Consider the following 143,164-nt stretch of genomic DNA (forward strand, 5'->3'; position numbering starts at 1 on the left):
ATTTTTGCAAACCCTGCTGTCCTCTTATTAGTTTAGTTTAAATGTGTGACCGGTATGTATGGATGATGGAATCAACCTCCAGCCCGAGCCTGTCCTGATGAAATAGAGTTCAAATACCACTGGCTGAAGATGCAGACAAGAGCCCTAACAAAGTAAGAAGAGTCCACCCTAAAAAGAAAAGGTACAAGAGAAGGAAGATCAAAGCCAGGTCTGAGGCTGAAAGTCATGTCTGCAATTGACAGGTGATCAATCACCAAAACCCAGAGGCAGTGTGACACAGCAAGACCTATAGACTCTGGATTCAAACTAAAGCCTACAAAAAGGATGGGTGAGATGGAAGACTTTGAAGGGTAACATTCTGCTGCCAACATGGAAGGGAATCGGTGCATGCCCAACAGAGACCCAGCTCGTCCTTGTGCCCGGCTTTCTTGGCCAGTTAGCTGCCGCAAGCTACGAACCCAAGCTGCAAAATCAAGCCACGAACTCAAGCTATGTTCAGGACTGGTAACTATGCAGCAGCTGCAGAACATCTGATGGATGTGTGTGTGTATGTGAGTGTGTCTAGGTATTAGGTATAATGTGTGTGTATAAGGATTCAAATATTAGTTATTGGTCATAAATCAAATTGTTATCATAATAAATGTGGCATCTTTGTCTTGCCCCTCAGGGGAGGGGGCTTGGGTGGGAAGAGGCAGGCAGCTTTCCTGGCCAGCTCTGTCGGCTGGGTGATCGGGCTGGCTGGGGCCCCTTCTGACTCTGGGCCTGGCGCAATGGTAAACCTGGTACTGCCCCCTCCCCCTTCTAGGACTGGGACCATGCATTTGCCACTGAAAACTGAGCCGGACTTTCTTAAATGCTGTTGGACTAATGCACTGATGCTCCATTCACCAGCTATCGCGTGCCAGCTGCGGCCTCCTACACAGCTTGGACATGAGCTGCTAGGCAGGAGTGGTGCAAAGGCCAAGCCAGGCTGGTGGGTAAGCTGGCAACACGAAGTGCTATGCCAACATGACTGGCAGCACAGCACACCTTGTGATGCGGAGTGGACACACGCTCTCGTGGTTTAGGCACAGGGAGGAATCAGGAAATTAGGCTTCTGGTTCTGATTTGGATCTAGTTCAAAATGCCTCCTTTGTATTTAGACCCCAAAGAAGCTTGTGCCAGCTGCTCAGAGAATGTTTTCCTGGGTTGACCATTGGATGAGGCTACTGGACAAGCAGCCTGGAGAATGTGACCCAATCCACACCTCCGTGCCACAGATCTGCGGTGTCTCAAGAACTGCTGAGCGAGGACTAAGCCAACAACTGCTATGTTAGGCTTTCCATAGAGCGGGTTTAATTCATGCTGGATGGGCTGAGTGACTCACCAGGGCCCTGCACTGGCTTTGCCAGAGGACTGGGCCAGGACTTGCTTCAAAGGGGAATGGGGAAGAGCCGTGCCCTAGAAAAACTAAAAATAAAGGTCAAGACCGTCATCTTTGGGGGTCGACGGGGAAGGCTGATGCTCCTGGGTTTCTGAGGCCGATCACCCTGCCAGTGAGCGACTGGCCAGTCCAGCCTCTGACCACAGTGTGTCCCACACTGAACCAATGCACTTGTTAGCTAAAAGCACCGAGCCAACAGAATGTCTTTGACTGGCTTCTTCCCTGCAAGAGCTACTTCACTGTGCATGTGCAGAATTCATGCCCCCCTGCAGATTTTTTTTTTCTCAGTAGGAAATGCATTGACAGAGAGGTGCTGCAGTTACCTCTTTCACCCACCAGAGGCTGCTGTGGCACCCGAACAGAGGGCAGCCGGGACCAGAGCAGCCAGCCACAGAGAGGGGTGGGAAGAGGAGAGCAGGGGCGGCTCTAGGTATTTTGCCGCCCCAAACACGGCAGGCAGGCTGCCTTCGGCGGCTTGCCTGCGGGAGGTCCTCAGTCCCACGGATTCGGCGGCACGCCTGCGGGAGGTCCCCGGGAGGTCCTCCGAAGCCGTGGGATCAGCAGACCCTCCGCAGGCAAACCACCGAAGGCAACCTGCCTGCCGCCCTCGCGGCGACCGGCAGAGCGCCCCCCCCGCCCCCCGTGGCTTGCCGCCCCAGGTACGCGCTTGGCGTGCTGGTGCCTGGAGCCGCCCCTGGAGGAGAGGCTGCGTTCCTCATAGCGCCCTGCCCCGGGGCCAGGTGAGGAGGAATGGGGTATGGGGCAGATGGACAGAGCGGGGCACACGGCACTGCTGGGGGCTCACATAGACGGGGTTCAGAAGGGTGAGTGCGGGAAGACAGACTGGGGCAGGGGTCACAGGAGCTAGTGGGGTGACGGCATTGAGCTGGGGCAAAATGGGAGTGGGGGTTCAGGGCCCATGGGGATGGGGGGAGGGAGGGGTGCTGGGACACATGGGGATGGGGGAGGAGGGGGTGGCTGAGTGGGGTGCAGGGACACATGAGGGGTGCAGGGACACATGGGGACAGGGGCAGATGTGCCTGACTGAATGGGAGACACTAGGGGCAGCCAGGGTCTGCATGGGGGAAGCGCCCCAACTCCCTAAAAATTCCCTCCCCAAAAAAACTCTGTTCCATACTTCTCCCACCCACACTCAGCAACCCTCCAGGTTCATGCCCAAGCTCCTTCCCAGAAAATACTTCCCTCTCCCTCAGCTCCTCCATTACCCCCGACTCCCCCACGCCTTTGCTCTGCTTTTGAGAGGCGTGGGAAATCCTGTTCTGTATTGTAGGTTAAATGAATTATTACTCAAAGCTCTGTATTAATAGCAGGGCCGGCTCTACATATTCGGCCACCCCAAGCAGTCATGCGCGGGAGACGCCCCGGAGCCCCGGGAGCAGCGGACCTCCCGCTGGCTTGACTGGTGAGGGTCCGCTAGTCGCGTGGCTCGGCTGGACCTCCCGCAGCTGCGGACGGTTAGCTGGTCCGGCGGCTCCGGTTGAGCTGCCGCAGTCATGCCTGCGGGAGGTCCAGCCGAGCCGCGCGACCAGCGAACCATCCGCAGTCATGCCTGCGGCAGGTACGGTCGTCCCGGGGCTCCGGTGGACCTCCCGCAGGCATGACTGCAGCAGGTCCGCCGGCCCAATCTGCCGCCCCTGACGACAACTGCCGCCCCACGCGCGTGCTTGTTGCACTGGGGTCTGGAGCCGGCCCTGATTAATAGGCCTAGTACAGAATCTGTTTGTCAAAAAACATTTCCTAAATCTGTGTTGTCGTCTGTATTGTTACAGACATACTTGCTGACAGGTATTTTGAATCAAATTACCAAAATAATTGAAACTGGCATGATTATACTGTATTATTTTGACAAATAAAATATGCAGAATTTTAAAATATTGAGCATAGAATTTTTAACTTTTTGGTGCAGAATTCCCCCAGGAACAATGAGCAGAAGAGATCACAACACACACACCCCAACTCCGCCGCCCTTCTCTTTCCCCAAATACACACTCGGCCTGACAGATGCCAGGCATGGAAAACGTCAGCTCAGCCATTAAAAGTTTGGCAACATTACAAGTAACTGAAACCAGGGTCTTATATGGGCTGCAGTGGGCAACCGTCCCTCCAGGCATGCTGCCAGCCTGACCTAAGGCCAATGAAAAGCCACAAGTATAAAGAATGCGAACAGCTATCACAGTGCCAGTCCTTTGCATTGAAACGACACTAGGGGGCGTCCCTTGGCCAAGGTTTAGGGGATGAGCACAGAGCAAATGACTAATCGGTTCTAATGACACGGGCATTAATAATCATTAGCCTGAATCTGCTCTGATGTGGAGGGCTCGGACCCTGTTTCCTGGAGCCTGGGGCTGATGATGCAGCTGAGGATGCATCCCTGGTGCCTGGTCAATAAAACTTCTTCCAAATCACATGAAGTGCAGGAAGCTGTGTCAGAAGGACCCTGGCACCAGAGATCCTGATGCAGCGACAGGATTTATTTCTGGCCTGCTGCACGGCAGGTTGCTCCGGGCAGCGCAAGTGGCAGAGTCTGAAAAGCCAGTGCACTGGCAATCAGATTTCTGTGGGATCGATGTCTGCTCCAACCCTATTCCTACCGATCAGTTACCCCTCCAGAAACCCCCTTCCACCATCTCCAACCCATCCCTCATCCCTCTGCTCTGAGACACTTGCCCCATGTCCAACCCATCCCTTACCCCTCTGCCCCCAGACCCCCATCTCATGTCCAGCCCATCGCTTACCCCTCAGCCCCCCAGACCCATGCCCCCACATCCAACCCATCCCTTACCCCTCTGTCCCCAGACCTCCACCCCCATGTCCAACCCATCCCTTACCCCTCTGTCCCCAGACCTCCACCCCCCATGTCCAACCCATCCCTTACCCCTCTGTCCCCAGACCTCCACCCCCCCATGTCCAACCCATCCCTTAGCCCCCAGACCTCCACCCCCCATGTCCAACCCATCCCTTACCCCTCTGTCCCCAGACCCCTGCCCCCACATCCAGCCCATCGCTTACCCCTCTGCCCCCCAGACTCCATCCCACATCCAACCCATCCCTCACCCCTCTGCTCCCAGACCTCCATCCCCATGTCCATCCCATCAGTTACCCTCTGCCTCTAGGCCTCGGCCCCATGTCCAACACATCCCTTACCCGTCTGCCCCCAGAATCCACCACCACCTGCAACTCATCTCTTATCCCGCTGCTCTCAGACCCCTGCCCCCACAACCAACCCATGCCTTACCCCTCAGCCTCCCCGGACACCCCCCACATCCAATCCACCCCTTAACCTTCTGCACCCCAGACCCCTGCCCGCATGTCCAACCCATCCTTTACTCTCTGCGCCCCCCCACCCCCCGGCCCTGACCCCATGTTCAACCCATCCCTTATCCCTCTGCCCCAGGCCCCACCCCCACCTGCAACCCATCTCTTACTCCTTTGCAGCTCAGATCCCCACCCCCATGTCCAACCCATCCCTCACTCCTCTGTCCCCAGACCTCTACCCACGTCCAATCCATCCCTCACCATTCTGTCCCAGACTCCTACCCACGTCCAACCCATCCCTTACCCCCTGCCCCCAGAATCCACCCCCACCTGCAGCTCATCTCTTACCCTGCTGCTCTCAGATCCCTGCCCCCACATCCAACCCATCCCTTACCCCTCTGTCCCTCCAGACCCTTGTGCCCATGTCCAACCCATCAGAGTTGGGAGGCTGGGAACAGTTATATTAACAAACATAGAAGCATCACAGCAGAATTGCTAGCGCAGCGTTCCCCGGCAGCCAGCAGCAGCGCAGAAGGAAGGGTAGCAATGGGGCACTAAGTCTCCTGAGAAAAGCAAAACTGACAAAGTTTCTTCAGGCCGTCTCAGTATTAACCATTAACCAGTCACTTTTCTGCTTATAACAATCATTGGATAAAAATGTGTTTGTCTTAATTTAAAATTGGTGAGAAATGGTTCTGTCATTTTAAACAATCGGGCTAGACATTTAGTATTTAAAATAGTGCTAAATATAAAAAATGTGGTTTTGATTTATAATGGGGGTCGCACTCAGAGGCTTGCTGTGTGAAAGGGGGCGCCGATACAATCCGTTTGAGCACCACTGCTCTAAGCGCATGAGACACAGCTCGCCACCCGAAATGGGGTGACCCAGACAACTGAACACAACACTGGATTGGATTAAACAGTAAAAAAAGGTTTTTTTCATAAAAGAAAGGATTTTAAGTGAGTACAAGGAATGAGGCCTAAAAGTCAGAAATGGGTACAAGAAAAATAAAGACACGACACTTCCCAATGCCTCACCTGATTGAACATGACGTCCTTACCACGTCTTTCCAACATCACTATGGACCACACTTTTTAGGCCAGGGCCCCTCCCCCAAAGTCCAAGAGCTGCTTCTTTTGTCTTCGGTGCACAGAGAGGGGCGGACAGGGAGAGTGATCCCTTGGCGTGTTTGCCCCTCCCTTTTGCAGTTCAGCCCCCATCATACAGTTCTAGCCAGCTGAGCAGGAGCCATGGGGTCTAGTGAGGAAAGATGCTTCCTGCTGTTTTCTTTCCCCTGTGTGTGCCGCGGTACAGATTTTCTTTGGCTCCTTGCTTTTCTCTCTCGCTGTCTAAGGACTCTGGTTACAATTTATATGCCAGCTGAGGGAACCACACATCCCTTTGTTTGAGACCTGCTTGACCAGTTGTGCCTAATCAGGGCTACATGAGTTTGAACATGTCCCTTTAATAGTATACGGGGGGGGAGGGGCTTTCATAACTTTACACCCAGTGTTGCTCCAACTTTCACCATGATATTATTTCAGATGATGATGATGCATGAAGCATATTTGGTACAATGATTATTACACTAGTGTGTAGGGTGTGAATACAGGAGGGCATTTGGTCACTGTGGTCTATTAGCACCATGGTCTTTCCCGTCCATTGGTAGGGACAGGGATTTTGGGAGAGAGCTGGTCTCTGGGACCAGTGTCCCCTGGAACTATCTCAGAGTTGATTAAGTTTATTCACCTAGAAATTGCCTGAGATCTGGATGGCCAACTGCTTGGCCAGATCCATTTCCAGCCCACACAGCCCTTTCTGCCTCGCCCCAGTCACATCACCTCCTCTGCTCGACCTTGACCATTCCTGCAGCTGCACCTGCCTTGGCCCCCTATCCTGACACCTGTCTAAGAGGGACAGTGCGGCAGGATTCCAGCAGCATGATCTGGGTTCCGCCCGCCATATCTATTGTCACAGAGTCACAGGGACTGGTCTATGCCCCAGCCTGTCACCAGTCTCCTGTGAGTGACCCCTCTAGTACACCAGGCCCTATAGACCCACATGGTTCCACCAGAGCAGGCTGGTGGCCCTCCAGACTCGGCCTTCAGCACCAGCGTTCCCTGCCTCTCCATGGCTCCCTGCAGCGAATCCAGCCAAGCCAGACCACTGCGGGAGGCGTGTACGGCCCCCCCCTTCAGGGGGTGTTATACTCTCAGTGTTTACAGCAACACAGGGAGATTTTGCAAAACATGGGAACCATTTATCAGTCACCTGGCTACAGAATCTGATGGGCCTTGGGTTAGCACAGAGAGGAAGAAGTTAAGCCACAGTCCAGCCTGGTCAAACCAGTGCCATGATGGACCATCCAAGCTGCGATGGACTCCAGGTCTGGCTCGCTCTCGCTGTTCCCCCTTTGTCTGCCAACTCCCGGACATGCTTCTTGGGGGCTGAAATCCCTGGGGTATGGCTGTGCGAGCCCCACTGAGCACTGCTCCCTGCCACCCTGGAATATTTAACTGATGAGAAATGCCACCCTGGTGCGTGAAGAGCCAGGCCAGGCACCCCGTCCTGTTCAGAACATGCACATCCGGAACAGTAACAGACGAGAAACCTCAGCGGTTCCATCATGGCCCTGAGCTGGCATGAGGCTGCCATGCTGTGTCCAAGGAGAGTGTATGACCCAGTCTCCACTGCCATAAAACTCTAGCCACAGCAATGCAGTGGCTAAGGAAATCAAGGAGATGGAGAAGCAATGTCCAGCCTATTTGTCATTCCTGCTGAGCCCAACCCGCTGCACCGCAGAAATCTCCCCATCCCCTTCCCTCTGACACCCTGTCTGTAATAGGGGGAAAGTATAAGTGGGGGGAAGAACACAAATAGAGACACACTTTTTGGATGACAGCCCACAGCTGATTGGCCCAGTTTTGCATGCACAGCACTTTGTGACCTTGCACACTCTGTCCTGGCCTTGCTTGCACAGGTAGGAGCTTGTTGGACCCAGGGTGCTGGCTGGCTGGCTCCCAGTCTGCAGTGTTCTTTGCATGTGAAAATGCAAGGATTGTGCATACACAAAACTCTGCATGCTCGGACATGCAGGCATGGGTGGGGCTGGGAAACCGGGCCAAAGCGTGGCAGGCTGGATACACAGGGAATGAGTCGGTCATGCGAGCAGGAGCTGGTACTGGTGAGCACCGAGGAGTTTAAAGATACGCAGTGGAAATTGACTAATTCCCTTGTCCCCACAGCAGCCCCACAGGCCACTCCCCCGATCACCTGCCAAGAGAAGGACCACTGAGTTCCTTCCTCTTCGCTTCCCCATCCCTCTCCAGGGAGCCAGAGCCGTTATGTACTAGAGAGGAATTTAATTGCCAAAGTACAGGAAGTTCAAAATTCAGGTTGCCATGCATGGGCGGCGCCTGGCTCTGGCATGTGGGGAGGCTGGCCCGAGTGCTGGAAGCTCCCCCAGCGCCCACACTGTGGCCCCACCCCCACTCAGCCTCTTCCCCCCAGGGCCCTGTCCAGAGTCCATCCCCCGCTTGGCCCCCGGCCACACTCACACTTGGGCCCCTCGCCCTCTCGCCACATCCCTCCTCTCCTCCAACCCCTCCCCCAAGACCCCCGCCCGCAGCTCGCTGAGTTGCTCCATCCCCCACCCCCGAGACCTCCCAACCTGGTGCTAAGCGCAAACCCCCCCCCCCCACACTCCCCTAAGCCCCGGAGTGGAGGAGAGGAGGGACTCGGCAAGTGGCGGGGGCCTCAGCAGAGGTGCAGAGCAGGGATGGGAATAGGTGGTGCCTGGGGGGGCCATGGAGGAAAGCGTGAGGGATGGAGCGCAGGTGGGGCCACCTCAGCCCAGGCGTCCATGCTCTCAAAAGCAGCAGGGCCGCAGCTGTGCCGGAGGGGAGGCTTAGCCTCCCCTGGCCTATTATACCTGCTAGGTTGCCATAGCAATGTGAACTGCGTCCCTTGCATGGCCCTGCTCCAGTGGGGGCTCCTTACCCAACCCTGGGCTCCGTCACCTACTCCTAGGTGACGTCTCTGTTTGCTAAAGGGGGGTTAACTCTCCAGCCTGCAGAGCCATGGCAGCAGCTGTCCAGGGAGCGTGGGAAGGCTCAGTCGGCACTCAGTGCACAGCGAGGGAATGCCGGGTGTATGTGTCTCTTAGTCACGAAAGCAGCCAACACCCTTCCTCAGCAGGATCGGCCGGAACATCGTTCCCCTCCCCAGGAACAATCCAGAGACTTGCTCGGACTGCAGGGGAGAAACAGGCAAGGCCAAATGCAGCCCCCCATTCACTGTACTTCACCAGGGACCAAGAATGCTTTGAATCGGCCCTGGGGCCCAAACTCAGCACTGGGAGCGAGAAAAAGCCCTATGCCAACCCCAGCTGTTGGGGGGTAAGAACTGCCGAGTCCAAGCAGCGCATCCCTGTGTGCCCACATGCTGCACCCCGGGCTGGGGGTCTTCATGGCCAAGTGCCACCTCTCTGTGAAAGTTTGTAGTGAAGTTGACGGGACAGCCCAGCCTGTGGGAGTTTGGCTGGGCTCCAGCTCAGCTCCCTTTGACCTCAGAGCCATAAGGTCCTGTTAGACCCTTCGGGCTGGATGAAAGCAGCTCGCCTCACACTGGTGACCATGAGCAGCTGCAGCGTGATTCTGGGGCACACGCAGAAAGGCCAAGAGTGTTCTTGGCAGGGCCGGCCATCGAGGAGCTCGGAGAACCTTGACTCAGAGGGTTCCCCACTTGTTAGAAGAATCCCTATGATGAAACACGTCCCATTGGTAGCCGCAGGGAGGAAGCAGGAAGGCTGGAGCTCGTCAGCTGCCAGGGAGGGTTTGCTACTCATCTGAAGGGCCATGGCAGATGCAAGGCCTTTCTTTTCAGACTGATGCACTAACCAGTGTGGACCCCAAGACCCCCTGACCCTGTCCCCAGCAGAAGCTGTGGAATGGGGGGATCCCCAGTGCCCCTGACCCCCATCCCTGGAAGAAGCCACAGGGCTACAGGGGAAGCCCCTGTGCCCGACCCTGCTCTCCAGCAGAAGTGCTGGGGTTGGCGAGGGAAGCCCCAGTACCCAGAGCTCCACTGTGGCCTCAGGGCTGGGGGGATCTTTCACTACCTGCCATGGCCTTAGGGCTGGGGGAGCTCTCACACCGTGCTGCAGCCTCGGGCGGGGGAAGAGCTTTTACGGTCTTGGGCCCACAGTGGGGGGGGCAGAATGGCGGGGGGACACTGGGTGGAATGGGGCAGAAAGGGGTGGTGCTGTGGATAGGGCAGAACCATAGGCAGAAGGGGTGGAGGCCCCCCCCCCGCCACTTGCTCTGGGCCAGGGCCACAGGAAACCGTAATCCTCCTCTGCACATGGCTGAGGCTGGGAGCTGCCCCAGGGGGGCAAAAGGGCCTTGCTGCCACCCGAGGGCTGCTCTGAGAGTTGTTACACACTGGGTGCCTGCAGGTCCCCTGGCCCCATGGCAGGCCCTAGCACAAACCCTGCTGCACCTGACCTCTACGCAGCCGCCGAAATGCTATGGCAGCTCCTGTGGCTCAGACTGTGCCTGGCTGAGTGGGCAGAAGTCATTTCCCTGGAACCCCAAGGGATTTTTGCCCCAAAGCGTCTATCTGTCCGTGCTCCCTCAAGGAAGTGGGAGGCTGTTACATCAGCCTGCAGGCACCCAGGGTGGAGCCCTAGGCTGATCACCTTGCACTCCAAAGACCCATCACCACCTGATGAATGAGTTTACAGTTCCCCCTAGAACCCTCCAGGATTCCTTCTTCCCTGCCCCTTGCTCAGTGTCTGCAGCTCTGGCCAGTTTAGTGTCCCCCCAAATCTCTACCCAGCACCCAGAGCCCCCCCCCACACACACACACCGTGCCAAGCCCATGGCCCCCTTCGTGTCCATGCACGGCAGCTGGACTGCGCAGAGTGATTCATCCACATGCTGGTTTTGTGTTGGGCTCCTCGGCTCGCTGCCATCAGAACAGCTTCTGTTCCTGGGAGGGTGTGGGGCCTGGGGCAGGGAGGTTGGCTCATCCCAGAGGCAGTGGGGTCAGGCTTTTCCCTGCAATCACAGCAAACCCACCCGCTAGCTGCTGCCTTGATTGTGGAGATCATGGAGTGGCCCCCCCTTATGTCACTCCCAAAGCCAGATCCCATCCCAGGTGTGCACCAGTACCCAATGCAATACTCAGGGCTGAAGCCACAGGGGACACCCAGAGATTCATGGGTGGCTCATGGCCCACTCCTCCTTGTGCCTCCCTGCCCACCCAAAGCCAAGATCCTGCCCTCTGGATCAGCAGCGCAAGCACTGGCCACAAGCCACCAAGTCTCATGCTCAGAGCTCAGCGTGTTCAGTTAGGAGAAGGGCAGTAGGAGACCCAGGTTCAAATCTGCTAGTCTACACTGGGGAGGATTATACCTGTGGCTCCACACGTGAGGTAAGTGCTCTAACCATGGGGCTAACGGCTCCCAAGGAGGCCACTACCTGGCAGACCATGTCCTTGAGGCCCAAACTAGGCAGCAAATTTGACAACAGTTTGAGGTCAGCCACAGCTGCATTTTTCAGTGACTAATTATTTTTTCTGAAAAAGTGTTGCCCAGCTGTAGCGTGGCCCCTGCTGGCACATTCCCTGAGCCTCTCCCTGCAGTTTGGGTGCATTCACCAACCCATTCCCCGCCACAGCCACAGCCATGGCAGGGACAGTGCACCCTGGCAGCTGGAATCTGCTGCCCTTTAAGAGCCATCTGATTTTTCACTCTTTAGCCCACACATGGTTTGTTATTGCAAGGTTGCTGATGATCTTTAAGCTGCACATACAGGTTTGTTATTGTAGGGTTGCTGAGGAGCCCTGGGCTATGCACGCTGGTTTGTTATTGTAGGGTTGCTGAGGAGCACTGAGGTTTTGCCAATTTCATTTTACAAGAAGACTAGAAGCGTGTGCTGAGGGCAAACGCTACGTTAACAAAGGACAATGTGGGAGAATGGGCAGGCTGCCCTTTGAGCTGGCAGCGTCTCCAGCTGGGCGTTTTGTGAGCACAGTGTCCAGCCTCCAGACAGCACCTGAGACCAGCACCTGCCACGCAGCTCCAGGGACTGGTTTGGCCAAAACTCTACACTCTGGGGCTGGCTCTGATGGCTCAGCCTCTATTGAATGGCCTGGCTGGTGACCCTTATGCTGCTGGAGCACCCGGCACTGGCCGGCCCCCAGGGAAGGCCAGGACAGTAGCATAGCTCACCCAGTATCAGCTGGTAAATCCAGGTCCTGGTGTCAGGAGCAATATTTGTCCCAACAGCGCCATCTGTTGGGGTCCCCTGCACCTACTCTGCCAGACTCCCAGCAGAGAGCAAAGGGAACCACCAGTCCCCACAGCTGGAGGTGTTCTGTGGCCTGGCCCATGGCCCTGCACACCCAGGCATGTCTACACTGCAGTTCAAAACTCGTGGCTGGCCCGTGCCAGGTGACTCGGGCTCAGGCTAAGGGTCTGGTTCATTGCAGTGTAGACGTTCAGGCCCAGGCTCTAGGATCCTGCGAGGTGGGAGGGTCCCAGAGCTCGGCCTGCAGCCCAAGTGGGACCATCTCCATGGCAATCAAACAGCTTCTTAGCCTGGGCCAGCCATGGGTGTCTAACCCCAGGCAGCTCAGCAAAATTTGCCGGGGGGGTCCTGCAGCTGCCTGGCCCAGCTGTGTGCGTATGTGGCAGGAGTGGGGTGGGGGTGGGGGGAGTCAGCAAGTCAGTGACTGACTTGCCCAGATGGTGGACGGAGTGTCAGTAACTGACTGACCCTGATTGGGGGAAGAATCAGGGACTGACTAGCCTATGTTGGCAGGGGGAGGGGGGAAATCAGGGACTAACTGGCCCATGTTGGTGGGTGTGTGGGAGGGAATCAGGGACTAACTGGCCCAGGTTGGGGGTCAGGTACTGACTGGCTTAGGAGTTTGCATTTCTGTCCCAGTGTCCTGCCTCCTGCCCCATGTGCTGGGCACCCAGACTGGGGCTGTGCAAGAGTCAGTGGGGGCTGCGACTGCCACTTGTATTTCTGCTTGTCTTCCCACATGGCACCCGTCACCGGAGCAGGATTCTGCGCACTGGACGTGGAGCAGAACTCCGCCACGCAGTGTGCTTGACATGGACACTTGCCCTGCTCACACACTACAGCCCGTTCCCAGGCAGAACACCTGCAGCTGCCCTGCCCCGTGTCCCTACCAGATTTCTGAGCCCGGATGAGGTTGGCTGCTTCCTCACGTGGCTGTTGCTATGCTGCCTGTATTCTCTAATGCCCGCGCAGCCCCACAACGCATGGTCGCAGGTGGGGGCTTGCAAACATTGCCTGGGATTCTCTGCCATTTTATTTCCTAGATACCAAGGCCAGAAAGCCCAGGGTGACCAACTGGGCTGTGGCCAGCACAAGCCAGAGACTCTCCCCAGGGATTCCTCCATCCCCCTCAAGTGCTAAAAAGAGATCCAGTCTTCACTGAGCGACCCCACGTGATGGAGACTCCGTGTCTCTAGGGGAGCTGCTCCAGTGCTAAATTCCCCTCCCTGTTCAACAGTTGGGCCTTGTTTCCCGTTCAAGTCCATCCAGCTTCACCTCCCAGCTGCTGGCCCTCACTCTGCCTCTGGCCGCAAGGTTAAAGAGCCCTCAGCTGCTAGAAAGCTCCCCCTGCCCGCTCCCCCTGTGGGTACATGTCTCTGCTGAGCTAACCAGCTCATTAGTCCCTCACTGTCCAATCTGGTCTCCCACCACCTCTCAGTCCCATGGTTCCCTCAGCAATTTGTCCCTGTGCTCTTTGAAGTGCTGCATGGAGGTTGGCATCAGAACATTCTGTTGTTGGGAAACGGTGATTTGTCAAAGCCAACTTTCTGTTTCAACCAAACTTTCTCAGGGCCGGGATGGAATCTGTGGGCAAAAGCGTAGAGATGCACCCCAGACGAGCCAACAGCTCTGCCTGATTTGGAGTGAGGCCTTCAACCTGGGGCTCCCATGTCCCAGGCAAGTACTGGGCTGCAGAATCATTTGCTGTCTTTGCTTGTGGCCAATGACTATAGAGTGATTTACACAGGGAACAGCTTCAACAAGAAAGGTTTGGCTCTATAGCCTGCTGGTGCATGGGGTATGGAAGATGCGGTTTAAATCCCTACTCTGCCTGATTCAGGGGAGTTCACGGGGCTATTGGCCATGCTGGGGTACTTTGTTGTGACAAATTCTGATGCAGACCAAAACCTCCATGTTTTCTGTGAAGCAGCCATCTTATTTTCCAAGCAGCCCTCCCCAGTACGAGTCTCCCTGACCTCTTGGTTGGAGGCCACACCAGCTCCCTGCTCTTGTTCAGCATTCCCATGTTAGTGGAGCCAGCTCTCACGTGCGGCAGGAGCTCATGTTCAGCTGTTTGCAGCAATGGCTCTTTTCCATTGTCCCCGGTGCCTGGGCTACAGGCCCCCATTCTGCAGGGACGGCGGGCGTTCCTAGATGGATGACCTTGCATTTGGGTCTCTTGAGACACATTTGTGTCCAGCTCACTGGGCTCAGTAGAACTGGCCAGTTCTTGCTTTTATTTACCAACTAACCTCAGCGTCAGCTGCACCTTTGCCGGCAACAAGTTGGTGTTTCCTTCCAGATCATTGATGAAGATATTAAATAGCACTGGACTGAGAACACATCCAAGGGGGCCCCCACCAGAAACACCCCAGCTGACGATTCCCCATTGACCATGTTTGGGGATCTCTCAGCTGGCTTTTATTCCAGGTAACATGGGCTGCAATGCTTGGAGCCAGCTGCTTCCGCAAGCAGTTGTGCATGTTCAGTCCCACAAACTTTAATTGCTCCTGGACAGTAAGTGCAGGACACAGGCCCTGGGGGAGGCCAGGCGACGAGGGACCAGCTGTCTCTGTGGGCTCATAGTAATGGAGGTGGGTGTGCCCCTGGTCCTCTGCCTGGTCCTTGCACAGCAGCTAGATGAATACTTGTGTTCAGAAACAATCATGGGCTTTGCTGCTTGCTGTACCCGTGATGAGCAAGCTGCCCATCTTGACTGTGTATCTATCAGAGCACGGCCCATCAGCCAAACAGCTTCATTGCCATTCACCAGCTTCCTGTGCAGGGAGCCACTAGCTGAGCAGGGTGGAGAGGAAGATCCTGGAGAGCACTGTGGGGGCTAACTCATTGCCTTGTGGGGGATGGCTGCAGGATGGGGGTGGGCAGAGGACCCCCTGCCCCAGCACAGGGCTCGGGCAGGGGAGGGGTCAGTACCAGACAGCCCCCCAGATCCCTGCACTGTCCGTGACTTTCCATGCAGTGTTGAGCTTGCAGTGGTGACACTGGCATCAATCAGTACAACAGCCAGGAGACCCCTGACGTGTGCAGCACTGGGAGCTGCCAGCCCTGGATTGCCCTGCCCATGAGACAGGCCAGAAACCCCCTTGCATCTCCCAGACCCAGAGACTGCAGTGGAGTTCACTCCCATCTGTCCCTAGCCTCCCAGTGCACCCCCATCTATGCCATCTTGACCCTGGCTGGCTGTGGGGTGGGAGGCCCATCTTGAGGGGGTTCTAGGGGGCACAGTGCTGCAAGGAATGGGGAATGGGACCCTTGGGCCAGCAGATGCAAGGAGGTGTCAGTCACTACAAAGGGTGGGCTCAGCCCCCCAACCTCCAGCCCCAAGAACCCGCCAGGGACTGCGACTGCAGAGGTCAGGCTGATGCGGCCAGGTGCTTCCATAGCAGCTTTGGCCCTGTCTCCCCAGGCCAGGCTGGGCACACACCAGGGCAAATCCTGCACCAGATGCACATCTTTTGGTCTGCCCCATGCTTGGGGGTTGCTCCTCAGCATGGACCTGGCTGGAGCCTGGCTCATCCCAAGCTTGGAGTTTGCTCCTGCTCAAGCCCCACTGAGGACAGGCTGCAAGGTGTCCAGGTCATCTCCTGTCCGGAGTTGGGGCTCTTGGCCAGCAGCCCTCTGGTTTCTCTCCATCCCCACAGCTGGAACAGCTGGAGGAGCATGGCCCTCGGTCTTGGGGGGGGAAGGACCCTCGACGCTACAGGGCCAAGTGTGCACTGATGGTGAGACAGGCCTGAGCACTGGCCTTGTGACCCAGGCCTTGCCACCCTCAAAAGGGAAGGGCCGGGAGCCTCTCACTTGGGCAGGTGACGCTACCCAAATCCCCCCCAGCCCCAAACTGGGGGAACAGACTGCCACGCAATGTCAGGGGGGAGGGGCGGGATGTGTCCCTCAAGGGTGGGGCAGTAACCTTCTCACAGGTGTCCCCTCCCAGCCCAGCTCCCCAGTAAGCCCCATCATTGGAGACCCCATGTGCTGTAGCTGCACAGGTGGACGCGAGCGCTGCGTCTCACAGGGAGGGTGGCTGGCAGCTTTGCATGACTTTATTGGGTGCTGGTACGGCACACTCAGTGTGTACATTTAGCCAAGGAGGGTGGCGGATTGTCCTGGGCCCATGGACCCAGCTCTGCAGTGAGCTGCGCCAGCTGGCCGCCTGTCCTGTCCCACGGCGCGGTCCTCCTCCAACAACCTCTTCCATGGTGAAACAGTCTCACCGGGGCAGCCCAGTGGGCTCGATCCAGCTCTCACTGCCCCCTCTAATGCAACGGGGGTGGAGACGGGTCAGGAGCAGGACCAACACCCCCCGCCCCTGCTCTTATTCCTGCTGTGGAAAAAAGCGTTAGGAATTCTCTGTGATATCTGAGGGAGGTCAAGGCATACACAACGGGCGCATCCCCTCAGCTCCTTCACACTCCCCGTAGGCAGGCCAGTGCTGCCAGGGGCTTCAGCACCTCCGGAAAGGGGCCACTTACCTGCCTTAGCAATAAATTATCTCCCAATTCCCCCCTTGGTCCCTGGGACTCCACCAAAGCCCAGGCCCCCGTTCTTTTCCCAGCCTTGGCAACGGGAACCGTGGGAGCCACCTGGGCCAGGCCTGCAGGCAGGAGACCGGCGAGGGGGCGGTGGACACAGTGGTAGTCGGACCTGGCCCTTTCCACGGGGTATGTACACAAGCTGGTCCCAGAGAAGGGGCGCATCCCCTAGGGTTTGGGAAGCTCCCTACTGTGTTGGCAAGAAGCCAGAGTGCAGCTTGTGGTCCGGCCACTCCCAGCGCCGGGCCCAGAGCCAGCTGTACCAGTGAGTCTGTACTTTGGCCAGCTGTCCGGAGCCCTTCCTTGGCTCTGCCTGGGGGAGCTGCGCGCATGCCAGGCCCAAGCTGGGTGCTCCCTGGGTGCACAGCAGGCTATAGGGTTCGGATAGCCACTGGGTAGAGCAGGGACATGTGCTCAGCCCCTTTGATGGGCAGCTTGTGGCTGGTGTAGTGGTGGATGATCTTGGGCACACTGTCAAACAGGGGGCTGTTCTGGCCCAGCACGTATTTGTTCTCCTGGGTGCGGGAGAGTTTCATGTGCATGAAACCCTGGCTGCTCCTGTGGGGAGAAAGAGACAAAGCCAGGATTAGAGCGGTGAAGTGCCACCCCCCTGCTCTGCCCAGCACCAGCACAGCATGCCCTCCGCACAGCTCACTAGTGCCACCTGCCAGCTGGCCCCGCCCTCCAGCATGGGACCGTAGTGCAAGGGGGTGCCGAGGCACTCAGCATCAGGGGGCTGCCGAGCTCCACCCACCAGGCTGCATCAGCCCTGGCTGGCTGCTACCCCTGCAGCCCCCATGCAGCACTAAATTAACGCAGAAAACAAACATCCCAGTTAGCGGGAGCTCCTGCCTGCTGGCCCCCTGCAGCAGGGTCTTGGGTCCAAGTAAGGGTCACTCCTCATTCGTGCCAGGCCTGCCGAGCAGCCGTCTAAGCAGAGGGTGCCTTAGTATACCAGTGACACCAAACAGGACTTTTGGGTTCAGGCAGCCTCAGCACGTGCTGGGGAGCAGGGCTTCGCCAGGAACACAGGGCTAGCAGCACTTTGGAAAGCAGCCAATTCCCTTGTCTGGATCCCCGGAGGGGGTGGGGGGCGGATCTAAGCCCTCCTGGCACCTTCCCACAACCCTCTGCTCCCTCCCCCTGTTGGTGATTGGATTACAGTAGCTCCCAGAGGCCCCACTGAGGCCAGGCCCTGGGCACTGGCCAGACACCACTCCCTGCTGTGAGAAGGGCTCTGCAGGCCCATGGGCAGTGGTATGGCCCAGCAGGGACTTGCTGCAGGACAGCACGCTGACGGGCACACGCTCTCTTAGCATTCAGGGAGCTCCGTCACCTGCTGCCCATGACCCCTCCGGTAGAAGTGGGGAGTGCGCAGTCTGTCACTGCCAGCCTGAGACCCGCATGCCAGGAACACCCTGCCCATTCCTGGGCAGGGGCTTCTTCTCTTTGGGTCTCAGCCTGACCCAGAAAGCAGGTCCCATCACGTCTCCACTTCTTGCCTAGGCCTGTGCAAAATCCCATTAGCCTCCCTCAGGAGCAGCGAGGGCCCAGCGCCGGCTGAGCCGCGTGGGAAGATAATGCCACAGCCGCTGATTCCAAGTGACGGGCTAATGGCCCTGTTGCTATTAATTTGTGTCTCCGAGGAGCACCACAGCCTGTCTGCAGCGTCTGGAATGCACATTACCGCAAAATATTGATAGCTTACGAGCAGCCTCAGCAGCTAGGCTGAGCCATCTCCAGCTCTGTGCTGCAGCCAGTCCCCTCCCCCATGCCGCCGGCACGCAGCAGCTGCGACTCAACCGGAGGCCGTGCCCGCGATGGATTGATGGCTGCATTAGTGGAATGGGTTTCATATCCATTTGCGAGCTCAGGAGCTGAGCCATTCCGGGGTGGGGGCTGTGCTGCTGCAGTGACTGAGCTGAGGCGGGCGGCTCCCAGGGAGGGGAGGTAGGAGAGGCCTGAGGTGAAACCCAGATCCGTTCCATGCACTGCACCAGCTGGGGATACACCAGTCCTGCAGGAAGCACTAATGCCCAGCCCCTCCTCTGCCCACTTGTGGATCATTACAGCACTCCAGGCACTGATTGCCTGTCCACATTCGCTGTGCCTCCAGCTGCTGCTGGCTGCTCTCTGCCCAGCTCCAGTCAGCCTGGGAGCTGCTCTGAGCTGTGCCAGCTAGGCATGGCCCCTCGGGATTGTGTGCCAGCTGGGGACTGCCGCAGTCCTTTGTGGGCAGGGGTTGTGAGAAGGGAGGTGGGGAAGCAGAGCCTGCCAGCTGGGGACTCACCCACACTGCGGGGCAGAGCAGAGCCTCCTCCAACTGTTGGTGCTGCAGCGGGAGTGCAGCAGGAGCCCCATGTGAAGACACCAAGCATACCCAGCAGCAGCCCAGCAGTGTGGTGGAAGGTGCTAAGTCCCAGCCCCCACCCATCAGCTCCACTCAAGGACTGTGCAGGGGATGCTCCGTTTGCAAAGGGGTATTTTGCCCCTCTCCTGCAACTCAGAAGAGCTGCAGCTTCCAACCAATGCTGCTCGGAGCCAAGCCTGGACAATGTCAGCCTGAAAGGCGAGTATGTGAACTTTACAGCCCAAAGCACAGCCGTAACGGCAGAATCGCTGGTGCTCCCTGTAGGAGCCGGCAGCAGCAATCCCTGCCCTAACACCTCCTCACAGCCAGGATCCCCCCCCCTCGACCAGGAAACTGACCCCGGAGCAGCAGAGTGACGTGCCAGGTCACATGGTGCCAAAGGGCAGGTTCTCAGCCACCCACCCTCCCTCCAGAGCTGACCTTCCTCTTCCCCCGGAGGCTCTCAGAGGCAGACAACAAAACCCACTTGTAGGGGTGAAACGACTCCCATCTAAGGACCCCAGCTCCAGCCTGGGTGTGTGGGAGACGCTCCTACTAACACCTACGACAGCTGGAGCCGATTCGCCGATTCCTAGATGTTAAGGCCAGAAGTGACCATTGTGACCAACCAGAGACTGTCCCCAGCGAGCCCTGCATCCAGCCCAGAATGCCTGGCTCAGCAAAGACATAACTCCAACCACCCTCTGCCCACGCCTGGATCCCTGCTGGCAGATGTGGAGCAGAGGGTCCCCAGGACATGGGCAGGCAGCGACGCCAATGCCTAACTCTGGTACGGGGTACCTGTGTGTGTGTGTGAACATGGGCTCCTGCTAACCACACGGGTTATTCCAAATGGCTCATACAAACTGCCTGCTTAATTCCTGATGGAGGGGATTGGGGAACGGAAGGCAATGGATTAGCCCTGCAGGCAGCCATCCCACACAATGACTGCCGGATACCTCCATGGGAACTGACAAAGGGAGCAAAGACCAGGGCTACGGCCCTAGCTGCTGAGCAGGGGGAGCATTCCTGGTGAGCCCCTGCGTGGGGGCACATAGAGGAACACCCCAGGGGTCAGGGCTAGAGTCCATGGCATTCAATTGGTCACAAGAGCAACTTCCCGTCTCTCCCACTGCCTCTCACCAGGCTCTGCAGAGACTCACTGCTCAGGTAGGAGCCCGCTCAGCCCGCCTGCCACTGACCCAGAGCCAGAGGGGAGAAGGAAATCTAAGCACTGAATGCCCCAGGGCTCCAGGCAAGAGTCAGGCCAGAGGAGAGGAGTGGTGCAGCCTGGAAAGCAGGCGGCCAGAGTCCATGACCTCAATCCTGCCCAGGGCTGAGCACTGGGGTCTCTATCCAGCCGTAGATACTCCAGGCAGGAGGAATGGGATTTCACTGGCCAGGTAGGGAGCCACAGCCAGACGTTGAAGGGTAACACATCCAGGGCACATGCTGGGGACCGCTTCTGATGCTCAGGGCACTGAGCTACAGGAAGAAGCACCCAGCCCCGCAGTGATGTGCCTGTGTTGACCGGACCACATAGGTTTTCAGGCAGAGATCCCGCTGCAGAGATCCCAAAGGAGGCCTGCTGGGAGGAGCTAGATGGGGCCTGCCTAGCGATAGATTCAGCAATTCCAAGGCCACCAAGCTCCACTGTGACCATCTTATCCGAGCCCTGCCCAGTACAGGCCACAGGGCCTGCCCCGAATCCATTCTTGGAGCAGATCTGGGCCCCTCTCTAGGGTAATGTCCCACGCTTGGTCACCGTCCAGACCCCACAGCACCCAGCCCCAAGCTGTCCAGACAGGCCCAGTGTGAGGAGCTGAAGTAGCAGCAATGCTCCAGGGAAGCCCAAGGGATCGGTGGCACATTACCAGGCCATTTTCCCTTCCCACCCCACCAGTGATGGGGGAGGGATAGCTCAGTGGTTTGAGCATTGGCCTGCTAAACCCAGAGTTGTGAGTTCAGCCCTTGAGGGGGCCGTTTGGGGAACTGGGGTAAAAAAACCCCCAAAACTGTCTAGAGATTTGTCCTGCTTTGAGCAGGAGGTTGGACTAGATGATCTCCTGAGGTCCCTCCCAACCCTGATATTCTATGATAAAAGCCCTGGGCTCAGCCCTGCTGGGTTCACAACAGGAGCCGCTGGCAGCACGCCCAGGGCAGTGAGATGGCTGGAGCCCTGCTCCCCCTCCAAAGAACAGCTCTGGGACAAGTGTTAGCAACACAGAGCTGCTCACTGCCACCTGGCACGCCACGGCCCTGCTGCTGCCAGTCACACTGACTCACTAATGCAAGCAGATCAGAAAGACACCAGAGTCCTCCTGGCACGTGGGCACACTGTGGCCAGCTCTGATATTCCAAGCAGCTGAGCAGGGAGGGAGTGACCTGGAGTTCAACTCCCCTGGGGGGCTCCTTCCCCTGCCTGGCCCCGCAACAGCCAGAACAGAACGCAGCTTGGCAGAGTGGCTTTATTCTGTACCCCGGCCTGCATGATGGCACCATCCCACAGCACTGGATGGGGCTGGGCAGGGCTGCAGCCTTCCTCACGCTAACTAGCTTCACTCCCCCCTCGCAGGACCTGGGGAGATGCGCTGCCCCATGCAAAGACCAGAGGTAGCCCCCTGCACCATTTGATTGGCTTCAGGCTCAGGAGGCCATCACTGGCAGGTTTTTCGTGGCTGCCTGTTCGGTGCCATTTGCTCACACTCAGGCCCCGTGTCCCTCCATTCAGTAGGCTGGGAGATTCCTCTGACTCGGGGCACTGAAGCTGTATCAGAAGCAGGCAATCTCGCAGGAGCTGGCATTAGCCCTGCAGCGTACTGCAATGGCGCAATGCATGGGGCCCAATGGAGGGAGATGGACATTGCATGTGAAGCCCCTCGCCTCACACACGATGCCCCCTAGCTCTGTCACGCTCCAATCACCACACTGGCCCCACCTACCCTGCAGGGCTCATGCAGTCATAGATTATGAGGCCAAAAGGAACCATAGTGATCATCTAGTCTGACCTCCTGTACAACACAGGCCAGAGACCAGCCCCAAAATATTTCCTAGAGCAGAGCTTTGAGAACAGCCAGTCTTGATTGAAAAACTGGCAGTGATGGAGAATCCACCACAACCCTCAGTAAGTTGTTCCAGTGGTTAATGACTCTCGCTGTTAAAAGTTTACACCTTATTTCCAGTCTGAATTTGTCTAACCAACTTCCAGCCATTGGATGGTGTTAGACTTTTCTCTCTCTGCTAGATCCAACTACCCATTATTAAATATTTGTTGCCCAGGTAGGTACTTATAAACTGTAATCAAGTCACCCCTTAACCTTCTCTTTGTTCAACTAAACAGATTGAGATCCTTGCATCTATCACTAGAAGGCAGGTTTTCTAATCCTTTAATTATTCTCATGTTTCTTCTCTGAACCTCTCTCCAATTTATCAACATCCTTCTTGAATTGTGGGCCTCAGAATGCACGCAGGATGCCAGCAGTGGTCACACCAGTGCACAGGTAAATACACAGGTAAAATAGCTCCTCAACTCTTACTCAAGATTCCTAGGTTTGCACATCCCAGGATCGCATCAGATCTTTTGGCCACAACATTGTACCGGGAACTCATGTCCTGCTGATTATCCACCACACCCTCCAGATCTTTTTCAGAGTCACTGCTTCTGAGAATAGATTCCTCCACCCAGTAAGTATGGCCTGCATTCTTTGTTCCTAGATGTATCCATTTACATTTAGCTGTATTAAAACACATCATTTGCTGATGCCCAGTTTAACAAGCAATGTAGATCACTCTGTATCAGTGATCTGTCCTCTTCATTATTTACCACTCCCCAATTTTTGTCCCATCTGCAAACTTTATCAGTGAGGATTTTGTGTGCTCTTCCAGGTCATTGGTAACGATGTTGAACAGCATAGGGTCAAGAACAGATCCCTGTGGGACCCCACTGGAAACACATCTGCTCGATAATTCCCCATTTAGAGTTACATTTTGAGACCTATCAGTTAGCCAGTTTTTAATCCATTGAATGTATGCCATGTTAATTTTATATCGTTCTAGTTTTTAAATCAAAATGTTATGTGGCAACAAGTCATATGTCACACAGAAGTCTAAATATATTATGTCAACATTAATATCTTTATCAACCAAACCTGTAATCTCATCAAAAAAGACATCATTAATTTGACAGGATCTATTTCCCATAAACCCATAATGATTTGCATTAATTACATTACCCTTCTTTAGTTCACTATTAATCGAGTCTCGTATCAGTTGCATCATTATCTTGTCCAGGATCAATTCAGACTCACAGACCTGTAATTACCTGGGTCATCCTGTTTACCCTTTTTAGTAACTGACACAACATGAGCTTACCGCCCTATGCTCCAAGACTTATTGCAAATCAACATTAAAGGTCCAGCAACCTCCCAAATCAGCTCTTTTCAAACTCTTGGATACAAGGTATCTGGACCTGCTGATTTAAAAATGTCTTACTTTAGTAGCTGCTGTTTAACATCCTCCAGAGATACTAGTGGAATGGAAAGAGTGTTCTCACCACTACATGATGAGACTATATCATGTTTTTTCCCCAGATACAGAACAGAAATATTTATTGAACACTTCAGCCTTTCCTGCATTATTATTGATAATTCTACCATTTCCATTTAGTAATGGACCATTGTCAGGATTATTTTTGTTCCAAATATTGTTTTAAAACAACCTCTTTCTTATTGTCCTTAACTCTTCTGATTTTGCCTTATGTCTCTTGGCTTCCCTTATCAATTTTCTATAATTCCTAACCTCTGATTTATATTCATTACTATCTTTCTTCCATTTTTTTTATATAAGCAGCTGTGAAAATATTTTTATTTTTTACAGCTGCCTTCACTTTCTCTCTAAACAAGGTTGTTTCAGCCTTCTTTCTTCAATTGTGAGATTGTGGCTTTTGGAGCATCTAGTCAGGTTTTTTAAATGATTCCCGATTTTCAGTCATATTTTTCTGATTAAATTCTTCCTCCCAGCTGATTTGGCTCATAATTGTTTTCAGCTCTGTGAAACTGACCCTATTAAAGCACCAAATATTATATCTATCCCACTGGTCTGAACTTTATTTTGCTTGCACATTATAAATATGATCAAGTCACGATCATTTACACCTAAGCTACCATTAAGTCTTAGTTCTGTGATCAATTTCTCTTGAACTGTCAAGATGAGGTTTAATACAGAATCCCCCCATGTTGGCTATAACACTTTCTGAGTTAAGAAATTGTCATCTATAATGTTTCAAAATTCCAAGGATATTTTAGTACTGGGACCATGAAACCTCCAGTATTCATCACTCAAACTGAAGTCCCCCATGACCACCAAGTGTTATTCCTACACATTGCAGATAGGTGCATAAGGAGCCAGTCCTCCTGTTCTCTAGCGTGATTTGGTGGTCTGTTAGCAGGCACCAACTTATATCGCATCTTGTGCTTTATCTATTAAGACATTGATTCATAAGTATTTAAGATCATTTTTTTCCCAAGATATCAGTGACTCGGAAACAGATGCCAGTTTTGACAGAGTGCTCCCCCCCTCCCCTTTTGCCCACTTGAGCCGTCTTGTATAGGTTATAACTGTTGATTTTTAACATTCCAATTGTGTGACTCATCCCCCCAGGTCTCAGTAATACCAACTAAAATCAAAGTTATGCTCATAAATGCGCAATTCCAATGTCTCTTGTTTGTTTGCTCTTTGGTAGAGTGGTCCAGCGCCGCTCTGCTCTCTCTGCCGGTCACCCGGCAGAACTCTCAGTCCTGCTGCTTTTCCTGCCACGAGGCACAGCAGCCAAGGGTGAGGGGAGGCAGGTTGTGGAGCTAGAGTTACTTTGCATGGTGCCATGGGGTTGCGAAAGCACCTGCTGTAGAGATGGGGAGCGAGGCTGGGCAGGGAGCCCTCCCCCACGGAGCCAGCACTGGGTGCTTCAGATCACTCTGCCCTGACACCATCATGGCTGGTGGCATCAGAGACCCCGATCCAAGCAGCAAAGCCAGCCCACAGGCAGGGATGCTGGGGTGGAAATAGGGAGCCCAAACACTGACGGCAGTGAGTCACTTCTGGAAGCACCCCCCGCAGTCTCCTGTGAGGCCAAGGAGTGCAACAGATCATGTGCTGGCCACTCTGCCCTGGGCTGCATGCAAGGGAGGGAACTGAGCACTTTTGAGACGTGCTGTTAAAATACCACAGCCACCTGTCATAAGAGCGGCCATGCTGGGTCAGACCAATGGTCCATCCAGCTCAGTGCCCTGTCTTCTGACAGTGGCCAATGCCAGGTGCCCCAGAGGGAATGAATAGAACAGGTAACCATCAAGTGACCCATCCCGTCGCCCATTCCCAGCATCCGGCAGTCACCTAGCGCATGGTTTTGTATCCCTGACCATCTAGGCTAATAGCCATTGATGGACCTAGCCTCTATGAACTTACTGAGTTCTTTTTTGAATCCAGTAATAGTGACCCGGGTAACTACAGGCCTGTTAGTTTAACATCTGTAGTATGTAAAGTCATGGAAAAAATATTAAAGGAGAGAGTAGTTACGGACCTTGAGGTCAATGGCAATTGGGACAAATTACAACACGGTTTTACGAAAGGTAGATCGTGCCAAACCAACCTGATCTCCTTCTTTGAGAAAATAACAGATTTTTTAGACAAGGGAAATGTGGTGGATCTAATATATCTTGATTTCAGTAAGGCGTTTGATACGGTACCGCATGAAGAATTACTGGTTAAATTGGAAAAGATGGGGATCGAAATGAAAATCCAGAGGTGGATAAGGAACTGGTTAAAGGGGAGACTGCAGCGGGTCGTATTGAAAGGTGATCTGTCGGGTTGGAGGGAGGTTACCAGTGGAGTTCCTCAAGGTTCGGTTTTGGGTCCGATCTTATTCAATCTGTTTATCACTGACCTCGGAACTAAAAGTAGGAGTGGGCTGATAAAGTTTGCGGATGACACGAAGTTGGGAGGTATTGCCAATTCAGAGAAGGATCGGGATATCCTCCAGGGAGATTTGGATGACCTTGTAAACTGGAGTATTAGTAATAGGATGAAATTCAATAGTGAGAAGTGTAAGGTTATGCATTTAGGGATGACTAACAGGAATTTTAGTTATAAGCTGGGGACGCACCAGTTGGAAGTAACGGAAGAGGAGAAGGACCTCGGAGTCCTGGTTGATCGCAGGATGACTATGAGTCGGCAATGTGATGTGGCCGTTAAAAAAGCTAATGCGGTCTTGGGATGCATTAGGCGAGGTATTTCTAGTAGAGATAAGGAGGTGCAAGTCCCGTTATACAAGGCGTTGGTGAGACCCCATTTGGGGTACTGTGTGCAGTTTTGGTCTCCCATGTTTAAGAAGGATGAATTCAAACTGGAACGGGTACAAAGAAGGGCCACTAGAATGATCCGAGGAATGGAAAGCCTGTCGTATGAAAGGAGACTTGAGGAGCTTGGTTTGTTTTCCTTAACCAAAAGAAGGTTGAGAGGAGATATGATTGCTCTCTTTAAATATACCAGAGGGATAAATACCAGGGAGGGAGAGGAATTATTTCAGCTCATTCCAATGTGGACACGAGAACAAATGGATATAAATTGGCAGTCGGGAAGTTTAGGCTTGAAATTAGATGAAGGTTTCTAACCATCAGGGGAGTGAAATTCTGGAACAGCCTACCGAGGGAAACAGTGGGGGCGAAGGACCTCTCTGGCTTTAAGATTAAGCTTGATAAGTTTATGGAGGGAATGGTTTGATAGGATAACGTGATTTAGTCAATAGGTCAATAACGTGCGACCACTGGTAATTAGTACCGAGGGTCAATGTTGGGATATTGAAAGTCTTTTTCCTGAGTGTCTGGCTGGAGAGTCTTGCCCGCATGCTCGGGGTTCAGCTGATCGCCATATTTGGGGTCGGGAAGGAATTTTCCTCCAGGGTAGATTGGCAGTGGCCCTGGAGGTTTTTTGCCTTCCTCCGCAGCATGGGGCAGGGGTCGCTTGCTGGAGGATTATCTGCTACTTGAAGTCTTTAAATCAGGATTTGGGGACTTCAACAGCTGAGTCAAGGGAGAGAATTATTTCAGGAGTGGGTGGGTCAGCTTTGGTGGCCTGCATCTTGCGGGAGGTCAGACTAGATGATCATAATGGTCCCTTCTGATCTTAAGTTCTATGATTCTATGATAGTTTTGGCTTTCACAACATCCCCTAGTAATGAGGTCCACAGGGTGACTGTGCATTGTGTGAAGAAGTATTTCCTTTTTTTGTTTTAACCCTGCCGCCTATTAATTTCATTGGGTGACCCCTGGTTTGTATGTTATGTGAAGGGGTAAATAACACTTCCTCATGCACTTTTTCCACCCCATTCACAGCGTGCATGCTGCAAGTGACAGGCCCAGTCACAAGGGAACTCAGCCCCCTAAGACAGTGGCTGTGCGGGCAGATCCAGGGAGCTGTTTTGGCCTGGGCTATCTTGTAGGAGGCACTGCCCAGACCCCTGTTAGAGTGGAAATAAGGGGTAAATTTTTAACAGAGAGAATAATTAAACATCGGAACAACTTACCAAGGGGTGTGGTGGATTCTCCATCACTGACAACTTTTCAGTCAAGTCTAGATGTTTTTCTAAAAGCCACCTGGCATGGCTCCCTCTCCACCCAGCACAGGGCTGAGCTCACTGCCCCAGAGGACGGCTAAAGGGGTGGGGTGTTATAACGGAAAGGCCTGAGGAAGGCGGGGGAGGGATGCCAGGGATGATTTAAAAAGCTGTCTGTGTGTGCACATCCATGTGTCTATGTGTGTGTGCACATGTGTGTCTCCATGTGGAAGTACATGTCAATAATAACAATACATGCTCATTCATTCGGACCTCCTGCTTTACTGAGCGTGTTGTTCTCTGCTCCCTCCCTACTCTTTACACCCATACCGCCATCTGTTCTGGGGCTTCCTTCACTCCCCAGAACAGCAGCGCTCCCAACCTAGGATGCAGTGTTCTGGGGTGTGTGCATGTGTGTAACGAAGTAGGAATGTTCTTAATGTCTTCTCTGAATACTGTGTGTGTGCCTCAGTTTCCCCTATGTGTTACTCAGGTGTTTAGGTGGTGAGATGAGTGTGTGATCATTGCAATGACCCCTAGAGGGCAGGTGTGACTGCTGGCTTGCCTGAGACACTAGGTGCCGCTGGTGGTATCCGTGCAGAAAGGCCCATCCTGCAGGCATGAAGCAGCAACTCTCCCGGGAGCTCACTGAGCCATGTGCAGATAGCACTGCTCTCATGTGCCTCCACACACCCAGCCACTCTGAGACAGCGCCGCCCTGGGGACAGCTGCCAGCAAAGGGCAAGGACAACATCACAGGAAAGGGAAACAACAGTCTGGCTTCCTCTCCCCTCCCGCAGCCCTGTGCCTGCTGCCTCCCCACACAGGGCACGGATGCAGCCTGGTACACACAGCAGCATCCTGGCCAGCCACTGATCCTGCAGCCCACTCTCCCGCCCCGTGCCCTGCCCCAGCACTTCCAGTGGGGGAAGGCCCTGCCCGATGGCCTGGCCAAGCACACTCACTTGAGGGAGAGAGAGAAGTCGTTCTTGCTGGTCTCGCTGTTGCGCACCAGATAACTGGCCTCCTTGCACAGCCTCAGCAGGGTCTCAGCATCCGTCCGGCTGATCGCCCCATGGTACCAGCTGTCAGGGGAGAGAGAGGCTGGCTCAGGGGCACTGCCCAGGCATGGAGTGATGCGCTGATGACAGGCAAGCCAAAGCCATAGCAAGCAGCAGGAGCAATTTGCTGCAGAACACTGGGATTCTCTGCATGGATCTTGCAGCAGCAAGATCAGTGAGTGCCCCGGTGGGTTCTTAAGCATGCTGATGCCCAGGCCCTGTGTAGTGAGCTGCGCAAGTGGGGGGAGAGCTCGGGGGCAGCAGACTGGGAAAGGCTGGGGAGAGTGCCACCAAGCTCCAGGAAGGATGGATGGGTGGCTGGCAGCGCGACTCTCTAGTCTCACAACAGGCTGAGGGAAGGATGCATGGAAGGGGACAGGCTGTGAAGAGGAGTGAAGGGGAGTGCTGGGGTTCCCAGGAATAGAGAAGAACATGGAGTGGGGCTGGGCATGAAAGGAAGTGAAGGGGCTATGGAAAGATGTGGGGGGAAAAGCAGGGCAGGGCAGCAGGACATGCGGGGGGGAGCAGGGCAGGGTGGCAGGAGTGGAAGCACGGCAGGGCAGCTGGACACGGGAGGAAATGGGGCAGGGCGGAGGGACGTGGGATGTGGGCAGAGGAGTGGGACAGGGCGGTGGGAGGCAGGGGGAGCAGGGCAGGACAGCGGGAGAAGCAGGGCAGGGCAGCGGGAGGCAGGGGGAGCAGGGCAGGGCAGCGGGAGGCGGGGGGGCAGGGCAGGGCAGGGCAGCGGGACATGGAGCAGGAAGGAAGGAGGGCAGGATGGCGGGAGGCAGGGAGGAAGCATGGCAGGGAGTCAGGGAGAAATAGGGCAGGGTGGCGGGACACGGGGGGCAGGGAAGATTAGGGAGCATGGCAGAAAGGCCACTGTTAGGGTTCCCTTGTGCTTAGTCATGGTCCCTTGGCCTGGGGAGTTAGGGGCCAGCATGACAGATTAACAGCCAGGCCAATGCCCAGAGGCCAGGCCCTCAGGAGCAGCAGGCCAGTTGGGGTGCTGGTGGCATCCCTGCCCGGTACAGGACTCACCACTGGCTCTCCAGAGGCAGGGTGGGGTTGATCCTCTCCCCGAGGGCCGGGCTGGGCTCTGTCTTGGGGTTCCCACTCACGTGTCTGTTCGCAGTTCGGGCCTTCTCCTCCCTGCTGGGTGACGAGTGGCCATGCCCTGGCCCCTCACAATGGCCTGGAAGAGACAGACGCAGTGTGAAGGGGCAGCTGGCACGCCCTGGGTGCTGCTCCCCTCCCGTGTCCTGCTGCCCCGCCCAGCTTCCCCACAGGGCCGTTCTGGGGCACTGAGCCAACCTGCCAGTCCTGGCTCACAGGCCCCAGTGGGGACAGCATTGCTGGGCATCCCCTGCACACCAAGTGCTGCACCGAGCCTGGGGGCATGAACCCCCATACAGGCCCTGGGGCACATGTATGCCAGTCCCCATGGAGATGTGCTGCAGAGGGTTCTGGCTGGGGAGGAGGCACATGCTGCCATTATCAGCCTCCCTGCAGGCACAGGGGAGACACAGGCCCTGCACAATGCACCACCGAGAGGGTGCAGTGCAGCTGTCCCCCGTGTCAGGTGTGCCCTTGCTCTAGTTTCACACTCCTGTCTGCAGCAGCGCCTGCACCCACATTGCAGTTTGCACTGGAGCGAGGGAGTGAGCGCCTGCAGCCTGAGTAGCACCGTGTCAGCATGTGGTCAGCATGGCACAGTGCGGTGCGCCAAGGAATATCGCTGCTGAGAGGCTCCTGTCTGAGGGGCATTGACTCCACGCAGCCTGGCTCCAGCAAGGAGAGGGCTGGTGCGGCTTGGGATGCAGGGGAACGCAGGCTATTGGGCAGGGAGATTAGTGCTGGCACTGTCTGGGCTGGGTGGTGAGCTCAGACCAGGGCTCCGAAGCAGGAAAGTGTGTGGCTGGCTGAGGAGAGGGAGCATGGGAGGGAGTGTGGCAGGTGGACTGAGGCACAGAGGCCATATTTCCCAAGGTCCCACAAGGCCTCACTGAGGTGATTGGTGGAAGGACACAGGAAATAGTCCCAATACCATCATTAAAACTCTCCAGTGCTCTCTTCAGGGACGTTTCCTACCCACTGCAAGGCCCACCCAAGTGGCAACAGGGAAACCTGGGCAACGTGCAACTCACCCCGCTCAGTTCCCCTCAGAGCGCAGGCTCCATGGCCCTGGGCACGGACAGCAGGAACCAGGATCTGGGCCAGAGTCCCAGCACAGGAATCTCCCTACCCAGTGCTGCCCACAGCCCCAGGTGCTACGCACAAGCAGCGCCCTGCCCTCCCGGCCCCTCAACACAGCCACACCCAGAACAGCGCATCCTGGCTGATCTTCACACAGCCCCACAGTAGGGTTACCAGATAGCGACTGTGAAAAAACTGGACAAGGAGTGGGGGGTAATTGGAACCTATATAAGAAAAAGTCCCAAAAAACGGGACTGTCCCTTTAAAAATGGGACATCTGGTCACCCTACCCCACAGCCAGCTGAGCTCCACACAGCCCCCCCCCCCCCCCCCGGTGACACCTGCCCAGCTGAGCTCCACACAGCCCCCCCGGTGACACCTGCCCAGCCCCACAGCCGTCTGATCCACACATCGCCCCACAGGGAGGCCAGCTATGGGTAGGGTGACCAGATGAGAGGGAGAAAATATTGGGACACATGGGGGGTCCGCCGGCGGAGGGGGAAAAAAAAAAAAAAAGGTGAGTGCTGCTGCGGGAGCAGCGAGAGGGAAAAAAAAAGGCCGAGTGTTGCCAGTGGACCAGCAAAAATAAATAAATAAACAAACAAATAAAAAAGGCGAGTGCTGCCGGTGGAACAAAATATCGGGACAAATTGTGTCCCGACCAAAGACCTAAATATCGGGACAGTCCCGATTTTCTCGGGACGTCTGGTCACCCTAGCTATGGGGCTTGTCTATATGGGACACTCAGGCAAGTTGAGCGACATTGCCTGGTGCTGTGCAGTCAGGGCACAGTAACCCCGGAGGGGGGGCAGGGGAAACACTTTCTGTCAGCAGTCGGCAGCCACAGTTTGCTACAGCATCCACAGAGGGTTAATGCGCAGCCACTGCGCCAGAAGCTTATTCGCCCTCACACTCCTGAGTGTCCCCTGCCGGGCTCTGCCGGAGCCAGCGTGCAGAACAGACCTGTGGCCAGGGCTGGCGCAGCCCACACAGCACAGAGCAGGCCGTGGCACTGGCACAACACTGCAGGGATCCGCAGCTGCCAGAGCCACCAGGCCCCCCCAGCCTGAAATGGTCACTAGCTCCCTGCCTGGGATGCACTGAGCCCCCTGCTCACCCTCCTCGGGTCATGCTCCCTCCAATTGCCCTCAGCTCCTGTGATAAATGAAGGGGGTGGGGGAGAGCTTCCATTTATGGACACCCAGCCAGCCAGCTAGCTATAAAATCCCTGTTAGTAGCTGTTCTCTACTTGCTTTACCTGTAAAGGGTTTAAAAAGTCCATAGGTAAAAGGAAGGGAGTGGGCACCTGACCAAAAGAGCCAATGGAAAGGCAAGAACTTTTTAAAATTGGGAAAAAACTTTCCCTTTGTCTGTCACTGTTCTCCGGAGAGAGGGGACAGAGCAGAGACAGGGCTAGAGCTATGCTGTAAAAACATGTGGGCCAGGTATGAAAATCACCAGATCATAACTAGAAACGACTCATTTGAAACCCCAGCTATGTAAGCAGATCAGAAAATATCTAGGAAGACACAATTAGGTTTATCTATTTTATTTCTTTATGGCTTGGAGCTTTTGTTTTGTTTGTAACCTTTAAGCTGGACCTCAAGAGAGCTATCTTGATGCTTAATCCTTGTAATTTTTTTTTTAAATCTAGCAAAAAGCCTAAATTCCAAATGTATTTTCTTTCTTTTTTGTTTTTAATAAAATGTACCTAAGAGGTTTGTGCACATGTTGTTTAATTAGCTGGTGGCAACAGCTGATTTCCTTTGTTTTCTTTCTCAGCTCTTCAGGGCTTGAGGGTACCCCACAGGAAGGAATTCCCAAGTGCACCTTCCTGCGCTCTCAAAGGGGTTTTGCACTTGGGTGGTGGCAGCATCTACCCATCCAAGATCAGAGAAGTTGTGACCTTGGGAGTTTAATACAAGCCTGGAGTGGCCAGTATTAATTTTTAGAATCCTTGCAGGCCCCCACCTTCTGCACTCGAAGGGCCAGAGTGGGGAATCAGCCTTGACAGCTCCCCCAACATAGTTCAATTCCACAGCCCCCTCTAGCTGCACTCGCCGTCTATGGCTTATCCTCTCTACAGCCCCCTCTGGCCACACTCAACCCACACAGCCCCCTCCAGCAGCGCTCACTCCCCACACCTCCCTCCAGCCACGCTCAACGTCACAGCTCAACCTGCCCCTCCCCCTCCGGCCTCGCTCCCCCACAGCCCTCTCCAGCCACATACACCCCACCCACACAGCTCATGCCCCCCACAGCCCCCTCCAGCAGCGCTCACTGGGCCTGTGTTTTTGCAGCAGTGAAGCTGCAAGTGAAAATCACAACCACAGACCGAAGCTGCATTTTCTCTCTTTGCTGTTCTTTTCTCTCCCCCTTTGTGTGTGTTTCTCTTGTTCTGTCTTCTAGGAAGCAGGATCAGACTTTAACCACAGCAGCAATGACAGCTCCAGACCAGCTCAACTAACTTCTTCTCTGTCCCCAAAAGGACAGTTATTACCAGCTTTGATACCATCTAAGAGACTGCCAGACACGGAGGTTTCTTGCTAAAAACTCTCTCCAGTGAAAGGGAATAAGGGATGCTAAAATGAAAGCCTGATTTAATATTGAGAGAGACAAGGCGGGGGAGGTAATACCTTTTACTGGATCAACTTCTGCTGGTGAGAGAGACAAGCTTCCGGGGTACACAGAGCTCTTCTTCAGAAGTTGGTCCAATCAAAGATATTATCTTTACATTTCAAAAGCTTTAACTGTTTTTCCTTCTTTTTTGTCTCTTTAATAAAAGGATAAAAAGGATTTTTAATGGTGCTTTTGCCGTGGTACGAAGTAGGCTGAGGTCTCTTTATCCCCACACCCTGAACCTCCTTTGATGCTGTTTAATGCTGGGCAGTGGCTGGGTTAATACCTTTGCCTCATATATTCCAGCTAAATCAGTGGTTCCCAACCCACGGGCTGCTTGCGACCCAATCAGCACACAGCTGGGGCCTATGGAACATCCTCGGGGCCATACAGGTAGTGCGGATATATATATAGTGTGGCGCTGCGGCCCACTTAACACACAGAGAGCTGCGTATGTGGCCCACAATGGTAAATAGGTTGAGAACCACTGATTTAAATCAATACAACAGGTCCCCCAGGAGACCTACCAAAACTCATGGGCTTTGTGTCCTATGCCCATCTGGAAGCCTGTGCCCCACGACACTCTGGGGAGCGCCCATTGCTCCAAGCCAGAGGATGAGTAGGAGGGAGGGCAGGGCAGGGCAGAGCCATGTGCGGTGGGATGGGTATGTCCAAGTGGGTGGGACATGCTCTGAGTCCCCCTCTGCACTGCAATGGCAGTGAGGGGTGGAGGTGCTGCTGCGCTGTGGGGGTGGGAGGGGTGCATTAGGGTTATCCCTGACCTGCCAGCTGGGTGCCTGGAGCCAGGATCTCAGCTCCAGGCACTCCCAGGAGCCCCTGCTGCCTGCTCCTCACTGGCAGCCAGAGCTGCTGAGAGTGTCCCAGTAGCTTATGGGCCTTGGGTTATGATATGCTTGGGAGGAGGGAGGACCTGTCCCGTGACCTGCTCCCAGCAAGATCATTTTTCCCTCTAGCCTTGCCACATGCAACTTTGCCCCTCCCATAGCGTTTCCCAATGCCCCCCCAAAGATCATTTCCCAGCCCGTCACTTTGACCGTGTCATCCCCGTCTTTACATCCCTCCACGGGCTGCCCCGGCTCTACTGCATGAAAAATAAGCTACCGGTCTTCACTTTCAACGCCCTGCACGACCTAACCCACCCACCTGTAGCTCTCACTCTCTAGCAAGATGATGCCAGGCTCCATCGCACCACTTGTTACATTTTCACACAAGCTGCTTGGTGCCCCTTTTTCTTTGGAGTTTGTGATGGAATTACACCCATGTGTTCACACCAATATAATGATCTTTGCACACGGTAGCATTTGAAAACTCAGCATTTCCTGGTCAGCGTCACCTCAATAAAATGTGTGTGGCAACATTGTATGTGACGTTCTAAGATTCCCATGTGTGATGTTCAAAACTCTCGCAGCACCAGGCCTGTCTTGGCCCAAGGAGTGTGTGTTTGCCTTAATTTGCATTTAAACAGCCTCACCAAGCAGGAAGGGAAAACAAAGGAAGCTCAAAACAGGTGAAAAAGAAACAGCAGGGAACATCCTTCCACACCAACTCTGTCTCCTAGTGCCCCGCTGGAAATGTTTTTCAAGAGAGGGACTGAATCTATAAAAAGATGGGGGCAAGCACCCCAAGAGACCCTCCTGCTCCCTGCCCATTGCATTCTCTGCACCTGAGAAGACAAAAGGAAACAGCCGTTGGACTTGGAGGTAGGTGGTTACTGACCTAAAGAGTTTGGTCAGTAACCTTGATGGAAGCATGTGGTGAGAGATTTTGCTTGAATTTAATATAGTTTGTTAAGTTAGGGCCTAGGACGCATTTTATCTTTATTTTTTCTTTAACCATTTCTGACTTGTCCTCACTTTAAATCTCTCTCTTTGTAGTTAACAAACTTGTTTTACTGTTTTATCTAATCCAGTGTGTTTAAACTGAAGTGTCTGGGTAACTCTATTTAAAATAATAAACTGGTATATTATTCCCTTAAACAGATTTGAAATATGTGTATTGTCCAGCAATTACACATAGACACTCAGGGCGTGACTTGCACGCTGAAAGGCTGTTTGTGAGTGGCCCAGGTGGAAGCCACTTCAGCAAGGCATTTCAAGGCACCCCAGGGTGCAGGGCAGGAGTGACACAGCCTCCCACTAGTCTGGCTGTCACAGAGTAGCTCCCCATAAACACCCCCTCCTGAAAACTCTCCTTTGTCATGATGCCTACAAAAAACTAGACAACAGTCAGGCCATGGTGTGCCGAGCTCAATATCCATCATGCTGACTAATACACTGTTTCCTTGTGCTCCCTCATTGATCTGTTGGTATTCAAAGTAAGATATAAGTGGGAAAAAGGGGGAAATGAAACCCATATCAATTAGAATTCAGCAACAGCAGAAAATTAACAACTGAAGCTAAGGGCATTAGGGAAAAATCCATGGCTGGCAGGGGTAAGGACAATAAGTTTTTAAAACTATACTAGCAACAATGAAATCCTAGCACTGGTACGGGCCCATTGTTAGCTGGATATGGGAACATTCTTTATAATGCGACAGAAGAGGCAGAAGCAGTCAAGAAATATTGCTGCTCTCTCTATTTGGAAAGAAGCAGATTGACCAAATACTTTCTAGTCCATTAGTAACCAAGGAGGATGCTATATAATATCTACGTAGTCCTGCCTTGAGTGCAGGGGACTGGATTAGAAGACCTCTTGAGGTCCCTTCCAGTTCTACGATTCTACTAGGGATAAACATTATTAAATTAGCACGTCTGGATCACTTGAACCCCAGAGTTCCAAAAGAGCTGACTGAGGGGATCTCTGGCCAGCTGATGTTCATTTTTAATAAATTTTGGAACACTGGGGAAATTCCAGAAAACTAGAAGAGTGCTAATGTTGTGCCAGTATTCAAAAGTGGCAAGCAGGATGAGCCAGGTTTCTACGGAATGGGTAATTCTGCCAAATGAAAGTTATATATCAAAGAACAATGAGTGCAGGCCATGCCTACAGAATGGGGGACGATATCCTAGAAAGCAGTGATTCTGGAAAGGATCCAGAACGTGAGCTCCAAGTGTGATGCTGTGGCAAAAAGAGCTAATGAGATCCTGGGATGTATAAACAGGGGAGCACTGAGCAGGAGTAGAGCTGTGATTTTTACCTCTGTACGCAGCATTAGTGAGACAGACACTGGAATACAGCATACAGTTCTGGTGCCCACATTTGAAAAAGGAGTTTGAAAAACTGGAGAGAGTACAGAAAAGAGCCACAAAAGTAATGAAGGATGGAGAAAATGCTGTTCAAGGAGAGACTTAAAGATCCCAATCTTCTTATCAAAAAGAAGATTGAGAGGTGACTTGATTACAGTGTCTAAGTACCTTCCTGGGGAGAAAAGACTGGATACTAAAGGGCTCTAGAATCTAGCAGACAAAGGCAGAACGAGAACCAATGGCTGGAAGCTACCAGACCAATTCAAATCAGAAATCAGGCACAGATTACTAACAGGGAGGGTGATTAGCCACTGGAACAAACTAGCACAGGAATGTTGGCATCTGTCTCCTGAGGTCTCCAGATCTGGTCTGGGGCCTCTGGGAGATGGTTTAGCCCAGCACAAGTTATGGGGTTCAATACAGGGGGAAATGTAATGGCTGGTGTTACATAGCAGGTCAGTATAGCTATCGAATGGTCCCTTCTGGCCTTAAACGCTATGAATCCAGAAATCTGTCATCTCCTGTCTTAGTCTGTAACTGTGCGGGGTAGGGACCGTTTTTTCCTATTTTCACAGCTTCTCAGGCTAGTGGGGACCATTAGATCGTTGAGTCTGACCTGCTGTATAACACACAGCAAGTTACCCCTGCACTGAGCCCAAGAACTATAGTTAGATCAAAACATTTCAGTTCTCAGGAGATTAAACGGTTGTGAGCTACAGGCAGAGAACAGGAGTCCTGAGGCGAAACAGTGTCTGAGGCCCCTGCAATGGTAGGGAATTGGTTAGGTGGGATATGCTCAGATGATGCTACGCCCTATGCTGCAGAGGAGGAAAAAACCCCTCCAAAGTCTCTGCCAATCTGACTTAGAGGGAAATTCCTTCCTGACCCCTAATCTGATCACCTTGAGCATGTGAGCAAGACCCGCTGCCCATGCATCTAAGAAAGAGGATTTTCTGTGCCACCTCAGAATGCTGGTCCACCCCATCCTGTGCCCCAGCTCCAGCTGTGGCCAATCTCTGGTGCTTCAGAGGAAAGTGAAATAAAATTCAGAATACATGGACCAATTGTGCATGTAGGGAAAATATTCCTTCCTGACCCCTGGCTGAAACCCTGAAGCATGAGACTGGGTTACAGCACATAGCTCAGTGGGGTCTTGGCCCGTGACTGGCACTCACAGGCACTAGGGCAACACAAATCAGAATGATAACTTTTCCCTGCCAGCACCCTGCCACTTGTGGGGGGAACAGCAGCTGTTCTGCACCCACTGCCCCATGCAGCCCAGAGCCAGCTTTTTGCCTACATTTCTGACAGCCCCGCTGGGCATCTGCGAGAGACAGGAATGAGCTTACAGCCACCCCAGAGATTGGCCTCTTGGTGGACATTATTTCCTCACAGGATGATTCTCACTTGCCTCTCCTCCTGAGGGTTCATTATTGTTACCCAGCAGCACATCAGTGTTGCACAGGTGCCCTATTGCTCGCCCAGCCACAAGATTCCCCTTTGTACTCTCCTGACACACTGGTCTTGGAAGCCCCACTAGTGGCGCAGAGCCACAGCGAGCGGGACTGCTCACAGGATCAGCCTCCTCCACCACCACTCGGAGCAGGGTTTGGGAAGCCTGCTCCATCAGTGCCGTCCTCCAGCACAGCACGGCAGATTCCCCACACCCCCCTGCAGGAACTAACCCCCACTTCTTGTCTTTCTGCTCGGGCATTGGACAAACACTGCCCAGCACGACCAGGGTTCACTTTGCACCAGCCCGACTAATTCATGGCAGGGCCCTGCAGTCACGCTCAAGCTGCCCTAATCCATCTCCACTGCCATGCCCTCTGGGTACCTACCCCATAGTTCCCAGCACAGCTACCAGAACAGTGCATTCTGGGGGATTCAGACAGGGCCCCAGCAGGCCAAGGAAACAGCTTGGTTTGATCAGTGTCAATGCAGGCTGCCTGTCTCAGACCAGAGCACTGGGGCCCTGCTGAGAACAGGCCTGGACCCAGGGGACTGGGCACATCCAGCGGGGTTTGGAGCACGCCTTGCTGCAGCAGCAGGTGCTCCCAGCATGCTGGGTTCTGAGCACTACAGCCAGTGTTGGGCGCTGCCCGGCTTGCAGAGTCCCAGGTAGTGGGACTGTGAGGCTCAGCCCCAGCCCTGATCCTTCCATTGCAGCAGGGCAGCCCACCTGGGGAGGACGGCTCTGGCACCTTTCTGTACCAGACCTTCCTTTGGTCTCTCCCTCCTTCCTGGCACGGGCTCAGCAGCGCCAGGCACAACGGGGTTGCCCCTCATTGTCTGGGGGCATCAGAATTACCTAGTCAGGCCTGTGCGCCCCGAACACGGGCCCCAGCACCAGGGGCCCTCCCCAGCATGTACACACCCAGCTGTCACAATGACCCTGCCCCTCCCCCGGGAGCTGTGTCTCCCCCACCACATACCATCTCCTTTCTGGGTCTCATGTTCACCCTGATGCCACTCAGGTTCAGGACTGCACTGTGTTCCCAGCATTATGGGCACCGTGCATCTGGCTTCCTGGGGGTTGTGGTCTGTGCCAGGCTGCATGGGGCCACTCTCTGTGCTGCAGTGTGTGCCCCTGCCAGGCACTGCCCCCCTCCCCCCGCAGCGTGTGGTCGCTGCTGAGCAGTAACTCAGTCTCCATATCCATCTCTTGCTGGCACCATTAAGGATGTCCTGCGAATGGGTGTGTGTGTGGTGGTGGGGGGGAACCCACGCAGCTGCCCATCTGGGGCAGGGCCCATGCGCTGCACCGGTTGGAGCTTCCCAGCCACCCCCGGTTGTGGGAGCGTGTGGCCTTGGGCACCGTTGAGGGCGACCCACCGTTGGTGTCTTCATGGCCGTGCTGGGGCTGGCGGGGGTGCGCAGGGGCGTGGGCCTCGGTGGCGGGGGGGCTTGCACCGCTGTCGAGCTGTCCCACGGGGGGAGGCCACGGCAAGTCTTTGATCACTTTGATCTCAACTGGACAGAGGCAGCAGAGAGAGAGAGAGAGAGAGAGAGAGAGCGCGAGCATGAGCTGGCTGGAGCTGTCCTGGCACCCAGGGTCCGGAGGAGGTGGGCAGGAGGTGGTGTGGGGAGAGCGGAGGGTTGGGGGACACAGCCACATGGCCATTCTGAGTCCCCACGTGCCCTGCCCCACACTTGGCTTCCAGCTCCTCTCTGCCGGCTGGCACTCCCAGGCTGGTCAAGGCTGCAAACCAGGGCCTGCCCTAGACACCAGTGTGCAGGGCAGTGCCCAGATGGGGCAGGGTGGAGGCACAAGGGGAATCACAGGAGATACCTGGATCTTCCTGCTGCGCCGAGGGGCCGGGGCCTGTGCAGTTGCTAGCGCAGCGCTACACACACCTGAGAGTCCTCAGCAAACTGCCCTGCTGCACCCACAGCCTGGCAGCAGCTGCCCCATTACGGACCAGGGCAGGGGAAGAGCCAGGGACAGAGCGTCGGTGTCCCAGCACACCACACCTCCGGCTCTCGCAGCACTGTGGCCCCTGGGTGGGAGCGTTTGGCCAGCCACACTCAGTGTCCCCAGCTGAGCCCCCCATCCACCCGGGCTCTTGCCAGAGAGCAGGGGACATCCAGACCCTAAATCCCATTCTGGACAGACCCAGCACCCCCTGCGCTGCACCCACCCTTCCCAATCACCTCATCCTCCATGGCAGCCTTGTGGCCTCTCCTGGAGCTCAGCACAGACACGCCCACCCCTCCTCCCACCTGGCTGGTGCCCATCCACATTCCTACCATGCTCCCCCTGCTGGGGCCCTGCCCCCTCCACAGCTCAGCAGCTCCCAATGCAGCCAGCCCCTTGAGCACTCCTGTCTGCCCCTCCCGCCTGCAGCGCAGGCTGGCCACTAGCTCCATGCTGGAGAGGTGTGGGGGGCACCTGACTCCCTGGGTTCCCTCCCCTTGGTCTGTCCTACCCAATTCCATCTCAGCACCTCTTGAATCCTCTCTCAGAGCATGCCATGCCCCCCTCTCTCAATCTCCCGGCTGGCCTCCCCTCTTCCCAGGTTCTTCCTACCCCAGTGCTCCCAGATGGCCAAGGGGGATTTTGCTGTGGTGCTCATGGCTGGTGCATGGCTGCTGTGGGTCAGCAGAGTGGGCAGCAGGATTGGCTGCACCCTAGCCCCGAATGGTGCCCTCTCTCCAGGGAAAGTGCAGTGGCCCAGGAAACATGGCCATGCCCATGGGATGGCTCAGGGTTAGTGCTGAGCCCTCAGCTCCTTGTGGGTGCAGAGCCTGGTGCTAAGGGAGTGAGCACAGAGCAAGCATTATCACACACACCGAGCTCAGCTGAGCGAGCAGAGCCCTGGGGGATGTGCCACAGCAGCTCCTGCATAGCACGGGACCAATCCTCTCCTGCCACCCCAGGCTGCTGTTACAATGTGCCATGCCAGCCCCACATCGCTCCTCCAGATAATCAGGGACAGCAGCAAGCCAGCCCATGCCCAGGATGCCAGCCCTTGCACAGCCTGGGCATAGGGGAAACTGCCCCAACTCTTTTACTGACATCTCTGCAGGGGGCTTTCCTTGGGGGCACTGCTCCAGGACCCTGGGGCATGGATGTACAGGCAAGTGGGGCACAGCTCCCTCCTGCCCTGGGCTGATAGGACAGCAGGGAGCGGTGGAGGGCAGTCGTCCAGCCCCTTGGCTGCAAGTGGTATGAGACACAAAGGACATGGAGGCCCCACCCAGCTCCACTGCCATGGCCGGCTGGTCGGGAGGGAGAGGCGCCATGTCCCCCACCCCAACGCAGTGCACAGGGAGAGGTGCTTGCAAAGCCAGACAGGAAGTGCCTGATTTGGGGTGTTTGATTGGGCAGGACAGGCACTAGGTTATATCCTCAGTAGGGCATGCAGCGAAGCACCTGCTCTGCCCATGCTGTGGGGAGTGGGATGGGTGCAGGCCCAGTGCCAAGGGGAGGGCGTCGCCCCACTTCCTCACCAAGGCCTGGACAAAGAGTGGGTGTCCACCAGGGAGACGGGCTGTGGGGACCCAGAGAGATAAGGGGATGCAAACCCAGGGAAGCTGGGGAGTTTCCAGCGAAGCCGAGTGCAGGAATCAGTGTGGCTGGTGCTGAGCCCCAACCCTGGCTCATGCCCGATGCTACTGGCACCCTGCGCCAGAGAGAGGTGCCCAGGCCCAGGCAGCCTTGGTCCCCATCACTCACTCACATGCCCTGGCACAGCTGAGCTATTGCAATTAAACTACAGCTAAGATAAGAGCCGGGCAATTAGCGAGCGCTGCTGGGGGAGCTGGGCGCTAATGTGCTGCATGGATTTCCCCATTAGCCAGCCCAAACGCAATCAATCCCCAGCAGGGAGATAACTGTGTATGTATGGGGGGGGGGGCGGGGTTGGGACTCCCAAACCGAAGGCCCAGAGACAGCCCAGGGCAGGGAAGCCCAGGACGGGGAGCTGTGGATGTCCTGCCCTTGGGGCAGTAGCAAGCACTATGCAGGGAAGAAGGGAACAATAACATGGCAGCCAGCAGGGCCCTAGGGATCTGCCACCCGCCCCCAGCACCACAGGGGGCCACGATCAGCCAGACGGAACATGCAGGAGTTGGTTCCCAGGGAGGCCCAGAGCAGACGGGCAGCTTCACCGCAGAGACTGCCAAAAAGTTTCCTTGCCAGGTCCCAAGTCCAGGATTCCCATGCGAATGGCATGGGTGCCCATGCCCCACCGCTGGAGGGCTCAGAGCCTCACCAGGAAGCCTGGACACTGAGTCAGGCAGCAGAAGGCAATGAGTGTGCATGTGAGCCCAGGAGCAGGGCAGGGCAGGCTGGAACTGCCCCATTTCACACAGATGGGGGGGGCATGGGGAGCCCCTAGGGATGGGGTTCCTGGAGCACAAGACCCAGGGGGGTTCTGGCAGGGTGAGGCCCTTCCGCCTTACCCAGCAAGGCTGCCCCTCTCCCACCCAGGGCAGCTAAGTCCCATGCCAGGGCCCTGCCCCTGCCCCCCTCACCTGCAAAGGCCTTGGAGATGCGCTCCTTCTTCCACTCCCAGGGCTGGTCGTACTCCTCGGGTGGGCGCTCATCATCCTGGGGCAGCCGCGACTCCCGGGGCCGGGCACAGGATGGGCGCTCGCTGTCTGGGGGTAGCCCATTGGGCACTGGCTCATAGGGTGTGTCGTACAGGGGCAGCGGCTGGCCAGGGGCCTCGAGGGAGCCCTTCAGGCGGATCTCTGGCAGGAGGGAGAAGGGAGAACATCATGAGCTCCTTTCCAAGCCCTGCCCATGTCACTGAAGGGCTGAGCACCCCGCATGGCATAGGGCTCCACCACCGGCTGCAGTCACAGCTTGCCAAGCCCCCTCCACGCTGGGCCAGGGCTGACACCTGCGCTGCCAGGGCTGGGGCTGGAGACAGAGACCCAGACGGCATGAGAGGTACTCTGGGGCGTTGGAGACGTTTCGCTAAACAAGACTGAGTCTCAGAATCTGCCAGCACATAAGGGAGTTACCTGTGACCTGCATAGGTGCCCTGAACGTCCCTGTGACCCGCATCCCAGCCCCTGATCCCAAGATTCCCATGCTCCAACCCCGCTTCCCATAATCCCCAGCCTGCAAGGCAAAGAACCCTGCACACACCTTCCTGAACCGTAGAGAGGAACGACTGGCCCTGGAAGAAGATTCAGGGGTTTTCCCCCCATAGATTCTAAGGCCAGAAGGGACCATTGTGATCATCTAGTCTGAGCTCCTGTATAGCACAGGCCAGAGATCTGCCCCATCATAGTTCCTAGGGCAGATCTTGTAGAAGAACATCCAATCTTGATTGAAAAATTGACAATGATGGAGAATCTACCACGACCCTCCGTAAGTTGTTCCAATGGTTAATGACTCTCACTGATAAAAATTTACACCTTATTTTCAATCTGAATTTGTCTAGCTTCAACTTCCAGCCATTGGATGGTGTTAGACCTTTCTCTGCTAGACTGAAGAGCCCACTATTAAATATTTGTTCCCCATGTAGGTACTTCATAGAATCATAGAATTCAAGATCAGAAGGGACCATTATGATCATCTAGTCTGACCTCCTGCTAGATGCAGGTCACATAGGTACTTATAGACTGTGATCGAGTCACCCCTTAACCATCCCTTGGCTAAACTAATCAGATTGAGCTCCTTCCATCTATCACTACAAGGCAGGTTTCTAACCCTGTAATCATTCTCCTGGCTCTTCTCTAACCCTCTACAACTTATCAACATCCTCCTTGAATTGTGGGCACAAGAACTGGACACAGAATCCCAGCAGTGGTCACACCAGTGCCAAACACAGAGGCAAAATAACCTCTGCTCCTACCTGAGATTTCCATTTCTGCATCCAAGGATGACATTAGTCCTTTTGGCCACAGCATCACACTGGGAGCTCATGTTCAGCTGATTATCCACCACACCCTCCAGATCTTTTTCAGAGTCACTGCTTCTCAATATAGAGCCCCCATCACAAAAATACAACCCACATTCTTTGCTCCCAGATATATCCATTTACATTTAGCCATATCAAATGCATATTGTTTGCTAGCGCCCAATTTACCAAGCAACCCAGATTGCTCTGTATCAGTTACCTGGTCGTCTATTATTTAGCACTCCCCTAACGTGTGTGTCATCTGCAAACTTGACCCATGATGATTTTATGTTTTCCTCCAGGTTATTGATAACGATGATAAATAGTGTAGGGTCAAGGACCAATCCCCTACTAGAAACACACCCAACTGATGACGATTTCCCGTTTACAGTTACATTTTCAGACCTATCAGTTGGCCAGCTTTTAATTAATTCAATGTGTGCCATGTTATTTTATAGCTTTCTAATCCAAAAGGTCGTGTGGTGTCAAGTCAAACGCCTTACGGCAGTCTAAGCATGTTCACGTCAACACTGGCACCTTCATCAACCAAACCAATGATCTTATCAAAAGAAGATATCAAGTTAATGTGACAGGGATCTATTTCCCATAAACCCATGTTATATTACCCAGCGAGCAATCCCCTGGGGATGCCCAGCCCTCACCAGTGTCAGTGAATCGACACCTGGCTCTGCAGGCGGAAGCATGGGACAGCCCTGGTGTCACTCTGTGCAGAATGACACATCTGTGTCAGACCGTGCTGCCTGTCTGTGGTGCTGTGAACAGGGCCAGGGGCATAACTCAAGCTTCTGCATCTCCCCATGGTGCAGGGCAAATGCTGGCTACCAGGGGTCTGAAATACACTTGTGGCCCCTGCCCCTTGGCTCTAGTGCGCTCTCTGAGGTCAGAGGTGGCACGTTCACCCACTATGGAGCATGGGCAGCCACAGGGCAGGCAGGCATAGCCGTGGCAAGCAAAGTGCACCTCTGCTTTCCCTTACCCTGTGCCAGGCCCAGGAGCGTCTGCAGGTTCAAACAGGGAGGCAATTCTAGACCTGTCATCAATGCTGCAAGGTCCCAGACTCCAGAGCAAAGGTCCCCGTGTAGATGCCCCAGGGCATCTGGGGCACAGTGACCCAGGGGCAAACAGTGCCAATTGGGCCCCGAGCCCAGGCTGCTCAGCACAGCGCCAAGAGGCAGAGCTCTGCCAGGGAGGAGGAGAGGGGCCTATGTCCTTAGTGCACTTGCAGTTCCCAGAGTGAGTTCACTCCAGTGGGACCAGCAGTGTGTCTGGGCTGTAGGAGACAGGCTGGGTAGGGGGCAGCAGGCGAGAAAAGGCCTGTGCATACAGGTGAGAGGGACCAAATGAATACAGAGCAGCTGTCTCCATCTCCAGCCAGCCAGCGCCCTGAATGCAGCTCCCTCCCCCTGTTCGCCACCCGAGCACTGCAGGCAAAGGCAACAGTCGAGTTTGCCCCATGTCACCAGGCAGCACTGACTGACCATGTTAGCCAAAGCATCCCCAATAAAAATCGCTGACAAAGTTGCCCTGATTTATTAAGTTAGTAGTAATTTGTCTTATGAATTAAAGTAGTAAATGAGATGGATATGTTTCAAAATCATGATGCTCTGTTACAGGGCTGCTTGTTAGCAAATTATTCAACAGTCTCTGTGCTGTTTCCTCTAATTGCTTAGTGGACGGATGTATAGTTGTTCTTTGTACGAGTGAGGTATGCAAGGATGTGAGTTAATAAGAGAGGCCAGCTGAGCTGATGAGCCTAATCGCAAGAAGAAGGGAGTGAGAAAATAAGACACCAGTCACAGCGTATTGCCTTATCTCCTTTTTAAAAAGATTTGTATGCTTCTTATAAGCATAACAACCAGGGCTGCCCATGGAATGGGGGTCTCCCTCATTGCAGCACAATCCTGGTACATGGCAGTGCAGTGTATCAGTCCATGGGGGGCCCTGTGACGAAGTGGGAATGTTCTTAATGTTTTCTCTGAATACTATGTGTGCCTCAGTTTCCCCTATGTATTACTCAAATATCTGTTGTGGGATAAGGGTGTGTGATCATTGCAGAGACCCCAAGAGGGCAGGTGTGATTGCTGACTGGCTGCCTGGGCACAGAGAATGGCCAACACTTTGTATCCTGGCAACTGATGGCTGGGCCCCCTCCTCTGCAAGAAGCCAGCCAAAGGTGTTGGAGAACAAAAAGACCAGGTGACCTGGTTGCCCTGGAAAGAGACAAAGGATGGGGGCAGGGCAGCTGGGCATGACTGAGGCTGGACTGGTGGAAACTGATCAGTCTCCTGGTTTGGGACTTGGGGGGGAGGGGAGCCCAGGGCTCTGCCCCCCCAGGGGCGGCTCCAGGCCCCAGCACGCCAAGCGCGTGCTTGGGGTGGCATGCCGCGGGGGGCGCTCTGCCGGTCACCGGGAGGGCAGCAGGTGGCTCTGGTGGACCTCCCGCAGGCGTGCCTGTGGAGGGTCCGCTGGTCCTGCGGCTCCGGTGGACCTCCCGCAGGCGTGCCTGCAGGAGGTCCACCAAAGCCACGGGACCAGTGGACCGCGGAACCAGTGGACCCTCCGCAGGCACGCCTGCGGGAGGTCCACCGGAGCCGCCTGCCGCCCTCCTGGCGACTGACAGAGCCCTCCCCCGCGGCATGCCGCCGTGCTTGGGGCGGCGAAATGTCTAGAGCCGCCCCTGCTGCCCCCCACCCCCAAGATGGACTTTACTGAATGTTTCTGATTTTTGTGCTAACAAGATCTGTTCTACGCTGTGTCCCGTTGACTAATAAACCTTCTGTTTTACAACACTGGCTGAGAGTCATTGCTGACTGTGACACTGGGGTGCAGGTAGGGTGACTGGGTGTCTGGTTTTTGACTGGAACACCCGGTTGAAAAGGGACCCTGGCGGCGCTGGTCAGCACCTCCACCTGGGCTGTTAAGAGTCCGGTTGGCGGTGGTGTGGTGCTAAGGCAGGCAAGTTCCTTCCTCCTGCTTTGTCTCCGCGCTGCAACCCGGAAGCGGCCAGCAGGTCCGGCTCATAGGTGGGGGAGCCACAAGGCTGTCCCCGCCCTGAGCGCTGGCTCTGCACTCCCACTGGCCAGTTCCCAGAGCAGGGAAGGCAGCGAAGCAGTGAACAATCCCAGCAAATGGCAAAGAGGGCAGAAGACCAGAGGAAAGGGATCATGGGGCCAGACAGACACGAGCGACAGATGGACGGGGGACCAAGGTGGAGGGCCAGGCAGGGGCGAACAGAGATGTGCCAGAAAGGACACTGGACGTGACCCAGACAAACTCGTTTGCTGGAGGACACGGGGCTCTCTGATCTGGCCCCAGCCCCCAAAACAAGCCAGGTGCTACAAAGCACAGCGGGTACCAGTCACTCCCACAACCACACAGGGCAGACAGTGTCCCCCATCCAACGCCGCAAAGACAATTACAACCCAAACACCCCCACGTTGTGGCATGTTGCTGTTCTGAAGGCTGCACGCTCCCAGCCATTGGCTGAACAGAGCTGGCTGGGAAGGCAGGAGAGAGCAAATTCTCTTCCTCCTTTTTGCCAGAGCATCGGTCATGCCAATGGCACAGGAGGCGTCATGAGAGCCCCAGGAGAGCGCTGGTTCTCTGCACAGCATCGGGCCTTGTTTGTATCTGACCCAGTGAAATAGTTGACTACGCTGCTCTTCCAGCCTGCGGCCACATGGATCCCACTCGAGAGGTGCCCGCTCCGCCTGAACCTCAAGGGCAATCTGCATAAACGAGACCACTCGAGAAACCCTAGTTGCTGCCTGTATTGGCACGCGGTCCCATTTACTGAAAAACTAGGGCCAATGCTTTGGAAACAGAGAACGTGAACAGATGGCGCTTCCCTGGAGGAACATACGCTGGAGCACTTGCCAAGAAGAGAATTCCCCATCCAGGTCCCATCCTTGCACCCCCGCTGCATCTCGCTGGTGCTAGCACAAAACAATTTCCCCTCCCAGGAGCAGTTCAAATGTTCCCAAGCTGCGTGGGGCTAGGAAGCCACCCGACTGCAGTGCAGCGAGGAGGGCTGGAATACACTCCGGCATGCAGGCCCAGCATGCTACTGTCCATAAGGGGTCACACACTCACTGGCCTCTCCTGAACCCTGCTTTCAAACTATGAGCCTCCCTGACCCTAGTTCCCGGGGGTCTGGCGGCCCGTCTTCTGGCTGTTCAGAAGGAGCAGGAGGGTCCATCCACCTCCAACCCCAGCCAGCAGTGGCCTGTGGAACTCAGGGTCAAACTACCATCATTCCTCCTGCTGCACCTCATCCTTCAGTCTCTACTGAGCACCCGTCCCTCGCCAGTCCGAAGGGGATGCTGCCACTGCCAGTGGGGCAGCATTTGATGGGACACACCCAGTGCCAGTCACACAAGGCAGAGCTCTCAGAGGTCTCCAGCTGTTACGAGACACCTCCACCTTCCTTTCAGGCTTCCCAACACCTCTCCCTCACCAGCAATTCTGCAGCTCTACAGGTCCCTTCACGGCGCCTTCTCCTGGCCCTAATCTGGGGAAGCGACCACAGCTGGAACCACAACATCATTAACGTCCATGGGAATGTCCATTGCCCTTTTACATAGCATGAAGTGGGTGAGTTTCTGAGATCCTGGCATCAGGGGCCAAATGCATGTTAATGACCCTGCCCAGGCGACCAGCCTTGCCTGGTAGGACATGGACCAACACTCCTTTCTGTAGATGAACTCCAAAGCTTGGAGGGGGAGCAAATAACAGGCATCTGGGTCCCAGCAATGGCCCCGTGTGACACTTGTCAGGGTTACCTCAGATCTGAGGTGAACTGCTACCATCTGTTCACAGCAGGAAGGAACTGTCTGTGCCCTCCCCCCTCCAAGGAAACTCTCCTCAGCCATTGGCTGCAGGCAACACAGGCACTTCACTCCAAGCCCCTCTTTCTCTCTGCAATGTATACCCCCGCTCTGTTACACTCGCATGGCCAGGCCCCCTTCTTCTGGGCGCCCGCAAGGTACACCGACCCGCTGCCTCCGCAGAAGTGGCGCACCCCACTTCACCAGCTTCAGCTCAGTTCAACATCTCCTCAGCACGAGGCACTCAGACATCTCTCTGGTGACGTTTGTTTAAGAGAGCTCGAAGTGCAGATTCAAAATAAAGATGAGGAAAAGATCTGGACAAATCAGGTTCCAAGTAAAAGAAAAACATATGACGCAAACTAGCACCTCCTCTTATTAACAAGTTCCTTTCCTGTCTGCTCCGGGATTTCTCACCCCAACAGGTTCTGAACAGCTCTTGTCTGCGAGGAGGCTGGGAGCCAGCGCTTCTGAGATGGCTCTCGCTGGCAGAGTCACCTCAGTGGATAACGCCTTGTGCTCTTTGTCTCCTCTTACACAGTGACAGACTGTTGTCCTTCGACCCGGGGTCGACGGGGAAGATATTCTACCTTACGTAGCTCTAAAATTGTTGCAGCTTTCGGCAGAGACCCCACCCAGCCCCTTCAGTGACACACTGAAAACACGGCTAGATCCAGGGGTAATATACCCACCCGGGCAGGTCTGTGTCACTCCCCTACACATGTTGGGAACCCCAAGAGCTCGCAGCTGCCACCCTCCTGTGCATTGCTTGGGCAGCAGCCCACTCTCCCTGCCAGCAGCCCCAGATTCCTGTTTTACCAACATCAAAGCGGTTGGCTACTGACCGGGAACAATTGGGAGCTGGGGCTTCGCCATGGTAACAGCCATGCACATCCCCTCAGAGGAGGACCCTTGTGTTGATACCTGGAGCTGCAGCTCTGGGGTGGGGGGCACAGCACAGCCGTGCAGGGCAGTGGCCTTCTGCAGCCCCTGCTGCTCATCCCGGCTCTGCCCCATGAGCGCCCCCACCCGCCCCTGCTGCTCATTCCGGCTCTGCTCCATGAGCCCCCCCCAACCTGCCCCTGCTGCTCATCCTGGCTCTGCCCCATGAGCCCCTCCACCCGCCCCTGCTGCTCATCCCAGCTCTGCTCCATGAGCCCCCCCAACCCGCCCCTGCTGCTCATCCCGGCTCTGCCCCATGAGCTCCCCCAACCCGCCCCTGCTGCTCATCCCGGCTCTGCCCCATGAGCGCCCCCACCCGCCCCTGCTGCTCATCCCAGCTCTGCCCCATGAGCCCCCCCACCCGCCCCTGCTGCTCATCCCGGCTCTGCCCCATGAGCCTGCCATGCCCATACTTGCTTGTCGCCCAGGCCAAGAAACATTGTTCCACCAACTGCAGCTGGTCTAGGAATACATCAAGGAGCATCTGCCTAGGCGCATGTGTCTCCCCTGGGGGTGGCTGCCTGGGGTGGCACCATCATGGTGATCGGCAATCCCACCCAACGGCACCCAGCTGCAGGATTGGCAGGGGTCAGTATCCCAGCGCCCAGCAGAGCCTCCTGTGTGCTGCTTTCAGCTGTTTGAACATGGCCTGAGCTCCTGGGAACCAGATGAGTGATGGGATGCAACAGGAGGAACAATGGGAGTTTGTCTCAGAGTCTCACACAGCGCCGGCAGGCACCCCCCAACGTGTGAAAACCACCCAGAGCACACAGAGCCTGGAAGCAGCCCTTTGCGCCCCCCCACCCAAGTGCCCTGTGCCTGTACCAAACCAGCACCGCACTGCATGGACACAGCAGTCCCCGTGTGGAGTGGCTGAGCAGGGCATGCCTGGCAGCACGGGCTCTGCCCATCGGGCTAGCTATAGCCGTGGTAGGAAAGCCGTGTGCCAGACCAGGGCAGCTCCCCCTGCAGCGAGGGCCAAAGTCTATGCAATGCCAAGGTCCCTTCTCCCCTGCAGCCCAGCACAGGCCCTTGTCCCAGGCTGCGTGAAGAGAGGTCAGCAGGGACAGCCTGGAGCCGGCAAAGCTCAGCAGCACTGCTCCCGTGGTACAAAACACTGCCCTTACCAGCCATCATCTTCTGGGCCTCGTAGGGCTCCATGTACCCATCGTTTTCTGCCACCTTCTCCTGCCCCGGCTGGCCACTGGCTGCTTGCTTGGCATCGAAGGGATCTGCATAGTCCTCGAGGACAATCACCTGCCAGCAGGGAGAAGACAAGAAGGGTTAGAGACCTGGACCCCGCAACAGACTGCCCCCCTCTGCCTAGCATGGACACTCCCCAAGGAGTGAGTAAACTCCTCAGGCTGGGTAAACTCTCTACGCCCGCACAGGTCACAGAGAGAGCAGCGGGCCCCAATAAATATGCTCATGGGCCATTGGCCAGCGGGCTGCTGAAATGTCCAAGTCAGTTCCTGGCAGCTGGGCAGCTGCCCTCTCCTGCTCCATTCCAGCTGCCTGGCATTTCTCTGTTGAAGGTCGCAACCTGCCCCTGCCTCTCAGGCCCACAGGGTCTCCCACCCGCTATGGGAACCAAGCAGGGTGGGGCAGTGAGTGCAGTGTAGAATGAGAGATGCCGCCAGCAGTGGTTCATACCAGCCCTGCTGACGGTACACGGGATCAGGCAGCTAGCCGCCGGGGAGGGTCCCTGGGGAGGGGGAGGGACAGGGACAGGGTCTAGCCTCTAAATGATCAGTGTCCAGCAGAGCTCCCCAATCCCTACAGTATCTCAGTGCCCACAGGGGGATGGGGGCAGCGGAAAAGCCTTGGAACATCCTTTTCCAAAAACATTAATGTGTTTGTCTCTCTCCATCCCTGCAAATCCAAGGAACTTCTACCCAAGGGCTTGGGTCACTCCCACTGGCTCTGCCGCCCCAGTGCTAGTGATGTGGGGAGCTCTGCTGGAGAGAGGCCCTGGCTCACACCACTAGTCACGATCCTGGCCCCAGGGAAGTCACTGGCCAAATGCCCAGGATGTCCCTAAGCCCGGCTTGGAGCAGACTAAACCTCTGTCCAGCATGGAGTGAGCTGGTGAATGAAAGGGAGTAGGGGGCCTGGGCAGGTCTGCATGGCCTGGAGAACAGCCAGCAAAGTGCTCAGCGCACCAGGGAGCTAACAGGTAATGGATCGGGAACCGCCGAGAACACAGGCACAATCGTGGGCAGAATACGCCTATCACCCACTGATCTGGCCAGGAGCCAGGCTGGCTCCATGAACCAAGCGGCAGAGCAGATCAGGACACCTTGCAGCCAGACTGCATTTCCAGATGCCAGCCAGGGGCCCCAGCCGTGGGAACCACCCAGCCTTTGTCCTCCAGCAATCGGGCTTGGAGACCAAACAGATGAAAACACTTTTATTAATCAGATGCTCACTGATAACACAACTGTCAATCACACAGTACCAGCACTGGGCTTTCCCGAGCACACTCACTACAGCGCTTACCTGCCTGGGGGTGTGCAAGGCTGGGTTACTGACTGACCTACCATGGGGGGCTGCAGCACCAGGAGCTGGGCAAGTTATCATGTGCAAGTCTGGATAGATACATGTGCACACACACCTTGCCACTGCCCCACAACAGACACAACGCACAGTCCTCCTGCACACACTGGGGGGCAGGCAGCCCCACATCAAAAGTACTGCAAACACCAGTTAGGAGAGGTGGCAGGTCAACAATGCTCTCGCTGGGTATTTTCTAGGGCTCCCTCCAGACCAGCTCTGAATATCCCAGCATCTGCACCACTTTGGGACAAGTAGGTATGAATTGGCCTCATGACAAAGGCAGCAGAGCCAGTGAATGTGTTTTTATTTGTGTCCCTGGGCAGCAAGAAGGTGGGAGATATGGGAGCTCCCAGCCCCGGAGTTCTGGATAACACAGACCAGAGAGCCCACAAGGGGAGGGTATTCGGAAAGACAGTCCGAGAGTTTTATCTGCAACAAAAGAGATGGCGGGACACCCAGGAACCAAATTACAGGGACAGAGCCAAAGAACCAGCCAGACAGAGCCTTGCCAAAGGGCACTCCTAGCAGCACCTGAAGGGCAAGAACAGGTAAGAGATAGGGGAATTACAAGGGGGTTAACTGGGACTAATGGGATGGATTTGAAGCTGGGAACCTGGAGGCTAATTAGGAAGGGGTGCTCTGTGCCAGGAGGCTGCAGACAAACTGCACTAGGCAAGTAATGGAAGCCCCATGGCTTGGGATCCTTAAACTCAGACAAGCCAGTGTACTGTGGGGCCGGATTCTGCCCTGGGCTCTGGCCAGCTCAGGCATCGCCACCGCACTAGCCCCTCAGGCAGCTGCCACTTGTCGCCTGCACAACAAAACCAACAGCTGCCAAGCCCAGGCAGAGCTCAGCGTCTGGGGGCCACAAGCCTCGCTCCTAGACGCAGAGGCGGGGAAGACGCTATCTTAGTGTGAGGAAGGGGACAGGAGCCTGAGCCCCAGCATTATTCCTGGCAGGGGCTGAAAGCCCTGGCCGTCCCCTCCGCTCTCCTAAGGGTGAGGCTCTTGCAGAGCTCCACTGAACACTACACCTGAAGGGAGGGCTGCTGCACAGCACAGACAGAGGAATCCCTGCCTCGGCACATGAAGCCTGGGTTGGGGCAGGGGAATCCCAGGCTGAACGAGGGGCTGCAGACATGCCATTCTGCTCCAGACCCCCCTCTCCTTCTCACAGGCTGGCAGAACCCAGGACACACAAGACAGGATCCCCACCTGCTAAGGTCTGTCTGCAAACTGCTGCACGGAGCAACAGGCCCACTGGGAACTCCCCCGCCACAGAGGCCTGTGCCAAGAGACAGAACTGGGGGGGGCCTATGGGGTGGAGGGCAGGGCCCAGGCCCTGTGCCCAAAGACCACAGGGGCAGGCACAGTCAAGAAGCGAGTTGGAGTAGCCCTGGATGGGAAGGTGCATTCATCCCCTTAGTCCCTGCACCAGGCTCAGCACCTGCACATGGGGCCTGAGCAGCTGCCAGACCCCCTTGGGCTATAGCCACAGCGGGTACAGCTGAGTCTAGAGCAGAATCCGATATCTGAGGCACATCCAGACTGGCACTGATAATGGTGTTAGGCAGCTCAGCTACACCCCTCCACCAAACTCTAGCCTAGCCAGACTGAAGCCAAGCCCTGACAATGAACTGGGCTGGGCTGTGGAATCGCCACCACCACCCAGGAAAGGGTGGAAGCCCCCAACCATGTCCCCAGCACAGGAGACTTGCAGTGACACACTGTAAGGCCCACGGCCTGCCCAGGACCCAGGGAAGGTGCGTGAGGTGGAAGCTGATGGGTCTATTCCAACTCTGGTTCTTCAACCCGCATCTGCCCTGGGAGCCAGCCAGTGCCCCCAGACATGGCGTGCAATCTCCCCTCCTCAGACACCAGACACCTGATGGGATCTCCCATCGTCCTAGGCAGAGGCTGACTACAGGGGTCACACCAGTCCACGCACGATGCTGCACTGGCTTGCTCCAGGAGGCACATGGCTGCTTTGGGAGACACCCTGGATCTGGCCATAGGACCAGGATTCACGATGGCTCAGGCAAGGCCATGCCCCTCCGGAGGGGTCTAACATGGGATCCTCAGATGTGGGCTGAGCACAGGCCAGGGCTCTGTGCTTGAAGTCCGGTTTCCTGCAGAGCCTTCCTTCAGTCAGAAGACCACGCTCAGCACTGTCAGAACCCTGCCCCCTCCCTTTTGTCCCATGACCGGATGCCTCTGAAGAGCTCAACAAAAAGTGACCAGCCCCAGGGCCAAAAGGCCACACACTCCTGAGCCCAGATGGCCCCAACATCAGTCTGAAACCCTGCTCTGTCCCAAACCTGCCTCATCTTCCCACACCATGAATATGACTTGTCCTCCCTCTTAGGATGATTGAACCCCATTGTCTCCCACCTCGGGGACTGTGCCGCCATCTTCCCAGACTCCTCCATTGTCCCCTGCGAGCTGTGCAGAGTGCAGGGTAGTATCTGACCTGCCTTGCCACCTCCACTGGCCCTCCGAACATGATGCGCTTCATTTCCACTTCTCATCTTCATCTCCAGGTGCAGCACGCACTGGGCTCCTACGGTATCACCACTGCACAGTCACCCCAGCCCCACAGCACTCACTGGATCTCCTACGGTATCACCACTGCACAGTCACCCCAGCCCCGCAGCACTCACTGGATCTCCTGCGGTATCGGCTCTGCGCTGTCATCCCAGACCTGCAGTGCTCGCTGGATCTCCTGCGGCATCAGCACTAAGCAGTCACCCCTGCCCCCTGTGCACAGTGTCATATTTGTTCAAGCATTTCCACTTCAGATAGTTCTCTCCCTAGGGACCAATGCTGCATTCAGAGGATGCATGTGGATGAGGCCCCTGGGTGCCGCAGCGCCATCCCATGGTCACTTGCTGTGTGACACAGGCCTGGGCTAGTCACAGAGTCACGTGCATTCATTATAATCTGTTTAAAACAAACCCTTTTCCTCTTTCCTGTCCTGCAAACCGAGTAACAATAGCCAGAGCCTAGGAACACAGCAGGAAAGTGACCAGGGCCCCGCAGATGGGAATACCTCCCATGCTGTCCATTCTAAGCCCTGGAGCTCCTACCCTACCCACGAAGGGCCCCCAGCTCACCACGGGATTCACCGGTCGCAGAGCGCACGGGACATTCGCACTAGTGCAGGAAATGCATTTTCTGGCAGTGCAGGAATGTGTACATGCACACGTGTTCTGTCAGTGATGTGGCAAAACACAACAAAAAGAAGACTGACAATTATTATTATTATTATAAACAATATCTTACATTTCTCTAGTGTTTTCCCTGCCAGACGATCCTAAAGCCCTTTACAGAGAACAGTCAGGAATCATTCTACTCACAGCCATCATTGCTGCAATGCAGCCATGCCTGGGGAGGAGCACAGCCGCTCTTTAGCAGCGCACACCACCTCTGAATAATCGGCCACACGTACATCAAAATGGAAGCTTGCGGCTCAGCTGCATGGCCACAAGTGGTCGGATGGAGCTGCAGCAGCGACAGGCTCTGGATCTAGAGCATCTGTGACTCGCTATGTCCCTATCCAGAGAAGCAAAGATTGGCAGGAACAGCCCCCATTGTTCGGTGGTGGACTGAGGCGGCGATTTCACTTCAGAACTCTTGGGTGAATACCATCTGGTCCTGGTGACTTATCACTGTTTAATCTATCAATTTGTTCCAAAACTTCCTCTAAGGACACCTCAGTCTGGGGCTGTGTCACAGGGCAGGACTCACCCCTGCAGCGCCTCCTGCTGGTCGTCCGGGGAATTAGTGTTTCCAGCCTCCGGAGCACCCTCTGCAGGCTGGTGTCCCGCTTGCTGCTGGGCCTGAGTCCCTCCTGGACCCCAGTGCCCCTTTCAGGCTGGGGTGCTGCCCCCTGGCAGTACCCTCACAGATCTGGGTCTCCCCTCCCCAGGGAACCCTCACCCTCTATCCCCACCTCACCTCAGTCTATGGCCACTGCCAGTCATCACCTAGCCCCCGTTCCCTGGGACAGACTGCAGTGTAAATGCCACTCATCACCGGCAAGGGGGGTTTGGACCTGCTGCCTCTGCCTATCCTTGGGCTGCCCTCTGCAACCCCAGTACCCTTTCCTTGGCCTTTAACAAGATCTGCAGCCTGGGGGGTTTCTAGGCCGGAGCATCCCAGCCCCTCTGGCCTTCCCCCAGGCCTGCTCCAGCATCGATACCCTGCTTAGCTCCTAGAAGCCAGGCCCATCCCTTTCCACATCTAGAGAGAGAGTGTCTGTGCTCCTGGCCCACTGCCCTCTTATAAGGGCCAGCTGGGCCCTGATTGGGGGACTGTTGAACTGCTGGTCCAAATATATTTATTATTCTTACTTTACCATAGAATTAAGCCTGCAGCCCCAGAGTTCTCTGTCCCCGGCGGGGGGCGGCGCGGCTTCTCTCTGGCTTCGAAGCTGGAGAGAAGCCGTGGGCCGGCATCTGCCGGGGACAGAGAACACCGGCGCCCACAGCCTGCAGTCCCGGAGAAGCCGGAGAGAAGCCGCAGCCCCGTGCCTGCCGGGGACAGAGAACTCCGGGGCTGCAGGCTGCGGGCGCCAGTGTTCCCTGTCCCTGGCAGGCGCGGGGCCGCGGCTTCTCTCCGGCTTCTCCGGGGCTGCAGGTGCCGGTGTTCTCTGTCCCCAGCAGGCGCCGGGCCCTGGCTTCTCTCCCATGCTGGGCACTAGGCGGGCCCTGCGCCTGCTGGGGCCAGAGAACACCGGCGTCTGCAGCCTGCAGCCCCGGTGTTCTCTGTCTCCGTCAGGCAAGGGGATGCGGTTTCTCTCCAGCTTAAGCCATGGCCCCGCGCCTGCCGGGGACCAACAACACTGGCGCCCGCAGCCCCAGAGTTCTCTGTCCCCGGCAGGGGCAGGGCTGTGGCTTCGAAGCTGGATAGAAGCTGCGGCCCTGCCCCTGCCAGAGACAGAGAACTGTGCCCACAGCCTGCAACCCTGGAGAAGCCGGAGAGAAGCCGCAGCCCCGTGCCTGCCAGGGACAGAGAACACTGGCGCCCGCAGCCTGCGGGCCCCGGAGTTCCTTGTCCCCGGCAGGCGCCGGGCCGTGGCTTCTCTCCCCTGCTGGGCACCAGGCGGGCGCACATAAATGCCCCGGCAGGCGCCATGGCGCCCGCAGGCACCGTATTGGGGACCACTGCTGTAGACAATGGATCGTGTGATGCAGTCTGGACGAAAGCTGGAGGCATGTAGGTAAGTATAACGGTCAGTAGCTTTCCGGTACAGGGTGGTGTTTATGTGACCATTGCTTATTATCTCTGTAGTGTCTAGGAAGTGGACCTCTTGTGTGGACTGGTCCAAGCTGAGGTTGATGATGGGGTGGAAATTGTTGAAATCCTGGTGGAATTCCTCAAGGGAACTCCTTCCCATGGGTCCAGATAATGAAGATGTCATCAATGTAGCACAAGTAGAGTAGGGGCAAAACACCACCCTATACCGGAAACCTACTGATCACTATACTTACCTACATGCCTCCAGCTTTCATCTAGACCACATTACCCGAAGCATTGTCTACAGCCAAGCTATAAGATGCAACCACATTTGATCCGATCTCTCAGACAGAGACAAACACCTACAGAATCTCTACCAGGAGTTCTTAAAACTACAATACCCACCTGGTGAAGTGAAGAAACAGATTGACAGAGCCAGAAGGGTACCCAGAAGTCACCTACTACAAGACAGACCCAACAAAGAAAGTAACAGAACACCACTAGCTGTCACCTACAGCCCCCAACTAAAACCTCTCCAGTGCATCATCAAGGATCTACAACCTATCCTGAAGGACGATGCCTCACTTTTGCAGACCTGGGGAGACAGGCCAGTCCTCGCCTACAGACAGCCCCCCAACCTAAAGCAAATACTCACCAGCAACTACATACCACATATCATAAATATAAAGGGAAAGGTACAACCTTTATGTATGCAGTAACATAAAATCCCTCCTGGCCAGAGGTACAGAATCACCTTATCTGTAAGGGGTTAATCCGTTCAATTAACCTAGTTGGCACCTGACCAAAAGGACCAATGGGGAAATAAGATACTTTCAAATCTGCGGGGAGGTTTTGTTTGTGCTCTCTTTGTTTGTTCCCTCTCGGGACAAAGAGAGAGACCAAGCAGGTAAACCAGCTCCTAAAAAGATCCTGAAATGATACATCTAAAATTACAGAAACTGTAAGTAATAGCAAGGAAATGCGTTAGATTATCTTTTGTTTTAGCTTGTGAATTTTCCCTATGCTAAGAGGTAGTTTTATTCCTGTTTTTTGTAACTGTAAAGTTGAGTCCAGAGGAGAATCCTCTGTGTTTTAAATCTTTTATTACCCTGTAAAGTTACCTTCTATCCTGATTTTGCAGGTGTGATTCTTTTACTTTTTTCTTTATAAAAAAAAGTTCTTTCTTTTAATAACCTGATTGATTTTAGTGTCCTAAAGATAAAGGGGGTCCGGTCTGTACTTATATTAAAGGCAATTGGTATATTAGTCTCAAGCCTCCCCAGGAAAAAGGGTGAAGGGGCTTGGGGGGATATTTTGGGGAAAAGGGACTCCAAGTGGTCCTTTTCCTGAATCTTTGTCTAAATCACTTGGTGGTGGCAGCAATACTGTCCAAGGACAAGGAAAGGATTTGTGCCTCGGGGAAGTTTTTAACCTAAGCTGGTACTTATAAGCTTAGGAGGTTTTTCATGCGGGTCCCCACCTCTGTACCCCAGAGTTCAGAGTGGGGAGGGAATTCTGACACCACACAACAAAAACACCAACTCAGGAACCAAACCCTGCAACAAACCTGGATGCCAACTCTGTCCACATATCTATTCAAGGGACACCATCATAGGACCTAACCACATCAGCCACACCATCAGGGACTCATTCACCTGCACATTTACCAATGTGACATATGCCATCATGTGCCAGCAATGCCCCTCTGCCATGTATACTGGCCAAACTGGACAGTCTCTATGCAAAAGAATAAATGGACACACATCTGACAAAAGGAATTATTCAAAAACCAGTAGGAGAACACTTCAATATCCCTGGGCGCTAAATAACAGACCTAAAAGTGGCAATTCTTCAACAAAAAAAGTCAAAAACAGACTCCAATGTAAAACTGCAGAACTGGAATTAATTTGCAAACTGGACATCATCACATTAGGCCTGAATAAAGACTGGGAGTGGTTGGGTCATTACAAAACCTAAACCTAATTTTCCCCTACTGTTACTCACACTTTCTTGTCAACTGTTTGAAATGGGCCACTCTCATTACCACTACAAAAGTTATTTTTCCTCCCTTGGTATCCTGCTGTTAATTGAATTGTCTTTTTAGACTGACCTCACACCTGGTAAGGTAACTCCCATCCATTCATGTATTTATACCTGCTCCTGTATTTTCCACTCCATGCATCTGATGAAGTGGGTTCTAGCCCACGAAAGTTTATGCCCAAATAAATTTGTTAGTCTCAGGTGCCACAAGGACTCCTCATTGTTTTTGCAGATATATAGTTAATATTCCTAACTTCAGATACAGAAATGATACAGGCATACAAATTGGATAATCACATTCAGTAAATCATAACCTTTCCAATGATATCTTACATGAGCCATCTTGCATAAAGTATATCTCACTTATGTCATTCATATCATAAGCATATTTTCATAAGAAATGTCACATTCCAACTTGTAAAGCATGACTTTTTGCCTCTAACGATCTCTTTCACTCTGTTATTTAGCGATGGTGGCATTTTTTGGGTCCTCTTACTGTTTTTTCTTTTATTTGAGGTAAACATTTAATTTGAGCCTCTATTATGGTGTTTTTAAAATGTTTCCATGCAGCTTGCAGCATTTCTCTCTTGTGACTGTTCCTTTTAATTTCCATTTAACTAGCCATTTAAACGCTACTGTGGTGGAGTTCTTTGGTATCCCCTCCCCCCACCCAAAGATGTTAAATTTAATTACATTATGGTCACTATTACCTAGTGGTTTGGCTATATTCACTTCTCTGCCATGACAACTGGGACTGAGATCCACAGTTTGTCTCAAGCTTTTGGGCATGAAAATCCTCTGCATACCACCTCAAACAGATGGACAGACAGAGAGGGAGAAACCCGCACTAGAGCAATACCTAAGGTGCTTTATCAACTGCCATCAAGATAACTGGTTCTCCCTCCTGCTTTGTGCCGAGTTCTCATATAACAACGCCGACAAGGCCTCCAAGGGGCAGAATAGTCATCATCTTCTTTTTATTTTATTTTACAAATTATGGATTCCACCGTGGCTTCCACCCAGCCTTGCCAGAAGCCTCCCCCAACCTAGCAGCCACCAACTGGATCCAATGCACTCATCATATTCAGGCACTTAAGGACCACCTTGAAGATGCGAGAAAGGACTACAAGCAGTAGGTGAACCGTCAATGCCGGGAAGGCTCTGACAGTGGGCTGTTTGCAGCCAAACACCAGCCTACAAACAGGCCATCATGCAAAATAGACCACCTGTTCCTCACACCATTCTGGATCTGTTATCAAATCAACACCATCACCTTCAAACTGCAGCTCCTTCAGTTCCTTAAGATACATCCTACTTTCCATGTATCCCTTCTGAAGCCTTACACAGAGGATTCCTTTCCCAGCTGGTTCCAACAGCGACCCTCGCCCCCATACTATGTCCAAGGGCATGAGGAATATAGTCCATGCTATGCTAGACTCTAAACTGCAGAGAAGGAGACTATTACCTCATCCCTTGGAAGGGATGAAAAGCGAAGAGTGTTCCTGGGAACCTGCTGCCCATGTTCATGCCCTGGAACTGGTAAAAGGGTTTTATCAAGACCATCTGGCCAAACCAGGCCTGGGGCCAACCCGGAGGAAAAGCACCCCTGAAAGGATGACTAAAGCAAGGATCCGTGGGACTAGAACCTGCGAATCCGGAACCTGGCATAGCTGATGTTCCCACATCACTACCAGGAAGCAATGAAGAGCCACATCCAAGGAGTGCTGTGATATTAGGCGCTGAAGAAAGTACTGTCCAAAGAATCCAGAGGGAAAGCAGCACCCAGTGGTGTTCCGATTGGCCTGTGCTCACTATTTAACACTGGCGGGACAGGGGGGCAGGAAGTTATCTGGGCATCCATGCAGACTTCTAATCTGCAGCAACGCCAGACCTCACCTTGCTTTCAGATCTACAGCTCCAACTCTGGCCTGACTGTGACCCTGACTCTTGCCTATTGATCCCGGCTCTGACAATCACCTGCTTGCTGACTGTCACCTCACGACTGCCTTCGCCTTGTGGACACCAGCCCAGCTGTGCCTACTAGGCCAGACTGCCTACGCCCCAGTCCCTTACACGAGCAAAGCCAGGGAGTGGGGCGTGAGCAGGCATCCAGTGGAGGGATGCTTCGTGTCAGCATCAGGGCCACAGCACTTGGGAGCAACAGCAGAGACACCATGACAGTAAAGGGGGTTGCAGGTGCCTGTAGCTTTCAACGCTAGCGGAGGGGCGAGCCAAAGGCAGAGCAATCCTCACACCCGCCACCGCTGGGCGCCTCCTGCCTACGCCCACGTGGCTCCATTTGCCCTGGGCAGTGCCTGCACAAGCCAGGCTGTGAACTCCAGATGCAGCAAGGGTCCCTGGGGTGGGGGCACCACAGCAGCTGCTCCACCGGGAAGCCTGAAGCAAGGCCAGGCAGGCAGGGCCCGGCCAGGATGGAGGGGACAGGCTGAGTGCCCAAGGAGCTGAGGCTGATCTCAAAGCTGCCCCCCTGCCTTAAGGCAAACACCCTGCCTGGCACAGGCCACCCGGGTGCCAGGAGGTGGAAGTGACTGACCCCCAAGCCCTGCAGCACTCCAAGAGCCTGACTGGAAACAAAGCGGTAGAGGTGGAACTTACCACAGAGCCTGACACAGCCTCTCCCCCACGGAGGGAGCTGGACTGACCCGGTGGAGCCACCCAGCAGTCCTCAGAGCAAACCTGCCACAAGCCCGAATGGAAGGGGCTCCACCTGCCGGGGGGCAGCTGTCTTGGGAGCCACCCCATGCTCAGACACCAGCACTTTCCAGCCTCCTTTGTGCCTGGCCCATCACCCGCTCCCCCAGTGACAGAGACAAGCAGACACAGCTACCAAGGCCAGTCAGTCAGTTCTGGGGCCCAGAGCAACTTTGCTGGGAGGAGAGGGGAAGGGTAAATCTCCAGCGGCCTGCACCTCCTGGCCCTGAGCACACAGGGCCCTCTGCAGGAGGAATAAAAATCAATGATTTTAAAAAAGAAAAAAAATGTAAATCAGATTTTTTTATTTTCTCATTTAAATGCTAATAATTTTTTCTTTTTAAAAATAAACCTGTTTAAAATGAAATCAGAATTTAATACAAAATATGATTCGGCCTGAACTTCTTATAACCTCTTAAAACGTGTAATTAAAAAAAAAAACTGAATCCATGAGCCTCTATGAAAACACTGAGCTGCTTTTCTATATAAAGAAAGAATCAGAGGAAACACCTCACTTTTGAGGTCAAGCTTCATAAATAGGGCGCATAGGTCAGCCTACACAACTTCGCAGCCTGTCTCATTTTCAAGAGATTTTGGTGAGACTAGGAAATTTAAGCTCCAGTCACTTTCACTCTGGCATATTTGAACGTTTTCCCAGGCTGACCTCAATTAATCAGTTTAATTCACTGACTACAGTTAACCCCTCTGTTTCATAAATCATTTAGTTGTAAATGCGAAACATGTTTTGATAAGAGAAGTCAATGTATCCAAAACTCTGAAAGTTGTTTTACTTCAAAATACATTTTATATGCTGTGTTGTGTGTTTAATTAAATTCCAGTTACCACACTAATGCAGCTAGATGTGATAACATGAGCAAAAAGTTCATTATCTAGTAAATAAGCAATATACCATTTCCCAACATACTAAAAACTAACTAAAAAAGTTAATGATAATGAAAATATGAAGCTATATAATTGTTTAAATAAATGTATCTAGTTATAGAGTACTCTCCTAGGGAGTAAAAAGCTGTACCGAATCTAGCGTAAAGGCTCTATTTCGCTGTAAGTCAACACGTTTTGATAGTTAAAGCAACCAATGAGCATGCACTGTTCTTTAGAAAATAACTTTATACAAGTAACTGACGCACAAATGGAAACGATGATTTAAATCAATCCAGTCTGGCCCTCTGCCAGCAAGCTGAGCTAGCTCTCCAAGAACAGCCAGCCTCTGGCTTGCATCAGGAGGCAGGAAATTTGCTATCATTGTTCTCTGGCAGCTCAAAGCCATCCTAGGAACAAGCAGTGTACAGCACTTCCTAGCACAGCGCCTGCCCAGCCACGCTCTATTTACAGCCATTTCCTAAACGCAGGGCTCCCAGCTGGCTAACCAGCACAGAGCTGAGCACAGCCCACAGAGCTGAGCAGCACGCAGCTCAAAGCAACATGGGGAGGAAACCCATGGCTCAGCTTGCCACTAAGGAGAGACCGGGTTTACCACAGCTGCTGGGCCCTGGGACCATAGCCACAGACTCACCACGATCAGAGCTGGAGTAGGGCCCACAGTCAGCTTATGGGGGCAGGGCAGGAATGGGCCATAGGGCGCATTCCCCAGCCAAGCTAGAAATTGCTAGAGTCAAGCAGCTTCCAGCCACTGCACAAGAAGCACCCTGGGTTTTCAGCAGTGCCTAGAACCCAGGGCTGTGGGAACTGTGCCCAGACAGAGGAGCCTGCACGTCCCTGCCGTATCTGTTCCACAGACAAGGGGTGGCCTGAGATGGTGCTGGTCCTTTCGCAGTCAGCAGGACAAAGTCCAGTGCTGGTCAGACCTTGACTCCTGGAGGCCAAAGCCCAAGTCACTAGCACAATGAGGTGGGGAGACCCGCCAGCCACACAGGATGTGTGAACACGGATCCTTAAAGAACACGCAGGGGCTGATCCACCCTCTCACCATTAGGGGTCAGTGAGACAAGCATGGGGGCAGGTCACCCCACATCTGGTGCACTCCGTCTGCAGCTGCTGGCGCAGGCCACTGAGCTAGATGGACCTCGGGTCAGATCCAGTCTGGCAATTCCTGTAGCCCTAGAAACGGGGCTGAGTAACAGGGGTGGGGAGTTATATCTTATAAACATGCATCCCATTCACATCAGATGTGCAAATACACAGAGACCCAGATACAATCCCCCTCTCTCTGTTACACACACAAACACACACACACACACACACACACACACACACACACACACACACACACACACACTGACTGCAATGTGCACACGCTCTCAGAGGCAGGTACACGCGTGGACATGAACAAACAGTCAGACATGCGCACGCCACACAGGTGGGCATGGACAAACACAGACATGCCCAGAAGCAAGCGTTTACACACAACCCTCACTCTGCCTGTGCTCCTAGAAAGTGAATCTTCCTTGATCAGCCTTTGGGAGGAAGCACAGGCCTGGGGTTTCCCAGCACCCTTGGGCTCTGAGTGCAGAGACATTGCATTTGCTTTGTGGGAGATGCTCAGGCTGTCTGGCTCATCCAGGCCACAGCGGCATCTCAGAGCTCTTTATGGTGGCAGTAAAGTTACAGCCAATAAGGCAGCTTCCTAGCAGGGAGAGGAGCCACATCTGTTTTCTTGAAAGTTCAAAGCCTTTCCTTTCATGTTAGTAATAAATTGTCACGATGAGCTGGGCTGCGTGAAAGCCAGGAAGGCAGGTCAGGGGCTTAGCTGTGAGCAGGGTGGGGGAGGGGATGCAGTGTCTAGGCAGGCAGGCTCCAGGCCCACCTAAAAGCAGTAAGGTTCAGAACCCACATCTCCTCAGAGATGTCCTGGACAGCTGCTCTGAACAGGCCCGCCAGCCTCAAACCCATCATGAGCATCGAGCGTCACTGGCAAATGCAAACCACAGCAGAGACTCTGAGGTACAGAGATTCAAAGGCCAGAATTACTCTCCCTGTTAAAAATTTACACTGAATTTCCAGTCCAAATGAGTCTAGTTTTAACTTCCAGTCATTGGATGGTATTAGACCTTTCCCTGCTAGACTGAAGGGCTGACTTGTAAATATTTGTTCCCCGTGGAGGTACTTATAGACTGTGATCAAGTCACCTCTTAACCTTATCTTTGTTAAACTAAATAGATTGAGCTCCTAGAGTCTATCACTAGAAGGCAGATTTTCTAATACACTAATCATAATCATGGCTCTTCTCTGAACCCGCTCCAATTTATCAACATCATTCTTGAACTGTGGGCACCAAAACTGGACTCAGCATTCTGGCAGCAGTCCCACCAGTGCCAAATACAGAGGTAAAATAACTGCACTGCTCCACTTCAAGATTCCCCTGTTTATACATCCCAGGATGCATTAGTTCTTTTGGTTGCAGGGTCACACTGGGAGCTCATGTTCAGCTGATTCTCCACCACGCCCCCCAAGTCTGTTCCAGAGTCACTGAAACAGGACAGAGCCTCCATCCTGTAAGTATGACCAACATCCTTTGTTGCTAGATGTATCCATTTACACTTAGCTGTATTAAAATACACATTGGTTGCCTGTGCCCAGTTTACCAAGCAATCCAGATCGCTCTGAATCAGAGACTTGTCCTCTTCATTATTTACCACTCCCCCAGTTTTTGTGTCATCTGCAAATTTTACCAGTGTTTTCTTCCAGGTCACTGATAAAAATGTTAAATAGCACAGGACCAAGAACCAATCCCTGTGGGACCCCCACCAGAAACACACAGACTTGATGACAATTCCCCATTTCCAGTTACATTTTGAACCCTATCCGTTAGCCAGTTTTTAATCCATTTAATGTGTGCCATGTTAATTTTATATCATTCTAGCTTTTTTAATTAGAATGTCATGTGGGACCAAGTCAAACACCTCACAGAAGTCTAAATCTATTACGTCAACACTGTTATCTTTATCAGCCAAATTTCATTTAAAAAAAGATATTGAGTTTGTTTGACAGGATTTATTTTCCATAAACCCATGTTGATTTGCATTAATTACATCACCCTCCTTTATTTAATCATTAATCGAATCCCTACCGCATCATTATCTTGCCCAGGATCAGCGTCAGGTTGACAGGCCAACAGTTACCTGGGTCACCCTTTTAAACCCCTGGCACATCATCAGCTTTCTTCCGGGACCCCATCTTGTGCTTTATCTGTCAGGGCATTGATCCATACATATTCAAGATAGTTTTCTTTCCAGTTATCACTGACTTGGAAACGGTGATGCCATTTTTGACACAGAGTGCCACTCCCCCTCCCCTTTTGCCCGCTTGATCCTTCATAAATAGGTTATAACCATTGATTTTACCATTCTAATTGTGCGAATCACCCTGCCAGGTTTCAGCAATACCAGCTCGATTGAATTTATGCTCATAAATGATCAATTCCAATTGCTCTTGTTTGTTACCCAGGCTCCTGGCATTGGTGTACACACAATTCAAGAATTTCCTCTCTTCGTTTCCTTTGGCTCCTTAATTAATTTTGTTCTCAACTTGATTTTGTGCTGAGTGCCCATTTCTTCCCTCTCTTACCCTCCCCTTTTGCTATTAGTTTAACCCACACCTGACTACTCTAGCCAGCCTGTCCCCGAGATTGGTCCCCTTTCTACGGAGGTGGAGGCCATCCAGCCTATACAGCCCCCTTCCCCTAGAAGGTGGAGCAATTCCCATAGAACCAAAGTTCTTCACCCTGCACCACTCACCCGGCCAGCGGTTCACTTCCAGAATCTTCAGACACGGCCACTGTGACATGATATGCCCTATTCCCCCAGAACCTCAACAGCAGGGAGACACAAATATAAGGGGAAAGACCGTGGCTTCCTCACCTCCTTCATGGGCTTCACTCCAGCCCTTCCACTTCATCCCCAACTGATACCCAAAGGCGATCCGGATCCCATCTTCTGCACACTGTCACTCCAACATAAAGCTGTAGCAGTGCCCTCAGCAGCAGGAGAAAGAATTACGCCGCCACCGCACGGACTGTGGGGCAGTCGGTCGATATCATTGACACGACAGCGCATGAGGTCACTGAGGAGGTTAAGTGTGACCAGGGGAGTGGCCGTCTAACACTTTCACTGTAAACACTCCAGTATTTTGGAAGACCTCTGATGCCTCCATGGCTTGCACCAGGGCTGTGAAATTCAGCAGAGGGATAGCCCTGGGGTAGGGAGGTGCCATTTGCTGAGTCCACCTAAATCCAAGCAGCTTGGGCTGAGTTACCAGCTGCTGAAAATAACCATTTCTCATCTGCACTGTGCTCACTATAGCTTGGACTTGACTTGCTGCCAAAACCCCTGGGCTCCATTAACCCTGCACACACATATACGCACACCTGTGCACACACACTGTCACTGAGCTGCACAGAGCACCTCCAGAGCGCTTCACAACCCTAATAATTGAGCAAAGAGTTCATACCCCACTGAGCAATTACCAAGCTAGGAACAGAGTCCGGGAGTCTAACACAGCAGCCCCACTTTCTACGGCTTAGCCACCCTGTGTGTCAGACAGCATCTGCCAAATCTAAGTGTGGGGCTATGCTGCCCGTAAAAGAGGGCTACTTGTGCAGATGTAATCCAGTCAATGTGTTGTGCATCTTCTCAAAGTGGCTGATCCACAGAGGATAACAGTCTACTCCTGCAGCCAGCTACTGGAGTCAGTGCTGTATCTCCAGTGGTAAGAAGTCTATGCTGAAGGTCCAGAAGGACCAGCCTTACTGATGGGAGCACGAATTACAGCTGCAACAGAAAGTGGTTTGGTTTTGGGGAGATTTTTTTTTAAACTAGGAAATTACACACAAAATCTATGTTAAAAAGTTATTTAAATTGCAAAGCTGAGCATTCGCAGTTAGGAAATGCCAGAATGTAGGTTGGCCATTGAACTTTAATTCAAAAGCCTTGCTTGCATGCATTATGACAGCCTGTAATTACACGATCACAGACTATTCTTTGCAGAGGCCCCCTGCCTCATTCACTACGCAGGCTGGAGCTGCTGTGGGGATGAATCAAGGCTGTGTCGTGAAGGAGGCTGTGTCCTGTAGGACCCCTGCCACGTCTGTTGCAGAAGTTGGAAGGCATGTAGTGAACAAAGTGCAGGATTGAAGATGAGAAAGGATGGCCCCATGGCTGTGGCAGATGAATGCTAATGAGAACGGATCCCATCCCTGACTGCCACAGAGCTCCTGTGTGACACTGGGCAAGTCACTTGCACCAAACTTTTCACGGGTGATCACTAGTTGTGTGCAGGAGCGGCAGAAGGTCCCTAAAAGTGGGGGGCCACTGGCACCCGAACTGTGTCCCCACCCGCCACACCACCCCTTCCCCTGACGCGCTGCCCTTGCACTGCCGAGGCCCTGCCCGTGTGCTGCCCCTTCTCCCTAAGCCCCCACCCTAGCATCACCCCTCCCCAGAGGCCCTGCGCCCATGCTACCTCTTCCCCCCAAGACCCTGCCCCCCCCACTCACTCCTCTCTGCCCCCTCCCCTGCATCGCTCGCTCTTATGGCCGGTAAAAGTGGCGGGGGAAGGCTCCCTGGTCCCCCTGTTCTGGTGCCTCTGGTTGTGTGTGCCTCATTTATGGGCATCCAGCTCAAGACACCTGGAGGGTTTGCAGGAACGAGCACAGAGCTTGGAATCAGGAGGCCCCAAGTTCGAATCCTGCCTCTCATTGGCCTATTCCGTGGCCTCATGCATTTGACTTTGCCTATATGTCTGCACCCCCTCTGTCAAATGAAGATGGCCCTTCCTCACCTGCCTCTGGGGACGGGAGGGTTAATTAGCCTCTGTCTGTATAGGGTGTGGAACTGCTCACTGCTCTGACACACCAGGCCCTCAATGCCACCTGTTGGATACTCAGTCACTGAGGGCCCCAAATGTAGTGAAAACATGCACCTGAATCTCCATCTGCAAGTGTACCGTCTGGAGGAACCCGAACCTAAACCCACCCCACTCCGTGCGCGTGCACACGCGCGCACACACTCACACACGGGTGTTGAGAAGTTACATCCATTAACAGCTGAGCTGCTCTGATCCTTCACAGATGATCAGCAACCCAGAGAAGGCCAGGAGACAATGGATGACAATCCCCCATTCTATGCAAGGTTCCCAGGGGGGTGCAGTACACAAAGCAGGGGCCTCGCGTCACATGTCAAGGATCCAAAGAAATCCTGAGCTTCAGCCCCATTCCCTGAGCCCCACCCATCCTGTGTGCCGGATGAGGCAAGGGTCCCGCCAGTTACAGAGCATATCACAACTCTGACACACAAGGGGGTCAAAGGAAGGTTACCTGGACAACTGCAAAACTGGCATTTTCCCTAGGGCTCTGTGCCCTGCAGGGTGTTCTTTCCTGCATGCAGCACTGCTGGCATGTAAGACATCATGCAGACATGAAGAATCGGAGTGGGGCTGTCACTCCACTGACCAGCCGCACAGGAGGGCAGAGGTCCAGATAGCTCAGCTCCCAAGTGGCAGCCGCACTCAACTGCCTCCTGTTACTGGTACGTGGTGGCATGCTGCTCAGCTCCTGTTGGTGCTGGGACGCTGTCTCGGCCCGAGAAGCTCCCATGATTCGGATCATGCTGTGGAGGCTCTGCAGGAGCTTGCAAAAGCCCAGCCCTTCCCCAACACAACACATGGTTAGAACAGTCCCATGTTCCTCTCTGAGCCCAGCCCTGCCACTATTCAGGGAGCATGCTCAGAACTGGCCCGGCCACGGCGCTCTTGGGCTAAGAGCTGACAGGGCTGGCCCTGGGACAGCTCTGTCTGCAGCCGTGCCAGGACAGTCATCCAGCAGCGGGGACGTGGGAGCTGCTCAAAACCGCACAAGGGAGAAGTGATTCCCTCACGCCAAGCGGGGAGAGCACCGGACTCTGGGCGGCGCACAGGATTTGCCCCTCCCTGATGTAGACAGGACCAAGAAGGTGATGCCTGCTCTCCACAGAACTCCCTTGGGTCTCAAGCTTGTCGACACTGGAACGTCCATTGAGATTAAGGCTGGGGGTGCGCTTAAAGCACATTGGCTTTTCCAGGACAGCCCCACATGCAGACAAGCCCGCAGGTCTCTCAGGATCTGTAGCTGGGCTCTTATCTCATTCGGGCACTTTTGAAACAACACTCAGTCTGTGTTATGGTGTATAAACGTGTGCGCGCTCAGCTGTTAGCACAACGGGCAGCCTCATCTTGCTCGGCTACTTACGTTCACTGTGTGCAAGAACAAACCAAACCAGACAGAAAGATGAGACTGAACATTAAATGTGTATTTCGCACGCACACACACACACACTGATACAAATGCACAGGCTCACACTACCACACACATACCAGGTCTGTGCACGTGACAACACACACATCCCATCACCCCAACGCACACAGGCTGGTTTGTGCACTATTTTCATCAGTTCCTGGGAATTGAACTAGGAACCTCCAGAGCTGCTACAACTTGAGATGGAGAACCAGTCTCCTTAGCTGGGGCTTTAATAACTCACATCCTGTGCAGATCAGCACTGAGCAAGACATGGACCATGCGTTCACCGGGGGTTACAGGCACAGTCCGACCCAAACACAGAGGTGCATATATTGTGTAGCACCCTAATGTGCACACACATATATATACACACACACACCACATTCAGCACACACCATACTTGTACACACACCACAGGGCACTTACCCCAACACACACACACACCAAGGTTGTGCACACACCCCGACATACAAACTTATGCAAACACTCAAATAAAAGAATCTCATTAATTGTGAACAAGTGACCTGTGTGAAAGTCTGGCCTGCAGAGGGGATACGGAGGGGTGGGCTGGAAGAGCAGCAGCATACAGTGGCTGCACAGCATGCAAGGGCGCACGGGCTGCAGCTGTCTTGAGCAGGGGCCATGGTGCCCTTGCTCCAGGAATATTCAGGGCCTGGCTCCACCAATATTTGGGGCACCCCCCCCCTGCACCCAACTTCCCTCCCAGAGCCCGCCCCCTACAACCCCTCCTGCACCTCTGCCCCAGCCCAGAGCCCGCACCCACCCCCTGCCCCAGACAGAGCCCACACCCAGCACCCAACCTCCCTCCCAGACCCTTAGGCAGGTGTGGGGGGGACGGCTGGACTTGGACCTGTTCTGGGCACCACCAAAAATTATACAAACCTGTCGCCCCTGGTCTTGAGTAGGGGGCTTTGTGTCCTAGGAGCAGAGGTCAGAGGTAAGGGTGCCTGTAGAATCTGAACTACAAATGTCCTAACTACTGGCTGTCTGCGGAACTACTGCTACTTCCAAAGGTCCGTGCCAGTTCCCTGATAGATAGTCACCCACTTGGCGCCCAGTCCAGGTAGCCCTGGATACAGCCACCCTTCGCACGGAAAGCAGGATTTTGTTTTAAGGACGCTGGCCAGGAGGGTGGGCAGTCAGACTTGTAATGTTAGAGGATTAGACACAGCACTAACCACCGAGCAACTCCCAGAGCTTTAGATCCCTGGGGAACGGGCAAGAGCACCCTTGGCTCTTCAGAACCGTCTCCACCACTTCCCTTTTGGGGCTGACATTTATTACTGTCAGCCTTAGCCCAAAGGGGAACCGCAGGGGCAAGTCAGAAGAGAAGCCGCTGAGCTTTTCAGAGCTGGGAAAACACAAGCCCAAGCTGCTGTCTTCTTTGAAGGCCATGTCTCTAGCAGCGGTCCCCCTGGAGCAGCTAGTGTTCCTGCGTGTGTGGTACGATCACGTAGTGAACACATGCTCAGGGCTGGGGAGCCGTAGGAACTGCAGCTTTTCACTTTGGGGGCAGGTAAAGCTCAGCTGTGAAGGAGGCCGGAGGTCGGCTTTTCCACGCAACACGGCTTCTAGAGCAGAAGGGTGCAGGGGAGCATTGCCCCGGTACCATCACCGCAAGCCAACAGAGCTTGGGTCATGGGTAGGGCTCAGCTATTGGCCGATGAAGTCACATGAGCCTATCGGTTAAAATGAAGCTGCCCAGAGAAGAAGGTAAGGGTGGAATGGGAGTAACAGCCTGGCAGGTCCCTATGACTGGGTCCGGGTCTTCCCTGGGCGGGTCCTACACAGTGTGAGAGACGTCAGCCCCTTGTCTTCAAGAACGTTCCCACCTTCGCCACCTCCAGGGAGCTGCCCCCAGGGGAGACCCCTCAGAAATAGGTCTAGTGGAGACAAGACTGGGAGGGCCCCACTCCCCTAGGGCAGGCATCCCCAGTGCTCAGGGTGGTGGGGGAGCGGTTTTGAGACATAGCTTCTCCCACAGAGCCACCAGACCATAAGCCATAAAGGGAAACAGAATAGCCCAATGCTAGGAGGAGGAGTCAGGACTCCTGGTGCTATCCCCACTTGTGCCAGTGACTCACCATGTGACCCTGGGTGCAGCACTTCACTCCTTTGTGCCTCAGTTTCCTCATCTGTACAAAGGGGCCCTTGACACTAGCTCCACAGCACGAAGAGAATGCAGGAACGCTCGCAATGCACTCTGAGATCCTCAGAGGGGCAGGGCTAGAGACAAGCAGGAAAAACCTGCCCCTGCAATCAGCAACCTGCCACACCGCTCCCAGAACCTTTCTCTTGTGTGCCCCCCACTGGCAGCATCACGCCATGGGGCCAGAGGACACCCAGGAGCCTCCTGACATGCCCAGCACCACCACAGACGTCTCCTTGCGAAAAGTGCCCTCCCTCAGCACCAAGCAGAGTCATTCCCTGTGGGCAGCACTAAGGAGCCAAGCTGCTATTCACAGCCTACCAGGGCAGCTGCTGTTAGCAGCCCAGCAAGCACCCAAGGAAGCCAGCATCCCAAAGGCCACGTGAAGCCAACATCCCAAAGGCAGTGAGCGAGGGTGTTTCTGAGCGAAATCTCCACCCCTGTTACTGGAGCAGGGCCGAGCCAGGCCCCCTGCTCCCCCTCCCCACCACATGGGAAGGTGTCTCTGGCAGGCCATGCAGAGCTGAGGGAGGGTGAGGTCCTGCTTCGAGCTGCAGAGCAGGAAGCAGCCTGCAAAGCCCGCCCTGCAGCTCGGAGGACAGGCTGCGTCCCACACAAGCACAGAGTCCTACCGGTAATTCTGCATTATGCAGGGAGGCGAGGCGGCTCGCCTGGGGACAGGAAACTGCACCCAGCTTACCAGGCAGAGTGGGCGAGCTATCGCATTCCCCAGAAAAGCACATGCTGGGCACAGAGAGGCTGCCAGGCTGGTGCCCTCTACCCCTAGACCTCCTGAAGGCCCAAGTAGCATCTCCATAATCACTGCCAACTACACACCTTCCAGCCGAATGTCTGCCACCTCCAGCACTGGGGGTGCCAGCCCTGCCCTGCAGAAATAACCCCCCAGCCCCACGCACATCCCAAGCAGTAACTTTTCCAGTGCTTAATTTGTGCCAGGGCTGAGCCCCAGCACCTCTGGGTTTGACAGTTGCTGCATCAGTTATCAATGTAAAAAACTGCTTGAGCCCCGGCACCTCTTTCATTACAAATTAAGCACTGCCTAACCCCAAGGGCTGATGGGCATAGCTGTTGCTGATGCACACGCATGCCATCGCTAGTGACACACGTCATGACTCACTAGTGACACATTGCACTCCTGAAATGTTCTGTCCCTCCCCGCCCAGCACTTCCTGCTCACGGCCCCTGGGATGGCACAGTGCACCCTATGCAGTCACAGCAGAGCCAGTGCTGCCAAAGTGCTCTCACCAGCCTGCCTGAGAAGCAGCTCCCAGACCACTTGAGTCTCTTCCTGCAGCCCCAGCACTGCAAGCGGCTGCATTGGCCATGCTCAGCCAGGCCTTGCAGCCCCACTCTCGCCTGCTGCTTGTGATTATCGCTCCCCACACGCAGCCCAGCTTCCTCCTCGGGTCCCTTCCCGTCCTCCCTGCTCAGCAGGCCTGTGAATTTCATTAGCAAGCAGCTCACTGTCGGATCCTTAACGAAGATGTTAAACAAGCCCTGAGTGAGCTCCAAGCAACCCCTGCAGCAGTTCACCAAGCGAATGCCATGCATTGCCATTAGCACTGTGCTGGCTTCACCCCACCTCTGCTGAGCCCTCATCTGCGCTCACAGGCCAGCTGATCAGACTCCATCTGCCAGAGCAGCTCTTCTCAGCCTGCTCCTGCTCCTTCTCCCTCACCTCTGAACCAAAGTCCTGGATCAGGACATAGCACAGACTGTCCAGGGCACCAAGAAACACTTCCATCGGCAGACAAGGAGGATGGCCCAGTGATTAATGCACTGCCCTGGGACACAGGAGTCTTGAGTTCAGTTCACAGCTCTGCCACACACATCCTGTATGATCTTGAACAAGTCACTTAGTCTCTCTGGGACTCAGTTCCCATCTCTGAAATTGGGACTCCAGCCTTGGGAAGCAGGATGGGGCTATGCAAGGGAGAATTCATAAAGACTGTGAGCAGTTCAGACACTTTGAGAACGTGGGACAGATAAATACCTTCCAGAAACAGTAAGTCCAGAGCCTTCAATGCATCAATTCCAAGACAGACCCTGCCCCCACCCAGGATTACAGTCACACTGACCTGAGCCTGCCTGCTGAACAGAGGGCAGTCCAGGGAGAAGCCGAGATGAGGCACCTGGCCACAGGCTCCATGCCAAGGCCCCATTCCCTGCTGGTTTCCCATTTCCCTTACTCCTGCTGATCTGCCTGGTGTCTCATCCAGCTTTACAGACTCTCCCTGCAGAGGAGAGAGAGTCGGGGTCAGAGCCCTGGGCTCAGCTGTGCAGGGGATCGGCCCACACCAAAGCATGTTCCGTGGTTTTGCCTTGGTGAGAAGCTGCCGTGCTGGACAGGTACCCAAGTGACCAAGCCCAGTGAGAGGGTCTGGAGTGACCCTATGGGGGAGTCCTGTGACTGGTAACACTGTGCTCCAGAGAGTAGGATTCGGGCAGGACCACTCCTCCCAAAGACATGAAGGAATCTCCCATTTCTCCTCAGCCCTAAGTACAGGTCCTAACTCCCAGTCCTCATCTGCAGACAGGGTACAGCAGTGAAAGAGCCGGTGGGGGTGCTGCGATCCATCAGAATGGATGGGGCAGCACTGATGCTGTGGGGGCGCATCACCGTAACTCTACAGCTTCCCAGAATCTGAAATCCGGATACTGTTTTCCTGCATTCCTAACCCCTTCTGGCTCCCGTGACCGACTCTGGCCCAGGAGTCACACCGAGAACACACTCAAACAGGACTTCTATTTAGAAATGTTCATCTGCGGCTTCTGACACGATATGCAATGACCCATGAGAGTCCTGTAGTGCCAGCACTAGCTGTGTGTTTCAATGCCAGGGGTCGCACACGAGAGCGATGGGAGGCTCTGGTTAATAAGAGCTTGTGATTGTACAGAAGAGGGGAAAGAGGTCGGAGACATGACCTGATGTTCTCCGGAGTCCCAGGCTGGAGCACCTTCCTGGGTGTTTGGTAGAGGAAGACTGGTCTTGCTGGCACTCACAGAACTCTTTGTGGCTACAAACCCCAGCTGGCCCTGCAGAGTCAACAGCTTTTCACTGTTTAGGTCTTGGAGCTGGTTCTTGGTGTCTGACACTGGATCTCAGCAAAGGCAGCGCCTTCCATGGGCACTGCCTTCTGCCGCCCTACATGGCCCCAAGAAAACAGCACAGGCAGCTGTAATTTAGAAAACAGATCTGGGGGGAGGGAAGGGGGCTATGCTGCATTTCAGGACCCCCTTGACCAAACAATCCCAATTCACACAACTCTCTGTCCCAGCCATTGGGCTGCCACACCAACTTGCTAACTGAAGCTGACATGCAACGTCGGATTGGAGTGGGGAGAAAATTGGGCTTTCAGCAGAAATACTGCTGCCTCCTTTCCTGCAGTGCCGCCACTGCTCCTGCTTAATAAACGAACCAGCCTGGGAAGGACAGGATTTCATTTTCATTCATGCACGCAAGAGACTTTTCCACTCCAATCTTCCAGCTGGTTTCTGGGTTTATCTACCCAGGAAACGCAGACAAATGGACCTCGTCCTAGAATATCGCCAGGGTCCCGCCCCCCTCACTCCCACAAGCAGGGGAATCCTACATTCTGCAGCAAGACTCCGCGGCATTCTGGGGCACCAGGCCTGGGAGCCTGTGGCAGGTTCATTTAAATCAAAATGTCAGGTTTTAATTAAATAGGAAGGTGAATAATGCAATCAGCAGAGTACCCCCTCGTGTTATTTGGATATTACATCGAATGCTTCTTACCCTGCGGCTCCCCACCCTCCAAACAAACAAACAAACAAACACACACACACACACCCTAACTACACTGCAGCAATTGTTATGGGGTAACCAGGGAGGAAGTTTAGCTGAATGTTTCTGCTACAATGACGAGCACTGAAATAGTTAACAATGGTGACAATTAATTTGTCATCTTTAGGTTAGAGACTTAAACTATCATGAGGCGGCTCCCCCGTCTCAGAGAGACTGTGTCAGGCTCTCTGCAAAGTCAGGCAGATGTTACTGAACACGTAGTACTCAGGGCACCTTGTCAACATTATCTTCACAACCAGGACTAAAAAGGGTTAGTCTATTAAAAAGAAAGCTCAGATTCGGGAGCACAACCTGTGATACCTGCAGTCCGAGCAACACTGCAGCCATGCCATCATGTGATACAGTCCTGCATGCGCTGACCTTCCAGTACAGCGGCAGCCTAAAACACCTCTGATCATTCACTCTGACTTCCTGCATCGAGAGGCCAGACAACCTCACCCAGTGAACTCTGTATCAAGCTCAACAGCTGGTGGGTGAGCAACAGTGGATCTTTAGTGAGAGACACTCAAACCTGCTGTAAAGACTCCAAGCGATCAAGAATCCACCACAACCCTACTCCCATGGTTAATTACACTCACCACTAAAAATATGCACTGTATTTTCAGTTTGACATTGTCTAGCTCAGGGGTCGGCAACCTTTCAGAAGTGCTGTGCCGAGTTTTCATTTATTCACTCTGATTTAAGGTTTCGCGTGCCGGTAATACATTTTAACGTTTTTAGAAGGTCTCTTTCTAAAAGTCTATAATATATAACTAAACTATTGTTGTATGTAAAGTAAATAAGGTTTTTAAAATGTTTAAGAAGCTTCATTTAAAATTAAATTAAAATGCAGAGCTGCCCGCCCCCAGACCAGTGGCCAGGACCCGGCAGTGTGAGTGCCACTGAAAATCAGCTCGCGTGCCGCCTTCGGCACGCGTGCCATAGTTTGCCTACCCCTGGTCTAGCTTCAACTCCCAGCCTCTCTCTGCCTCTGGCTGCTAGATTAAAGAGCCCTCTGCTAGCGAAAGTCTCCTCCCCGCACCATGAGTTAATCGTCTCTTATCCTTCTCTTTGAAAAGACAGACTGTGCTTTAGTCTCGCATTATAAAGCAGATATCCTTTGCTGAACGCTCTCCAATTTTTCAACTTTCTTTGTGAAGTGTAGCCCCCAGAACCAGGATCTAGTAATGGTCTCACTAGTGCCATATACAGAGGCGATCTCTTCTTAGTATTCTGTTAAAAAATCCACCCCTCTCCCCACAGATTCACATGGGGAGCTCATGTTCAGTTGACTATCTACAATGATCCCTAAGTCCTTTCCAGAGTCCCTGCTTTCCAGGACACAGTCCCCTATCCTGTTGGTATGGCCTGCACTCCTTCGTCCTAGAAGCACGATCTTGCATTTGGCTGCATTATAATGCATGCTGTTTGACTGCACCCTGCTTTACTAAGCGATCCAGGCGGCTCTGTCATAGGGACTGGTCCCCTTTGTCATTTACCACCCAACCAATCTTTGTCTCTGCAAACTTCCTCAGCAATGATAATTGGTAAAGAAATTGAACAGCCCTGGGCCAAGAACAGACCCTTGCAGTGCCCCACAAGAAACATCCCACTCATTGCTGATTGTTCATTAACAACCAATTAGCGAGCTCTATCAATTAGCCAGTTTTAGTCCATTTAAAATACACCCTCTGGATTTTGTAGAGTGCTTGTTTAATCCAAATGGCATGCGGTGCTAAACCCAAGCACGTTATTATATCAACACAGTTACCTCTATCAACCATACTTGTCATCCTGTCAAAGGGAGATATCAAGTTCATTTGACAAAAGCTGTCTCCCGTGAAGCTGTGCTGATTGTCTTTAGTTCCGTTTACTGGCGGAGATCCCGTATCAGTGGTTCCACAGTGTAGCCCAAGACTGGTGGCAGGCTGTCCCAGCTTCCTGTCCCATTTACCCTTCTTAAATACTGGCATGACTGTGGCCAGTCTCAGCAAGTCTCCTCCTGCCCTCTCTCAGGGGTTTGAGCTTCTCTCTTCCCCAGCCTGGGATTATTTCTCCCCAACCCAGCCTCTCTGCTCCCTCCCATGTTACCCCAGGAGTCATTCCGTTGCTCCTGCTGAGCCCCATGGTGCAGAGCAGGGACAAAATGATGGAAGCCTCATCTCCCTGTGCCCGGGCAGTCCCTGCAAGATCAGAGATAGAGGAGGCTGCCTTCCAGGCAGTGGCAACACACTGATAGGGAGCGTATGTAGAAGGAGGCAGAGTGAAGAGGGCAGGATAGTGGCGCTGTCCTGCCTAATTCCAATCCCTGAGGAACTGGCACAAATGCCATGAAGTTCAACACAGGACAAACTCCCCAACAATGTAGAGAATAAAGCTGTCCATCGCTTCACACCCTTGACGCCCTGCCTGGACAGAGCACTAACGCACCTGCCTGGTCAGGATCAAACACAGCCTCACCGCACCGGCAGATGGGGCATGACACAGATGAAATGGGGGAGCTCTTATGTTACTGAGCATAGATTAAAGGAAAACCAAAGTGTGACAGGCTGCTTGGCTCGCTGCAAGGGATAATGCTGACAGAGCTAACCGTGCAGCACTGAGCCTGCTGTAGGGTGTAAACCAGCACTCGGGCAGGGACAGTGCCCGTCTTTGCACTGAGTGCACTGCTGGGAACAAACAAGAATACAGTGGGGATGGAAACAGGGACCAGCACATGCAAAATCAGGGCTTCGTCTGCCACTGCACTAAGCCCAGGGGCCATGGGCCCAAGGCACTTGTATTTCATCCAGCACACTTGCCCTTCTGGGGAATCTACCTGTTTAAGGTGAGCCTGCCAGAACCGCCTCTGCCTCACACAGGGAGCTGCCGTTGACATTTGAGTGGCATGTTCTTGCTGTCAGGACAATGGATGGAAGGCGTGACACTTACAGCACTAGCTCACACATAATGCTCTGAGCTATTTCAGCACAAGTACAGCTCTTAATGAGATCTCAAACAATGGGAGGCAGCGTCCCTCTGTGGAAAGGCAGCTCTCAGATTGCCAAAAGGAACCCCACTTGGCCAGGAGAAGCCTCTCTGCCAGGGCAACAGCCCTCAGCTCAGCAGCTGAAAGAGACAAAGCCATACCCCCTCCACCACCTTCCTGTACGCCAGGCTGCGCTCAGCAGCATACAGCAGGCACAGGGGGCTCTGGCAGCTCTAAGTCCCTCTCGCAGCAGGCCAGGCAAAAACAGGCCTGGCCCCAAAGAAAATGAAGAGGTGTGACTGGTCAGTGACTCTGGAGTTAAGCCGATAAGGAGGGACTGTTGCAATCCCTTCTCAGACCCATCTTCCCGGGCAGACCTGTGCATCACTTCCAACCGCCAAGCCCACATGTCATCAAGCAATGACTCACTCTGAGCCCCTATCTGGCAAAACCCCTCTGTGCAAGATAAGCTCCGGGCTGCGGTATCAAGTAGCCATTAATGTCTTACCCATGTGTGGCACCTATCCCACTCTGCCCCTGCCAGAATAGACCCGTGTCCCTGGCGGAGCCTGGCTCCAGCGTGGGTACATGGGTGCTGGAACTGGGGGTGCAGCCGCACCCCATGGCTTGAAGTGGTTTCCAGCATATACAGGGTTTACAGTTTGGTTCAATGGCTCTCAGCACCCCCACTAGACAAACTGCTCCAGCGCCCCTGGTAGGTCGGTGGAGCTCCTAGGTCTTTGCTTCAGAGCGGCTCTGCCTGGCGAGCAAAGGGTTAAGCAATCCTGCCGCTCTTGCGGTCTCTGACGGGAGGCGGCCAAGTTAGTGGAGGGTCCCCGCCGCCCGGCCGTGGCGGAGCAGGAGCGCAGTAAACAAACGCGCAGAGCAACATGTGGCCTAGCCCGCGCCCCCAACTCGGCCTCCTTCCCGCAGCTGCCCCCGGCCGCGCACTGCAGCGGGGTCACGCAGGGGCGCTCGCTCGCTCGGCCCGGGTCCCGGCCGCAGGGCGCCGCGAGGGGCTCGCTCCCCGGGCACCGCGGGCTGGCTGTGGGAAGCCACGGGCGCCGCGCCCCGGCCAGGAGCTCCGAGCCGGCGAGCCCCGCTCCCGCACTCAGCCGCGAGCCAGCCGGGGACGGGGCGATCCCGGGCAGGACGCGGGGCTCTCACCTGCTCCGGGGCGGGCTCCTCGGGCGCCTTCTCCGCCGCGTCCACCTTGATGAGCCGGTGCTTGGGCGAGCCGTAGCGGGCGTCGGGCGCGAGCCCCCCCGGGCCAGCCCCCGTGTAGGGGTCCTCGAAGTCCCGGTCCCGCTGCAGCTTGTAGGCGGCCAGGATGTCGGGCTGGGCCGCGGCCGGGCAGAGCGGAGCGGCGGGGGCGCCCCCCGGTGGCGGGGGCGGCTGGGGCAGGCCCGCCCGGTAGTCGGGCTTGGGCGGCGCAGGCGGCGCGGGCTTGGCGCTGCGGAAGCCCAGGTGCTCCCGGAGCCAGCGGGCCATGCTGCCCACGCACTGCGGGGCCCCCCCGGGCCCGGGCCCGGCGCGCTCCGAGCCGGCAGCGGCTCCGCTCAGCAGCATCGGGACTGGCGGACTGAGAGCGCCGAGGCGGCGGCGGCGGAGCCCGGAGCCCGGCGCCGGCCGGGGAGGGGGGAAGAGCGGGGGAGGCGGCCAAGGGGAGGCGGCCAGTGCCACCTGCCGGAGCCGTGGCGCCTGCTGCACCGACCTGCGCTGCGCCCCGGTATCCCGCACAGTCCCCGGGCGCCCCTGGCTCCTGCGCCCCCCAGTGCCTCCTGCACTGCACCCTTAACACCCCCCGGTACTTCTCTGCATGCCATACTGTACCCCCAGGTTCACCTGTGCGCCACTGGTTCCTGCATGCGGTACACCCCAATGCACTCTCCTGCCCCCCTCCCCACATCACACCCTATCTATACAATTCTCATCTCTCACACTACCGCCTCTGACCTATAACCCTCCCGTCCCTATGTACCCTACTGTACCCCATCCTTGCATCCTCCAACACCCAGCTCCTTGTGCCCCCCTACATGCTCTGAACCCAAATACTGCTCTGCTTGCTCCCCCTGCCTGAATCCATATACACTGGGCACTCTGGCACCCCCTCCACATCTGCCCTTAACCCAATGCACCCCCAAATAAACACTGATTGGTCCAGCCCCGGCGCAATGGCCACTGGCTACCCAGGCCCACACAGGCCAAGGACAGTGCTAGGGGGTGGGGTGCAATGCTTTCTCTGCCGCAGCACCCCTCCCACTGTGTGCCCCATGCAGGGCAGCTGGCACTGGAGCTGCAATCTAAGGGTCCTGGTTCTGGCTGGGCCACTCCTCTGTCCCCTGCCCCTGAGGTGGACACTGTTACTCCACGTGCTTTTGCCTTGGGGAGCTGGCAGGGCTGGTGACTCAGACAAGACATGATGCTGTTCCCTAATCCTTGGGAAAACACCTGACTTACCCAACATGCTGGTGAGTGAGGGACCAAGAATGCAGATCTCTGAATCACATGCTCAGTTTGCACTTGGAAGGGCTTCTGTAACTGCTCCAGTGATGCCTACCTGAGTCTGCCAACGGCCTAGCAAGCACTGCCCTAGTCACCTTGATGGGCGTTCATTCTGAAACCTAACAACGGAGATGTCAGCAAAGTTAACTAGCAGTTCCCTGCAGAACACTACAGCAGAACACACTTCTCCCACAACCCCAAACAGCCTCCCCAGGGCTGCCCCCTGTACCACGCTGCACCTCAATGCACAAATCTGCAACACATTGAAAATGTGGGAGCAGCATCAAAATAATTGGCCTGAATATCAGATTACACCAGGGAGGTCTCACTGACTGCATCAGTCACCTGCATATTTAGTTCAACCACAACTTGTAGCTGTGGACTTGCCCAAATCTGCATGCTGTTTGCCGCACGGGGGGGAACCACAGAATATAGAATCCAGGGGTCCCACCACAAAAGTCACATTGGCCACAGAGTACAGGGGCCCTGTCTCCTCAGTTCTAGAATGCAGGAATCCTGGAGCATGCAAACACACGCACACACACAATAGCTAACTGCTTTGAAATGGGTTCTGTGGCCACATGCCAAGGCACACAGTCTTGCGGTGGGGCTCTGCAAAGGCACTGGCTTGCAGCAGAACTCCCTTGGGTGTGCCTCTCCGGAGAGCTGCCATAAAGTGCTTCTTGAGACGCAACTGAAGATCAGTTTGATGGCATCCTTCTGGTGTCTGTGCACAGCACAAGAATACCATTGTTTGCCACCAGTGGCACATGGCGTCTTCCCACGAGGGAGACCCAGAACTGAAACAGCAGATGTTGCAGAACTTAAGAGTAGAAATATGGGGCATCAGCAGCATTTTAGAGTTGCAGTGGGTTAGGGGGGGGAGGTTTGAGGGGCATTGACATAGCTGAGGGGGAGCCCAGGGCTGGAATAGCAGAGGGGATGTGGGTCTGGATTGAGGAGCACTGGCAGAGCTGGATGGATGGGACCCCAGGGCTGGAGTAGCAGGCAGGCAATACATACAGTGCAGAGATTAAGATAATTGGCTCAGGAGTGAGGAGCTGCTATTACAGACCCACCAGGGAAACTGGAACTCATCCTTTGAGTTTAATAAGTCCCCTTCCCTGGTCACTGTCCCTGGATTCAGTAGAGCTATTCCTGGATAGTTTGCACAGCCAGAGCCCCCTGATTCTCAGGAGAGGGGCTCCCAGCTCGAGTTGGGATCATACTGGGGGTGGCTAGCCCCTCCCACCAGCTGTGACACAGCAGCTACATTTCTATTTTTAGCATGCCAGCTCGATCAAAGCTAGTGGGTATATCTACTTGAAGTGGAAATTACACCTCCACCTCGAAGTGTAACCATACTGGCCTGGTCTGCGCTAGAAAATTAAATTGGCTTAACTATGTCACTCCGGGTATGATAAATCCACAGCCCTGAGTAATTAAACTGACCTAAACCCTTTTGTAGACAGCGCCAGTCAACAGAAGAGTTCTTCCATCCACCTAGCTACGGCATCTCAGTGAAGTGCCTTACCTATGCCAATGGGAGAACCCCTCCTGTCAGCCTAGATCCTGTCTACACTGAAGCACTGCAGCATTTCAAGAGTAACTAGCCCACCCTGAGACAGACCCGAAAGGTGCAAGGAAACCCCATGTGCAGGTGGCACTGTCACACTGCCACCTTGTGGCCAATTTCACTCAGCCCAGAGAGACTTTATTGGCTGCAAAGCAAGCTAGACAAGTGCTGCCAAAGCAAGAGACCCTCTGTCAGCCCGCTACCCCCATTTGGTCATTTGCTGCCCTTAGAGGCTGATCTGCTGTCCAGGTGTCACTGGCCCCTGTCCTTCACCTGGCAGCAGGTGACCCCCTAGTGCAATGCCACAATCCAAGGCTGGGTGTAGCTTTTCCTGCTCACTCTTTACTGAGACATCTTGCAATGCCTTGTGTTGGGATGCTGACTCTGTCTCAGTGGCCCTGCCTGCACAATGGCTCCCCTGGGCCCACACTGCACTTTGTGTCTCCCGCTCCCACCTCTGGGCGATGGCCCCTGAGTCTGTATCTGGTGAGTGCCAGCCTCAGTTCCACCCACCACTGGAGCAAGGTCTCTGCATGACAGCTCTGGGTAGTGACCTGGTGCCAGTCACTGCTTTGGATTTGTCCCAATTGACTCCTGCGTGGATGGCTGAGGTGCTAGCCTGGCCTGGCAAGCACCGTTCGGTGTTGCTTGCCTGCATCCTGGTTGGGGGCTGTGGGCCCCAGGGAGCGATCAGCGCTGATACAGGGATGGGTCATGTTTCTAGCTAGACTCAGTTTCTGATCCCCTGGGGGGAACTTAGCGGTGGAGGGGATGCGTGCAGCTCTGGCTGAGATGGTCCCAGGAGCCAGGGGAATTGATATGGCACAACCCACCCCACCTCAATCACCCTACTCCCAAATTCCCTCTCTGCTTTGCTCTTCCCTCCCTCTTTCCCAGCTGTGTATCTGAACCGAGAGGAGTGGGGGTGCAGCCAGGTATCTGAGCCTATGGGGAGGGGTGACTGTGTATCTGAGCCCCTGTGAGGAGTCCAAGGAGCCCCACAGTGGTCACCTTTTGCTGGGGAGGGTGACTGTTGGCACCAAGCAGTAGGCGTCACTGCTCAGTGAGACTAGGGGAGCTGGGGTCAGTGTGGGGTTGATAACAGGATAGCCTGGATTCCGATGCCCTCCCCACCTGGCTAGGATACTCAGGGACACAACTGCCAATGCCAGGGCAGTACAATTTCACCAGAAGGGGGAGGTGCTGCAGGCAGTGGTTCATTCCCCTGAAGGGGGCTCAGCTCTCAGGCATCTGGGTTACACTGTAGTAGCTCCCACTAACAGACTTGGCTGGAGAGAGAGAGTCTCCACACCAGGCTCGGAGCAAAAGGAAGTCAGGCAGGGCCTGTGGGGCGAGGCGGAGGGGCATGGGCCGGGTAATCAAGGGCTAGGAGGAGGCTGCCTGTGCTCCCTGCCCAACTCAGGAGCACTAATGCCCCAGTCAAGAGGGAGGGGCCAGGCTGCATTGACTGCAGAACCTACTTCCATCCTCTGCCAGGTCCAGGCATCCTTATCTGCACCCATGGGCGGCAAGTTATATACCCACGTGGTGCCCGGGCACCAGCAATATTCAGAGCCCAGGGGCTCAGCTCCACCAATGTTTGGGGCTGGGTGGTCCCACCTGCTGCCCTCCCCGTGCCTCCCCCAAGTGTCCCCCGGCTTCCCCTTGTTGGCCCTGTTCACATCCCTGGGCCCCGGAGGGAGCAGAGTGTCCCTGCCTCTTCCGTGCAGCTTGCCTCCCTGCAGCAACTGCTGCCGCATGGGTCATAGAATCATAGAATCTCAGGGTTGGAAGGGACCTCAGGAGGTCACCTAGTCCAACCCCCTGCTCAAAGCAGGACCAATTCCCAACTAAATCATCCCAGACAGGGATTTGTCAACCCTTTCCTAGTGACCCCATCTCAACTGCCAGGGCAGACTGACTCTGAGCCTGCCCTTCCCCCTCAGACCCTTCCCTTTTCCGGTGGGACCCTCCACCAGCACAGCACTCCCTCCCCCACCCACAATCACTGCTCCTGCCCCATGCTGGGCAAGGAGGCAACCCCATCCCCCACCCCCAGTGAGGCTACAGTCAGGGGCAACAGGAGGGGAGGATACGCACACTGCACCCCCTGGCACCCACCATGGGAGAGGTGAGGGAGATTCCTGGACCTGAAAGGGGCCCTAGGAGCACATGCAGTGACAGTGGTGGGGGTGAGTATGCTGCCGGGGGGGCAGGAAAGAGGGTCCCCTCCCCCAGAGCTCGCTGCTGCCGGCAGGGAAAGGGCTAGGGGGAGTCCTCCTCTCTGGCCCCTGTCCCAGAGCAGCCTGCCTACACCCCAAACTCATCCCCAGCCCTGCCCCACCCCAGAGCCCACACCCCCAGCCAGAGCTTTCACCCCCCCCACTGCTCCCTGAGCCATCTACCCTAGCCCTGATCCCCTCCAACACCACAAACCCCTCATCTCCAGACCCAGCCAGAGCCCTCATCTCCTCACACCCCAACCCTCTGCCCTAGCCCTGAGCCCCTCCCACACACCAAACCCATCATCTCCGGCCCCAGCCAGAGCCCTCACACATCCCTGCACTCCAATCCTCTGCCTTACCCCTGAGCCCCCTCCAACACCCCAAACCCCTCAACCCCAGCCCTAGCCAGAGCCCTCATCCCCCTGCACCTTAACCATCTGCCCCAACCCTGAGCCCCCTTCTGCATCATGAACCCCTCATCTTCAGTCCCACCCCACAGCCCTCACCCCAACCCTCTGCCATAGCCCTGAGCCCCCTCTCACACTCCAAACCTCTCACCCCCAGCCCCACCCTGCACCCCCTCCTCTCCCAAACTCCCTCCCAGAGTCTGTACCCCCTCCCTCCACACCCCTTCCCATCCCCAAACTTCCTCCCAGTGCCTGCACCCCTCCTCCACCCCAGACCTCCTCCCCCACCCAAACTCCCTCCCAGAGCCTTGGGCAGGTGGGGGGCAGAGTTTTTGGGGGGCAGAGTTTGAGCAGGGGCAGGTCTGGGCACCACCAAAATTTCTACAAACCTGCCGCCCATGTCTGCACCAGCCCTAGCCCAGGCAGAGGGCAGCTCAGTGCAGAGACTTTCCCCTGGGAACTGCCACTCACCACTCAGCCCTGCATGGTTATGGTCAGGGACTGTGCTTATGCATTGACAAAGCTAGCACCTCCACCCCCTGAGCAGAGAGAGGCCCTGGCTCACTGGCTTTGCTGGCTCCACGTGGGCACAGCCTGCTCCAGCATGGGACCTGGTGTGTGGCCATGAGCCAGGAGAAGGCAGTGGGGGCAGACTTGATGACCTCTCAAGGTCTGTTCCAGCCTTCCTTTTCGATGAATCTATGATTCTAGATGCTGAGAGAACACACCCGTTCCAATGCCAGCAGCGGGGGTGCAAACAGAGAGAAAACCATGCTACAGGCAGCTCTGTTCCCCCGGGCTCAGCAGAGGTAAGACTACAAAGGTCTCTGGAGCTTCGGTGGGAGGGAGGAAGGTGGGAGCAAGGTTTTGCAGGGCCCCAGGAGGCATGTATGTGGGTGAGGGAGCACACCTACCTTCCTGTTACTGCACCTCCCCCTCATCTTCCCATTCTCACATCATCCCCATCCCTTGAGAGACAGGCATTGGTCAGCACATGGCCGAGGACACAGTCCGGCTCACACGGGGCAAACCCGCTGCAGTGTGCGCTAGCTGGACCTCCCCAGAGCAATCACAGCAAAAGGTAGGGCACACTTGATATTTTGTTTTAAAAAACTAGAATATAAAATTAACAGCACACATTGAATGGGTTAAAAACTAGCTAACTGATAGCTCTCAACATGTAATGGGGAATTGTCATCTAATGGGTCTGTTTCTTTATCAATGACTTGGAAGAAAACATAAAATCATCACCGATAAAGTTCGTAGATGACACAAAAATTGCGGCAGTGGTAACTAGAGAAGAGGACAGGATCTGGATCACTTGGTAGATTGGACACAAGCAAACAATATACATTTTAACACAGCCATAAGTAAATGTATACATATGGGAACAATGTAGGCCATACTTACAGTATGGAGACTCTATGCTGGGAAGCAGTGACTCTGAAAAAGATTAAGGGGGTGTGGTGGATAATCAGCTGAACATGATCTTCCACCGTGATGCTGTTGTCAGAAGAGTTAATGTGATCTGGGATGCATAAACAGGGGAATCTTGAGTAGGAGTAAAGATGTTATTTTACTTCCATATTTATTCCAGTCCAACAGCTGTTGGAATAGTGTGTCCAGGTCTAGTGCCCACAATTCAAGAAGTATGTTAACAAAATGGAGGGGGTTCAGTGAAGAGCCATGGGAATGATTAAAGGATTTGAAAACTTGCCTTGTAGTGGTAGATTCAAGGATAGTGGTAGATAAAAAAGTCTGTTTTGCTTAACACAGAGAAGGTTAAGGGGTGTCTTGATCACAGTCTAAGTACCCACACAGGGAACAAATATTTAATAATGGGCTTTTCAATCTAGCAGACAAAGGTCTAACTCCATCCAATGGGTGGAAGTTGAAGCTAGACAAATTCAGACTAGAACTAAGGTGTACATTTTTTAACAGTGAGAGTCATTAACAATTGGAGCAACTTACTGAGAGTAGCGGTGGTGTCTCTATCACTGGCAATTTTTCAATCAAGACTGAATGTTTTTGTCAGAGATCTGCTCTAGGAATTATTTGGGGGCAGGTCTCTGGTCTGTGTTATACAGGAGGTTTAAACTAGATGATCACAATAGTTCTCCTGGCCTTAGAATCTGTGACTTTATGCACATGGCTGAGGAATTCTGCATGGGCACACTGTCCACCAGGGCCATATCGGCTTTCCCTGGGCTCTGCGCATCTTCTCTCATTCAGAATTCTGCTGCTTGCTTCCCCTCCCACCCACTGAGACAGACCCACTGCACACACACACACACAGTCCCTCTAAGAGCATGGCACACACCTCCCACGAGCATCCCGTCTCATCACATGTATCTGTAGTCTTTAAACCAGTCCTGGCCCTGGTCTCAGGCCATATCCCCAGGGCTTCATCCCAGGAGGCAATGGTTTCATCCTCTTAGTCAGTTCTGGCCCCAGCTCAGCCTCCTGACAGTTCAGTTCCTGGGGGTGGTGTTACCATTGTCCAATTGTAGGCCCTTCCTCAATGGCCTGGGGGGGGAGGGGGAGAAATCTAGGCCTGCCCACTCCTCTGGGTCCCAGCCCAGGGACCCTAATAATAGCAGCTGTGCACCACCATGTCCCCTTAGCAAAACTGCCTTCAGTTCCCTGGGTAGCTTCCCCATAGGCCCAGCCTTCACTGACGCCTTACCCTTAACTCTGGGCTCTTCTAAGCTCAGGCCCAGCAGCCAGCCAGGCACTCCCTCTTCACTCCCCTAGTCCCTACTAACACTGAGCTGTCCATTGCACTGCAGGTCCCTTTGGCCAGCAAGGAGCACCACCTGCACTACTCTAGCTCCCACAAGGAACTGAGTTTGTGTTAGCCCTGCAGTTCCTTTTTATAGGGCCCTCCTGGGCCCTGATTGGCTGCTCCCTGCAGCCTTTCTGATTAGCTGCTTCCCCTGCAGCCACTCTAGGCTGCCTGGAGGACCTCCCCTTTGCTCTATTCTGGGGCAGGGTAATGCAGGCCCCCCGCTCCAGCAGGGGTCTCTGGACCTAGTCTACCCCATCACACCCACCCACAGAACCACTAGGCTACTGCCTGCTTCACTAGCCATCCATCCAATCCCTCTCTCTCTCACTCACACACACACACACACACACCCCTGTATCTTTCCAAGAGCTAATGGGTGCCTTGACGTGGGCCTGATGAATGAGGGATATAAATAAGGACACACAAGAACATGTAGATGGCATCAGGGGGCCTCGATGCTGTACTGGAGTGACCAGCCTGCCAGGGCTCTGGACATGTGGGAGTTGGACGGGGCAGGGAAGGCCCCAGTCTTGCTGGAGGAAAATGCACATGTCCCCATTCTCCACAGTGACCAAACCAGAGTGGTGCACCCCAGGTGGCAGCTTGAGCAGGTGCGATCTAGCCATCTCCTTTGGAAGGGGATGGATTCCCTCTGGCTGCAGAGGGACAGAAGGGACATGGGAGCGTTGGACCAAACTGGCACAGTGGGCCAGGCCAGGGGTGCCAGACCAACCTCCTGACTCAGACAGCACCCCCCCTAGGGCCAAGTGTGCCATAGCCTGCTGTGGGGACAGAAAAGGGGGAAGGGGAAGAAGCGCTCTCACCAGCTCACAGCTGCCACCACTGTCCTCAGGGACTGGGCACGCCCCATGGCTTGGCCACCCTCAGCACTGCTGTCAGGTGTGGGGGGGTCCCCCCATTTGGCCTTTGAGAACATTGGGGTGTTCTTGCCTCATTGCTCCCTTCTACCTCTGCCCCATGGTCAGGCTTGGCTGCCTCCTGCCTACTCTGCTCCTCCCCCGCCCCAGGGCCAGAATCAGGGTATGGTGCTTCTGGTGGGATCCCTCCAGGGTAATCCACCCCACTAGTGGGAGCCCAGCGACTCCTGGCCCTGCCTCCTGGTGACTGTGACCACGATCTCCTTCCCCTACCCATCTCTGGCTTAGCTGCAGCCTCTGCTTGGATCCTGCATACCAGCCATTTGGGGTAGGAGATCCCACAGACTGTGTGTGGTTTGAGACCTCAGGCTGCACCCAGTTTGGAGCACCTCTGCTGCTTGAATAGGGCCCGATCCCCCAGTGTCTATGGCCTGGCTCCAGCGTGTCTGCCATAGCTCTGTTTCTGTCTGTCTCAGGCGTGGCCCACATTAGTGGCTAAGATCTGGTCTGGCTCACAAAGGCATTGGTGATGCTCATGGACCCATTCTGGGGCTCCTGGACTCTGGTTCCCTGCAGTCCCCAGTTAGATGCCCAAGGTGATGTCTATCAGCAGCCAGCCTTGCTTGCTGAATCTCAGGAAGTAGCGGTTGTATTTAGTGGCGGTGAGCACCGTACATGTAGGTCAGCTCCAGCAGGTAGGAAGGCTTGTAACTCTGCTGCATCTCGGACAGGGTTGTCGGCCCCACTAACAGTATCTGGCTGGCTTGTTCATTGCCATGTGGGTGGTACGTTGTTGTCCATAGCTTGGGCCTGCTGTGCAGACAGCACAATTCTTTGAACATCTGTGACTCGAAGGGGCAGCCGTAGGACTGGACAATGTAATGCCAGAAGGCTTCTGTGGTTGCTCTGGCCGTGAGCTCCCTGAGGGGTGCGGTGACCTGCTTGTCCTGACCTGAAATTTTTCCTATTTTCCTTCTTTCCTCCTTCTCACTTCCCAGTCCCCTACTTTTATTTTCCTCTTCTTTTATTTTACCACCTCACCTCCTACCCAGGCTCCCGTTCCCCTGCTAACTCAGCATCGATTCTTCTCCTTCTCAAACAGCTTTTTCCAGCTGCCCCTTCAAGTGGATTCCAAGTGCCCCCAGCTCGAGCTGCCTTCTCCTTGGCCGTCTCTCTCTCCCCAGGAGAGCATTCTGTGCTGCTGCATCACAGCTGCAGCAGGTGCTAGTGCCAGGGTCAGGGTTGCTACAGCTGACTGCCCCATCCTGGATCTCTAGGCCCAGCCTTTCCCTGTCACTGACTGCCCCATCCTGGATCTCTAGGCCCAGCCTTTCCCTGTCACTGACTGCCCCATCCTGGATCTCTAGGCCCGGCCTTTCCCTGTCACTGATTGCCCCATCCTGGATCTCTAGGCCCAGCCTTTCCCATTCAATGACTGCCCCATCCCAACTTTTGAATCTCCAGGCTCAGCTTTTTGGTCACTGACTGCCCCATCCTGGGAGCTCCAGGCCTGGCCTTTCCCTGTCACAGGCTGCCCAATTCTGGGGCTTCAGGCCCAGTCCCAGGCACCTGTAGGGTTACCAGGTGTCTGGTTTTCAATCGGATCATCTGGTCGAAAAGGGACTCTGGTGGCTCCGGTCAGCAGTGCTGACAGGGCCATTAAAAGTCCAGTCGGCGGTGAAGCAGGGCTAAGGCAGGCTCTCTGCCTGCTGTGGCCCCTCGCAGCTTCCAGAAGCAGCGCTATGTCCCCCCTCTGACTCCTACACATAGGGGCAGCCAGGGGGCTCCGCACGCTGCCCCAGCCCCAAGTGCCGGCTCTGCAGCTCCCTTTGGCCGGGAACCACAGCCAATGGGAGCTGCAGGGGCAGCACCTGTGGATGGAGCAGTGCACAGAGCTGCCTGGCCACACTTCCACGTAGGAGCTGGAGGGGGGACATGCTGCTGCTTCCGGGACCCACTTGAGGTAATCGCCACCCGGACCCTGCACTCACTTCCATGCCCCAACCACTTGCCCCAGCCCTGATCCCCCTCCCACCCTACGAACCCCTCAGTCCCAGCCCAGAGCCCCCTCTTACACCCCAAAGTCTGCACCCCCAGCTGGAGCCCTCACACCCCCCTGCACCCAAACCCCCGGCCCCAGCCCCGAGCCCCTCCTGCACCCCAAACCCCTCATCCCTGGCTCCACACCAGAGCCTGCACCCCCATCTGGAGCCCTCACCCCCTGCACCCCAACCCACAGCCCAGTGCCCCCTTCTGCACCCCGAACCCCTCATTTCTGGCCCCACCCCAGAACCCACACCCCCAGACCAGAGCCCACACCCCAACCTCTTGCCTCAGCCCGGAGCTCCCTCCCATACTCCGAACCCCTCAGCTCCACCTCCCAGCCCGGAGCTCCCTCCTGCACCCCAAACCCCTCCTCCCTGGCCCCACCCTAGAGCCTGCACCCCCAGCAAGAGCCTTCACCCTTCCCACACCCCAAACCCCTGAGCCAGCCCAGTGAAAATGAGCATGTGAGTGAGAGTGGGGAGAACGAGCAACAGAGGGAGGGGGGATGAAGTGAATGGGGGGCAGGGCTTCAGACATGGGGTGGGGCAGGGGCAAGGCAAGGGTGTTAAGTTTTGTGTGAGTAGAAAGTTGGCATCCCTAGGCCCCTGTTATCTGAAAGATGTAGAAGGACTGGCTCTGTGCCATCCTCAGCCACGTGCCATCCCCAGCCCTGCAGACTTAGAACACAAGTTACTGGTATTTGCAATTTATGCCTGTGTTATGTGTGTTCTATCTGCAGTTCTGCAAGCATGACATCCCTGGGGCAGAGGGCAGCATGAGGCCTGTGTACAGGACAGATATATTCCTAAGTGGGGCATGGGTTCTGGTCCAAGAGCTGCATATAGCTGAACCACTCAGTAATTTCAACCATAATGTAATTAAATGTAATATCCTTATAGATGGAAAAGGCCAAAGAAGCCCATCACAGTAGCATTTCACTTCAAAAAGGGGAGCTGCACAAAAATGAGGAAGTTTAGTTAAATAGAAATTTAAAGGAACAGTCACAAAGGTGGAATGCCTGCAGGTGGCCCGGAGACTATGTAAAAACACCATAATAGAGGTTCAAACTAAATGTATAACCCAAATGGGGGGAAAAAAATCAGTAAGAGGACCAAAAAAATGCCACCATGGCCAAAGAGCAGAGTAAAAGAGGAGACTAGAGGCAAAAAGGCATCCTTTAAAAATTGGAAGTCCAAACCTACCGAGGAAAATAGAAAGGAGCATAAACTCTGGTGAGTCAAGTGTCAAGGTATAATAAGGCTGGCTAAGAAAGAATGTGAAGAGCTATTAGACTCTATTAGGCACAAACTAACAGCAAAAAATAAATGATAATAAAATAAAATAAAAAATTTTAAAAAATGAAGTACATCAGAAGCAGGAAGCCTGCCAAAGAGCCAGTGGGGCTATTGGACAATGGAGGTGATCAAGGAGCACTCAGGGAAGACAGTCAATAGAAGGGGGACACCAGGATGCGCGACAGAGACTACATAGTGCTCTTTCTATAATCATTACTTTCATTAGTCAACCACACACTGCAAGCTGGCAAAGGAGAGTGAGACTAATACAAAATGCACAGTATTTGCATTGCTCACACCACGCCTTGCAGAAAAACTGGAAGTCTTAGTCATCATTCTCACCATCACTGGTTGTCACCCTGGCATCATCCCTCCCAAGGCAGGCAGGCTGGGATACAGATTTAATAATGTGTTATGCTGATGCCTTTTCCTTATTTGAATTTCCACACCCCACTGTTTTTCATAGGCTAACTCATTAATTCCCCTTATGCTCAGTAACATTTACCTCCCTTAATCATCATAATAATAGGCAGTTACCTCAAGGAAGTCTCCAACTTTTCACCCCATCTGCAAAGGACACCTTCTGGTGTCTACTGATCTCTAGTAGACATTATTATCCAAACTCAGCAGCTGTTTTCAAACTATCAACCTGTCACAAACAGACATGCTTAGCAGATATTAACTTAATTTATAGCTATAATATAGCTAATTTAGCCTAAATCCTAAAGCCTAATTTGGCTAAACTAAATATCTTACAGCACTAAGACCTCTAGGCCCTGTGTTACAACATGAATTAATACTTATATTTCACCTCTATCTCCTAAATATACCTGATCTCTTTTATCCTTGGCTATAAGTTGTCCCCCTTGATGGGCTGATTAGCTATAAAAAAGCCAATCACACATTACTATATTAAGGGCTGGTTGTTTTGTGATGGACAAATAGAAGCATAGGGATATACCTGATGAGAGAGAGAGAGAGAGAGAGTGTATAAAAATTACTTTGGGTTGTTTTTAGTGCTGTTGATTAATCACAGTTAACTCATGAGATTAACTCAAAAAAATTAATCATGATTTAAAAAATTAATCGGAATGAATTGCACTGTTAAACAATAGAATGGAATAACAATTGAAATTTATTAAATATTTTGGATGTTTTTCTACATTTTCAAATATATTGATTTCAGTTACAACACAGAATACAAAGTGTATAGTGCACACTTTATATTATTTTTATTACAAATATTTGCACTGTAAAAATGATAAACAAAAGAAATAGTATTTTTTCAATTCACCTCATACAAGTACTGTAGTGCAATCTCTTTATCATGAAAGTGCAATTTACAAATATAGATTTTTTTGGTTATATAACTGCACTCAAAAACAAAACAATGTAAAACTTCACAGCCTACAACTCCACTCAGTCCTACTTCTTGTTCAGCCAATTGCTAAGACAAATAAGTTTGTTTACATTTACAGGAGATAATGCTACCCACTACTTACTTACAATGTCACTTGAAAGTGAGAATAGGCTTTCGCGTGGCAATTTAGTAGTCAGCATTGCATGTATTTACATGACAGATATGCTAAACATTCATATGCCCCTTCATGCTTCAGCCACTATTCCAGAGGACGTGCTTCCATGCTGATGACACTCATTAAAAGCAAATGCGTTAATTAAATTTGTGATTGAACTTCTTGGGAGAGAATTGTATGTTTCCTGCTCCATTTTACCCGCATTCTGCCATATATTTCATATTATAGCAGTCTTGGATGATGACCCAGCACATGTTGTTCATTTTAAGATCACCTTCACCACAGATTTGACAAAACAAGATTTCTAAAGATAGCTACAGCACTCGACCCAAGATTTAAGAATCTGAAGTGCCTTCCAAAATCTGAGGGGGACAAGGTGTGGAGCATGCTTTCAGAAGTCTTAAAAGAGCAACACTCTGATGTGGAAACTATAGAAGCTGAACCACCAAAAAAGAAAATCAACCTTCTGCTGGTAGCATCTGACTCAGATGATGAAAATGAACATGCATCAGTCCATACTGCTTTGGATCGTTATCAAGCAGAACCTGTCATCAGCATGGACACATCTCTCAGGACATCCAGGCTTCTGCAGAGGAGGAACAATGTCACGAGGCACCTTTTGCTGTGAGCCAGTTCTGATTTTGGCCTCCTTGGAGTACCTTGGATTGTTGTTAGAGACCTGCAAAGACCTTGTCTTTTTCCTGGTACACCTCTACCCCGATATAACGCTGTCCTCGGGAGCCAAAAAATCTTACTGCGTTATAGGTGAAACCGCGTTATATCGAACTTGCTTTGATCCGCCGGAGCGCGCAGTCCCACCCCCCGGAGCGCTGCTTTACCGCCTTATATCTGAATTCGTGTTCTATCGGGTCCCGTTATATCGGGATAGAGGTAGAGATGGAGGTAGAGGTGTACAGCTTTAGTTAATTAGCATGGTAGATTTTATCCATCTCTCTTTTCCCACCTGTTCTTCTGAATGTATACGCAGAGGAACTGAGTTTATCAATGATGTGGTAAAGCCCTCTCCACTGGTTACATAGCCATGCTTTGGCACTAATGTGATAAAAGCATGACCAGATCTCCAACTCCTCACTGGTTTTTATCAAAGTAGGAGTTCACCTTGCTTGGATTTTCACAATTTTAAACAGCTACATACCAATGCACTTTGTACGCCCGCTTGTGCGAGGATGCAAGTATGTATCCATTTTCCTAATTTGGAAGTAACTGGTTTGCCATAATTCCATTTTTCTTTTGGTCGTCACCTCAAAAAGGTGATTGGTCAAGTGAGGCAGCAGGAGTTACTCTAAAAGCCATTAAAATGACAGGAATTCCAACACCCCAAATTGCCATGGCCATTTATCAGCTTTCAATTTGATAATTGGATTTGTTCTTTCAACTATCCCTGAAAATTGTCGGTGATAAGAGAAGTGGAACTTTTGTTAAATGATATTCTAACCAATAAAGTGAGGTGTTTTTTTTTCTTTGATGTCATTTTTGATGAGAAACCTCAGAGAGAAAACATCAGAGCCTTAGCAGTGGCAGAAGTTGGGTTAACCTTTAAGGGAAAAGCTTTTACTCACTTTGAAAAAGAGATCCACTCTCACATACCTTTTGTGTAAGAGATAGTGGTCCTACAAAATCAATTTGGAAGGTTTAATCGGTTCCCTGGTGTTTTTCAAAAGGAACATCTATACCGAGAGTTTTAACCGCCGAATTGTTTTTACAATATTTTTATTTTCCTTTTGCAGGGCTTTCAAATCAGGGACTGAGTCCTTTTGACTTCCCTTAATCAAAGTCTTTGAAATGGGAGTGATAGGCTGGCTCACAAATGTGAGAGCCTGTTTACGTCACATCTCCTACATCACTTTCTGGGCGCTAAATTAGCTTTATTGTTTGGCCATGTAGGCCCTGTGTTAAGACATTAGTTAATACGCTAGTTCACCTCTGTAGCCTAAATATATCTGATACTTCTGTATAGTATAACTGGGTGTGGCAAAGTGGGATTTTTTTGTAATATTTTTATGAATCCTATGTGTGCCTCAGTTTCTCCCCATTACTTTGCAATGCTACCCAGTGTGGGAAAAAGGATTACATTTGCTCTCAGGAAAGACTAAGGTTTTGTCCACATTACCAAGTTTTTTTTTGCCAAAAACTGACTTTTGGTAACAAAACAGTGAGTGCATACACACTGCAATGCGACTTTTGCTGGGAAAAATGCCATTTCGGTGACAAAATACTTCCACCCCTTTGAGAGACTTTTTTCTTTTCCCTTTCCTTTATTATTGACAAAGAGCCAGTGTAGTCCATAAATGGCTATTAGCCAGGATGGGTAAGAATGGTGTCCCTAGCCTCTGTTCGTCAGAGGATGGAGATGGATGGCAGGAGAGAGATCACTTGATCATTGCCTGTTAGGTTCACTCCCTCAGGGGCACCTGGCATTGGCCACTGTCGGTAGACAGATACTGGGCTAGATGGACCTTTGGTCTGACCCGGTATGGCCTTTCTTATGTTCTTATGTAGTCACCATGCCGGCTTCAATCGCTTTATTTGGCCTCCAGAAAGTGTCCCACAATGCCCATCCTGACTGCTCTGGTCAGCAGTTTGAACTCCGCTGCCCTGCAGCCAGGTAAACAACAATCCATCCTCCCTCTGGCAAACCCCAGGAATTTTAAATTCCATTTCCTGCTTGCTGGCTCGGCGTGGAGAGGTCTCATCGCATCTTCCCAGGTGACCATGGCACCAAACACTCTCCCGCCTGGACCCGCCCCCAGCCTCTTACCCCCGGCTCCCTCCTCACCCGGAGTCTCAGCGCCTCGCCGGAACAGCCGCAGCGTGTGGCCGGCGGGGCCTGAGCTCCGTCCCACTCAGAGCCGCGTGGTGAGGGGGCGGGGCTGGGAGCTCCACGCTGAGTGGAGGCAGCTGAGCTCAGCCCGGAGCTCCCAGCCCCGCCCCCTGACGACGCAGCTCTGAGCGGGGCGGGGCTCAAGGGCCCCGGCGGAGACTCGGTGTTTGATGCGCTGAGGCTCCAGGAGAGGGGCGGAGGCGGGAGCCCCCGCTGTTCTCTTGGGGGCCCCTGCGGAGCCCGGGCCCGGGGCAAATTGCCCCCTTTGCCCCCCCCCGGGCAGCCCTGGTTTTCGGTAGCATTTTGGCAGCGGGTCCTTCATCTGGAGCAACTGGGGGGAGGGATAGCTCAGTGGTTTGAGCATTAGCCTGCTAAACCCAGGGTTGTGAGCTCAATCCTTAAGGGGGGCCACTTAGGGATCTGGGGTAAAATCAGTATTTGGTCCTGCTAGTGATGGCAGGGGGCTGGACTTGATGACCTTTCAAGGTCCCGTCCAGTTCTAGGAGATAGGATATCTCCCCTGCCACTGAAGTGCCACCAAAGACCTGGTAGGGAACCATATGGTAAGTACAAGCCAGAGGGGGATGGTGTAAACAAGCTTTTCTGATTTTTATTAAGTCAACTTTTGGGTGTCAATATAAGTGTAGTCAATAAAACTTGGTAGTGTAGACAAAGTCTAAGGCATGGGTGTGTGTAAGCTGCCTCCATGTCTGGGTGGAATTAATAGAGTCATTAAAGAATTGGCTGAAACCAACCAAGATCAACAAGTGGTCCAGACAGACAATACAACCTCCAGTGAATCATGTATCAACACTCAACAGCAGGATGCTCTGGCCAAGGTGGGTTGTGAACTCAGCATGGCCCTGCCTGGAGAGCAAAGGACAGATGTGTCCAGCAGTGAAAACGTGGGCTCTGGAAGAAATAGGCAGCTTTCTTTTGAACTGACTAAGGGTATGTCTACACTACCCACCGGATCGGCAGGCAGCAATCGATCCAGCGGGGGTTGATTTATTGTGTCTAGTCTAGACATGATAAGTCAATCCCCGAGCGCTCTCCTGTCAACTCCTGTACTCCACCACCAAGAGAGGTGCAGGAGAAGTCGATGGGGGAGCGTCAGTAGTCAACTCACTGCAGTGAAGACACCACGGTGAGTAGGTCTAAGAATGTTGATTTCAGCTACGTTATTCACGTAGCTGAAGTTGCATGACTTAGATTGATCCCGCTCCCAGTATAGACCAGGCCTAAGGAAGTCAGAGGGAGACACAGAACTTGAAAATGAAGTTCACTACAGCTGCTGGTGAATTGCTCTGGTTTGACCAGAACGGCCTATGCTTTAACCTTCATTTCTCTATGCTAACCTAAGGACATCCAGTGCCATGTTCTAGTGGACTAATAAATCCTACTCTGTTTTGAAAACGGTGTTTGAGTATCACTGAAAATAATGGCTGGGTGCATTAGTCCCAGTGCTTAATTTGTAACAAAAGAGGTGCCGGGGCTCAAGCAAGTTTTTTTACTTTCGTAACTGATGTAGCAAGCCCAAAGGTCCCAGGGCTAGGAACTGCCAAGCCTAGAGGTGCCGTGGCTAAGCCCTGGCACAAATTAAGCCCTGATTCACTGGCACCAACTCCATGGGTGCTCTGGGGCTGGAGCACCCATGGGGAAAAATTGGTGGGTGCTCTGCACCCACTGGCAGCTCCCCGCCCCAGCTCACCTCTGCCTCCGCTCCACCTCTGCCTCTTCCCCTGAGCATGCTGCGCGTTCTGCTCCTCCCCACTGCCTCCCAGCATTTGGTGCCACGAAACAGCTGATTTGCACAGCAAGCCTGGGAGGGAGTGGGGAGGAGGGGAACGTGGCATGCTTGGGGGAGGAGGCGGGGCCGGGGCAGGGATTTGGGGAGGGATCCAATAGGAGCAGGGAGGGGTGGAGTTGGGGCGGGGACTTTGGGGCACTGGTGGAATCGGGAGGGGGGGCGGGGAGGTGAGCACCCACCAGTGCTGAAAAAAGTTGGTGCCTGTGCCCTGATTAGTCCCTGAAGAGTGTACAAGACTCTACCAGGAGTCTGTCTCAGCTGGACTTGCTGAACAGAGTTCATGGCATGAAGCAGAGATGCTGGAGCCCTATAGCAAAGTCTAGGAGCCAGCAAGCAGTGTGGCCTACCCTGAAGGAAGTGTAATACTCGGCACACTAAAGGGGTTCCTCTCAGAGACTGTTTAAAAACTGGGGCATAACACAGATCCTGTGGATCCCTGACATTGGGTTCAACAAAGAATTAGAGCAGTTCATGGAGGATACGTCCAGCAATGGCTAATAGGCAAGGTGATCAAGGCCACAACCCTGCTCCAGGTGCCCCTAAAACTTCTCACTACCAGAAGCTGGGGCTGGACAACATGGATGGATTTATCAAAATTGCCCTGTTCTGTTAATTCCCTCTGAAGCGTCAGGCACTGGCCGCTGTCAGAAGACAGGATTCTGGGCTAGATGGATCACTGGTCTGACCCAGTGTGACCGTTCTTATATCTGGGCTGTTCCAGGGGACAGAACAAAACCCTCAAAGTTCTAAGCTTAATCAGTCAGTTTGTACTGAAGCTAAACAAGGAAAAGTATGTTTTCCACCTATACCAAATGGAGCTTTTAGGACAGACAATAAAGGTAAAAGAAACGATTTCAACAGCTCCAGTTCTCAAGTACAATGATGTGAACTAACCCACAATTGTTGGTGCGGATGCAAGCAGCTATGGCCTAGGTGGTGTATTGTTGCAACAACATGGATCTGAGTGGAAGTTAGTTGCATTTTGCTCCCGCACACTCTCAGAAACAGAAATACAACATGCACAGATTGAAAAGGCGTGCCTAGCGAGCGTATGGGCATACATTCCATTTTACAGATATCTGTGTGAATTGGATTCCTTTACACTGACAACAGGCCATAAACTGCTTATTATCTTCATCAATGGAAAGCAGTGCTTGATCCAAGTCCTAAGATGCCCACGTCTATCAATAGGTTAATGTGATTTAACCCAATTGCTAGTTATGTTCCTGGGGAAAATATGGCAATAGCAGACATTGTGACAGCCCAACATTGTACTCAACCACTCATGAGCTCGAAGATGGCATGAAGACATATGGATGCTGTAGATGCATCCAGACCAGTGTCACAAGACACTATACCAGCTACAACAAACAACCTTGACACACAACTTCAAGAAGTTCTAAGTTACATTAGAGCCATCTGGCCCAAGTATCTAAAAGGCACTAAGGAAGTGACAATTGCAGTACATGGACAATTAAGCAAGTCAAATAGACTCATGATTAAAGGTAAGTGCCTCATAAATTTCAAATGAAAGGAGAAATCCTACACTTTATCCATGACGGACATCAAGGACTAACTAACTGCTGTGAACAGGCCAACCTGTCAGTATGGTGGCCAGGCATCAGCAAACATATAAAGAATCTGCAGGTGAACATTGCAGAAGTAACAAATCATCATAATACAAAGAACCTTTAACAATAACATCTCTACCAGACAGAAGTTGGAAGAGACCAGCTGCAGAAGTAAGTGAATTCAGAGGACATCATTACCTGAACATATTGGTCTATTTTTCCAGATGTATAGAAATCACATCATATCACAGTGTTATAGAGAAACTGAAATGCACTTCTGCTCATTTCAGTATTCCTGAACCACCAGTGACAGACAATGGACCACAATTCTTTGCAGTGGAATTTAAGTCATTCCAAATGAAATATGATTTTGATCATATTACTAGCAGCCCACATTACCCACAAGCAAATGAAGGGGCTGAGAGAGGTGTACAGACAACCAAGAAAATCCTACGACAGGAAGATCCATTCCTTGCTCTTCTGAGCTACAGATCAACACTGATAACAGCTACTGAGTATAGTCCAGCACAATTCCTCATGGGAAGACAATTTAGAACTACTGTTCCGATTTGGGACAAGAACCTCTCTCCAAAGTGGCCAGACATGAAGAGTGTAGCCAAAGAGAACTTATGAACACTTTTACAATAGACATCACTCAGTTAGAGAGCTGCTGGGTCTAGAACCTGGTGACTGTGTTCATGTCAAATTGGATGGAGAAAAGGAGGGAGAACACCAGCTGTTGTCACAAAGAAAAATAATTCATCACCCAGATCGTATGTGATTAAGACTAAGAGTGGAGACTTCAACAGAAACTGTCCACATCTACAGTTTATTCCTCAGAAAGAACCATCAGAGCAAACTCTACAGATGACGGATGCAGAAGAAGAAGACTCAAAGATTCCAAAATGACCACAGCCTGTCATTGCACCTAATGGTCGGCCAGATGACAAAGTTGTTACATGTTCTGGTTGTGTAATTAGAAAACCAGTATGATTCAGAGACACTTAATAGACTGATACATACTGAACTTCAAAGATAGCATGAGTGTACATTTTGAAAAATTTTGTAAATCGTAGGAATCATGGGCAGCAGGTGGGATGCGGCAAGCAGCGGGGCCTCGTGGGGGAAGGGGATGGAGGAGAGTAGGGATGCAGTGAGCAGCAGGGCCTCGTGGGGGAGGGGGGATGGAGGAGAGGAGAGATGCAGTGAGCAGTGGGGACCTCCAAAGGTGGGGGGTAGGGTGGAGTGGAGGAGAGGAGGGACTCAGCCAGGCAGCGGCGGATCCTTGGGGAAGGGGCGGAGCACAGACAGGAAGAGGCGGAGTGCAAGCAGAGCCACCATGGCCCCGGCAGCCGGTCGCAAGGGAGGCTTAGCCTCCTCTGGCCTATTATACTCGCCGCCTACGGTAGGAATGTAAAACTTAAAGGGGAAGATGTAATGGAACTCTAAACTGTATAATGCCATTCGCCACTAGGTGGAGCCCTGTGTAGCATTCCTTATCTGAGCTGCTCATAGCTAGAGCCGGCAGTGTGTTAAAGAGATCTTAAAGGGTAGGTCCACATAGCGATCAATCTATCGGGGATTGATATATCGCGTCTCGTCTAGACGCGATATATCGATTCCCAAACGTGCTCCCGTCAACTCTGGAACTCCACCAGGGCGAGCGGTGGTAGCGGAGTCGATGGGGGAGCCGCGGCCGTCGATCCCGCGCTGTGAGGATGGGAGGTAAGTCAAAATAAGATACGTCGACTTCAGCTACGCTATTCCCGTAGCTGAAGTTGCGTATCTTAGATCGACACCCCCTCCCCCCCAGTGTAGACCAGGCCAAAGAGAACACACCTTCATGAATCTTTCTCTGGGGTGGAAGCTCTGTTACATGACAACCTGCATTCGGCTTCACTCTTTGTTAACAAAATATGGTGGCAGCGTCTCAGCAGTGAGTTCTCAGCAGTGCGGCAGCAGACAACATGAGCCAGGGAACTTGGTGTAAAGCCCTGTTGGCCAGAGCCCTGGATTTTGCAGACACAAACCTAGCCCAGAAATGGTGGAAGCAGGGGAAGGAGGAGTTTGAGCTGTGTACAACCTGTGGCCAGGCAGGAGGACAACCACGTGGTGGGAATGTGGCTGACAGAGTCCCATTAGCCAGATTTCCTCTGGGAACAAAGCATGCAGGCTTTGCTATAATTGCTGCTAAACCTGGCTCATGCATGAAGGGATAACTGCTCTCTGCAAGCCAATGAAGGAAGCTTAATGCCATTCCTTGAGGTTCAAGATGATGGTTATAATTTGGATTAATTAGTAATAAACAGAGAGCTTCATTAATCATACTAGATCCACGGAGAGGTGACACTTTGATCCCCTAAACTGCAGGCATTGATTGGAGGTGTTCAGCTCTCTGCTTCCCATTAATTTCTCTCTCAAGGCACCTGCAAACAAATATGCCTGCAGCTAATCTCTCTCTTCTGAGGAGAACTGTGGGATTTGGAAGGGTCTCTTCACTCCTGTGTTCTGAAGGTTACTCCTGTGTTCTGACAGTTACAAAGCCCTCACTCTGATCCGTACAGGAGAGTAGTTAGGAAATTGTGAGCTTTACAGTATTCTGAGCTCCATAATCATTGCCACCGAGATTCACTGGCTCACGTCAGGCTGGAAGGAAGCAGAGCTTATCCAGGCATTGATGTAATGTGCCGAGACTTCCCAGCTAATTGCTGTGGAGTGCTCTGGGGATCCAGGATAAAAGCTCCTACAAAGGCAGAAACCTGGAGCTGCATCTCCTTTCACAGCTGTCCTTGTTGGTGTGGGTTGAACATGTGGGGAATACTCTAGGACAGAGGTCAGCAACCTTTCAGAAGTGTTGTGCCGAGTCTTCATTTATTCCCTCTAATTTAAGATTTCACGTGCCGGTGATACATTTAAATGTTTTTAGAAGGTCTCTTTCTATGTCTATAATATATAACTAAACTATTGTTGTATGTAAAGTAAATAAGGTTTTAAAAATGTTTTAAGAAGCTTCAATTAAAATGAAATTAAAATGCAGAGCCTCCCGGACCGGTGGCCAGGACCCGGGCAGTGTGAGTGCCACTGAAAATCAGCTTGCGTGCCACCTTCATCAGCAACATGCGGCTCCAGAGCGGCATGTGGCTCATTGGCTGCCCCCTTGCGGCTCTTTGCAGGCTCTGCCTGCCTGCCGTGGCCCCACACTGCTCCCCGAAGTGGCCAGCTGCTGGCATGTCTCTGCGCACCTCTGGCAGTGGGGAGGCAGCTCTGCACACCGCCTCTGCCCCCAGCACCATCCTCACAGTTCCCATTGGCTGGTTCCTGGCCAATGCGAGCTGCAGGGGCAGTGCTTGCGGGCACAGGCAGTGCATGGAGACCCGCTGCCCCCCTTCTCCCCAAGGGGCAGGCCGAGACGTGCTAGCAGCCAGCCGCTTCTGGGAGCAGCATAGGGCCACAGCAGGCAGTCAGCCTGCCTGAGCCCTGCTGCACCGCTGGCCAGAAACCGCCTCCCAGCCAGAGCCTACACCTTGCATCCTCTCCTGCACCCCAATCCTGCAGCCCAAGCCCAGAGCCCCCTTCTGCACCAATCTCCCTCCCAGAGCCCATGACCCTTAGCCTCTCCTGCACTGCAATCCTCTGCACCAGCCCAGAGCCCCCTCCTGTACCAAACTCTCTCCCAGAGGCCAGTTTATTCCATCATCTATTTTGTTTTTTTAAATCAGAATTTGTTTGTCACTTGCTCTATACCTGCTCTCTTTGTGTAAGTGTACAAGTAGCTTTGCATGTGATGCGGCTCTCAAAATATTTTGGTCAAAGACAAAAACAAAAACATGGCTCTTCTTCTTTGAAAGGCTGCTGACCACTGCCTTAGGGCCTTGTCCTGGTGCAATCCCAACAGCCAGCCCGGAACGCCTTCCCATTCCCCTGGGCCTCTACCAGCACTGCTCTGTCCAAGGTCCTGTAGCTCCCTCAGCCAGCCAAGCACACTATCCACTCTCCTCCAGGTCCAGCAAGGAACTGACCTCACCAGCTCTGCAGTCTTCTCATACTAGCCAGGTGGGCCCCTGTTGGCTTCTCCCTGCTGGGGCGGAGTGTGGCAGGGCAGTGAGGCCTCCAGCAGGGGTCTCTGGACCTAGTCGGCCCAGTGACATCATGGTTTAAAGACTTCAAGTCACAGAGACTCCACCATTTAAACTAGTGAAAACCTGCAAGTGACCCGTGTCCCACACTTCAGAGAAAGGCTAAAAACACGATGGTCCCCACCAGTCTGACCAAGGGGGAAATTCCTTCCCGACCCCAAATATGCCGATCAGTTAGACCCTGAGCATGTGGGCAAGACCCACCAGCCAGACACCTAGGAAATAATTCTGTGTAATAACTCTGAGCCCTCCCCATCGAGTGTCCCATCACCGGCCGTTGGGGATATTTTCTACCATCCGCTGCAGATGGGCCACATGCCATTGTAGGCAGTCCCATCCTACCTCCACTCCTTCGTCTTCTGTGCACGCACAGACCACCCAGAGACTCTCTACTGTGGTTTACTTACTGTTCCCTGCCGCCTTTGCAGCTGCTTGCAGCGCTTTATCTATGATAGCACATAATTCCTGTCCCCTTAGACCAAGGAGAGGAGGAAGGAGCGGTCTCCTGGGACTAGCTCTGAGATTCTGCCTCTCTCCCACCGCACCTTTTCTACTTTCTGGCCGAGCGGCTTACTGAGCCTCGCAGCTCTCTCCAGCCCATCTCCGCCCTGTCAATTAAGCACAACTGTCACCCTCAGGTTTACTCCCAGGCAGGGGTGGCAGAAGCTTCCTAAAAGTGGGGGGGCCACTGGCACCTGAACTGAGGTCCTGCCCCCCATGCCGCCTCTTCCCCCAAGGCCCCACCTTTGCTCCACCTCTTCCCCCAAGACCTTGCCCCCACTCTCTCCTCTCCGCTCCCTTCCCCCATTGCTTACCCGTATGGCCGGTAAAAAGTGGGAGGGCCAAGAGAGGGCCCCTGCTCCCAGGCACTCACTGGAGCTGCGGTGAGCAGAGTGCTGGTTCCTCTGCCACAGGGGAGCTTTTATAGTGAGCACTAGACAGAGCCCTAAAGTCACTCACGTAGGGCAAGGATTAGGGTGAGCCCCAGTGTCACATGGGGGCCAGTGCTGTGAGGAGCGGTTTCAGGGAGCATGGGGAAGGTCCATGGGTGAGCATGTGGCATGGGGTTGGGGGTGTATTATGGCATGCAGTGGGCCAGCTCAGAATGTGTACAGGCAGTGGTTTATCCTGAGCACGTAAGTGGCAGGTCGGATGGGTACGAGGTGTGAGGAACTGGTGAGCCTGCACCATTGGGATGTGGTGCTGAGAGGGTTGTGGGGGAGCAGAGCTGGTCAGAACAGGGAGTGCTCTTGGGAGCAGCAGAGGATATCTGTGGGGTGAGGTGTCTAGGGGAGTGTGGGGCAGGGTTAGAAGCATGGGGAGCAGCTGATGAAGAGCACTGGGACAGCAGTGTCAGGTGTGTGTGTGGGGAGCAGGATGGTGAGCACCTGGAAAGCTGTGGTAATGGAAGGCTGCATGGAGCATGTGCAGTGAGAATTGGGGAGCCCTTAGCCCCTCCCCCAGGGCTGCAGCTCAGCCATGACCTCCTGATCTGACTGCTCAGCCCTGACCCACAGCCCTCCCTTGAGATTGTGACATACAGCATTGCTTCTCCAATACGATCTAATCCCCTATGGAACCCCTACTTCTCCAGTCTGGGAGGAGTCTGCAGCTCACGGAACAGGCATGGGTCAGATGAAATCAGCAAAGCAAGAATTCTCCACAAACTTATGGGTAAAATAACTTTGAATAATGAGTCAAGCTGAGAAGGTCCTAAGGTGTCCTGGGTTATTCCTGAGCAGAAAGAGGTGAAATCCATCAGCAGCACCTAGACAGGTCCAGCCCAACCTGGCTGTGTGAGCAGGGGAGGTGATGTTACCTTCATATGCAGCACTGGGGAGACTGTTGCTGTAATACTGTATCCTGTTCTGGATACAGTACAAAAAGGAGGCTGGGAAAATTGGAAAGACTGCAGCAAACAGCCACAAGACTGAGTGGTGGGCTGGAAAAACAGCCTGCCAGGGAAAGACCAAAGAAGCTCAATCTATTTCACTTACCTAAGAGAGGGTTAGGAGGTGACTTGATCTCCCTCTGTAAGTAACTACACAAGGATAGGAATCCTGACAGTAGTCTTTTAACTTAACAGATTAAGGCATAACAAGACCCAAAGGCTGGAAGCTAAAGTGAGACAAATGGAGCTTGGAAATTAGGTGCACGTGTTTAACAACGAGAGTAATTAACCATTGGAATGATTTACCTAGGAGTGTGGGGGAGTCTCTGTCTTTAGCTCAAGACTGGAGGAGAAAAGAGCATGCTCTCATTCAACCAGGAGTTATGGGTTCGATGCAGGACTTACTGGGTGAGATTCTCAGGCCCATGTGATGCAGAAGGTAAGGCTGGATGACCATCATGGTCCCTTCTGGCCTTGGAATCTGACTCTGCTTGACAAACAGTTGGTGACCCTTTGTCTGAAGGAAGCTATATAAAAGCAAAGTGTTTCATCACAATCCAATTGCCAGATCCTGGCTAGCCCAACTCACGACAACAGCCCCCTTAAACTCAGTGTTGATGAGAGCTAGGGGAATGATGCACAGTCAGTGACTTATTATTGCTTGAATTCGGTCTATTTCTCTGCACACACAATCTCCACAAACTGATCACAACACTCTACCGGTTAGTTAGTTACTGATTCTTTTAACTGTGGGATAATTGTGGTGAGTTCTAAATTCAAACTTTTTGAGCTATATGGATTACCTGTAATTGAGTCTCTGTGATATGCTATACAGTGTGTCCTTCTCCCTTGACTTGGGCCTGATCTACATGTAAAAATTAGATTGACCTAGCTACATCGCTCAGGGCAGTGAGCGCTGTAGGTTTGTCGAATTAACCCCTGGTGTAGATATGGCACAGCTGCAGTGCCGTGGCTGTGTCGCGTAGACATGGCCTGGGTGAGCAAGCACTTCCACATGAATATAAGCAAGTGTTTCACCACCCATTCCAAGAATACTTGCATACGCAGCTTGGAAATGTGCTTTCCACAGGTGTTTGGGCCCGGACGATTCCACTGTTCTCAGGAAAGGGAACCCAAATAAGAGGCAGTCATACTTGAAGCACATTTATTTAAAAATTCAGGCAAATTCTTGTGGACATTTTTTACAGTCTTCCTCCTTTCCTGTCAACAGAGCTCATCACCCGTTTAAGCAAAACGATGCTAATCGCCAGACTGTAGACATGACCAATCACCAAAGACATCAGCCTGTTCCGAGCCAGATACATCCCATCCCCTTGGAATAACACTTTCCACCGTATTCTCCTCTCAGCACTACAGAATCAGCCGCTGTGCCCATGACCCTGAGCTTCAGAGCGACCGCAGGGTCTGATCCATCATTTCATTAGCACTTGATGAGGTGTGTAGAATTGTAGAGAACTTCATTTCCACCTGCCTAGCGATGCTGTGCTGGAAAATGGCTGGTCTGCATGCCCGCAAAGCAGAGATGACAGCTATGTAGGTGTGACAGAATATGATGTTTATGTTTTTATAAATGTGATGTGTAATATCAATGGTTACTTTTAAGCATGTTTTCTATTTTTATCTAGTAACATTTTCATAGTTATTGGGAATTATGGGGAGTTAAACAATATTTATGGAAAGATAGTAGATGTTACAATTTGAAAAGTTCAAGCTTTCTAACCTTTAAAACACAAATTGCCGACATCACATGTCCAAATAGACACTGTAAATATTCTTAAATCAAACTCCAAAAGGTTCTCAAGCAGCATTATTCCTTTGCCTAGCTATGAATTTCAACGATTATCGTGGAAATATTTTGTCATCAGTTTGTGTGTGTTTGGTGAAATCGGTGTTTACTGACATTGCCTGAAAAAACTGAATCCTTCCAAGCCTCCTGATACGACTAGGAATCTGTGCAGGGCTGACACAAATAACAGGGAAAGGCCTGTTTCTCCATCACACCAGCAATGTCAGTTTTGCCAGAGGGACATTTAGCTTATGAGCCCTGGAAGAATTTCAGAGGATTTGAATCTGCGCTGTTGGAAGGGGAAGAAGATTTGCAGGAATGTAATCTGTATTCAGTGCCCAAACATGTATGAAGCAGAGATATCCTAATCCGAGCTCCACGACATTTCTCCACTGTGCCTCCTGGGACTGCATGCCTGTGCACAAGAGCCCAGGGACAGACTGTGGTTGAAAATAGCCAGCTTGTCGCCCTGCTGACAATCTACCACGCTTTGCAGCCTGATTTGGGTTCGTGTTTTACAGCTCTGTCCCTGTGCTGAAGGCCATTCTGATCAGGTTTTGGATCGCTACTGTTGTGCTGGGACTATGCAGCCTCAGCATTGCTGCAATGGAGGTTAGGCCTTTAATAAGTAGATGCATCAGCATCAGGTTCCTCCCTTCCCTTGGGCCAGGGAATGTCTTCCTGGTAATAACATGAGTGCAAGAACACAAAGCTGACAAGCAGGCAGCATGCCACTTTCTATTGAGAGCTGGAAACTTCCTTTCAGCTCAGCCCAGCAGTGCCAGGAATGAGACGGGCCCAGCACACAGAGCCACCAGCACTGCACTGGCACGGGGCAGGTGTGGCGGCAGGGCCTGGCCCCAGCTTGGGCCAGGGAGACACATAAACTGCACAAACAGTGAAACCAGGTGCAGAGGGCATGGAGCCCTGCCACCATCTCACTCCTCTGATGAGTGTGAGCACACAGGCCCCTGGCTGCCCCTTGGCTCACAGCACTCCTGCTGGCCATGTCTCCTGGCTGTTGCTATCTGAGGCCTGGGGCACCTACCTTCTCTCCTGGGATGGCTGGTTGCAGGTGTAAAGGGATGTCCGATCTCATTAGTGCTGCCTCTGATGGGCATCAGAGCAAGGAGCCGGCAGGGTAGCTAAACAAAGGCTGTGAGAGGGACCTTGCCGAGAAGGTACTGGCAGGCTGGCTGCTCGCCCAAGGGCATGGTCTACACTGAGGCATGACACACAAAAGTGGAGAAGGTGCAGAAAAGAGCCACAAAAGTTATTCAAGGGCTGGATAAAATGTTGTACAGTGAAAGACTTAAAGCCCTTAATCTGTTCAGCTTATCAAAGAGACTGAGAGGTGACTTGATTACAGCGTACCATTACAGGGAGAAAATAATGGGTCCAAAAGGACTATTTCATTTAGTGGAGAAAGGCAGAACAAAGACCAGTGACTGGAAACTGGGGCCAGACAAATTCCAATTGGAGATAAGGCACAGATTTATACCAGTGAGGATGGGGCTGGAACAAACTCCCAAGGGCGGTGATCTCCATCTTTTGAGGTCTCCAGATCCAAACTGGATGCCTTTCTCAGAGATGCTTTTGTCAAACCCAAGTGACTGGGCTCAGTAAATGGTGACTGGGAGAGGTTCTCTGGCCTGTGACGCACAGGAGGTGAGACTAGAAAATCTAATGGTCCCTTCTGGCCTTAAACTCTCTGAAACTGTGAATGATTGCTGGGCGTTGACCTAAGTCTCCCTTTCTGTACAAACCACAAGAGACACCAAAAGGGAACCAAACAGCCCCTGTCCAAGTGGGAAGGGAGTTGTTAGCAGGGTGCCAGGCTGCTCCAACACACACTGGTTTTTAGAAAGGTGCCAGGTTCCAGATTCCCTGTTTCTTTAGCGTCTCACTTGAAACCAACTTGAGTTCCAATTGCTGGCTTCCCTGGAGGTCCCAGCACAGTCTGTCAGGTACAGCTACTCTTTGAGCTGGAGGTATAATTTCCAGCTCCCAACAGACATAACCATGCTTGCTCTTATTCAGCTAGCAGGTTAAAAACAGAGTGTGCCCACAATGGTGCGAGCAGTGAGTCTGTACCTGTCTGAGATGGTCGGTAGCTACTCGGCCGCTAGCCCTTCCTACCGCCTGTGCCGCCACAGCTACACGCTATTTTTTGTGCACTAGCTCCATGAGAGCTGCAATGAGTATGTCTTCTTCAGCTGGGAATGACACCCCCAGCTCCCAGGATAGATGTACCCTCTGGCTCTCAGCTCTGAGGCAGAAGGAGGAGGCCCCAGAGGTGCTGCTGTCCAAGTCAGCGGTGGATTTCTAGGACCTTTAAGACATGGAGGGGTGGGAGACGACCCCTCAGGTGTGAGTGGGGGAGCCATGTTCCAGGGTGAACGGGCCTGAGCTGTGGCCATCCCTGCTGTTCTCCCTTCTAGGCTGATGGAACGGGCTGTGCAGCCGTATGTGCCCGGTATGTTCTCTCTAGACCTAGCAGAGGCATCAGTCATGGCTGTCACCCTAATAGAGACCTCTGGGCTCTGTCTGCTTCCCCCAGGGGAGAGAAATGAATGGCTGCCCAAGCTGCGAGATCAGGTGCAGGAGCAGGAGAGCGGTAGTGGGAGTCGTGCTGTGGTTAATGGGGCTTGTCTCCACGCCGCCCCAAAGATTGATGTTCCCGCAGTAGAGTGGCTGCGTTTCAGGGATGCCACACAGTCTGCTGTTGTTCCCTCACTAGGATGCCTTTTAAATCTTGCCACATGCAAACTACAAAACTTCCAGGTCTTGGAGTAAAGTGACAAAGCCAGGGGAAAAGAGCAGGGGGCTCCCCATTGCTGGATGGCTGCAAGCTGCTCCGCACAGGGCTCTGTGTTAGAGACAGCGAGTGAGGCAGAGCTAGGTACATTCGTTAGCTTCCATGGCACCATGCAGAGGTCTGAACATTGCATCCCACCTGCCTTAGCTGTCAGCATACAAGCCCCCTGCCCAGGGGCAGGGGAGGCAATGAAGGGGGTGGATGTTGGGCTCGAGAGAGCAAAGGTGGTGCCTGACTTTTCAGCCAGGCTCAGGTGCCAGGGGCACAGCTGGCTAGAGAGGGAGGGCAGGAATTCTTGCATTTGCCTGCAGTGTGCCTTGCCTGTGGGCATGGAGCTCAGTGCCGGCTCTAGCTCTTGGGGATTCCCCAGGCTGAGAGAGGGATTCGCTAGCTGTCTCAGAACTGCCTGGGGTCAGACACTGCTTCAGTTTCTTTTCACTGTCATCCCCTGTTGTATTAATTTAGATGGAATATATGGGCCCAAAGAGGCAAAGATGTTACACAAGCCTGTGACTGTCTAGCATTAAAGAGTGTTACACAAAGTTTGGAGCTTATACAGAGACCCCAGCCCGCTTAGTCCAAAGGCAAGCACACTGTGAAACATCACTGGGGAGGGATTTTAAAGAAGCTCCCATCTGAAAGTCTTTTCGGTGGCCTAAAAGATGGAAATAACTGTACCATTTGGGGAAAGAGAAGTTAGTTGAGATGGGGTAGGGCTTTCATTGTTGCTGCTGCTGTTAAAATCTGCTCCTGCCTCCTTAAAGAAAGATAAAGACAAATGCACACAAAAGGGGAAAGAAGAGAACAGCCAAGACAGAAAATGCAGCTTCTGGCTCTGGTGTTGATTTTTACTTGCAACCTCAATTGCTGGAGAAACACAAGCCCAACACACGGTCTGATTGGCCACTCTGAGACCTGCCACACTTGTACCAGCATCGGGCTGTTTAGGGCATTGCCTCTTTCTAGCCCCAAGCTTACAGCAGTTGCAAACGTTGGCCTGCTAGGCTAGGCCCTTATTTGACACAAGGCAAAAGGAGAAGGATAGGAAAGAAAATAAGGTGGGGAAGGAAAAGGACACATCGAGTGTGGGTGGGGGTGACAGTCTCACATCCCAAGTGATGTTCAGGATTTAGCCAGAGACGGAGCAGGTGGTGACATCATCTGGGTCCTGCTCCTTGGCCCAGTCTGATGAAGACATCTCCCATGTTCTGGATGATGAAGGCCCAATTGTGTTACCGTGGATCCTGTGGCTTCAGAAGATGGTGGGGGTGGCACCCATGAAGGTGAAGCTCATTCCTCTCCTTCTTTCATCTTTTAACCAGCCAGAATTCACTTGCCACTTCCATCCATATTTCCCCCCAAAATCTCTCTTTAAAAATTAAAAATACCTCCAAAGGGTGTGATGGTTGGAACAGCCCATCCCCTCATTATTTTGTCCACCAGTTAGGCCTAGTTTCCAACACACTAGTTCTTGTCCATTGATTTCAGATCCACCCATCTCTTGTTTATTAGGCGTGATCTTAATACAGTCCTTGAGTTAAAGCAGGTGGCCTTTTTGGACTAAGTCGGCCTATCATACCTTTCCCATCAGCCTTTGCTGTTCTAGGTCACTGTGACAGTGTGTGGCGGGGCGCTCACCCCGCTCCGGCTCAGAAAGGGGTAATAGCTGGCCCTTGGAGAGGGCTGGGGCTGAAATCCGCCGAGGGAGGTTGATTGGGTAGGCAGCTGCAGGTGCAGCCACACCCAATTAGGGTCCAGCTGGTCCTGATAAAAGGGCTGGGAGCTAGGCAAGGGGAGTCTCACTCCAGTGGTGGAGTGGGAAGGACCTGGCTGCTGGCTAGAGAAGGGTACCTCAAACAGCGCAGTGCTGGGGAACTTTGGCCAGATGAGTCCCCAGGCTGAGGCTGTGCTAAAAGGGCCTGTGGTGGTACAAAGGCTGCAGCAGTGCAGCCAGGCCAGGAAAAGGCAGCAGGTTCAAACCCCCTTGCCAATGATGAGCGGCCATTTCAGACTACAGTTTGTCCCTGAGAAAAAGGGCTAGATGAAGACTGGCAGTCTGTCACTGAGGCAAGATGGGCTTTGGGGAATTGGGGTTCCCCAGGGAGGATCCCTTAGTGTGAGGGAACAGCTGCAGGGCAGTACCCCAGATAAGGGGTACCATGGGCCAGGAGGGATGTGGGGCCTGAACTAAAGGGTGGTACTAGAAAAGGGAGAAGCAGGCGGCAGCAAGGGAGACACTGGCCAGCAGGAGGCACTCCAGTGCTGGAAGAGCTAATTCCCAGACCAAGCCGCAGGAGGTGCCGTGCCGGTGAGCACTCCGCCGTGCTACACAGTGTATGAACGCACACTCACTTTTCACAGTTCAGCTCACAATACGGCTAACCGGGCAGGCCCAATGATCACAACCGCCCCAACCATTCTGGTCCAGTAAGCACAAACCCTGCAAAGCAAGAAAATGCCCTCTTAGGGCCATCCTTCCTTGGGCTGTATCCCCAAAGCACATGCACCCCCAAATCCTCTAGCACTTCTCCAGGGGGCAGAAACCTCCCCAGCCAAGTTTCCCGCACTCCCACTGCAGAGCCAGTGTAACGTGGGTATGTGCTAAGGGCAGCATGTGGCTGGGTGAGACACTATGAGAGAGAGTGAAGGATGGGGAGGAGGGAGGTTGGACGGGCAGCTGGAGCCCAGGAGGGGTGGGAATGCACAATGGCCTCTGGGCCATGCAAGCTATTGGCTTTATTGGCAGTTCCAAGAGCTCACTGCAGGTTAACTCCTTGGTGTATAGATCCAGAGAGAGCTTGTCCTGCCACTCTGTAGCTCCTTGCCATGAGATTCAATAGGAGCCTTGGCAATTAATTTCCCCGCCACCTGGCTCTGCTCCTGACACATCTCAGCCCATCTGTTACTAAGCCCGGCTGTATCCCAGCCCCGGAGCTCTTATAATGTGACAGCACCGCCGTGGCTGTGTGATTTCTCCAGCTGCCTGGGCCTCATGTCCAAGTAGCAGCACATCTCTGTCAGCGGCGTGGCCAGCACTTATCTCCATGTCTGCCTTCCACCTGCTCTTTCATTTCCACTGTTTGCCTAATTTCTCCTTATCGCTGTAGTGTGTATCTCACTGGCCTCTGTCCCAGTAACTAAGATCTTTCTTCAGCTTCCAGAAGATGTTCCAGAGACAGCTCTGCCCACCTGGCAGGCCTGCAGGGACAGAGCAACCAGGGCCCAGTAATGCCTTTTAACCATTCTGGGCCCAGTGTGAGGTTTGTATACCCACCACAGCCTGTTGCAGGACACACACCCACCCTGAGCCTGCTGCAGGCTCCCCCACACGGAGCCTCCTGCCACCACAGTGCCCCCCCCAGCCTCCTGCCACCACAGTGCCTCCCCCCTGAGCCTGCCTTTGCCACAGGGCACCCATGAGCCAGCCCAGCTGCAGGGCATTGTAATGAGTGGTACAGAGCTCTCCCCCACTCCATGTACTCTCTGATTGGCCAGGGGAAGGGGGAGGCTCCATCCCCTTGTAGAACTGCAGAATTAAATTGTTTTTAATTGTTCACTTTATTAATGTAGCTACATAAGTAAAGTTTTATGAATGAAATAACATTCATTCATAAAACCGTTTACCTCAATAACTAGCTAATTGACAATTAAGATGCTTGTTAAGAGCCATAGCTATTTAGCCAGTTGCTCTTGTAAATTTCACTATCAATCCAATTCCTGCTTAAATCACTGAGACTTGCACTGTTTCAGTATTGTAACTTCTGTTCACCATTCATTACACTTGCCTACATTGTAACTTCTGTTCACTGTTTGCCATATTGTAATTCAAACCCCATTTTAAAACAGCAAAGAGTCCTGTGGCACCTTATAGACTAACAGACATTTTGGAGCATGAGCTTTCGTGGGTGAATACCCACCCATTTTAAAACACTTACTCCATTTTGTAAAAGCTGGCTCCAGCTTTCATTTTTGCAAACCCTGCTGTAATCTCATTAGTTAAGTTTTGATGTGTGAATGGGGTATGTATGAATGGTGGAATCAACCTCCAGCACCAGCCTGTCCTGATGAAATAGAGTTCAAACACCAATTGCTGAAGATGCAGACAAGAGCCCTAACAAAGTAAGAAGAGTCCACCCTAAAAAGAAAAGGTACAATAGAAGGAAGCTCAAAGCCAGGTCCCAGGCTGAAAGTCACATCTGCAAAACACAGCAAGACCTATAGACTCTGGATTCAAACTAAAGCCTACAAAAAGGATGGGTGAGATGGGAGACTCTGAAGGGTAACATTCTGCTGCCAATATGGAAGGGCATCAGTGCATGCCCAACAGATACCCAGCTCATCCTTGTGCCCGGCTTTCCTGTCCAGTTAGCTGCCACAAGCTACGAACCCAAGCCACATTCAGGACTGGTAACTATCAAGTAGCTGCAGAACTTCTGATGGATGTGTGTGTGTGTGAATGTGTGTGTGTATATAGGTATTAGATATAATGTGTGTGTATAAGGATTAAGATATTAGTTATTGGTCATAAATCAAATTGTTATCATAATAAATGTGGCGTCTTTGTCTTGCCCCCTAAAAAGATCCTGTGTAGTTTTGTCTGCATAACACCCTGGCATTCCTGCCAGAACATTCATTCTATTATGGGGACCAGAGAACTGCAAGCAATTGGCCATGGAAGGCCCGACTTCCATTGGAGGGCTGGTGTTTGTGGAGGAGCTGGGACCCAGGACCCTTTCCCAGCCCTGAGAGCCTCCACCTGACAGTATGGTGTAGGCAGATGTGCTCTGTTCACCATGGGCAACCTGGGCCACCAGGGCCCTGTGATCTAATTGGCACGCACCTAGCTACAGCAGCCTTTAAAGCCCAGTGGGCTGCACAAGAGATATAACAGCTTGGGTGTGGGTCCTGCCCATGGGGCCAGAGGGGACTGAGCTGTGTCCCCAGGCCAGCCAGTCTGCTCCTCTCCTGCATGTGTGTTGCAGGTCAGTGCTATGGGGGCAGCCAAGCCCCACTTTGCACAGGGGGAGATCTACATGTAACGATGCTGGTTCTGGCAGGACCCAACTGAGAGTGCCAATTCAGGACAAATTGCTTAAACAGGGCAGTTACAGCCCAAGACTGGGGTTTTTCCACCTCTAAGCAAACCAAACCAGCCAGACAGAGAGAACTTTGGTTTTACCCCACTGGCTAACCACACGTCACAAGCAATTCCCTTAAGACACTCCAGTTTCCCAGTATCACCACCAGTGCCACTCGTTAGGGGGACAAATGGTTATGAAAACCAATGCCCCAGTAAAAGAAAAAAGTTTCTCTCAATCCCAAAGGACCAAGCCCCAGACCCAGGTCAATATACAAATCAGATCTTACCCACAAATCATGCTGTTGCCAATCCTTTAGAATCTAAAATCTAAAGAGTTATTCATAAAAGGAAAAAGGTATAGATGAGAGCTAGAATTGGTTAAATGGAATCAATTACATACAATAATGGCAAAGTTCTTAGTTCAGGCTTGTAGCAGTGATAGTACAATCAAGTCTCTGGAGTACATCCACAGCTGGGATCATAGAATGTCAGGGTTGAAAGGGACCTCAGGAGGTCATCTAGTCCAATTCCCTGCTCAAAGCAGGACCAATCCCCAGACAGATTTTTGCCCTAGATGGCCCCCTCAAAGATTGAACTCACAACGTTGGGTTTAAGCAGGCCAATGCTCAAACCACTAAGCTATCCCTCCCCCAACTGATGTGTCATCAGTCCTTTGTGTAGAGCTTCTGTTTGTAGCAAAGTCCCTAAGGTAAGAAGCAGGATTGAATACCAGATGGAGATGAGGCATCAGCCTTTTATAGTCTCTTGCCATGTGGTCTTTGATTTCTTTGTCCCAAGGATGGCTATCCAGCACATGGCATAGAAAAACCTTAGAGTTCTGTCCACAGGCAGGTCCTTGCATACCTTGCTAAATCACCAGGTGTGTCTGCCTTCTCTCAATGGGTCAATTGTATAGCTGATGGTCCTTAATGGGCCATCAAGCAGGCTAGGCAGAGCTGACACCAACTTGTCTGGGATGTCACTCAGAAGCACAGCATACGTTTGAAATACAGACAGTATAGAGCCAATATTCATAACTTTAAATATAAAAACGATACAGGCATACAGACAGCATAATCATAACCAGCAAATCATAAGCTTGTCTTAGACACCTTATTTGACCCCCTTTATACAAGATTTGGTGCCACTACAGGACCTTGGTTGCAGCAATGATCTATACGGTCCCAGTTCATGTCAGTAATGTCACAAGCCAGTCTGCTCCTCTCCTGCATGTGTGTTGTGGGTCAGTGCTATGGGGCAGCCAAGCCCCACTTTGCACAGGGGGAGATATGCATGCCGAGGAACACCCCCATGTGCTGGTCAGGGGTGGGGAAACAATTGGCCCCTGGAGATAAGGCCAGGCACATAGCACAGGAGGTGGTTCCAGTCTCAGCTGCAGCAGGAGATAGGGCAGCAAGGCGGTTCCTCAGCACAGCTGGCAGATCAGAGGGCAGTGGGTGCAGAGAGCATCCCCGTGGGAGCCCCTGCCTGCTGCCAAGGGAGCGGGAGCCTGGCTGTGAACACACTCAACAGCAAACGGGCTCAGGATCAGTTCGCTCAATACCCAGCCCCAGGAGTTCCTAGCTCCCCCAGGCCCCAGGGTGTGTATCTGATAGGCATCCACTGGCCATCTGTTATCACTCTGCCAGGCCTCCTGCCATGGGGTAGGATGGACAGATGGAATCAGGGAAATGACACAGACATGGAGCAGCCCAGCAGGCCAAAGAGAGTGACTGCAGCCATTGGTCATGCCCCGCAGGTATGGCCAGTGCCTCCTGGTGTCACATGCTGGCTTCCACTGTCATGGCAACACTGGGATACTGGTCTTCTGTCCCTTACACATCTCTGCTATTGCCGGAGCTGGGGAAGCAGCAGGCTGGATCCCCCATTAACCAGCCGGGCCACCCACTCTGCCCTGGCTTCCAGTTGCCATTGGCTAAGCTGCTGCCAACATATTCAGTGCCCTTGAGGTCGGAGCTTCTGCTTGCTGAGATGACTATTGTGGCAAACCCCGGCAGTGAGTGTGACACTGGGCAGCGGCACCTTTGAAATCACAGGTCATTAGCCAATGTCACCAATTCCAGAGAAGCCAATGCTAGTCCTGGTGCCCCAAACGAATCGTTAAAATGGTATCTGAGAGGCTCTGGTACCCCAAAATCCAGCACAAATCCGTTTGGAGGAAACAACAGCTCTGCCTAGGCTAACCTCTTTAGCCTGGGCACAGGGCAGTGCTCAGACAGGCAGGGTGGAGAAGCCCTCATACCTGCTCCTGATGATGCTGTCTAGCCCTGCTGTGCCCATGACTGGGGAAGACTGAGAAACTCCAGAGGGACCAGCCCAAGCGAGGTGAATGAGCAGCACCGTGGGAGGTGAATGACAGTGCTGATAGGTGCAGAGCAAAGCCCATTGGAAGGAACAATCTGAGCCACACCTTAGGGCTCTTAGTGAATAGCGTCAGCTCAGGGGGTGGGATACAGGATATGGCTGCCTGCGGGTGTGATGTTTGCATGGTGCAGGTGCAGGTGCATACCTTGTATGGGGAGCTTGGGGGTGTTGTGCTGGGAATTCAGCCTGGAATGATGCTGGCACTGAGACAGTCACATACACCTGCAGGGAAGGCACAATTAATGCATGTGTTCTGGTTATGAAAGGGTTACAAACGTGAGTAGAGAATGGGCTGAGGCTCAAATTGAGGCAGCTGCTGGGAAGTGACTGGTCTGTGCGCTCTGGCTCTGAAAGGGTGACAGCTGCTGGGGAGGGCCTGGGAGCAGGGATGCTGTTGCCTGTACTCCAGGGGGCAGGATGAAGCCAGGAAGGTCTGTGTCACTGGGGTGGGGGCTCTAGGACGGCCATTTGAAGTCAGAAGGGTTTGGCGATGGGAGCAGGGATGCAGACCAACTCCCCACCCATTCTGCTCCTCCCTCCTGGCCCGGAGCAGCCCAGGGTTCACTGCAGACGCCCAGCAACTGAACATTTCACAGGACCGCTGACAAGCCGCTGCTCCTGTGTTAGTTGAAGAACTTTATCAAAGGGGCTTCTGCACTAGAAAGGCAGGAGCTTCACACCTTTGAGCCAGGCAGATGCAGGCTCTCAGGCTAGTGTCAGGGCCTCTATAGGAAAGCCAGAGCTATGGGACCCGCTTACATCGGTAGGATTTGCATTACTGTGGCACCCACATAGGCCGCACCATGCCAGGCCCTGCACAGACATAGGCTCTGCCCATGTAAGCTTCCAGTCTCAATAACTGAGCCAGGACACAGGTCGGAGAAAGGACAAGTTATTCTCCCCGTTTCACAGATGGGGAGTGAAGCCCAGAGATGGATTTGCTCCCAGTCACACAGGGAGTCTGGCAGAGCAGGTGTAAGCGGGGGAATAGTCCTGCTATTGTGGGGAACTTTCCTGGCTTATACACTACCCCAGTGAAATGGGCTAGCGAAAGGATCTGAGTCCTCGCTCCCACTTCCTTTACCCAGAGGCCTGCCTGACCTCAGGGGCTCCCTTTCCACTCTCCTGTGTGGCAGAGTCCTTGTAACCCCAACAAGGGTGGTCCCAGGATTCCTGTGGGGCTCAACCCCCCACCTTGTCATGGTCACTTAAGGCAGGGGCTAAGGTGTCCCCACTCTGGGGTGCTTTCTCTGCACTGGACACTTCCCTAACCCACTGATCAGTGCGTAGAGTTCAAAGCAAATACAATGTATTAAAGAGCATGCAATTAAAAAAAAAAAGGGAAACAATGGGAAAGGTGAAAGGAAAACCTGTCACCCCGCTCTGCGGCATGGAGACATTACAACCAGCTGTGGCTAGCAGGGCGGATTAAGGCAAGGGCATAAGGGGCTGCAGCCCAGGGACCCGGCTCAAGGGGCCCCCACAAAAATAAATCACAGGCAGCAATCTCCAACTCCAGGCTGCTAGCACAGCGGGGCGCTCAGGCAGGCTGCCTGCATGCTGTGGCCCCATGCCACTCCCGGAACCAGCCAATGGGAGCTGCGGGTGAGTGCTTGCGGGCACAGCCCGCGCACGGAGACACACTGTTCCCCTCCCTCCAGGGGCCGCAGAGATGTGCTAGCAGCTGGCCACTTCCGGGAGTGGAAGCTGGGGCCACAGCATGCAGGCAGCCTGCCTGAGGCCTGCTGTGCTGCCGGCTGGGAGCCACCTGCGGTAAGCGCCTCCTGGCCAAAGCCTGCACCTTGCCCCCCTCCCACACCCCAACCCCCTGCCCCTCCTGCACCAATCTCCCTCCCAGGAAAAAGACTTGTCTACAGGGGCCCCACAAAATCTAATAGCCTCAGGCCCACAGGAGACTTAATCCGGCCCTGGTGGCTGGACTGTCAGGGCAGTTCACAGCTCGTTCCTCACACATCCCAGGCCCCTGCCCAGGCCCTGGCTCTGCTCCAGGGATGCTGCGGGTCAAACAGTTGCTCTGGCAGTGGCCACACGCCTTCAGGCTCCAGGTGGCAGGACCCTTCCCCCAGTGTCACCCCCCCATCGGGGTTACTAACCCCCTCCCCCCAGTCTGGCCTGCAGGGCCTCTTGGGTGGGGGTGTCTCCCTGCACTGGGCCCTCTGCCCAGGGTCCCCCCTGCTCTCCTCAGCTGCTCACTGCACCCAGCTCCAGCTCCAGCCCCACTCTGCCTCGGCACTGCTGCTGCTCTGCCCCAAAAACCTGGGCTGCTCCTCTGGCCCCTCAGGCTCCTGCTCTCTCCTTAGCTCAGCCCCTCTGGCCAGGCAGCTTCAGCTCACACAGAGGACGGGCCCCCCTGGCCTCCTGACTCCCTCATTGGCCTACCTGCTTGTCAATCAGGCTGACCTAGAGCATTGGCCTCTCTCCACTGGTCCTGGGGGACTGTTAGTTTCAGGGTCCTGATTTCTCATCAATCCTTCCCCTTCCTTTTGGCACTGGAAGAAGGCCAACCAAAACAAACCCACTAAGTTCCAGTAAGGGGCCATGTCTCTGAGTGCCACCCCTGTAGGGTGACCAGATAGCAAGTGTGAAAAAGTGGAACGGGGGGGGGGGGGGTAATAGGCACCTATATAAGAAAAAGCCCTGATTATCAGGACTGTCCCTATAAAATTGGGACATCTGATCACCCTACACCCCATCTCACCCTCCTACAGCCCGAGCCACTCAACTGGCTCTATCATTTTGCTCAATCTCACAACTAAACAAGGGACAAATTCAAAGCACTTGGCATTGGCTAACTCTGTCTCTGTTGTAGAGTCAGGCCAGCAATGAGACCTTCTGCAAATCCCACCTGAAATAACTGAATCCCACCTGGATCTTCTGACCTGAGATGAACCAGGAGGATGCTCCAGCCAGAAGGAGTTTTGTTTGCACAGCTGCTCATAAGCTAGTCCTGGGGACTCCCCACACAAGCCGTCTCACAACTGCCCCAGACAGGCCAGGGTGGGGTGAAGGGGAAGAGAGGAAAGTTCATAAGATGTCACAACAACCAAAAACAGCAAATGTTAGTGGGGAAAGGTACGAAAGGGAGACAAACAGACTGATTTAATCCAAGCAAAAAGGCCTCCTGGTATAACTCAAGGACTGTGTTAAGGTCATGCCTGGTGGACAAGAAAAGTGTGGAATCAGAAACCAGTTATACAAAATTAGTGTGGTAGAAACTAGGCCTAATTGGTGGACACAATAATAAGGGATGGGTTATTCTGCACATCACCCTCTTTGGGGTCCTTAAAGAAAGAGACTTTGGGAGAAAAAATTGGCTACTGGAATGAACTTCACCATCATGACTGCCAGGCCAGCCATCTCCTGGGACCCCGGAGCTTCACCATCCTGATCCTGAGAGATGTCCTGAGCAGACCAGGCCAGAGAGAGGAAGAATGTAGATGACATTGCCACCGCTACCAGTGTCGGAAGGTCACCAGGCACAGAGCTGAAAGGGAGAAAGTCCAGTTCAGGAGGGCCAGGAAAAACAGATAGTAGGAATAGTCACAAAAGGGCAGGGGTGCTGGAACAATTTGTGGTGGGGGGGCCGCTGAGAGCCATTGAACCAAATTGTAAACCCTGTATATAATGGAAACCAGTTCAAGCCAGAGGGTATGGCAGCACCCCCAGCATCCCTAGTTCCAGCACCTATGCAAAAGGGTCAGTGCCTGGAAAGAGGAAAGATAGCAGCATAAGGAGAAAAGAGGGGAAGTTCAAGGAAGAACAGTACAGTTAAACTAGAGGACAAATAAATAAAGAGTCTCTAAGTAAGCGAAGAAATTAGTAGAAAAACTTCATTAGAAAACTGCAAGAAGAGTAATGCAAGAATGAAATGTGAAGGAAATACGCTCTAATTAAAGAGAAACAGATTTAGGAAATAAGGAGGAAGTGAGCTGTAGTGAAATAAGAAATAGTAAGGCCTCTAACACAAACCATCTGGCAGCATCTTAAGGTACACAAGGTGAAGTGCAGGACTAGAGAAATTGTCAGACAGCAAATGGCTTGTAAATCAGAAAAGAGCTGGGGCTAATTGTTCAATCAAGAAACCAATACATCGCATCAAGGAATCCATGTCTTTGTTTAAGCTGGAACTCAAAACAGCCAACAAAGATTGCACAAGAGGATCGCTTGATTAACCAAACTAACTTTTCCTCCAAACTCTGGGCGTACAGAGGCTGAAAACTGAGAAACTGAAAAGGCAAAGTATCTCCGTTCCAGTGCATTGTATTATCTAATGTCAAAGCCTGTCATTTCATAAATGTCAATTGTTACCTACAAAGTGAGTTTTAATTAAGATATTATTTCATATACAGTACACAGCAGTAATAGTTGACAGTAGTTTACAGTGTGACCCTAATTAGCAGTTCCTGCTAAAACAACCAATCCTGATTTATGTGTGATTATTCCCCACCCCATTGATCTCTATTTTACCCCAACTGATTGAGATCAAACATAATTTGGCCTCTAGGTTGCCTCTGCCTCTCCTTATTGCTCTGATTCAGAACACCCCTCCACCAAGCTCCCTACACAGGAACTCCCCCTGCTGAAACCAATTGGCAGCAGCACAGGGACAGAGTCCACTGTGCATGGGGCCAGGGGCCACTCAAAACATAAACAAGTCCAGGAACCCAGGTAACATGCATGGCTGCAACCTGGCATCACAGGTTTCCTGGATGCCAAACTCGGGTAACACATGCACCCTCCGCCACAGTGCAGGCATTACACATCTGCACCAAGGCACCACGGGCACAGGCACCCACATGCCAGGCTGCAGGCAGCATTTGTACTTGTCTTGGGTTTCCCACACACAGCTCTGCCAGTGCTCCTCAATCCCAACCTGCATTCTCCAGCCATGGGCTCCCTTGCCAGCACAGCTCTGCTGCTGTCCCTCAGTCCCAACCTGCAGCTCCCCCACTATCCCAGCCCTGGGCTCGCCCCACATATGAAGCTGAAATATCTTCCTAACAGAACAGTGTTGGATCAGTGGAGAAACCGGCAGGGAGTTGGGCAGTGCCTGGTGACCTCAGCACCATCATGGACAGAAAGGAGTGGGATGTGGAGCCTGCAGGACAGCTCAGTGCAGTGCCAGACGCTGCTCAGTGGGTGCCACAAGAACTGGCATATAGTAGCGGCAGCTAGGAACAGCTCCTGCAGTCCTCTCCCCAGGTGTCTGGGAGGGGCTCCCCTTCCCAGCTGCATGGCAGCCCAGATGTGCCACGGCCAGGTCTCTGTACAGAACAGTATAGCCCTCGCTCAGGCCCTGGTTTAGCAGAGCACTGGGAGAGGAGAGGGCTGGAAGTGGAGTGGTGCCCTCCTCTGAGGTACAAAACCCAGAACATTTGGGCTGGTCCTGAGCCCAGGAAACTGGACAGCTGGACAGGGACCCCCTGTGCACAGGGACCACATCCATGGCAAGGGGCGGGCAGGGAACGGTGTGGACTGGCCAGCACCACACTCTTCTGTGGCCTGGTAACTGCTGTGTCAGTAACACTGTCCCCAACCTTGTAACAGGCTGGCCGTGCCCTGTATCCTCCAAACGCCGAAACAGGCTGACTGTGCCAGGCTGCCGCCCATAAGAAGTGGATGCTGCCTGGGCTCCAGGGTCCCAGTAAAAAACTCACAGAGCCCCCATGCCGTGCTATCGCTATTGAAGCGATGCCGTGACTCGGATTCGAACCGAGGTTGCTGCGGCCACAACGCAGAGTACTAACCACTATACGATCACGGCGAGCTACTGGGGCTCTACGACAAGCGCCTGGCGCCCGCCTTCTTCAGAGCGGTGCTGATGACGTCACCATGGAGCGGGTGGGCCATTAGCTCCGCCCCCTGCCCGTTCTAAGACCCATCTCTGGAGTAGATATTGCGCATGCGGCTTCCAAGGAGGCAGGGTCGTGCGCTATCCTGCGCGGAGCTCCCTGCAGTGACTGCGCATGTACGAAATAGGGGTGGGCGGAGCAGCAGAGACGAAACCCTCCCTCGGCGCGCGCCTGGGGTACTCGGGCATTTTTGTTGCTGAGAGTTGTGGGCGCGCGCGCGTGCGCGTGTCCCCCTTTAGCGGCTGGGCGGGTGCGTGTGTTCGCGGGTCCCACCTGCTGTTCCGCCGCCCGGGGAATGGACCGGACCGGACCCGACCCGACCCAGCGCTGGCTGCAGCCTGCACAGGACCCGCACTCACAATCACACACACTGCAGTCACATCCCCACACACCGTGCACTCGCATCTGCACACATTCATATCCACACACACATACAGGTGCACTCACAGACCTCCCTACACTAGTTTGTGCACTCACACGTGGGCTCACTCATCCTCCCCTGGCATCACACATGGGCACACTCACACCCACACACCATGCATTCTCACGTGGGCACACTCACACACCATGCACTCACATGGGCACACACATTCATACATACAGTGCTTACACACATGCACCCCACACACTCTCACATAGGCACAATGACATCCACACACACTCATACATCACATACACTTGCACACACTCACATCTGCAGACACATGCACTCACCTCCAACCCTTCCCTGCTGTTCTCTATCACCAGGAAGAACAAAAAGCCCATTTCTGTCTCTCTGCAGAATCCCTTCATCTTTGTGCTCTTTAAGCCCTTACCAGGCGTCCTCCACCTAAGCTCCAAGGGGACATGGATCATCCCCTCACCCCATCCCCACCGCAGATGAGGTAACTGAGAATCAAACAGGTTGCATGAGATCACTCCTGGTAGAGCTGAAAACTGAAACCAAGTCTTGTCTCTTTAGCCACACTGCCTTTTTGAATGAATGTATGCCACATCCATGTGCTTGGCTAGACTGTGAAACTGGGCTACTCCTGCCCACCTTCCTTCCTGCATAGAGCACTACAAGCCCACAGGGGAAAGCGCCCTATGTAAATGCACAGCGTACCACCCAGGAGCATAAGTTTCATGTCCCAACCACTCCTGAGACCATTCCCTTCCTAGAGCCAGGAATTGAGTCTGGGATCCCAGATTCCCAGCATTCTACTACTGCCTGACAAATAGTTGCACACAATAGAATTTTTCTGTTTATTCATTTTTCTTAAAAACAAAACCAAGGAAATTCTATGTAAAAACTATATTAGAAGAACATTATTAAATACCAAAATTAAGGGAACTGCTGCATGCTTAATTTAAACAGTATGATATGTAGGCCTTGCTGGAGCCCTAGCCGTAACTGAGTATGAACCAGAGTCAAGCTTGGCAGAGCAGTAACACACGAGGTACTGGCTAACCAAGTAAGCACATTCCTGACTGGAGAAGATGGCACAAGAGCACCCAGCATTCCCAAGTACCTACATAAGCAAATTCCCAGAAGATTGTACAGGAACACACCGACCCCTCAGAAGGAAGGGATGACAGGATAATGGATGAGGATGTTTTGTTCAAACTAGCAGGTACGAGATATAAAGGTGATAACTAAGGCTAAGATTTCCTCACAGGTATTTTTAGTAAAAGTCATGGACAGGTCATGGGCAATAAACAAAAATTCATGCCCATGACCTGTCCATGTCTTTCACTATAAATACCCTGACTAAAACTTCACAGCTCCCGGGGTGCCGCTGTTCAGGGGGGGCCTGCAGGCCAACCACTGGCCCGTGCTCTGGCAGCGGGGTCTGACTGCCCCCCACTGCCTGCTTCTCCAAGGCCCCCGTGGACTGCTGCTCTGACGGCCTCTGGGGCGGTCCCAGAGACCGCTGCTGCTCTGGCAGCCTCAGGGCCAGCAGTACCAGCTGCTGCTCAAGCAGCCCCTGGGCCAGTTGCCTGGGGCCACTCCAGCAGTGGCCAGTGCGACTGGCCCCAGGGCAACTCCAGCAGCTACCCAAGCGACTGACCCCTGGGCCACCCTAGCAGCGGCTGGTGCAGCTGGCCCCTGGGGTGCCCCAGCAACCGCCGGTGCAGCTGGCTCCAGGGCCAGCTGCTTGGGCAGCCCTGGGATCAGCTGCACAGGCAGCTGCGGCAGTCCCAGAAAGTCACGGAATCTGTGACCTCTATGACAGATTTGCAGCTTTAGTGATAACTAACAATATCTGCAGTGTAATATGTAACTTGTTTGTATCAGTGCATAAAAGGAGAAGTATTGGGACATCTTTGTATTGGCCAAGGGGACAGCATCCTGTTATGCTGACCGAGCCTTTACCTTGTCACTTGCATACATGTGTCAGTGTCCCTGTGACCCTTTGGACAGGGCGCTAGTACCGTGCATTGCTGACAATAAAATTGGCCAAGCACCTTTGCCATCAAACTGAGCTTGTGGTCTTTGTTTATGAATAACATCGATGCCTTCTGAACCAACATGATTAATTCTCTGCTAGTGCAGCTAATGCTGGAGCTCCAAGAATAGCAGCACTAGCAGCATTAACAACTCGGCTGCATCAGCAACACTCCGCAGCCCTAACAACACGATGCAATCTGTAATTATGTGATCATATCTACTTTTTTCCACAGGACCTCTACCTCATTCATTGCACAGGTTGGATTGGGCTCAGAGCACAAGGTAGCTGTGCGATATTTATTTTTATCTCCCTCATTCAACATGTGGCTCCTGCCTTATTTAATGCCCACCCTGCAAAGAATATGAACATTTTTATTTCTTCATGGCTTTTTGCTGGCACTCCTCCTCACAATGTCCAAACTGCACACAAATTAATAGATTTATCTTCACCTCACCTGAGATGTATTCTTACCCCCATTTTACAGATGGGCAACTGAGACACAGAGAGATTAAGACTGACATTTGCAGTGTCCACTCAAGTGGGATGCCTCAAGAGCTGAGGCTCAATTCCTCAATGCCTGCTGAGCACCCAGAGCTCCTAGTGCCTTCAGGGGGCCGGGGGGGGGGGGAGCTTCTCAAACTGGGCACCTAGCCATCAAGAAACTTAATTTGTGGTCACCTGGGAAAATGTTGGTTTAAGAGACTTGCTTAGCATCACATAGATGCTCTGGCAGAGCCTGCAATAGACACATGGCTGGTTCTTTCTTACCATAAGACCACACTTTCTCTTCTAGCAGTTATTTGCCTTGTTCTCTACACGCTAGCCTAAGGCCAAGTCTCATTGATTACAGATTCATTCACTTAGCTTTAAGCATGTGAGTAGTTCCATTGACTTTCTTTTCTCCACTTGGCTAATGGGTGTTTTTATAGTGCCAAGAAAGAATGTGTAATCCATTGTTTCAGTGTGGCTACATATCACTGTTAAGCTATTCTACAGTGACTCAAAAGCAGGGCAGACTGTTAGGAACCAGTGCAAAAACCCCAAACTGGTTGTGAGGTCTATTCTTGTATTTTACCAAACAATTATGAAGCTCAAGCACTATAACAGCCTAACCAGGGAGTCAAAGACAGTTCCCTTGGGTACTCCAATCTATCTTGCCACCCAGGTAAGCTTGCCTTTGTGATAGATGGTCCCTTACACCATAAATCACAACAATATTCGGGTCACTCCCAGTCCCAAGGACCAGTTACTTACCCCAGGTCAACTGCACTTTACATCTCACACCAAAGATAATGCTTGTAGACAATCCTATAATCAACTATATAAAGAGGTATTATATAGGAAAAGGAAACAGAGTTATTTAAAAGTTAACACGGGTAAACATACACACACAAATGAGTTACAATCTTAAGTTTAAAAAGTTAATAGAAACTTCTATAATAAGCAAGCTTTATGTGTCTCACAGGTTTAACCCAGGCTAAAATACTCGGGATCTCTTGCTTATGCCTAGAAAACCTTGTCCTCGAGAGTCCAAGCAGCATAAAGTTTCTCCTTGTCAAGGATTTTTATTCCCTTTCCCCCCTTCTCTGACCTTCCAGTTCAGTTGATGGAGGGAACTTGCATGTCTTCTCTTTGATTCTTTGCTGAGCAGGGGATAACACCTCCTGTTGGAGATTATTATTTCACACTAGTTAATGCTTTTCTCCTGTCTGGTGATTTACAGTTACAGAGGCTTGCAATGCAAACACTCAAATCCTACCTGATAACAGGTTTGTGACATTAAGCACCCCTGTATTCACACCCTACATACCATTGTAATAATATTTGTACAAAATATGCCTTATGATGTATCTTTTGAAATTAATAACTCACTGATCATTAATATTCTTGTGTGATGTTGTACACAACAGGTATTAAGAGTTATGACTATACACTAGAATTATAACTAAAGTGTGGGTGAATCAGGTATGTCGGAGGAGTTGTTAAACAAGTCTATCTTAAACAAAGGAATGTATGTTTACCCTCAATTTACCTAAAAGCAATAAACAGATCCATAAACAAGGGGTGGAAGCAAAGCTCACACTAACAAGCAAGGGAGAAGACGGCATGGCAGCTACACCCAGCAGGAGAGAGAATTTTGGTCTGGGTTTTACTTTTCAGAATAATCCATTTCAAAAGTTTACTGGTTTATAAAGATGGGGTGGGGGGCAGGGATGAACCTCAAGTGATAAGCAACTCAAACAACTGATTATGTACAATATTACTGTCTTATAAAAGTGTACAGAGTGAGGTCTTCTGAAAGCTAATGATGCACTGGTAATTAATATCATTGTGAAATGTCTGTGTTAACACTATATAAGGAATCATGGATACTCACCAATATTAGGCTGTACAGTCTGCCCAGACAGGAGGGAATGTCACAACCATCCACCTGTCTCCCATGTAAATCAAGCCTGGCGAAATCAGAAACAATGGAAGCCCAATTTACATAGAAATCATACAGGGGGATGGGAGGCCTGCAGGAAGGTAAGAGCAGCATGAGCTCATCCTGCTTCTTGAAACAAGCTCATTGAACTTTGGAAGATATAGGCAAGCACTGAAGCCATCTTTGGCATCCAGCACTAGATAGATAGGAGAACAGAGCCCCTGCAAGCTGAGAAAGATGGGTCCTTCAACCAAGAGGAGTTGAAGTCTCTGGAACAGAATGCAGATGAGAAACTTGCTTAGGCAAAGATCTTTCACCTAAGACGACACAGGAAGCCAGCACTTTGTACTTTTGTGGAAGATCCTAACTGAGGGAAAGTCAGTCATGGCTGGGAAGAATGACTGGAGCAAGAACCCATCTTGAACAAAGTCTGTATCTTGCTAAATTAAGTTTCAGACCTATAGAAATGTATTTTGTTTTGATTTACATGTAATACTTTCTCTCTTCATTCCTTATATTTGAACTTACTTAATCCTGTGTATGTTAACAAATGTATTTCATTTTTACCATAAGCCAACTCAGAGCTGTGTTTAAAAGGAAGGGTGTACTTATCCCCAGTTACGTTAATCATCTGTGATGTGTTTGTGTATCTATAAAGGAACACACAAACCATATAATTTCTCTGAACTGCCCAGGATTTGGCTGGACACTGCAGAGAACACAGTTTTGGGAAAATTCAGGACTAAGAGTGTGTTGGGGTCGTCCTGCAAGTAGTAACCCAGGTTGGTGGAAACCAGAGTGGGGTTGTAGATAGGCTGCTGGGGTCAGAGCTGCTGAACCAGGGCTGTCTAGCTCATACTCAGGGAGTGAGCAGAGGCTGCTTGTGAGCACCTCAGGTTGGGAGCTACAACAGCAAAGCATTTGTGAAGCACTCAAGGTTCCAGGGTAGGCGGTGACACAACCCCTCGCTGGTCTGGATTGCACCCCTGACTCTGACAATGGGATACAGATATTATAAGTGAGATTAATGCATGGGACAATGTGCAAGCATTCAATAAAGTCTAAACACTAAGCACATTTTATAATTCTAATACCTATTTTAACAATACTAGCACACAGGTGAACAAAATTAATTTCCGCTATGTGTTTGTCAGTATTCAAGTAAGGCATAGGGACCTTGGCATAAGATGACACCTGGTTTGCCAGCGTCACAGTCATAAGAGATTCTTCTGCTAGTTAAAGGAAGTACCCCATTAGCTCAAGGTGTAGAGGTCTGTGTCATGGGTTAGACTTTTGAAAACAGCTAATTTTGAAGCTGCCTTATCTTGGGAACCCTTTGTTCAACTGACTTCAAAATGTCCTTATAAAGTCTTGTCCGGCCCCTTTCCAGACATTCCAATTTGCACACAACCTGCCTTTGCATGGAATTTTAGAGAAGGTAAAAAATTCAGTTTTAAAAACAGAAATTTAGCTGCAACTTGAACTATCAGAGCTTAGTGTCCCTCTCAGTGTGCTATTGGCAATGTGCACGTACGCCCAGTGACTACTGCCATTGAATAGAGGATGTTTCAGTATTCCATGGGATGCGCAGATATGAATTTAAGAAAGTGGTATTTCACAGGCTCTGAAGACTGAAGGAAAAAAATGTGTGAGGTTATTATAGATGAAAGCCAGTGTGAGAACATACAACCAGACTGTTATAATTTGTAATGGGGGGACAGAGTTAAGATTGCATGTGCTAATTAGCATTTCCTAACTTGTAAAAGAGAGCTTAATCTATAACCTTATCAGCTTCAGCGTGTTTCATATTGAATTTATAAAAGGAAAGAACATAAGAGCCAGGGATAGAACTGCAGGATGTAGCATTGCTGTGTTTGCACCAAATGACAAGGTGTGTAAATTACAGAAACTTGAACTATTGGCTATGTGCCACCTGAGCCCCAATGCTGGGCATCTTAGGGGGCTGCAGCAGGAGGCTGCAGTGATCTTGCACCTTCTCCAGCAGCTTTGGTGCTTCTGTGAGGAGAACAGCTTTTATGGGAAGACAGAGATTATATCAAATTAAAATAGTATATTTTAAATGAGTTTCATATTGATAAGCTTCAAAGTAACTTTTCTCTATCAAGATGCAGATTCCAAAATATACATTGTTTGACCAATAGCCCAGATCTTGAAAGAATGTGTGTCTGTTTTTAGATGAGCAGAAAAGAATCTGGAAATGATTAAACTGATCAAACTTTAAAGTCATTTTTTTTCTGATGGATGAATGAATGTTGAGTGACAGGTTTTGTTGCTAGGGTTTTTCCACTTAGCTATTTTTTACAGGATTTTATACAGAGCTTTCAGTAAACTGTCACCTTACGACCCAATAAGACCATGCCACCTTCCTCAAAAGTGCTGTCATGGATTTTTGATTTTTTGGGGGGTCTGAGGTGGTGCCCCCTGGGGTCACAGACCTGTGGTGTGCAAAACACCAAATATTTTTGAAAATTGCTAATTTAAATGGGATTTTTCCAAGTTGACCATCAGTACAGATGACCTGAACATGATTGGACCAAGTCACATATTTCCAAGGTTGGCCTCGCATCTGATTTCTCCAAAAACCTTAGAGGGAGGTGCTACAAGGCAAAGCTGGTGAAATTCATAAACTGCAAGTACAAAGGAAGGCCAAGACGCCTCCTTGCCTAGTGGATCAACAAGCCATCCGAGGCCAGACTGATGTTCCAGAACTCCCAGGGTTTCCTTGGGGAAAGAAAGTCATGACATCAACAACCAGGCCATTCCAGCCATTGATCAGTCTCTTGGCACCTGAAGGAGGCCTGCTAATGTCGATATTCTGCTGGTGCAGCATTTCTCATCTGGCTCCTTGCCTGCAGCTCCACCCCCTATTCTACAAGAGTCTAGGAGACTATGAGAACTGAAGAGTTCATGAGCCCTCTGTTATCTGAAGTACCTTATTTTTCCTTTTTCTATATTTATTAGCTGCAAGACTACCCACCCTTTTCATATTCTTTAGTTTTGTGGAGTGAAAGTAAAAATGACTATGTGCATGCCATGTGCCTGGGATCACCCATAACATTTAGATGGGGAAGGTGCCAAAAAGAAAAGTTCCCCACAGCCCTAAATATTGTCCAATAAAGTTACTCTTTAATATGTGTTCTGTGTCCTAGGGTTAAAAGTCCTGAGAGACACAAAATTGTCATCTGCAGTGTTTAAGAGTTGTCAAACTTCTGGTTATCAAGAGCATTCTGTTAAAGTCTGTATTATAATATCTCCATTGGAGGTGTGGGTCAGGGGGTGAGGAAAATGTTAGCTACCTGTCACAGGGTACTCAACTCACTGCTGGGTGGTTCCCCCTTCTCGTGATTAGCTCCACCGCGTTCAGCATCTCCTTTCTTCTCTTCCACCATTGCTGCTCTCCTCAGGGGTGCCATTTCAGTTTTTTTGGGGTGCAAGGGGCAAATTTAACCACGATTCCAGAGGCTACTTGAGCACCTGAAAACTCTTGGTTTTTTTGCAGATAACTCAGATACAGTGTTCCTGTCAGGTAATAATTTCTAATTCCTACACAAAGAAAGAAAATTAAATAAATATTAGACCTACTCAGCTCTAATGCTAACATGTTCTGACATCTTGTGTCAAGTCACTTAAGGGGCATTGGTTAGGTTTAAAATTTTAATGTATATTCTTAATTTGTTACTAACTCTTGAATACAACAATTGAAACAATTGTAGAAAAATCTAGATTACTTTCTATCACTTTTTTGCAGTTCATCAAGCTTGGAATAGATCATTAACTTTTGGAAACATTCTATTAGGGTAAGGTTCCGTGAGTTTATACTGCACTACCTGGAGCACTAAGGGTGTTACCTCACTACAAATAATAGACTAGAAAATGACTTTAAACAGGAGTGAAACTGACACTTTCATAGAATTGCCGACCCCAAATGTTCAAAAATCAAGAATCACGCTCACCAACAATCATGAGATTAGCTTTAAAATAATGATATTATATAAAAATAATAGATGTGGTGGGTTTTTTAATTTACATTTTGCTTTTTGAGCCTTTAAGATGAACGGGGGGTCACATTTTGAAGCTTTCTCCACAGCCACAAGAGCTAGAAACTTCATTTTTCTTTAAGAATGAAGGCTGAAATCATCACATATCACTTGACTTCAGGAGCTGGGGCTTTAAGGAAAACAATAATTATGAGACTCATGACAAAATCAGAAGAGTTGGCAACACTGCTTTCACTTCTGTTTAAAGGCTAGTTAATTTTGAGAAGGGTTTTAAACACAACACTACAGTGATTGAGTTGCAGTTTTCACAGGAGAATATTTTAAATCAAACACCAAGAAAATTCCACATTTTAAAGTTGGGGAAAAAATTGAGACTTCTGAGGTATATCAGGGCCATTGCAGGCAGGAAAGGAAAATAAACAGGCACAGGTGCTCTGGACAGCTCTTCCTCTTGAAAGAAAGTTTGAGGGTCAAATCTTCTAGTCCTTAATCAAATAAAACATCTATTGCCATCAACGCCTCCACTCATAGATATAAACATCACAGTGAACATGTGATAACAACTGTGGTCAATAACTATACACTCCATACTTCAATATCTGACCCATCTGAGCCAGAGTTACACATCTTATATGCATTGGCTCAGAGACTCCATTTTCTGCCATATTCTGAACAGTGCTGAGCACACAGATCATGCCCAGTGAATAATACAAATCATGACAATAATCGTCAACTTCATGGACTCTGTGGATGCAATTTCTGTTCGTTGTTCTGGAATTGGCCTGAATACAGCTGAAACCCTAAGAATTTGATATATAATCACATCTGATACTCATACGACACTTTCTCGGTCTTTTCTTTTCTCAAACTCAGAACAAAAAATGACAAAACAAAATGGTTTTCATTTAAAATCTAGAATTGCACAGCAGACATGCTGTACAAGTCAGCCTGGGGCAGAATCTGCCACCCATCGGCGGTTAAGTGCTTTCCTCTCATCTGACTCTCATTCTTTTTCTTTCTTCATCCTTCCTGACCTCTGTGCTGCTTTTCATACTGTCAGCCATGACATCCTTCCCAATCACCCGGGACCATTGCTGGGGTCTCAGAGAACTGGCCTTCTTGGTTTTGCTCCCATCCATCAGAGGCCTCTTTTTTACAGTAGGCAGCAGAGAGAAATGCTGGTCCAGTGGATAGGGATCTAGCCTTGAGAGACCTGGGTTCTACTCTCTTTCCCCCTCCTGTCCCCCACCCCCCCCTGGAATTCCTGTATGATTTCAGGTCAGTGCCTTACGGACAGAGTTTCAAAGGTTTTTAGGCACCCAAAGATGCAGCTAGGCATCTGGTGGGGTTTACAAAGCAACTAACCTTCTAGGCTATTTTGAAAATCCTACTAGGTGCCTAAATACCTTTGAAAATCTGGTTGTTAGTCTCTCTGTGCCTCAGTGCCTCAGGGCCGGCTCCAGACCCCAGCGTGACAAGCACGCGCGTGGGGCGGCAGTTGTCGTCAGGGGCGGCAGATTGGGCCGGCGGACGTGCCGCAGTCATGCCTCCACCGGAGCCTCGGGATGACTGGACCTGCCGCAGGCATGACTGCGGACGGTTCGCCGGTCGCGCGGCTCGGCTGGACCTCCCACAGGCATGACTGCGGGAGCTCAACCGGAGCCGCCGGACCAGCCAACCGTCCGCAGCTGCGGGAGGTCCAGCCGAGCGACTAGCGGACCCTCACCAGTCAAGCCAGCGGGAGGTCCGCTGCTCCCGGGGCTCCGGGGCGTCTCCCACGCATGACTGCTTGGGGTGGCCGAATATGTAGAGCCGGCCCTGCTCAGTGCCCCATCTGTACAATGGGGATAATAGCACTGCTCTATCTCACCGAGGGGCTGTGAAGTGAGGTGCTCAGATACTACAGTGATGGGGCCACATAAGTACCCCAGGTAGAGTGGGCACTTCTCTATACCACTACTAGCTCTTCCCTGGGTTTTAGCCCCTTCTTTTCACTTATGCCCCTCACAGCTTCCTCTTTTCTGAATGTAACCTTGGCCCAGAGGGCTTGGCTGTATTTCTTCTGCATTCTCTTTTCAACCCTGCCCCCCTGCAGAGGGACTCCAGTTTTACAGATTCATCTAAGGACTTCCAGGCCCTTAATTTAATTACCAGCCTTTTCTTATCTTAATCACCCTGCCTCTGTTTGTAAACAGAACACTGACTCCCTGCCCCAGGGACAGAAACTGGGAGAAGCACCTCTCTGCAGAACTCACATGTGCAGTTAAGAGCTCCACCTGGGAGCACACCTCCTCTATGAAATTCAGGGTGGGGTAGCAGCCCCCGCACCCTACCTTATTGGCACCCTTGGCTCTCCTCCTGCTTTCGCAGTATGGCTGCTTCATGACTTGGCCCTCCATCCAGGTCACGCTGTGATTCCCCTTCCTGGGGAGTCTTTCGAAGTCTCTCTCCTCAAGTAGCATCAGGTAGTCTCATGCCCTCCACCCTATGTCATTCTCATAGAGACTCAGGCTCTCTTCCTATTCACTGCCCCAAAGCAAAACCTCTCTGCAGTGGCTGCTGGGAAACCCAGGCCTGTCATCTACTCTGGGTCCCAATCCAGGGCCCTGTAGTCATAGGCGCCAACTTTTCCCAGCAATGTGGGTGCTCGACACCCCCGCCCTCATTCCAACCCCTTCCCAAAGTCCCTGCCACAACTCCGCCCCCTTTCTGCCCCATTGGACTCTTTTCCCAAAACCCCGCCCCGGCCCCACCTCTTCCCCAAGCGCGCTGTGTTTCCCCTCCCTCCCAGCACTTGCCACTGCGAAACAGCTGTTTCGCGGTGGGAAGCGCTGGGAACTAGAGGGAGAAGCGGGGACTCGGCGTGCTCAGGGGAGGAGGTGAGCTGTGGTGGGCGGGAAGCTTGGCTGCCTGTGGGTGCAGAGCACCCACCAATTTTCCCCTGTGGGTGCTCCAGCCCCAGAGCACCCATAGAGTCAGTGCCTATACCTGTAGTAAGCAGCTAAGGTGGCGTGGGTCCGAGAGCCACATCTGGGTGGGGAAATTGCATGCAGGGCCATGAATGTAGGGCTGGTGCAGGGGGTTGGGATGCGGAGGGAATGCGGGGTGTGGGAGGGGGTGTGGTGTGCAGGAAGGGATTCAGGGTAAAGAGTTGGGGCAGAGGAGGGGTGCGGGGTGAACGAGGGGGCTCAGGGAAGGATGTTGGGGTGCAGGAGGGGGTGCAGAGTGCAGGAGGGGGCTCAGGGCAGGGAGTTGGGGCGCGGGGTGCAGGAGGAGTTGGGGTGTGGGTCCAGCCCGGAGCCGCTTACCTGGAGCGGCTCTGGGGTGGATGCAGCACGCAGCGGGGCCAGGTCAATGGGATCTTCGGGGGAGGTACCCACAGGTGAGGGCAGCGCGCGGAGGGAGCCTTCTGTCCCTGCTCCCCAAGGGGCTGCAGGTATGTAGTGCAGGCCGCTTCCGGGAGCAGCATGGGGCCTGCAGCACCACGGGGGTGGCAATCCCACAGGCTGGATCCCAAGCCCTGATGGACCGGTTCTGGCCCACGGGCCGTAGTTTGCCCATCCCTGAGCTAAGGTCTGCAGCTACACCAACCTTACTGCTCTTGCCCCTGTGGACTGCTTCCTACCGTGCTTCTCCATGCTTTTATTCTCCATTCTTCCTAGTCAGACCCTTCTCTTAGGCTTACTAGGTAAACCCTTTCTCAGGGGTTCCTATCCACCTTCCTTCTCCCTGACCTCAGGGAGAGAAACTACAGGCCTCCTAACTAGCAACCTCTACGCCAGGGGATCTCAACCTTTTTCTTTCTGAGACCCTCCAACATGCTATAGAAACTCCACAGCCCACTTGTGCCACAACAACTGTTCTTCTGCATATAAAAGCCAGGGGAGGCGCTAGGAAGTAGCAAGCAGGGCAGTTGCCCAGGGCCCCCATGCCACAGGGGGCCTCGTGAAGCTAAGTTGCTTCAGTCTCTGGTGGCAGGGCTCGGGGTCCTGGGCTTCAGCCCCATTCATTGTAGCTTTGTCTTTCTGCCCTGGGCCCTAGCAAGACTAATGCCAGCCCTGCTTGGTGGACCCCCAAAAGCTACTTGCAGCCCCCCAGCAGGCCCGGACTCCTGGTTGGGAACTACTGCTCTGCACAACCTGTCTCCTCAGTTTGCAGCTTAGTTGACTGACTGGTCCCAGCTGGCCAAATTCAACTCTCTCAGGGCCGGTGTGACACCTCTTCACACCACCGCGCTAGAACTGAAATCTAAAAAAGGAAGCTGTGACTGGCTCTGAAGTTGTGGTTTAGACATTAGATAATTTGGTTTCAGTATTAAACTATTTGACCAGCACCACACTAAAGATCTGCCTGACTTTGGTAAGATTCTTTAGTTGGGATTTATAGCCAAGTGGATAGCCACCTTAGATTCTTTCTTATAATAAGGATCAATTATTTGTAATATTAATTTGATGATTTAACTAATGATGATAGTGTGACTTTGATTTGATATGAATATTCTTAGTTTGAATTAATAGTAGCAGAGCTTTGGTGATATGTGTAACACTTCCTGGGGTACCCCATTATGTGGCATCTCGCTACCACCTGGCTTTAGCATGAGGCAGTCTTGCCAGTGCCTGCCAGGCGGTCAGCCCCCCAACTCTTCTGGCCATGGGCAACACTCCCTTCTAGGCCTCGCTCTTTCTCTCTAGAAGTTAGCAATAGGCACACCCCAATCCTCAAGCCCCCCCAAGCATCTCTCTGGAGTGTCCATCTTTTGGTCCACTGAACACTCACAGTATCCTCCCTTGGTGTTCACACCTCAACTGCTGGAAGAGGGCCTCACCCTCCCTGATTGAACTAACCTCATTATCTCCAGACTGATTCTTGCCAGCATATTTATACTTGCCTCTGGAAATTTCCATTACATGCGTCTGACGAAGTGGGTATTCACCCACGAAAGCTTATGCTCCAATACATCTGTTAGTCTTTAAGGTGCCACAGGACTCATTGTTGCTTTTTACAGTATTCACAGAGTCACTGCTCCAGCTTACTAGTTGCACCTCAGCTCACCGCCCTGCTTCACATAGCACTTGGATAGGTTTATAGTGAAAGTAAGGAAAAGTTTATTTAACAAAGATTTAAGTAATAGCACGTAGAAGCATTGGAAAGAAATGGTTACATATAAAATAGAATCATAACATGCATTCCAGAAGAACTTCGACTTAATTAACAAGCTATGCAATGCTCCCCCAACGTCCTTGCAGCATTTAACCACCAGGCTGGCTGGGACCTTCCTTTCATAAGACAAACATGCTGTTAGCTTATCTCCTTAGTGCAGGATCCCATGCGTTCCATCCTTTGTCTTTATTCATAAACAGGACATCCCCCCCCCCCCCCCGCTGATTTTTTTCCTGTAGATTTTCTCTCTTGTAGGTTTCTCCATCTTTTGACTGGTATCTGACTCAGTATGCAAACAGGTTTCCATTGGGAGGCAGACAATACACACATGGCCAGTCAGAGAGATAAGGGTCTGTTACCTCCTGACAGGGACATGTCTGAGGTACGTCACCTCCTGATGACCTGTGTTAACTCCCAGACCTTAAGAACACCATTTCCAGTACAGACACATATGTAGCCAATGATTTTAGTTTAGTATCCATTTATCATGTGATGTTATGATCAATATGTTATATTACATATATTTTCTGTATGTTAATTAGAGTTGATTTGTAGGATTATAAAAATATAAGATTGATCAATATATAGAGGAACTAGGTAGTAGACGTGAATAAGACAAGCTGAAATGCAAAAACCTGTAGGTCAAGGCCTGCAAGACTCTAGCTAAGCTATTTTAGGCCTTGGAGACAAGAAATGATGGTGCAAGTCAGTGACCCAGAGATAACCCAAAAGATAATGGGAAAGAGATACCAATTGGTAATATTGCGAAAGTATAGCTGGGAAGATTAAAGTTAAATCATAAAATTCTGTAACAACAAATATTGTCTCTAACACATGCCTTAACCGCAGACAAAGGTGGTATGTCAATGTTGACAAAACCTACTCAGCCTATAGAATTTGGGATCCCTTGTGTTTCCAGGGGACACAAACCAATAGGAAAGAGAGGGTTGACACTTTCATGTACAGGTTACTGGGAAGGGGGAACCCAGGCACAACCAGCCTCACAGTATAGACAGACTCACAGTATAAAAAGGAGTCTGATGGCACCTTAAAGACTAACAGATTTATTTGGGCATAAGCTTTTGGGGTAAAGTATATTTATGCTTATATCTGTAATTTTCAGTCCATGCATCTGAAGAAGTGTTTTTTTACCCACGAAAGCTTATGCCCAGATAAATCTGTTAGTCTTTAAGGTGCCACCGGACTCCTCATTGTTTTTGTGGGTACAGACTAACATGGCTACCCCTCTTAGACTTGAATATAAAAAGGGGTGCCCAGAGCAGGAAAATTGAACTTCCTATGGGAAACTCCAGCAGGAACCACTCCCATATTGATGATCAATTCATGAGAGGGCCAACAGACTCTAACACTATCTAGGAGGATGTGAGTAGGTATAACAAGTTCATTATATGTATCTATAGGAATTGTATATGCTATGACATTTATAGCTTTGTTGGTAACTTTAATAAAATTACTAAAAGATAGATGCTCTTGTAATTGTGTTACTTACCTATGCTCTCATGTGTTCCTATGAACTCTAAATCTAGTTGAACTTGAGACTGTAGCTGACAGAGCCGAACCCACTGAAATATGATTAACATTAAATAGAATAAGAGGATACACAACTCCTGAAATATTATTGGCACAGACACTTTGCAGTATGATGACCTCTGGGTGCCTGGCTCTCGGTAGTGACCTCACATGCCCCCCTTCTGTGAACTGTTATGCAGATATCTGATCCAGGGGATCACTGTTAATGCCTGTGCACCCACAGTGCTCGCTGCCAATTGGCACCCAGAGGTGGCTGGGGGTCACAAAATGTTTTCTTGGTTTTGTTTTTAAGTGTTTTAATAAAAGTTATGTTACATTTCTTTTGATAAGCAATGTGGGTCCAAAGCCTTTAAGGAGATGGCTGGCTATCAGCCAGTCACCTAAAAGCATGACCAGCTCCTCCTAATTAGTCTTTGGGTCTCACTCTCTGCAGCCACCACATCTATAAAACCTGAACCCTGAGGAAAAAGGCTGGCTGTGCCTGGGTTCCCCCTCCCCTGGTAACAGCCTGGCTGTGCCTTAGCGCCCTGCCCCCCCATGATGTGCTGGCCGTGACCAGGTGCCCCCCCCAACCAGCTGATCATGCCTGGGTTCCTCCTTCCCCAGTGCCAGGGTGCCCCTCAACCTTGTGCCAGGCTGCTGCACACAAGCGAGTGCTGCCTGGGCTCCAGGGTCCCAGTAAAAAGCTTGCAAGGCCCCCATGCCGTGCTATCGCCATTGAAGCGATGCCGTGACTCGGATTCGAACCGAGGTTGCTGCGGCCACAACGCAGAGTACTAACCACTATACGATCACGGCGAGCTACTGGGGCTCTGCGGCAGCCGCCTGGCGCCCGCCCTCTTCAGAGCGGGGTTGATGACGTCACCACTCGAGTGACTGCCCTGTCTAAGACCCGTCTCTAGAACAGCTACTGCGCATGCGGCCCCCAATGGGAAGGGGACGAGCTCTAGGCGGCGCAGAGCTCCACGCAGAGCGCCAAGCCAACGGATTGGGGAGAGGGAGGCGGGGCGAGCCGGAAGTGTCGTTAGGCGTGATCAGTTGGCGCGTGTTCGCGCTAGTCAGGCGCGCGCGCCCAGGTGCGGCCGGTTTTCTCGGCCGCGGCCTTCGCTGTCCCGCCCGGCACCGCCTCCCTCGCGCGGGGACCAGGGAGCCCCTCGGCCGCGCGCCGGGGATCCGAGCCCTGGGCGGGGCGGGGGTCTTGAATGAGGGGCGGGCTCCGCCCCCTGCGCGCCCCGGCCGGCGTGTCCGAGAGCAGCGCCCGAGGCCGAGTGGGGCCCCCGCGGGGGAGAAACCCCCATTCCCGCCCCAGCCCCGAGCTGGGCTTGGGTCCGCCCTGCGTGCTGCCGCCTCCTGCAGACCCAGCCGGGGCCTAGGCTGCCTGCTGCTGGGCCCCGCGCTCGCTGAGCCGAGACAGCGGAGCCCGCCCCTGTAAAGCAAAGCTATGCCCGGCTGCCCTCTCCGCACAGGCCTCCCCGGGACAGACCGTCCCTGCAGCAGCCCCAGCCCCAGAGGGAGCGGGACGCCTTCCCGCGCAGAGGTCAGCAGCCAGCTGGGGCTCTGCAACAGGCAGCTGCAGGGCAATGCTCGCCCCTGAGGAGCAGCCCTGACGGTTTCACAAGCTTGGCATGAAGATTGCTGGGGTCTGCTCCTGGTTTTCGGGCAGTGTAGGGTCTAGTGCTAGGGGTGGGCAAACTTTTTGGCCCAAGGGCCACATCTGCAAATAGGAATTGTATGGCGGGCCATGAATGCTCACTGTGGAAAGGGGTGAGGGCTCTGGGCTGGGGCTGGGGATGAGGGGTTTGGGGTGCAGGCAGATGCTCTGCGCTGGGATCAAGGGGTTTGGAGGGTGGGACAGGGATCAGGGTTGGGGTGTGGGAAGGGGTGAGGCTATGGTTGGGGGTGTGGGCTGGGGATGAAGGGTTTGGGGTACAGGAGTGTGCTCTGGGCTGGGATTGAGGGGTTTGGAGGGTGGGAGGAGGATCAGGGCAGGGGTTTGGGGGTGTGAGGGTTCTGGCTGGGGGTATGGGATGGAGATGAGAGATTTGGGGTGCAGGAGGGTGTTCTCGGCTAGGATCAAGGCGTTTGGAGGGCAGGCGGGGGATCGAGGCTGGGGTGCAGACTCAGGCCACGCTTACCTCAAGTGGCCCCCAGAAGCAGCGGCATGTCCCTTCTCTGGCTCCTATGTGGAGACATGGCCAGGTGGCTCTGTGCACTGTCCCATCTGCAGGCACTGCTGCTGCAGCTCCCATTGGCTGTGGTTCCCGGCTAATGGAAGCTGCAGGGGTGGCGCTTGGGATGGGGGTAGTGTGCAGCGTGGAGGCCCTTGGCTACCCCTACATGTAGGAGCCAGAGGTGGGGCCATGCTGCTGCTTCCGGGAGCCGCATGGAGTGGCCCCTGACCCTGCTTCCTGCCTGGAGCGCCGCAGCAGGAAAGCCACAGATCCCACTCTCCAGCAGGAGCTTGAGGGCCGGATTAAAACGGCTGGCGGGCTAGATCCGGCCTGCGGGCTGTAGTTTGCCCACCCCTGGTCTAGTGGTTAGAGACAATCTGGCCAAGTGTACCACCACCTGTTTCAGTCATCTGCAGGGACTGGATCT

At 52.7% G+C, this 143,164-nt stretch overlaps 1 protein-coding gene and 2 non-coding genes across 8 annotated transcripts; all 3 read right to left on the reverse strand.

Annotated features, from left to right (window-relative positions):
* Nucleotides 1-15,490: 15,490 nt before the first annotated feature.
* SHF (Src homology 2 domain containing F) lies at nucleotides 15,491-82,061 on the reverse strand. Of its 6 annotated transcripts, none has more exons than XM_039493097.1 (7): nucleotides 81,972-82,061; nucleotides 50,881-51,010; nucleotides 42,586-42,804; nucleotides 39,442-39,579; nucleotides 29,627-29,780; nucleotides 28,490-28,609; nucleotides 15,494-17,124 (listed from the first exon to the last, which is right to left on the reverse strand). In XM_039493097.1, exons 2-7 carry the CDS (start codon nucleotides 50,912-50,914, stop codon nucleotides 16,938-16,940), a joined length of 852 nt encoding a protein of 283 aa, XP_039349031.1. In that variant the 5' UTR covers nucleotides 50,915-51,010; nucleotides 81,972-82,061; the 3' UTR covers nucleotides 15,494-16,937. The 6 variants fall into 6 exon arrangements, 5 of the variants coding, with proteins under 5 accessions (XP_039349027.1, XP_039349031.1, XP_039349030.1 ...); XM_039493096.1 differs by lacking the exon at nucleotides 81,972-82,061 and adding an exon at nucleotides 67,138-67,295; XR_005585835.1 differs by lacking the exon at nucleotides 81,972-82,061 and adding an exon at nucleotides 80,679-81,002 and having other exon boundaries at nucleotides 17,003-17,124; nucleotides 29,707-29,780.
* Nucleotides 82,062-124,819: 42,758 nt separating this feature from the next.
* Nucleotides 124,820-124,891, reverse strand: TRNAH-GUG. Its single transcript has one exon. It is a non-coding gene; the product is annotated as a tRNA-His (tRNA).
* Nucleotides 124,892-141,292: 16,401 nt separating this feature from the next.
* Nucleotides 141,293-141,364, reverse strand: TRNAH-GUG. The gene has a single exon. It is a non-coding gene; the product is annotated as a tRNA-His (tRNA).
* Nucleotides 141,365-143,164: the final 1,800 nt, after the last annotated feature.

Source organism: Mauremys reevesii, linkage group 10 (assembly GCF_016161935.1).
Source record: "Mauremys reevesii isolate NIE-2019 linkage group 10, ASM1616193v1, whole genome shotgun sequence".
NCBI classification, from domain to species: Eukaryota; Metazoa; Chordata; order Testudines; family Geoemydidae; genus Mauremys; species Mauremys reevesii.

What these genes read in the sequence shown, in the direction of transcription:
- SHF (XM_039493093.1), bottom strand. Translation starts at nt 81,002, where the DNA reads ATGGCCCGCTGGCTCCGGGAGCACCTGGGCTTCCGCAGCGCCAAGCCC. An exon ending in GGCCCAGAAGATGATGGCTG is followed by an intron (nt 42,805 to 50,880) that starts GTAAGGGCAGTG and finishes CCCTCCTGCCAG; the next exon opens with AGATCCGCCTGAAGGGCTCC. An exon ending in CATCTCCAAGGCCTTTGCAG is followed by an intron (nt 29,781 to 42,585) that starts GTGAGGGGGGCA and finishes TGTCTCTTCCAG; the next exon opens with GCCATTGTGAGGGGCCAGGG.